The following is a 144179-nucleotide window of genomic DNA, read 5'->3' on the forward strand; positions in this document are numbered from 1 at the left end:
AAAAAACATTTCTTTAAAGAAGGTAACTAAAGTCTTTTTAAAACATATTTTATTTGTTTTTCTTTTGTAGTCGATTTTATGTTTTTGTCTTCTTCTTATATTAAAAATATTTCTTTAAAGAGGGAAACTAGAGTCTTTTCAAAAACATATTATATTTGTTTTCTCCATGTAGCCGATTTTATGTTTTTGTCTTCTTCTTATATTCCTTTTTTCATGTTGTCTTGTATATAGTGTAAGGTACAATTATTACATGACAAAATGTCTTTTTCATAAAAGGTTGTAAGAAGGTACAATTATTATATGACAAAATATCTTTTTCATAAAAGGTTGTAAGAAGGTACACTTATTGGTTTTCAAAAAGAAGCTTTTTGAAACTATCGTATACTTTTATGATATAGTGTTTATGAATGAGTATGTAATATGCAATATGCAAGTTCCTGAAGGTTCTGTTACATATGACTCTAAAGAAAAAAAATCTTCATCTTGAGGTAGCCGATTTCTTCATTTGAACTTTAGGAATGCATGGCTCATCAAGCTTTTTCTTCAAGGAGTATGATTGCACCATAGTTGTACTTGAACAGGAAGTCTCCATCCTTATTGGGTGAGATATCCTTGCATCAAATACTCGTTAGATTTATGGCAAAACATATTCAGTCATAATATAACATTATTTCAAGAGGACATATTATCATATCATATAAAATCAAATGAGACAGTGTATCATATTATGTGACATCAAAACCGAGTTTCTCAACAGATGGATGTTCCACTACCAGATCATGTCCGACAACGACTTCCCACCATGCCATACTGAAAATTGGAAGAAATTGGTGGTTGGTGCTAGTGGTGTATAAGCTGGGAGGGGTTTTAGTTGGGATGTCGGTTGGCGGCTAAGGCAACCGATGGTCTACAGTTTCGATCGAAGGTTTGGGTGAAGGCAGAGACGATGGTGGTCAGTTGGTAGGTGAACAAGAATAGGAGGGAGGTGATGGTGGAGAAGGACAAGGGGATGGTGTGGTGGGTGTTGGGGAGATGAGGAAGGAGATGATAAGCAGAGGGCAATAAAATCGGCAACCAGGTGTGTATGTAGCTTTTAGAGGCAGACCACGTAAGGCAGGGTGGTCATGGAACCCCACCTAGGGTTTTCCATGCTTCGCAACATGAAGCCATTATTGCCAATTGTATCGTTCTTTTACGCTTTCAAAAGTTGAGAAAAAGTTGGCTTCATAAATCAAACGCCTATTTTTTGGGGTTATGAAAATTTCACTTTCTTAATATTAAAAATGCACCTTATTGTTAAAAAAATATATTTTCTCAAAAAATGTTTGTCGATATTTTGAATTAAAAGGTTAAACGTCTCCTATAAAAAAAACAGTTTAAAAGATGCATTTAAGTGGAAGCACAAATTTAATTTACTTCAACTTGCTTTTTAAGTGCTTTAATTGTTACTTCTTACTTAGTCGTGTATTTCATAAGCACGGGCTTCATGATTCATGCTACATGCATCCACTTTTGTGCTCGTGTTAGATGCTGAAAACCCAATAAAATGTTTTTTTAATACAAAAAATATTTTTGTATATTCGTCATGTCTTTTTGTTTGTAAGTATTAATATATCTTAGCAATAAGATGACTAATATGATATAGAACATCACGAGAGTCCACAGGATAACTAGATGTTTGATTTCACCCCAGCCCTTGGATTTAGGTACATGTTTTAGAATGTTATTCATATTTTATGATAGGAATCTAAATGTTAGAAATTACATTGTATTGTCTATATAAATTAATGTGCATTGCAGGTGCGTAGCAGAGTAAAATGTGTGATGCTTAATGTTAAGCATCGCATGCGGCTTAAAACGGCATGCGAAAAGAAACAAGAAAAATGCAAATGCAAAAGCATGCAAATCAAGTAAATACTCGTAGTGAGTAAGTGATGCAAGTGTATCACATGTTATTTATTTTCTTGGATACAACACTTTTCTGCTCACACACTCACTTAGTTATGGATATCTAGGACTATGTTGTTGGAGTTTGGAGATCATGCTGAGCATGATTTAAATATATGGGAATAGAAGTACTATTATTTTTGTAGTTCGGATTCCATCCTAGTTATGGTAGTAGTTAGCAGGATATTGGAGTGTGTTTGCTGCAGGTATCTATTTGGCATTGTTGTGATATGAATGATTGAATGTATTGCAATGTTTGTCATGACTATCCATGCTTGCATGAAGTTATTTTTTATTTGATTATGCATTTTATGTAAAATTGTATCATGAAAACTTGCTTAAGTTGAATGTATCGTGTTTGTGAATGTGATTACATCTTTCTAAATATCCTTGTGATGTGTATAAATATGATGTGATGGTGTTACACATGAAAATATTGAATTATCAATTCATGCATAATAGTTCATGGAATTGCATTTTATGTTAAACATGTTTATGGTAAAGAGGGAAAGAAAATTTATGTATTAACTAAAACAAAAAAATTACTCACCATCTATTTTAACATTATATCTTGCATATCATGTTACATTTCATGCAAACTTAGCATGTACATACACAGTTTATGCATAGTTATAAAACTAATTTATGTAGAACCTTTAAATCTTTATATTTCATGCATATGTCATGTCCATGCTAATAACATTTTTATTTGTTAGAATATGGTTCGTGGAGGTCACAATGGTCGAGCACCCAGTGGTCGAGGACCAAGTGAAGGTCGTGGGACAGCATTATGTAGATGTCTTTGTGTTATATTTAAATATAGGCATTCATTATATTTTTGTTTATATGTTGATATAAAAATTGTTACTTGTTAATTGTCTTTATAGGATCCTAGCTCAATGATAGTCAGTCTCAATCTTCGTCTTCACGTAATACTTCGATAGGTATATCATTTAAATAATTATATACTTGATTAGTTTAAATGTGCATTGTGTAAATTTCTAACTCATTGTTCTGTAGATGATGTTCCGTCTGCATATGACCTACCTACACCAGCTACTCATACACATCACGAGACAATGTCGGATGCTGGGTCTTCCCAATCTGATACATGACTCATTGAAATAGTGTATATCGATAGTCAATTGTAAGTATTTCATTATCGCTTATCCAATAGTTATCTTAAAAATAGTATATATCGATAGTCGATTGTTAATGTGTATCAATTCATATGCAGCACGAGGTTCAAACCACAAGAAGTAATTCGAGAAATTAAAAAGTCACTAGTTCGACATCTTTCAGGATCGGTCGCTCAATGGAAAGAGTACCTAACGGAGGTGTTGGACAGATTATGGTCATCATTCATGGTATATAATCGTTTATCATATCTAATATATTTCATATTTAATTTTTTGTTATAGTCATGTGTACTAACTTTCTGAAATTATTTATAGGCTTTGAATCATTTCGTGACTATGAAGGAGGAGCAGGACGCGAGGCTAGTACGTTAAAAGGTGATTGTCAGTCGATTTGTCGACATGCTTCACAATATGAAGACTGCAACAATAAAAGCAGTTGGTGGGATAGATGATCCACTACAGTGGAAGGGCCATGGCCCTTCTACTATCAAATCAGATTATTAGGATGCAATGTGTGACAAGTAGGCGAGCCATGAATTTTGAAACCGCTCAGCAAAGGCTACATAAAACCGAGCGAAGATGCCAGATGCCCATCTACACACAGGTGGTTCTAGGACTTTTGAGAGCCACCAGAAAAAAATGGTAACTCGTCAATATATATATATATATATATATATATATATATATATATATTATTAAATTTATAAGTATTTATGTATACTTTCTAATTGATTTTTTTATCATTTAACCTTGCAGGAGGCCAAAAAAGGAGGCATTATGCCTTACAAGGATGTGTTTGTTGAAATGCATAAATGTAAGAGCATGAAAGAGTTCGTATCAGAGAAGGTGAGAGCGACAACAGTATATATTCATTGTATTAATAAATATTGTAATATACAAGTTATCATAAATTATATTATCATAAACATTGTAATTATTAATTATTAATTCATATTGTAATCATTACTTTGTAAGAGTCATATGAGCAGCAGATGGTAGAGCAATATGACGATTACTTCACTCAGCATCCACCTTTTGATCCTGCAGCATAGGTGACTGCAACCGGTGAATCCAAAAAAGGTCGTGTGTTCAAGTTTGGGAGTAATATGAACACCACACGAGTAGTTGCCTCATGCAGCTAGGGCTCTCAGAGTTCTCCTGCCAGCATCAACCCCCACCATCCGATTGACCCTGCTATTTGTTGGGATGGTGCCCGCCAGCTTCTTCAGGACACAATGCATGACTTTTTACATGAAGTCATTCTCAACCATGTCTATAATGAGTTGTGCAACTTTTTGGGGGATAGAAAAACTTTGTCTGCATTCAACATAAGCTTCGGTGCCCATCAGGTATAAAGTTTCATGTCATTTGTTTCATGTCATTAGATTTCAAGCTAGTATATGCATGATTGAATACATATATGCATGATTGAATCACTATAAAATTTTATTGATAGCATTAGAACACATGTATGCATGACTGAATCAATATAAAAAAAAAATTTACTGTCTTAGAACACATATATGCATGATTGAATCACTATGAATGTTTTTGATAGCCTTAGAACACATATATAAATGATTAAATCAGTATGAAATTTTTTTGACAACCTTAGAACACATATATGCATGATTGAATTACTATTAAATTTTTTTACTGCCTTATAACACATATATGCATGATTGAATCACTATGAAAGTTTTTTGACAACCTAAGAACACATATAAGCATAATTTCATCACTATAAAAAATTTTTGACAACCTTAGAACGCATATATGCATGATTGAATCACTATAATTTTTTTTTACAAAATTTGAACAAATATGTGCATGATTGAATCACTATAAACTTTTTTTGATAACTTTAGATCACACATATGCATGATTGAATCACCATAAATTTTTTTTGACAACCTTAAACCATATATATATATATATATATATAATTGAATCACTATAAATCTTTTTATGACACCCTTAGAACACATATATGCATGATTGAATCACTATGATTTTTTTTTTACAACCTTAGAAGACATATATGCATGATTGAATCACTATGACATTTTTTTGACAACCTTAGAACACATATCTGCATGATTATAAATGATTGAATCAGTATGAAAAAATTTTGACAGCCTTAGAACTCATATATGCACGATTAAATCACTATAATTTTTTTTGACAAACTTAGAACACATATATGCATGATTAAATCACTACAAAAAAATTTTGACTGCCTTATAACACATATATGCATGATTAAATCACTATGAAAGTTTTTTGACAACCTTAGAATATTTATAAGCATGATTTCATTATTATGAAATTTTTTTTACAATCGTTGAATTTTGTTAATCACTACAAGAAAATAGGGGATTAGCGACGGATATTAGCGACAGAATTTTTCCGTCTCTAATTATCGACAGATTAACGGGAGAAAGAAACCCATCGCTAAGAATCGTAATATTTATGAAAATATTGACGGAATAGCTTCCGTTGCACAATCCGTCGCAAATTAGCGACGGCTTAGCGACAGAATGTTTGGTCGTAATAACCACGTATTTTAGCGACGGATTTGGCGAGGGAAAGTGTGTTGTCGCTATCTCGTGACAGATTTAACGACGGAATAGTTTCGTCACTACGTAGTTATATTAATTTACAACAACTTTGCGACGGATTTAGGCCGTCGCGAAATCTGTCACTAAATATCGCGTAAATCCCTAATCAGAGCCCTCTTTCTCTTTTTTGTTCCGTTGTTCCCGTCGACCGTCCTCTTCCTCCTGCCGCCCCATATCTCGCCCATCGGTGTCTCCTTGGGCCCCCGGGCCCCACCGCCCGTCTCTCTCCGACCTGTTGGTTTGCCGCCCTGCCCGTTGCCCCCGGTCTGCCACCCCCCAACCGGCGTCTCCCATGTTTTTTCGATAAAAGACACATTTTTTTCTGATAAAAGGGGCGGATGCCCCTTTTAGTTTTTTCGGCAGGGGGTCGCCCCCTGCCTCGTTCGTATTTTACGGCATGGGGTCCAACCCCCTGCCGCGTGTTGTGTTTTTCAGCAGGTGGGCCGACCCCCTGCCGCGTGTTGTGTTTTCCGGTAGGGGGCGACCCCCCTGCTGCATTTTTTGTTTTTCGGTAGGGGGTCGGCCCTCGTGCCTTGTTAGTATTTTTTGGCAGGGGGGTCAACCCCCTGTCGCGTGTTGTGTTTTCCGGCAGAGGGAACAACCCCCTCCCGCGTGTTGTGTTTTTCGGCAGGGGGGCGACCCCCCTGTCTCGTTTTTTGTTTTTCGGTAGGAGGGCACCCCCCTTTCGCATTTTTTGTTTTTCGGCAGGGGGGCGCCCCCTGCCGAAAAAAATAACCAAGGCAGAAGGGCGACCTCCTGCCGCATTTTTTGTTTTCTAGCAGGGGGCGACCTCCTTGCCTCATTGTTTTATTCTGGCAGGGGGTCGCCCCCCTGCCCCTTTTTTCGTTTTTTTTTTTTTTTCAGCAGAGGGTCGCCCCCTAACCCTTTTTTCCAGCATGTGGGGCGACCCCCTGCATGTTTTTTTTTCGGCAAGGTTACTGCCCCCTGCCTCTTTTTTTTGGCTGAGGGGCGACCCTCTTCCTCATTTTTTTATTCGGGCAAGGGATCGCCCCCGTGCCTCTTTTTTTTTGCAGTGGGGCGACCCCTGCCTTGTTTGTTTTCTCCTCCAGGAGGTTGCCCTCTGCCTCATTTTTTTATTCGGGCAGGGGGTCGCCCCCGTGATCCTCTGGTAGAGGGGAGGGGGCGACCCTGCCTCTTTTTTTTTTTGCAATAGGTGGTCGCCCCTCCGGCCTCTATTTTTTTTTTGGCAGGGGGCGACGGGTCGTGGTTCAGAAACTTGACGCTCGTTGGGTTCCTAAACCACATCATCACCCTGTGCATGCCGCTTCGGGAGACGATCACTGCCTCTAGAGTGTCTTCATTTTAACACAGTGCGGTTTCATTTTAACACAGTATCTCTTACAGATTTCTCAACGTATTCCGCTTGTGCTCCGCCACCCGTGGTAAGTAATTGACAAAAACAATGCAAATCAGGTAAATACCCATGGTGAGTAAGTGATACAAGCGCTTCACATGTTATTTAATTTATTGGATGCAACACTTTACTGTTCACACACTCACTTAGTTGTTGATATCTAGGACTGCTTTGTTGGAGTTTGGATATCATGTTGAGCATGATTTTAGTGTACGAAAATAGAAGTGTTCTTATTTTTGAAGTACAGATTTCATGCTAGGCATGGTAGTAGTTAGCGAGATATTGAAGTGTGTTTGCTACATGTACATGTTTGACATTTTTTTGATATAAATTATTTTCATGTATTGCAATATTTGATGTGATTATATCCATACTTGCATGTAGTTAATTTCAATTTAATTATGACTTTCATGTGAAATTGTATAATGATACTTGATGTGAATAATTTGAATGATTTGAATGTATTGCAATACTTGATTTGAATTATTTGAATGTATTGAAATACTTGATGTGATTTATTTGAAACAATTTGAATGTATATTTTAACATTTTTTATTTGTTAGAATATGGTTCATGGAGGTTACAGTGGTCGATCACTTAGTGGTAGCCAGTCTCAGCCTTCATCTTTGCGGGCTCCTTTGATAGGTATATCATTTAACTAATTGGATACTTGATTAGTTGAAATGTGCATTCTGAGAATTTCTAACATATTTTTTTACAGATGATGTTGCGCTTGTACATGATCCACCTATATCAGTTGATCATACAAGTCAGGAGCTAACACAGGATGCAGGGTCTTCTCAGTATGGCACAAGAAGACTTATTCGAATAGTGTATATCGATAATCGACCGTAAGTATTTCGTTTTTACTTATTGCATATCTTATAAATATTGTATATTTATATTTACTGTGTATCAATTCATGTGCAGCATGAGGTTTGAGCCACAAGATGTAGTACGTGATATTAGGAATTCACTACTTCAACATCTACCAAGACCGGTCGCTCAATGGAAAGAGTATTCAAAAGGGGTGATAGACAGATTGTGGTACTCATTCACGATATATAGTTGTTTGTCATAGTTAATGTGTTTCATATTTAGTTTTTTGTTATAGTCATGTCTACTAACTTTCTGAAAATATATATAGGTTTCGAATCGCTTCGCGACTACGGTGGAGGAGCATGATGCAAGGAAGGTGTGGTAGAAGGTAGCTTTCAATCGATTTGCAGACATGCTGCACAATATGAAGACTGCAGCCAAAAAAGCATCTGGAGGAATAGATGATCCATTACACTGGAAGGGTCATGGCCCTATTACTATCAGGAGAGATTATTGGGAGGGAATGTGCGACAAGTGGGCAGGGGACGCATTTCGAAACTGCTCAGCGAAGGCTGCACAAAATCGAGTGAAAATGACTGAAGCCCATCTACACAGGTGGATCTAGGACTTTTGGGAGCCACCAGAAGAAAATGGTAACTCATCAATATATATATTGTCAGTTTTATAAGTATTGTTGCAAACCTGTTAACTAAATCTTTTATCATTTCACTTTGCAGGAAGCAGAAAAGGGAGGCATTGTGCTATACAAGGATGTGTTTGTTGAAACACATAAATGTAAGACCACGTGAGAGTTCGTATCAGAGAAAGCGAGAGCGACAATGGTATGTATTTATTTTATTAATAAATATTATAATAGACAAATTACTATGAATTACGTTATCACAAATATTGTAATTCTTAATTATTAATTCATATTCTAATCATTACATTGTAGGAGTCATAGGAGTAGCAAATGATACAGCGATATGGCGATAACTCCACTCAACATCCGCCTTTTGATCCTGCAGCATGGGTGACTGTAACCGGTGAACCCAAAAAGGGTCTTGTGTTCGGGTTTGGGAGTCACATGAACACCACACCAGTCGTTGCCTCCTGCAGCTCGGGCCCACAGAGTTCTCCTGCCAGCATCAACTCTCAACGTCCAAATGACCCTATTATGTCTTGGGATGGTGTCTGTCAGCGTCTTGAGGTCAAAATGCAGTACTTTTTAGATGAAGTCATTCCCAACATTGTCTGTAATGAGTTGTGCAACTTTTTTCAGGACAGAGGAACTTTGTCTGCATTCAACATGCGCTCCAATGCCTGACAGGTATACAGTTTTTTTACTGCCTTAGAACGCATATGAGCATGATAGAATCACATATGAAGTTTTTTTACTACTTTATAACACATATGAGCATGATAGAATCATAAATAAAATTATTTTACTGCATTAGAACACATATTAGCATAATAGAATCACATATACAATTTTTTTACTGCTTTAGAGCACATATGAGCATGATAGAATCACATATAAAGTTTTTTTACTACCTTAGAGCACATATAAGCATGATAGAATCACATATATAATTTTTTTACTGCTTTAGAGCACATATGAGCATGATAGAATCACATATAAAGTTTTGTTACTACTTTATAACACATATGAGCATGATAGAATCATGTATAAAGTTATTTTACTGCCTTAGAACACATATTAGCATGATAGAATCACATATACAGTTTTTTTACTGCCTTAGAGCACATATGAGCATGATAGAATCACATATAAAGTTTTTTTACTACCTTATAACACATATAAGCATGATAGAATCACATATACAGTTTTTTTACTATCTTAGAGCACATATGAGTATAGTAGAATCACATATACAGTTTTTTGCCTGCCTTAGAACACATATGAGCATGGTAGAATCACATATAAAGTTTTTTTACTGCCTTAGAGCACATATGAGCATAGTAGAATCACATATACAGTTTTTTTACTGCCTTAGAGCACATATGAGCATGATAGAATCACATATAAAGTTTTTTTACTACTTTATAACGCATATGAGCATGATAGAATCATGTATAAAGTTATTTTACTGCCTTAGAGCATATATGGGCATGATAGAATCACATATAAAGTTTTTTTACTACTTTATAACGCATATGAGCATGATAGAATCATGTATAAAGTTATTTTACTGCCTTAGAGAACATATTAGCATGATAGAATCACATATACAGTTTTTTTACTGCCTTAGAGCACATATGAGGATGATAGAATCACATATAAAGTTTTTTTACTACCTTATAACACATATAAGCATGATAGAATCACATATATAGTTTTTTTACTGCCTCAGAGCACATATGAGCATAGTAGAATCACATATACAGTTTTTTTACTGCCTTAGAGTACATATAAGCATGATAAAATCACATATACAGTTTTTTGCCTACCTTAGAACACATATGAGCATGGTAGAATCACATATACTGTTTTTTTACTGCCTTAGAGCACATATGAGCATAGTAAAATCACATATACAGTTTTTTTACTACCTTAGAGTACATATATATGAGCATGATAAAATCACATATAAAGTTTTTTGCCTGCCTTAGAACACATATGAGCATGGTAGAATCACATATACAGCTTTTTGACTGCCTTAGAGCACATATGAGCATGGTAGAACCACATATACAGTTTTTTTACTGTCTTAGAACACATATGAGCATCATAGAATCACATATGGAGTTTTTTTACTGCTTTATAACACATATGAGCATGATAGAATCATGTATAAAGTTTTTTTACTGCCTTAGAACACATATGCGCATGATAGAATCACATATAGAGTAGGTTATATTTCAATATATTTTGTTTATCAATACTGACATTTCTTTTCTCGTGTAGGTTGCTGGCGATAATCAACGTAGTGGAGTTGAAGGGACAGATCGAGACACTGAATAAGAGGATGCACAAAATCTTGGCGATGATTAGATTTATGTGTTGAAGTTGTTCTACCTTCTTTTTGTTTCAAAAATGTAAATATGAAATTGTAAATAATTAGAACTTGTGAATTCTATGGTGGATCGATTAATTGTTTCATTTCCTTTTATATGTATTTTGATGTGTACTTTGTTTTTTATTCACAGAAAATATAAATTGTACAGGAAATATAAATTGTATCATGAGGAATTTTTCTCGATATTTAATTTTCAAATATTTTTTAAAATTTTTTCCTTTTTTGCGATGGATATGTCCGTTGCTATTTAATATTACCGTTGTATGTAGCGATGGATTAGCGGCGTCTATAAATCTATCGCCAAACTGAAGTCGTTGTTTAGTGACGACGGCCTTGCGATGGATTTTTTCATTCGTTATTTCATCGCAATTTAGCGACGAAACTGGCGACAGATACAGTCTGTCGCTACTTAGCGACGGAATGGGCGACAGATATATGCCATCGCATATTAGCGTCAAAAAAATCACGATGGAAGCTATCCGTCACTAAGATGTTTAGCGACGAATTAGCGATGGATTTAGGTCGTCGCTAATCTGTTGGTTTGTTGTAGTGAATGTCCTTCACTTTATTGCTAGTCTATGTGTCATTCAACCATGTTACTTTGATTGCCTTAGACTAGGTTCATTGTATATAATTTATTTCATTATATTTTGTTTATCAATACTAACATTTTGGTTCTCTTGTAGGATGCTGGAGATGATCAGCGTAGAGGAGATGATGGAGGCATGGATGAAGGGGCAGATCGAGACAATGAAGAGGATGATGCTCCGAATCTTGGCAAGGATTAGCTTCATGTGTTGAATTTGTTTCACGTGTTTGTTGTTTCAAACGAAACTCTTTGTATATGTTCACCTACTTGTTGTTAAATTTGTTTCACTTATAACTTATGTTAAATTTATTTCACCTACTTTGTATATGTATTTTTTATGTGTACTTTGTCTTTTATACACAGGTTATATAAATTATAAATTATACTTGTTATAGACAGGTTATATAAATTTTTATATGTAAATTGCATGTGTTCAAGCTGACTTAATTAATGAACACTCCAAATCCGCATGATGTACAGACAGAGCCCCTGCTTCTTTAGTGGCTTTGTCTCTGCTTAGGAAAGGTGTGGGAGGATTTTCCTGAAGCATAAATGATTGGTTCGCAACTAGGTGCACATTCAACGTTTGAGCATCTTTTGTCAGAGCCTCAGCCTGAGGTCTATTCTTCTCTTGGCCTTTAATTGGATACATGTTCACATCATTTATTCCAAGCTTCCAGGAAAAGCCATATAGTGATTATAGTTCATCTTTTACAGGTCAGTGCATCAACTGTTTTTGGACTGGGTACATTGCTGGATGTTGGATCCAATTCATTGAGGGATGGTCTAAGATGTGATGATGATGAAAAAAGCAAGGTTGAGTTGAATATAGTTCAAAGCCTTTTTTATGAGGTCATTGATGGAAGCCCTCTGATTAGGGCTGAGGTTGTTGTAGGTATGTGCATTCAACCTAAAACTTTTAAATACATTGTTGATTCTCCCAAGGCTTGAAGTAAAAGGTGCAGTTACCCATGCAAACATGTGTAAACACCAATTATGAACATTTTTTCATGCATGTGCATGAAAACATGCTTGATGCATGTTATTTACTTGGACAATCAGATTCACAGAGCCAACTGAAATTTTACCAGTGTACCTCATGCCTCATTATTGACTGATTATGCCTCGTATATGGAGTATCCAAACCTGATGAAATTTCATTAATTTTCTTATTTGATTGGGTATTCCAGTTGGTTCATATTTATTAAGTAGTTCTGTGTGTGTGTGTGATCGTATTATGCTTGTCTGTTTGTTTGCATGTGGTGTGGTAGTGGGTGGGCTGTTGTATGGGTGCACATATGAGTGGAAAATCCTTTTATCATGAATATATTATACATGTGTGTGTGGGTGCATGCATGCATGCGTGTGTATGTGTAGTGTGTAGGTACACACGTGGGGAAAAGTTTTTCTATCAAGAAATTTGAAGGGTCCAAAGTTCTCTTATTATGCTATTCTTTTGTAGCTCTGGGAAGATTTGCATTTGGGCACAATAAGCATCTGAAGTCTAGTGTGATTGCATACTGGAAAACACAATCTAACTCTCTGTTAAGTGCTTTGCCATCATTGACAAATATATGTAGTCCACCTAGTGGCTACGCAGGTTCCTCACAGTTTTTGCATACTGCAAGTGTTGTCTCTTCCTAGATTGGTCCTATTTTGAGGGTTGGAAGTGGCAACACTGCCCTCGTTCATGATGGAAGGACTTCAACTAGTATCCCACTTGCTTCTGGAATAATGCATGGTTCTCTATTGTCAGATAATTTGTCTGAGCATTTTGATTCTGCTATTCTATTAAATGATGCTACCAACAATGGGATCATTAACTTTTCAAAGCCAAAGGCAATGGACAATGTTGTGTATTCCCAATGTGTAATGGTTGTATACGCCCTAGCTAAAGACCCATCTTCTCGTGTTGTTGGTATTGGTCGACATATACTTTCTATGATTGGTATTGAGCAAGTGCCAACAAATTCTTTGTGGACAAGTGTTGGAAATATTCATCATGGTGATACTGCACCTCTAACAACTCCCCTTGTTGGATTGGCTCGGTCATCTTCTTGGTTTGACATGAAGGCTAGTAAAATCTTGTCAAATGTCTCTTTAAGTTATTAATACAGCCCTTTTGAGCTTCTAGGTCTGTCATTTGATTTGAAAGCTTGTTAGGGTGTGGACTAGTACAGACACCTCTAGAATATTCAGACATTGTAGATACAAGTTCAAGCTTGTTTATTTTTTATCAGGTTGTTTGCCAATGATGTTCAGGACTCCTCCTGTTAGCCCTCCCCTGCAAAACTACCTGACTGGAATGTGAAAAGTGTGTTCTTTAGAGTTCAGGCCAAACCAACTAAATTCTTCAGACTCTGGATTAGCCGATTCACTTTTAGGGTCTGCTGGGACTTCTGGAGTTTTAAAATGTTGCTTGCTTCCACAATCAGCTATTTATAATTGGAGTCCTGGTCACTTCTCAACGCCTCTGTTGACCTCAGCGGATGAGAATGAAGAAGCATTTGTGAAAAGAGAAGAGAGGGAGAGAATTGCATTGGATTGTATAGCAAAATGCCAACATTCTCGTGAGCCTTTCGATTTATTCTGTTGTTTCATGTTTCAGAGATTGTGTTTACATTGGCACCGTTCATCCTTGGCTCACTTATTAAAATTTCCTTTGGAATCTTATTTTGTGTGCTTGTTGACTTGCAGCTGTTAGCAAGCTTTGCAATCAAATAGCCAGCTTGGTTAAATTTGTTTTGCCTGTTTTGTATACATTTTTTTATGTGTTCTTTGTCTATACACAACTTATATAATTTGTACAACAAGAACATTTTTTCTCGATATTTATATTTCAAACAAATTTTTTTAAAATTTTGTGACGGATTAGCGACGGATATGTATCTGTAGCTAAAATTCAGCAAACACAAAATCAGTCGTTATTTAGCGACGAAATGTGGCATTCGCTAACCCCTCTCATAATTTAGCGACGGAAGTAGCGACAGATCTTTTCTGTCACTAATTAGCGACCAGAAAATTGCGACGGACACTATCCATTGTTAATCCATCGTCAATTCGTCGCTAACAATTTTAGCGGCAGATTAACGATGGATAACATCTGTCACTGATCCACGAAATTCTTGTAGTGAAAAAGCAATAAGAAGTATTTGCAAAAAAATGAATTAAAGTGCTGATTACTAAAAGGTAATGCACCTTAATTATAAGTTTGCCAATATCTTTAAAATTTAATTGATTATTACATAATATTTACCAATTACTTTAGTCATTTCCTTGCACTCCCCTTTATCCTCTTCTTCCGCTTCTTTCATTATTCAAATTTCTAATAGTGGGTTTCAATGGGTTCGATTCAGGTTTATTCACATATAAAACAGGTTTTGGTACTAATCAGTTCGGGTTCATGGTTGGTTTGGGTATGAAGCAGGTTCATGTTCCGGTCGGTTCAAGAATAAAATGGGGTTCGGGTACATAATTGGGTCGGGTTTGAGTCAGTTCAGTTTTATAATATAGAGAACCATTTGGGTCGGGTCTAAACAGGTTGGGGTCTTCATTTACAAGACCCAACCCATTTTCATTACTGGTCTATATTTTTCACCTGACCCAAATCCATGAGTCCACTAAAATCGGGGTCGGGTCGGGTATAATCGGGTCAGGTCGGTTATACCCCACCCAGTTGCACCGCTAGAACCCAAACAGTCTAGAGCCCTCCTAATCCTGTATATGCTCAAGACTTGACCTGATAACGTATTAGAAATTTTCACTTTCTTTCATCTTATTATTTGAGAATTTCTCAGCTTTAGTCTTATTTGGCAATTACAGTTCTGGTGCCAGGAAACCCTTGAGGTCTGTCAAGTAGCATCTAGAGAACTCGGCCACAAGCAAAGTCCTGATTTGAAGCTGTAAATAAAGCATTCTTAGGGACGTGCTTCTAGGTGCTGTATTCCAAACAAGTCCTGATTTAGACCACTGTAACCCTAAGCGCTTTTTAATTTTTTTGTTACGTATTTTATTTGTATGTAATAAGCAACAAGCTTTCATTCTATTGACTTTCAATCTCAAATTCTTTAAATGCAGCTTATTTGTTGTTGTTTTTTTATTTATAACTCAAAAAAACTGCACCGGACACAAAGACCAGGCAGCATTGGCTCAGCCTGCGATACCTATGGTTTTTTGGTGGCGTAAAACTCCGAAGCTAGGACCCTTATGAAAAAGTTGTGGAAATCATTTTTTTTTTTTGATAGGCAAGCTAGGGTTAGGCAGACCGCACTATTGAGTTTTGAACTTGCAACGTCCCAAGTCCCAACACAAGGTGACGTGCACTAACAGTTCCTACCAAACAACCGGCGCTGGTAAAAAAAAAATAAGTTGTGAAAATCATGAAATAAAAAACCTCACAAGAAATTATGACCCACAAATACCACTATGCCTTGCGTACTTTATGGTCCTCATCTTTACTATTTTCAGGCAAATAGTTAGAAAACACACAAACACACAACCCTACCTATGTCATAAGGACACTCCAATTTTAACACTTGTTCCGTGTCTACTTGTTTATTATCTTAGTGTGAAATTTCCCAAGAATGACATGTCCTGTGTCTTTTGGACGTGTCCTTGTAACATTAGCAACTCAAACAATCTACTATCAATGCCTATCTTTCATAAAATCAAACAGTTTTTTGCTACTTATCCGTCATAACATATTTGACCAATCTCAGAAACTCATTTCAAGGGCAGACAAGTGAGATGATCTGCTTGTAGTGTTCCGATAGTAAAGAGCTCATTTGAACTTGTAAAATAGGCTCAACAAGCTACACACAAACAATAAATGTCAAGCTCGGCTCGGCTCGGCTCGTATAGGCTTGTTGACTAGTAATAAATATATTTTACGTGCATATATTTTATATCATAAAGTGTAGATATGACTCAGTTTTGTACAAACATGTTCATCTCGAGTAGGTGCAGGGCCATTACCTAGCATTCACTGTTTCTCCAAAGACAAAGACGAAACCTAGGCCGATTAATTAAGGATAACACAATCATTTCTACAGAATTTCTGGTAAATCGATCAAACATAACTAAGTTCCTACAAGTTACTTACTATAGTATATATATATATATATATATATATATATATATATATATATATATATATATATATATATATATATATATATATATATATATATATATATATAATCATTAGAATATGAGAACTGAAAATATGATAACTAATGTGTCAACCACTATTTTCATGGATTTTTTCTTGAATCTAACCGTACATATGTGATCTACATGCTTGGATTGATAAGAACTAGCTCTTGAGTCATTAGATTTTGATGTATAAACATCATTTTTTTAAGATTTCAAAATCAATAGTTCATAATCTTAATAAATATTCAAACATTCAAAAATCACATTTTTCATCAAAAATACATGATCCAATGGTTGATTCCTAGCAAATTCACCATGCCAAGCATATCCACATGGTTGGATTTGAAAAAAAAAAGGGCTGGAAATGCTCGTATTTCTAGCTCTCATATTCTAGTTACTCTATATATTTAGTTATTTCTTTATTTATTTATGATGAGGAACCCTCGCCGAAGCAAAGGAAAACCCAGGATCGGCCCCACCACCAACCTGCCCTAAGTGGCCCACCTTTGAAAGCTATTATAGTATTTTTAACCAATCATTTTTTTTATAGGAATGCATGGGTTAGGTGGACCCGTACCAGAACAAGACAGAAAAGTCATGGGGTTCAACCTCAGGGAACCAACCTGGAAGTTTGTTCTTCCAAATTCTCTCACTTTCTAGGATTGCCATCAGCATTAGCTTACGCACAGTGTAGTTTTTCTGTTTATCAGTGTCACCCATTGCAACTTGACCATGATCAACAAGCTCTGGCCTTGTTCTTCCTTCTAGCTGATCATGACCCCAACCAATCATTCTTAAGAAGTAATTAGCATGCAATTATCAAACCCAAATTCTTAAGTGTGTTTCTTTTTTTATGACAAAGAACCCTGGCCAAGAACTGGGTCACTTAATGGGTCTACTTCCCTACACGCAAACCTAGGGTAGAGTCATTGATACCCAAGCCCTTATAGAGCCCATCACAGAGAGTTGAAACTGGGACAAAGGGGTCAGCACCTTCTCCCCAGACCCACTGCCACTCTGTCATGATAACAAGCCTGCTAGTGAATTCAAAACCCACATTGACTGGGACCTACTTGGACCATAAAACCCAGAGATTGACTATAAAACCCAGAGATTGCTCCATCGTATGCAAGGAAGTTTCTTAAGACCTTAATAGGGAACTAGGTACTTGACCATTGTCCACGCAATCTCTCTCTAGACAAATCCTAGACAAACCAATCAAGAATGACTTTTTTTTTAAAGGAATCAAGAATGACTCTTACCATTGAAATATTACATGTTCCCCTTCAACTCGGTTTTTTTTATTAGCTTCGCTTCTAATTCATATTCTTGACAAAAAAAAGCGGGACAATTGATCGCAAATTAGGTTCTTAACAAAAAAATTTTTAAAGGCAAGCTGGGGTTAGTCAGACCCTCACCAGTTATTATTCAATCGTACCACTGGAGTTTTGAACTTGCAATGTCCCACCACAAGGAGACGGACAGCTCCTACCAACCACGCCGAGACCCCATTGGTTAGGTTCTTAACAATTGCCCTAACTTTCTCTCTCTCTAGATATGGTACACAGTCAAATCCTACCCAAACCAATAAAAAACGAATCCAGCCATCCAAAACGGTTTCTCTCTATAAACATAATAAGGGTTAAATCCGAAAATCCTAAGCAAACCAATCAAGAATGGTTCTAACTATTTTTTTTGGAAAGGCAAGTTGGGTTAGACCCCTACCAGTTATACAACCATACCATTGGGATTTGAACTTGCTGCTCCTACCAGTGGAGCCCCCTTTGGTAGAATGGTTTCAACTATTGAAACATTCTTATTCCTTATATATATATAGAGAGAGAGAGAGTAATGTGTCTGTGCCCAATGAAACATGCTAAATTATTTTTTATGCTCTTTTGATGTTTTTTCGCAGTTTCGACCCCATAAATGGTATTGGGCATGATCGATTTACGAGGAATCCAGACCTGAATCATGTCTTTTCGATGACAAATATGATATTTGGAGTCTCAAAGATTTTGGACCATTGATTTTTGAACCTTATAAAAACTCACCCATCTGTCGAAATCAAACACTTCAAGAACTAATCCCTATAAAATCAAGTACATAGATCACATCTATATAGTTAGAATTAAAAAAAAAAAACTGAAAAACTGATTTAGCACGTTTCATTTAGCATATATATATATATATACAACTAAAGGAAGGTCCAAAACCTACAACCAACTATAATAGGACTGCACCCTTTCTCTAATGCTTAAGCATCACATCAATCGAACCTCGTATATTTGTTATTTATAATTTTTAGTAAGAAATATGCTTTACACAAAGACTTTATGATATAGGCAAGTTTTTCCACAATGCATTTAAAACTTTACAATAGAAAGTATTGTGGGTAGTTGATTTTTAGTGCTTTAAAAAAACACATCTAAACATAAAAAATTTACATGTTGATCACTAAATGAATGATAAAAATCTAATATGTAAAGCTCGATCGATAAAAAAACTTGATCATTAGAGAAGGAACTCCGTCGATTATCAACGGTTGTAGATTTTAGATCTAATTTTGGTTGGACGGTCCCTCTCTTCTCTCTCTCTCTATATATATATACTTATATAAACCTACAAAATGACACGGTGCTAAGCTAAACTTGATATTGGATTTTTGTTGCTTTGTCAAAATTTTGACCCCATAGATTTGTTCAACATGTTTGATTTACTTGACATTTGGATCATGCATTTGGAATAAAAAAAATGATATTTAGAGCCTTGAAAATTTATGAAAATTGCAAGCCATTGTTTCTAAAACCTTATAAAAACCTATTCATGAATCATAATCAAATGTAAGGATGGCAGTGGACCGGGGGAAAGCGGGGGCCCACCCCACCTCACCCCGTTTGGACCGGGGATGAAGGGTATGAAACAAGGATGGAGGCGGGGACGAAGGTTAAAATCCATCCCCGTTCGGGGATGGAGGCGGGGATGGACTTACACTTTTCCCCGCCCCATCCCCAATCCTTCTAAAGGATGGCAATAGACTACAGGGAAACGGAGCCCCACCCCGCCTCATCCTTGTTTGAACCGGGGATGGAGGACATGAAACGGGGATCGAAGGCGGGGGTGGAGGTTAAAATCCATCCCCGTTCGGGGATGGAGGTTCGAATCTTGAGACGGGGTGGGGGTCGAGACCCTGTCCCCCGCCCCGGTCCATTGCCATCCCTAATCAAATGTTTCAAAAAGTGAAAAACAAGCATGTAGTCAATTTTTTTTAAAAAATACTGAAAATCCAACAATATGTTTCATTTAGCAATGTGCCTGTTTTGTAAGTTTTTATTTTTCTTTATATATATATATATATGTGTGTGTGTGTGTGTGTGTGTGCGCGCGCGCGCTTAATCTAACATTAAACTAGTTGTATTTAGCCTGATGGATTCAACGTTATAAAAATAACTAAAACACCCTTAAAATAATAAAATATTTTTTAAGATGCAAGGTTACTTTTTAGGGTCAAAGAGATAACTTTGATAGGTGTAACTTTTCAATTCCTTTTTGGTTCAAAAGACCTGTAGTGCCTAAAAAAGTAATCATGTATTTTAGAAAATATCATTCTTTTATAAATATTTTAGTTATTTTAATAATATTAAATCCATCTAATGTTAAAAACAACTATTTAATGTTAGATTATCAATTTTCTTTAAGTTCAAAAGACCTATAATACTTAAAAAGTAACTATCCTTTTTAAAAATTATCATTCGCTTAAGAATATTTTAATCATTTTAATAAGGTTAAATATATTTAACATTAAACACAATTAGTTTAATGTTAGCAAACGAACCATGTTGAACACATCTATATGGCCAGATCGAGTCAAAGCTTGAATCTATGATTTCCAACTCAATAGTTTCATGCCATAGTGACAAATCTCATGAGATTTATGAAAATCTCTTGAGAAATCACTCGAAAGTTAAAATCGATAAATTTTCATGATATTTTCAAATTTTCATAAGTTTTTTGTCAAAAACTAAAACATAAATGTCACATTTTATTTATGTTTTTAGCAGCTATTCATCATAAAAAATCATGCATTTTTACTTTTCAATGTTTTTTATTTATATTTTAATTTAAAATTTATTTTAATGTCAAAATTTTGCCAAAAAAATGCAAGATTTAAAAAAAAAATCAAATTCTTGTGAAATTTTGGCTTACGGATATTTTGCCTTTTTAACTTTTGTCACTATGTTATGTGCCTTCAACATCTCCAAATATTTTATATATTAAAAATTTTCATATTGCCCTCGCAAATAATATTTTGACAAAAAAGAGTATATATTTGTAATTTTGCAAAATTTGCAAAATCTTTTTGTCCCTAAACAATAAAAATAGTTATTTTTTAATCAAATAAAAATTTGTCACAATATAATAAGGCGAATAGAGGGAACTCCGCAATTTTTTTTATGACAACCCTCGAAGCGAGGAAAAACCCCTAGTGAGTCCCCACGACCACCTTGCCTTACGTGGCCATCTGAAAGCCAGGGACACACCCATGTGCCAACCGGGTTTGATCCGGGGTCTTAGACTCACCTCCACAACCACCCCGCTAATCACCATATGAAGGGGTATATGACTTTGGACTTATTCTAAAAGCGTGAGCGATGAGAATGATCATGCCCTTCTTAAGCCCCCCAGAATTTCTGCTCGCATAAAGGAGACGCCTCAACCCATCCCAAACTTCATTCCATTTTGCTCCTGTACAAATTTCTGCGACGTGGGTAGCTCTCCTTTCTCTTTATTTCAACCTTCATGCGCTTCAATTCAAGGTACGTGTCATCGATACCCGCTATTTGATGCAAATTAATCGATTCTTTGATTTTCCTCATGTGGGTGGTGCATATTTTTGCGGTTTTGATCTCTAATTTTGATCGTCTCAGCCTCACTCATGGAGAGGAACACTTTTAGTCGCCACCATCGTTGTGATTTGGTTGATTGGTCCAGAATTTGTTCTTGTTTGTGAATGAACAGTTGGGCTTTGGGTCATGTTGTTGGCAATTTATTGTTTTTGTTGATGTTTCTCAAAAACATGAAAGATGGGTTCTTTTTGTTTTGGTGTCAGTGTTTAGTTCTTAACCAGTGGTTTCTATGTTGCGTTAATTTTGTGTCTTATTCTACCATTCGTGAACTTTTCACAATAATGCTACCGCTTAATGGCTTCAAGATGGCCGCTATTTGATGCCTTTCGTCAGTGCCTTGGAATGGAGTGAGATAAAGGTCCCTAATACTCAGTCTTCAAACTGGCAAATATTTATACTCCTGCTAAGTTTTCATCATATTCTGGCGTTCATCTTCTTACTCCATGGAATTTCACCACCCTATTCACTGAATTGCACATAACAAAAGAAACCATTGTAGAAACTGCTGACGTCTATTTCTCTTAATGATGTGGCTGCCTGCAATTCAGAAAGTGGTGCCCTTTCTTTTCTATAGAGTAGAATTGTACAAACTTATTCTCTGTGACAAGTTAAAAGTAAATGGTAGAAGATTACAAGCTTAGTCTCCAAAACTAATAAACTGTAGATTGTTTAAGTTAAACTATTGGCCTGTTGTCTAGAGTCTGGACACCATTCTGATGTGGTGGATTTGTCATTGGGAGTCTGGGACTTTAAGACAGAAATCTCCAAGTAAGTGGCAAAGTTTACATGTAGACTGGTTGTTGGTTACAGAAAGAGAGAAGGTGTGAATGACTAAGCTTTAGTTTGGGATGTAACATATGAACATTTGCAGAATGATGCTTCGATGACATGTGAGACCAGGTATTGTCTAAAAAAGATGAAATATCATTGAGAAACAAAAGATTCACAACCAGTGTAATGGATTAAAAGCCTCATGGTTAGGAACTTGAACTGTCAATGTGTAACGGATAAAGATGAACAGAAACTTGTTCCCATTATAAATGGGTTAAAACCTGTGAAAATTTGAGAACCCAATGTCTTAGCAGCAATTGGAGTAAGAATCAATACAGTGGTGTTAACTTAACTCTGGTTTCTATTTCCTTTTTGTGCTTTTCTTATAAAACAGATTAATTTTGCATCAGATTACGCCTGCATCAACATTAGCAGTGTGTGTGTGTGTGTGTGTGTGTGTGTGTTGGATGAGAGGCACAAAGAAGGTTTTCACTTGACTATGGTGTCTGTAGGTTTTCCATTCCATTATGAAAGATGTCACACTCATATCATTCTTGAACCCCATTCTGGTGCTAATGGGTCTGGAGATTGATATGGTGGCGTGACTCTTAAAGTCCTATGTATCACCACTACCATAAATTAATGGCCTTGCAATGCCAAGTACCCTCAAAATAGGAGCAAGACCGCAAGAGGATTGGTTTGAAGAAGATTTTTAAGGTGTAAAGTATAAAATGTTAAAAAATATTTAAATACTGAAAATTATTTCGTTACCTATAAAATGTAAATACATAATGATGGCAATAGCTGCACAAACAACACTAAACTCCTGTTCTTTAATGTTTTGGAAACTTAAAATAATAGTACAAAGTCCAATTGCTTTCATTTATCATATCATTACAACGATTAGAAACTAGTGTATGTTATTATTCAATTTAAATAAGGAACTCATTTTTGAAAGGCTTAACCCTCTTAATTAATGGGAGTAGGCCTCTTTACCTACCAGAGAGGCTTAAGCCTTTGAAGCAGGTAGATCCATGAGTGGCTAAAGGCATAAAGCCTCTAAAGCCTCAAGTATAGTCTTTCAAAGCATGAGTTTGAATTTCACATCAACTAGATCTTTTGACACTATTTTAGTGCTATGAGTTTGAAATTATGCTGGAAAATGATGAGGGCAATTGTTTATTCCTTTTGAGTTTTTTTTCCCGTTTGAGGAGTGAGGATGACTGTTTTTTTATTTGAGTATATGCCTGGAAAGTATTGGCTCCTGTTAAAATGTAAAATATATATATAATAATAATATTCATATTATTATTATTATATATATTTATGTAATTTTATTTTTATTTTTATTTTTATTTTTCTGTATTTTTTGCTATTTTCTTTTTAACTTTTTGAGAGTCTAGTTCTAATAGAACTAGACTTACATTATTAGTTAAGTTCCACTTGGAACTTAACTAATAATGTAACCGTTGGACTAGTCCAACGGTTACATTTATAACCGTTGGACTAGTCCAACAGTTACATTTATAATCGTTGGACTTGTCCAATAGCTACAAGGAGAGCTCCTTAAGAGCTCTCCTCTCCCACTTGTATATAAAGGGGTGCATCCCCTCTTGTATTTTATTCAAATGCTTCTCAAGCATTTGGTGTTTCATATCAATAAAGAATATTTTTTTTTATTTCTTCTTTTGTTTTCCATTATACCCTTTTTAAGGGTTATGCTTTAGTGTCTTTTTAGACACCTTCTCGTGCGGATCTAAGTTCGTGTTTTGAAGATCCTCATTTCATTTCATGGTATCAGAGCGAGGTTCATTCTACATCGTTAAGTTTTCTTGCCTCGTTTTTTGTGCCAAGCTTGCAAAGGTGTTTCATCACCTTGGTTGGGATTTTTAAAGCCTCTTTTGAAGGAAGGAGAGAAAAGAAAGGCTCGTTGCATCAAAATATCGTGTTTTCTCTCTCTTACTATCTCTTTCTCTTTCTTTATTTCTTTTTCTCCTTGTTTTATAACCTTTGTAAAAGATGGATGATCAAGATAAAATCACCATCATACCAATGAAGCTAAACGACATAAATTATGTAATGTGGACTTCAATAATGAAGCACCACATATGGGGAAAAGGGTTGTGGGGCATATTAGACTATTCCGATTCGGAATCTAAACTTGTTCTCACCAAAATAGAATGTGATAAAGAAGTTCCCATGACCGAAGGGGAAAAAGCAAAGCCTTAGCCAGCTATAAAAAGAGTTGGAAAGAATGGAGAATAGGGTATGCTAAAATTATGTCATGGCTAATCAATAGCGTTGACAGAAAGAAATGTTCTAGTCTTGCCAAGTTTGAGCATGCCGATAAGGCATGTAAATATCTCAAAAATATGTACTCCCTAAAAGATATTGCACATATGTGCAATCTTCAAGAAAGGGTTAGATCTATGACCCAAGGTGACAAAACTATACGAGAATACTATAATAAATTATCCGAACTTTGGGGTGAATTGGCTATTCTAGAGCCAAAATGGCATTGTCCAGAAGATATTGAGCTCCGACAAAAACAACTTGATATGGAGCATTTTTATCAATTTGTAAATGGTCTAAGACCGGAATTTGAGTCAACGAAATCGGCTCTTCTTCATCGAGTAAAAGTTTTCTCTATTGTCGATACTATAGAGGAATTAACTATGGAAGAAAACAGAATCAAGAAATATACTTCAAAGGCTGAAGATGATTCTGTTCTTGCTGTATCCAGACCAGAGAATCATGTACAATCATATAGACCACCCCATTTTAACCGTCAAGGTGATGATTATGACAAGAAAAAGGTTATCTGCCATCATTGTCGTGAACCGGGATACTACAGGCCTCAATGTTCTAAGCTTAAGGAGCTCAAAGAAAAGAGAGCTGCGATTGCTGGATCGGAGCCCAAGGATCAAGATGCACCAGTCTCTATGGCCCAACTAATGAAGATTCTCCAACCTCTCATCAAATGAGCTTCCTCCTCGTCAGAAGCTTCGACTGGGGCAGTTGCTTCATCTTTTTCCGATCCAGGTAACTTCCCTTGGCTTCTTGACTCTGGTGCTTCATTTCATATGACCCCAAATGATAAAAGTTTATCCAAATGTGTTAAAAATAAAACAAGCATATCAAAAGTTTTTACAGCTGATGGAACTTCTCTTGAAATAGAAGGAATAGAAAATTTTGAAAAAATCCATAAAACTAAGAAATTTTTTGTTCTGGAAGTAAGATTTATTCCCAAACTAAATTTAAATTTATTATCCATTTCTCAAATATTTGACCATGGTTGTAATATTTTCTTCTCTTCTCATGGTTGTTGGGTACAAGATCGCCAGTCAGGAAAGCTGATTGGGGAAGGCAATAGAGGAGGACTCTATTACATAGATTTTTTTGAAATGCCAAAGAAAGCTTTTGTTATAACATTCAGAAAAATGAGTTGGACTTGTGGCACAAAAGACTCGGTCATCTTCATATAGCCAAAATCCAACATTTTCCAAATCTAGAATTTTTTTGTAATTCTGAAACGTTTACTTGTAAAGATTGTATTCTTGGCAAAATGAAAACATTACCATTTTACAATAGAACTTTTGTCTCTTCAAGACCACTTGAATTAGTTCACTTGGATGTTTGGGGTCCTGCACCAATAATTTCTAAAGGAGGATTTGCTTATTATGTTATTTTTGTGGATGATTATTCCAGACATACATGGATTTACTTTCTAAAACATAAGTCTGAAGTATTTTCATACTTTAAAACATTTCATAATATGGTTAAAAACAAGTTTCAAAATAAAATTTTCATCTTTCGCACAGATTTAGGGGGAGAATTTTTGTCCACAGATTTTAAAAATTACCTTAACTTGCATGGCATCACACATCAAGGGTCTTGTCCGTATACACCCCAACAAAATGGGTTGGTAGAACCAAAACATCGTCATATTATGGAAACCACTAGGACTCTATTAATAGCAAATCAAGTTCCAAAAGATTTCTGGGCAGAAGCTGCCTTGACTGCCACCTATCTGATTAATCAAATGCCTTCTTCTTCTTTGCAAAATATAACACCAATCGAAAAACTTTTAAACCTTTCTCCATATTACTCTAGACTGAGAGTATTTGGATGCAAATGTTTCATATTTACGGACAAAAATGATAAACTTTCTTCCCGTGCGATTCCTTGTGCCTTTTTAGGATATGCTGAAAATAAAAAAAATATAGGTGTTTTGACTTCAAAAATAATAAGTTATATGTATCAAGAAATGTTTCTTTTTTAGAAAAAGAGAGCTTCTTTGATTTTGAAAAACCAAAGGAAGTCACAGAGTACTCATTTTTGTTAGATCTAACATCAAAATCTGATGAATATGATCATGACTATAACTTTGATGATGATCAAGGTATTATTGACCTTGATTACAATGTTGACAATGAAGAAATTCATAAAGATACTAGTATACAATATTCAAGACGACGAGAGCCTAATCTTCCATGTGCACTTGAAAGATATTCTGAAATTCCAACTAGAAGGTTATCCCGAGTCTCAAGGCCTCCAGGAAAATTTGTGTCATACGAATCTTTCTCTCCCACATATAGGGCAGTTATTGCATTAATTCACTCATATGAAGAACCATCTTCATACTATCAAGCAAGGAATGATGTCAAATGGGTAGAAGCCATGAAAACTGAGTTAGATGCACTTGAAAAGATTTCTACATGGTCTATTCAAGACCTTCCACTTAGGAAGAAACCTATAGGATGTCGATGGGTTTACAAGGTTAAAACTAGGAGTGATGGTACTCTTGAAAGATATAAAGCCCGTCTTGTGGCCAAAGGTTATGCCCAAGAATATAGCATTGACTACGAAGAAACCTTTGCCCTTGTTGCTCGTATGACAACAATCAGAACCTTAATTGCCTTAGCTTCCATCAAGAAATGGTCCATATTTCAGATGAACGTCAAAAATGCATTTCTAAATGGAAACCTAGTTGAAGAAGTGTACATGGAAGCCCCTCTCGGTCTCAATATTCCTAAGGGTAAAGTCCTTCGCCTAGCAAAAGCTCTTTATGGCCTTAAGCAAGCACCCAAAGCATGGTATGATAGGTTTAGTCATGTTATGATTGATATTGGTTTTCACTTCTGCTTGACTGACACTACTTTGTTTATTAAGAGTTCTGATGCAGAAATAATTGTGCTTCTTTTATACGTTGATGATATGATCATCACTGAAAGCGATAAACAGAGAGTTGAAAACATCAAAAACCTTCTTAAATCTCATTTTGAAATTACTGATTTAGGTAGTGTTGTGAAAAGCGTTGAGGCGTAGCGAGGCGCTCCACCAAAATTTGAGGCGAGGCGTAAGCCTTTAGGCGTAAAGCGTAAGCCTGAAAGTTTTTTTTTAAAAACTTAAAAAAACTATAAAAAATTTCTAAAATTATAAATAAATAAAAAATTCTTTATTGACGAAGCAACAACCAACAAGAAATAAAAAATCTCAAATAAATACTGAAAAATATGAGATTAACATGTAAAAATAACATTAATGCAACAACTTGATCTATGTAAGTATCTAAGAAATAAAACATGAGCATTCATTAAATAAAAAATTAACAACGAAATGCATATTAGCATTAACAATATCATGTCATAATTAGAAAATGCATTTTAGCATTAACAACCAAATGTTAATATATATATATATATATATATATATATATATATATATATATATATATATATATATATATAGGGTTGTGATTGTATGTAATTGCATGACTTGATTTTACCACTAAAAGGGTTTAACGTCACATTCTAGAAGAGATTATTGCTCCTACGAAATTGAATACATTGAACAAGTTGACACGGTGATATTAATTTTCTGTGAAACGAAGCAACTAATCTCAATGACTTCATTAACGTGGTTGCTTTGAGTGTCTATTAGACTGCAAATTAGTGAACCTGCTACTAAGGGTGTCAATGGATTGGGTATGACCCGATCCTGACCCATATTGGATCTTATAGGGCCAGGGTTTGGTTGCAAAGAAGGGATTTTGATTAATTATTCAGGTTGGACCCATGAGGTCCGATTATTATATGGGTTGGGTATGGTTTATAAAAATTTATACCAAACCAGGTCTGACCAGAGTTTCGGTTAAGATTCTCAAATTTTCAATGTACAACAACAACAACAACAACAACTACGCCTTCATCCCAAAACAATTGGGGTCAGCGATATGAACCAAAAAAGAAATTCATTTTGGGTCTTCCACCTGAATCCTTTTCCTCCAATCATTTCTATCCAACGCCATGTCCTCGGTGAGGTTCAAAGCATTCATATCCTTTCCTATCATCTCCATCCAAGTCTTCCTAGGCCTACCCCGACCTCTTTTAACTAATATATTTTCCCATTTCTCCAACCTTCTAACTGGAGCATCATTAGGCCTTCGCCGAATATGTCCAAACCACCGTAAACGATTCTCTCGCATCTTATTTTCAATGGGTGCAACACCTACCTTCTTACGTATCTCTTCGTTCCGAATCCCAAGCCCGGATAAAGGAGGAGGGTTGCGGTAGGCCTGTGACAGCCAGCATAAAAACTTTGTCATATCCTATGAAAATGAACCAATATGAGAAATTTTCAATGTAAAATAATTAAAAATATTATTTTGCCAGGTATGGACTGGGTCTAGTTTATATAATTTTTATCGGATCTGGGTATAGTTTTTCTTATAAAAATCCGGTTAAACCTGAATCTTGATCTGATACCTACATTACTTAGTCAGATTCAAGTTTGGACACACTCATTTTAACATAGGTCCAACTCATTGACACCCCTACCTGGCACCGCCTGCGCATTTATCATGCCTTTTTTTTATATTTACACATAGAAACCACCCCTAGGATCAAAGTGATGAGTTGTGGAGTCTGATTCAGAGTTTTTGCCCTTTCTAAAAGGGGGGAGGGGCTTCCCCCCAGCGCGGGTCACACTGCGCGTTCAACGGGCGAGGGTTCAGAGGGGGCCGCCCCTGGCGGGGTCTTAGGGGGGGCAACGCCCCCCCAAAAGAATTTTTTTCTTGGGCTTATGTTTGAGACCTGGTTTCTTATGGATCAGACCCGACTTGTTTAGGTTTAGGGCTGTCGCCTTTGCCTTATATAAATTCTTTCTTTTCTTTCTCTCTTGTAACAGTCGAAAAAGAAAAATAAAGTTTTTTCCTCTCAGCGGCCGTGTTTTTTTTTACTCCCTCTCGGATTTGAGGAGAGGTTTTTCCACGTAAATCTGTGTCCTTGCTGTGTTTGGTTTGATCGTCCTTGTTTATTGTTTCCTTCGGTTTGTTTTGCTCGCGGTTTTCGTAACATAGAGACCTAGCCGTGTTGGCTTTGCCGGACATACTTACGGTCAGCAGGCTTGAACAAGGTAGTAAATGCCCTTTTTACTAGCAGCTTAGTTAAAATTGCGTAAAAAAACCCTAATTTCATCCATAGGATTGACATAATCAGGTTGCTGACCTCTCTTTTGATTCCATTCCCCAATCTTCAGATAAGATGACCTATAGCAAGCAAACAACGATCTTAGAGATAATGACGAAGACACTCCACAATGGCTCAAAAACAAGATTGGAAAATCTCAGAACGGTAACATTTTCAATGATGTTTCTTCCCAGTAGATGGTCGATTCCAAAATAAGTTGGGAAAGGCATGAAAACATACTACATATATTTTAGCTTTTGTTGAATAAGGCTCCAGTTAATTCAAGCAATAATATACTAGAGAGAAGATGAATAGGCACACTTGAAATAATAACAAGCCAACATGATATAGATCTGTGTACCTGCTTCTCTTCAAAATTTGAAAGAAGGGACTGTGTCAACACAAAGGAAGACTGCAAATCAAAGCCAAAAAGCTTCTCAATAGGGACCGTGTCAACACAAAGGAAGACTGCAAATCAAAGCCAAAAAGCTTCTCAATTATTACTTTGTTCCAACCTCTTCTAGTTTGAGCATTCTCAGCCAATGATGACACAACATCTAGAAGTGCCTCTTGTGGAACAAATAGGTAAAATATTCGATTGACTTCAGAGTGACCCTAGAAAGCAAATAATAAACAAAATTCCAAAATTCGAGGCGTGTACGCCTCACCTCGAGGTGTGCGCCTCAAGGTGTATGAGGCGCACGCCTCGGGGGTTTTGCGCTTTGTATATGCGCCCCAAGGCATAAAGCCCCTTGCCTTGAGGTGAGGCGCGCTTTTTGCGCCTTGAAGCGCGTTTTTAATAACACTAGATTTAGGTTTATTAAGATATTTCTTAGGTATTGAAGTTGCTTACTCTCCTAGGGGTTATCTACTATCTCAAACTAAATTTGCTTCTGATATTGTTTTCAGGTCTGACATTACCGATGATAAGAAAATAGATACTCCATAAGTTGTCAATGTAAAAATGAAGATTAATGATGGAGAACTTCTTGAAGACCCTACTCCTTACAGACAGTTAGTTGAAGCTCTTTCCTATCTATCCATTACCAGACCAAACATAGCACATATTGTGCACACAGCAAGCCAGTTTCAACATGCTCCCACGTCTGTTCATATGGGAGCAGTTTTGCGTATCATCAGATACCTCAAGACCTCTCTTTCGAGATGACTCTTTTTGTCTTCTACTTCCTCACTTGATTTAATTGCATACACTGATGTTGATTAGGGAGGTGATCCCAACAATCGACACTCAACCACTGGTTTTTGTGTCTTTTTAGGTGAATCTTTGATATCATGGAGATGCAAAAAGTAGCAGAAGGTCTCTTTCTCGTCCACAGAAGTCGAATATCGTGCCATGGCAACCACGACCATGGAAGTAGTTTGGCTCAGAAGTCTGCTTGCTGATATGGGAGCAGAAGCAACACAAACTACACGTATGTGCTGCGACAACAAAAGTGCGATCTACATTGCAAGCAACAGAACATTTCATGAACGCACCAAACACATTGAAATGGATTGTCACTACGTCAGAGATGAATATCTACATGGGACAATTGATCTGTCATATGTTACCTCAGAATATCAGTTAGCAGACTTCTTTACAAAGCCGCCTCTCGATGCTCCCAGATTTCACTTCCTTTTAGACAAACTTTTGCTCATTGTACCGTAAGTTTGAGGGGAGTGTTTAAATGTAAAATATATATAATAATAATATTCATATTATTATTTTATATATATATTTATGTAATTTTATTTTTATTTTTCTGTATTTTTTGCTATTTTCTTTTTAACTTTTTGAGAGTCTAGTTCTAATAGAACTAGACTTACATTATTAGTTAAGTTCCACCTGGAACTTAACTAATAATGTAACCGTTGGACTAGTCCAACGGTTACATTTATAACCGTTGGACTAGTCCAACGGCTACAAGGAGAGCTCTCCTCTCCCACTTGTATATAAAGGGGTGCATCCCCTCTTGTATTTTATTCAAATGCTTCTCAAGCATTTGGTGTTTCATATCAATAAAGAATATTTTTTTTATTTCTTCTTTTGTTTCCCATTATACCCTTTTTAAGGGTTATGCTTTAGTGTCTTTTTAGACACCTTCTCGTGCGGATCTAAGTTCGTGTTTTGAAGATCCTCATTTCATTTCAGCTCCCTCCTAGGAGTATCATGTTATTGGTCCATCTCACCCTTTGACACAGTTCCGACACCAAATAGGCAGAAAGCAGCTTCATGGCTACAAAAAATAGAGGTGGCATCATGCATCTAAACGCCCACTCTGCCCCCATTATTGTAGGGCATTTGGAGTTAGGGATTTAGTTTGGCATGACTCCAACTCTGCATGGACAGAAATTAGTATGCCTAGTAGTTAATGCCATTGATCTCTCTTGTCAGTCTCAATCATTGCTGGAAATGTGCCAAAAAGGGAGAGAAGGATCATAAATTTGCTCTCTGTGTGTGTGCTTTCATCTGAGTTTAGGTTGTTTGATTTTAGATGTCTTGTACACATGCTCAGCTCATATAGTTTGCTATAGAGACATGATTTGGATGCTAGGTGGCTCACATTAGAGAGACAAAACCAGGTTCTTTTTATCAGATTTTATATCTGGTACAACATCTACAGGAAACAGGGCGAGGGCGAGAGAGAGAGAGAGAGAGAGAGAGAGAGAGAGAGAGAGAGAGAGAGAGAGAGAGAGAGAGAGAGAGAGAGAGAACAATGGCTGGGGCGGCTTACGATGGCTCGACCTCCAAGCCCTAATCATTTTATATATGAAGCAGCTATACAACTATCCTTGTAATATCAGAGATATTACAAGGATGCCATTAATGAGAGAAATACAACATGTGTTTCATTAACATACCATGCGTATGGATCTGGATCCAGATCCATACGCAAGCTATATTTTAACACCCTCCCTCAAGTTGTACGTGATTTTGGATCATGTACAACTTGCTCTTCAATAGCCAAAATTGACGTCCTGTTAACCCCTTGGTAAACATGTCTGCCACTTGATCTTCTGTTCGAACATGACGTAGTTCTATCTCCTTTATCTCGACTTTCTGCCGTATGAAATGTTGATCAATCTCAATGTGCTTCGTTCTGCTATGCTGGATAGGATTACATGCAATGTTTATTGTGCTTTGATTGTCACATAAAAGAAAAGATCGAATAATTGCCTCCCCAAGATCACTCAATAAGTGTCTAATCTATGTGGCTCTACCGTGCCTGCAGCCATCAATCTGTATTCAACCTCTGTACTCGATCGTGCCACTGCCTTTTGTTTTCTGCTGCTCCAGGACACTAAATTGTGTCCAATATATGCACAATATTCAGAGACAGATCGTCTCTCATCTGGATCCCCTGCCCAATCTGCGTCTGTATAAGTGATGAGTTCATGTCATCTATGCAAATTATCGTTCTTGCGATAGACAAGTCCGTTTCCTATAGTTCCTTTTAAATAGCGTAGAATGCGCTTCACAGCTTCCATATGACCCTCCGTTGGAGCATGCATAAACTGGGATACCTGATTGACAACATAAACTATATCAGGTCTGGTAAAGGTCAAGTATTGTAACATTCCCACGAGACTTCTATACATTGTAGGGTTGACACAAAGATGGCCATCTTCAGAGCTCAACCTTTGATGTAATACACTAGGAGTACTGACTGGTTTGCAATTCGTCATCCCGGCTCTTTCCAGAAGGTCAAGAGTGTATTTTTGTTGCATGAGTGTCAATGTGTCTTGTTGTCTGTCAACTTCCACACCAAGAAAGTACCTCAACTCCCCTAAATCTTTCATTTTGAAAGTTTTCATTAAAAACTGCTTCACGTCTTGCACATGGCAGTGATCACAATGTCATCAACATATATAAGAAGAAGTATAACAATGTCTGCCTTTTGAAAAATAAAGAGTGAGTGATCCAGAGAGCATCTTCTAAAACCATAACTTCGAATTTGCATAGAGAAACTTTCAAACTAGGAACGAGACGCCTGTTTCAACCCATACAGAGATTTCCTTAGTTTGCACACCCAGGCAGTAGGATCCTTCTCGGCATAACCAGGAGGTTGCTCCATATACACTTCTTCCTTTAAAGTTCTATGCAAAAATGCTTTTTTAACATCCATCTGGCTAAGGCTCCAACCTCGATCGACTGCTAGGGATATGATGACACGAATATTACCTTTTTTGACTACTGGACTAAAAGTTTCATCGTAGTCTTCACCATATTGTTGTGTGAATCCTCGAGCAACAAGTCGTGCCTTATATCTGTCAATGCTTCCTTCAGGCTTATACTTTGTTTTATAAACCCATTTTGAGCCAACTACATTCTTTCCTTCTGTCCGAGGGACTATTTCCCAAGTCTGGCATTCATGAAGATCTTCGATTTCTTCATTCATAGCTTCAGTCCAATGACGGGATTGAATAGCTTGATTAAAACAAGTGGGTTCAACCTGTTTTGTGAGCTGAGACATAAACAACTGGAAATCAAGGGAGAAGGTCTCATAACTCACCCATCGTTGAATAGGATGCTTAATGCGTGACGGCCTTTGAGCCGGATCATTGGCGATGCTTTCCACATTTCTCGGCTCTGTATTTTTGTCCCGTCTAGTGTATATCTGCCCAGAGAAGCGTTCTACTGGGGGTGGCTCAACTGGAGATGATTCAACATGTATTTGTGAGTCATTCAACTCCCTACTCAAGCCGAAGGAAGGACAATTTGTCTGACAAGTTTCTCCTATATTAGCAAAAAGATTTGCGCTCATCCATGGATCATATATTTCTAATTCTCGAGATGACAACGCTGCAGAGTCATTGACCTGAAAATTTTGTTCGTCAAAAACATTTCTGGAGGTCCTAATACGTTTTGTAGTAGGATCATAGCATCGATAACCTTTGTATTCATCTGCATATCCAACAAATCTGCACTTGACAGCCTTGTCCTGAAACTTATTTCGCAGAGATGAATCAACATGTACATAACATACACAACAAAAAACACGCAGCTCATTGTAAGAGGGATGATGCCCGAATAAAGTATAATAGGGAGATTTCCGATCCAAAAGTGTCATAGGAAGACGATTTATGATATGAACAGATGTGTGAAAAACTTCGGTCCAGAGACTAACGGGCACATTGCTATCATGTAACATGCTCATCGCGCTCTCAACAATATGCCTGTGTTTCCTCTCTGCAACCCCATTTTGTTGAGGAGTATGAGGGCAAGAAACCTGTCGACTTATTCCTTTATCTCGAAGAAAGGCAATAAACTCGTTCGATGAATACTCTCCTCCACCATCACATTGTAAATGCACAATATCACAAGCAAACTTTGTTTTGACCATCGAATGGAATTCCCGAAATATTTGAAAAACTTCATGCTTGTGTTTTAAGAAATATATCCAAGTATAACGGGAATAAGAATCAATAAGGATAACATAGTAACGACTGCCAGAAAGAGAAAGAATAGGTGCGGGTCCCCAAACATCAGAACAAATAATTTCAAATGGCTTTGAAGCTCTTTTATTTATAATATGAAAAGGAAGAACATGACTTTTGCAGAGTTCGCATGAAAAACATTTATTATTATTATCAGAAAATGAACATAAACTAAACTCTGGAAGGAGACCATCAAATACAAGATTTTCAACGAAACCTCGACTACAATGTCCCAAACGACTATGCCAAATATCTGGCTTATTACAATGAGATGAATTAAAAACTTCCAATGAAGGAAAAAACAAAGACTCTGAAGGCGAAGACACTGAAGAATGCGTGGACGACTTCAACTGGAGGACTGAGACTGAAGACGAAGACACTGAAGGAATCTCCTTGAAGACGTACATGTTTCCTTGTCGCTTCCCCTTAGCGAACGTCTCCTTCGTTCGTAGATCCTTAACATAAACAGAAGAGAGAGTAAATTCGCCGGAAGAATTCATATCGTCAACAAGTTTAGCTACAGAAACAATGTTCTTTTTAATATTAGGAGCAAGAAGGACATTGGACAAGTGAAGTGAGGACTTTGACATAGGGATATGTGCATTGCCAGTATGACTAATGGAGTGATAAGTTCCATCTCCCGTAACTATACTACTTTTTTCAAAGTAAGGCAATAAGTGAGATAACTTACCCGCATTACCCGTAACATGTGTGGCTGCAACTGAATCAACATACCATTCGCCTTGTTTATTTTGCTTGATCGTCATCTGTGACAATGCTGATAACAAAAGTTGTTGCACATCTGTGGATGGCCTTTTTGTGTCCACAACAGTAGCGGATTTATTTTCAATTTTGTTTATTTTTCCTCTATTCTGTAGATTGAACCAACAATCAGCTTTCACATGTCCTCTTTTGTTGCATAAGAAACAAGTGGACACTCTCCTTTGATTCCCTGTATTAAAACCCCCTGAAATATTAGGTGTAGGCAAGATACCACGTCCTCCCTGCCCAAAACGTCCGCGGCCTCTGCCTCCTTGATGCCCTCCATTCCATCGTCCAAAACCTACAGAAGTGCCCATGGCCAAAATTGAATGAGGACGAGCTGATTCATTTCCTTCTGCCCTTTGCTTCATAATCATCTCATGCTGGAGAAGTTTCGCTTGGAGGTCGTCAAAAGTGGGCAAGTGAGGAAGGCATGATAAAGCTGTGGTAAACATGTCAAAGTCAGGACCCAATCCATTGAGAAGTTGTTGAACTTTATCTTTATCTGCAATAGCACTTCCAACAACAGCCAATTGATCAGTAATACTTTTCAAGCGGCCTATGTATTCCATGACTGTCATGGAGCCTTTCTTCAAACTTTGAAATTCATTTTTCAAGAACATAACTCGGGATTCTGATATCTGAGAGTAAGTCTGTGATAGCTTACTCCACAGATCCGCCGCAGTGCAATCATCTGAAAGAGTAACCAACACTTCTTGAGAGAGTGTTGACGTAATATAAGCAACCAAAGACTGATCCCGCTTCCTCCAAACTGTATACTCTGGATTCTTAATGGAAATGGTAATTGTGTCACCTTTCTCATCCTTGGTTTCCTGCAAAATAAGTCGTGGTGGTATAGGAACTAAACCATCCAAATGTTCATCGAGATCCTGACTCTGTATAAAAGGAAGGATTTGCCTTTTCCAGGTCAAAAAATTAGAATGAGTAAGTTTTTCTGTAACAAGCTGACTCAAGAAATTGGCAGAGGGACCGGATGGTGAAGACGAAGAGTAATCCATACCAGTGGAATAATGAATAAGCAAACAAGATAAATGAAAAGAAATAAACAGATTTGAGATCACTTAATCAATCAGTAAAACTGTAATAAGGCATATACATGTACGACCAAAAGTGTTGCACAAAGAACACTAAAACAGCAATGAAGGAAAGGAAAGGAAACTTGTGGAATCAAAACTGGTTTGAAATAAAAAGGGAAACAACAGTCGGTGATGTTTTAAAAAAATTTGGAACCAACACAGACGACAGAGTAACAGAAAAGAGAGAACTTGGCATGAACACAGTCGATGAGCTGCTGTTCACGATCTGCGTGAAAAAGGTGCAGGATCCGACCCGATCCATGTCACTGTCCATGTATGTAAAGATCATGTATTTAGTTATCGGGTCTGGATATACCAGACCCGACCCATAGTGTAATGTAAACTTAAATACATGTTTAGGTCACGATTTCTTTTACTGAAATCGTGACAGCCGCAGTCGATCTCTCCCTTTCTCTCCCTCTCTCTTTCTCTTCTCTTTCTCAATACAGGAACAAGAAGGAAAATTTACATGGTATCAGAGCAAAGATCCAGCTAAGGGTTGAAGTGGATTCTGAAGGTGCGGCAAATCAAGGTTTGAGGTTTCGCCTATTCTTTCCTTCATTTCCTTCAGATTTTTTTTTCTCTACCACGATTTTAATCTTCACCTCTCGTTTTCCCTTTCTGTTTTCCCACCTTTTTCATTTCTTCCTTTAGTGGATTCACATCTCACGTGAATCCCTAATCTGTTCACGCAGGATTCACGTGAATCTTGATTCACGTGAACGCTGTACATCAAAAGGTCGTGAATTTCACGTGAATCTACTTCACGTGAATATTCTTTCTTTATTCAAATCTCTTTTCTTGCGTATCCCTTCTTTATTTTGGGCAGACTTGCAGACTTGCAACATAAAATCTGGGACACATGAATCTCCTTTTTTCAATTTTTTTTTTAATCTCCTGTTTTTGTTTCTGTTTCACGTGAATCTTTTCACGTGAATCTTCTCTCTTTATTCAAATCTCTTTTCCTGCATACCCCCAATTGACATATAATCTGGGATTCTAAAATCTAATTTTTTTTTTTGCTGTCCAGCCTGCTGTGCGACAGAAAATCTGTTCATTTCTTTGCTCTCATTTACCTTTTCTCGTATCATTTTTGTTCTGACTGTTACGAGTGGGATTCACATTGAAAACTCAGTCTTTCTTCTGACAGCTTCTGGTCGTCTATCTTTGAGTTACTTAGTGCAAAAAGCTATCGCTAGATCAAGCACTGAGGCTGAATATAGATCCATGGCTGCTGCCACTGCCGAAGTCACATGGATCAGGCATCTTCTAACTGAAGTAGGAGAAAAGATCTCCCACACTACCTTGCTCTGTGACAATCAAAGTGCTATCAATATGTCATTCAATCCAGTACATCACAGTCGTGCCAAGCACATTGAGATCGACCAACACTTTGTGAGGCAGAAGGTTGAAGAAAAAGAGATTGAACCTGAGTTTGTCAGTACTGAAAGACAGGTTGCAAACATATTTACCAAAGGGTTAACCAATGATCGCTTTTGGATGCTTAAAAGCAAGTTGTTCATGGTCCAAAACCATGATCAACTTGAGGGGGGGTGAAAAAGGTGCAGGATCCGACCCGATCCATGTCACCGTCCATGTATGTAAAGATCATGTATTTAGTTATCGGGTCTGGATATACCAGACCCGACCCATAGTGTAATGTAAACTTAAATACATGTTTAGGTCACGATTTCTTTTACCGAAATCGTGACAACCGCAGTCGATCTCTCCCTTTCTCTCCCTCTCTTTCTCTTTTCTTTCTTAATACAGGAACAAGAAGGAAAATTTACACTACGTTCTCGATGAACACAGTCGATGAGCACGCTGTTCACGCTGAAAGGAAAAGAAAAGTACCAACTTTCAGAAGGGGAGATTTCAGAGGATGAGATTTTAAAGGCTGCTGTTCTCGATTTACTGTTTCAGAATTTCTTCACACACAGGATGTTCACGCAGTGCTGCTGTTCATGATCTGCTGCTCATGCTGTTCTCGATGAACACGCTGTCCCCATCTCGATGAACACGCTGAAAGGAGGAACACGCTGAAAGAAAGAACACACAGTTCACGATCTGCGAAAGGAGGAACACGTTGTTCGCGCAGTTCACGATCTGTTGTTCTAGAGCTTCTTCACGCACAGGATGGCCTGTGCTCTGATACCATATCAGATTTTATATCTGGTACAACATCTACAGGAAACAGGGCGCGCGCGCGCGCGAGAGAGAGAGAGAGAGAGAGAGAACAATGGTTGGGGCGGCTTACGATGGCTCGACCTCCAAGCCCTAACCATTTTATATATGAAGCAGCTATACAACTATCCTTGTAATATCAGAGATATTACAAGGATGCCATTAATGAGAGAAATACAGCATGTGTTTCATGCGTATGGATCTGGATCCAGATCCATACATAAGCTATATTTTAACACTTTTGTGTGTATATGTAGTGTAATTTGTAGGCATATTTGTCTTTCATTCTTTACTTTATGATACTTAGTTTGAAGGTGAGAATGAGACATTGATGAAACAGAGTGAGAGGATATCGGACAGCTGGAATCACCAGGGCATCAGGGCGAGAAGACAAGCTTTCCTAGAACTGCCATAGAAACTGATTTTACAGTCATTTTACCATATCCTTGTATTGTGCTTGGATTTGTTGGCATTTTAGGCCTTACATATTTGTTCTTCAGCTGTTAAAATCACCACCAACGAAAATACTTTATGGCTATATAGTATACAGAAATGAAAGACATCAAAAGAGGGATGTGGTGACTATGACGGAAGAAGAACGGGGGGTAGAAAATCTAAGAACTTGTTATCAATGATGAATTTGGTCTAGCCTAGCTGCTGCATAAATGTTGTTATGTTCTTGAAGACCAATGATTGATAGAAAATTTTCAAGATGCTTAACTCAGTCATATGTGGCTTATTCTCTCTTCTGTGATAGAAAATCTGCAATTGTTGGCTACTCTTACTTGGAGGAATATTATTCAGTTGCCTTAATCCCCCTTTTACGTCCGCATGTCTTTCTGGCTAAGGAATGGGACAATCTTTCTCCTGCATTTTTTGGATGAATTGGCACTATTGAAACTGAAACTTTTTCAGAAGTGCAAATTTTACGTAGTTTTGACCAAGTGAAGAGACAACAAGTGTTTCAGTTGCTCATGGATTGGATGCAGGAGGTTGGGCATGTTAAAGCTGTCATGTCAACTGATGTACTTGGAAAATCACTAAATGAGGTTATGGTTCAGCTTATTCTTGAGGCTTGAGGTAACCCATGTCAGGTCTTTTTTTTGTGCAGTCGTATATGGGCTGGATATTCTCTCTTAGTGTTTGTTGGCTAGGTGGTACTATAAGATTGCTACTAAATCTTTGGTTTTATATGCTGTTTTTTCTTGTACTTATTAAATCATTATTTTCGCTGCTTCATGAAAGATGGACATATGGATACTGTTGCATTGCATGTGTAGGTGCTGCTTCGTGTTCTATCAGTTCATATGATGATGTTGTTGGTTGTCCTCTATTAGTATTGTGTATAACTGCACCTTTGGGTGTCGCAGAGATACCTATTACTTTAAGACTTCTGTTAGAAAGTGACTTTGAATACTTTAGGTTCGATAATGAACCCATACACATGCACATTAAGTGCGAATATACCCACTCAAGGGAACAACACAAGCACATCATGTGCTAATACATAAACCCATAAAAGGGGTAAATATGACATAAAGTCATAAGTTGAATATTATTGAAGAAAGAGGGTAAAAACCCTATAGAATGGAGCATAAGCTCCTCCAAGGAGTAAAGAAATACAAGGGGGAGACCCCTATTTATAACACAAGAGAGGAGCCACAAAGGGGGCTCCCAAAGGAGTCGTTGGGAGCCCCCAACGGTCACATTTGTGACCGTTGGGGGCTCCCCAACGACTCTTTGGGGAGCCTCCCTAGGTGGCGCAAACCCAAAAAAAGGAGAAAAATAACAAAAGAAAAAATAAAATAAAATTACAAAAATATTCTGAATGGAATATGCGTAAAACTGTGAAATGTCTAAACTACCCCTATGCCTATAAATAGAGAAATATATTATATATATATATATATAATTAGGATAATACATATGCATATATACCATATATGAATATGTATTATCCTTTATATATATAAAATATATATAATATTACAAATGTTGAATGATACATTTTAACACCCCCCTCAAGCTTTGCGTGGGGGAACGAAAAGATTGAAGAAAGCAAGAGGAAGAATCTCAAGGCTTCAAGAGCCATCAGTACGAATGCCATTGCAAATGTCTTCCTCCAACGTCTTTAACGATGAACATCTTCCATGATTTATCCAAGGTACTTCTTTTCCTCTTATCTTCAAGATCCTGAGGAACAACAACAAAGAACAAGTAAAAAATATCTTTACACTTTACTCAAAACGAAACATTCCTAATAAGGTGCAAAATTTATGCATAATAGGATAATTACTTTAGCATGAAAAGAAAATTTAGAAGACCAAAGTTTCAAAAATCAAATATCATGTTAAAGAGTGAGCGGAAACAAATTATGCGGAAATGAATTACAAGAATGCATAATGCATTCATAAGGTCCATCATTGGACAAACATAACCCCATAATGGGGAAAAACACAATGGTCCCCTAAGGGACACCACAGTAAGCCTACGAAGAGGCATAAGTTACATATGCTTTATGGAACGAGATCCTAAAAGGCCTTAAAGAGCATATGCATATATTATCATGAAATGAATTAATACTTAAAGGAATCATTAATGAATCATGCTTCAAACATGTAATGAAGTGCCAAACAAGAGAAACGAAGTCTCCAAGCATACTTTAGACAAAATAAACACAAGAGTTCACAAGGTTTTAAATCCATTTACGAGGCAAAACGAAGAGTGTTATTTGAATAGAGAATCTTACCCATTTAGGAAAATCTCATTCAATTGACAAAAAACACATTTTGCATACAAAAGTAGCCAAAGAACCATAAGCACTTAATATATAGATTAAATGCCAAAAAAATCAACTTGATTTTAAAATATGCATATCAAAAATATGATTCACTTGAATATCTTAAAACACAAGTCATAAATGAAATTTTGCAAATTTCAACAATAGTTCATCCATTACAAACCACTACCTCATTAGTCCTCCAAAACTCATAAATCAAGTGTATAAGCTACTAGATCAAGAATATAAATATAATGTCATTAAAGGCCAAAGACACACACAAAGGTGTGCAAAAGAACCTCTTGTCTACATATAATAATACTTGAAATGAGTGCATCTACGACAAGAACAAGAGAATACACGCCAACATGGACCAAAAGCATCTCTTGTCTACGTAAAAATACACTCAAAACCAAGTATGTTCAGCTACTAGAACAAGAGTAACAAGCCAACCATGAGCTAAAACACAATACATCTCTTGTCTACATAAGATGACACTTGAAATGAGTGAAATAAGCCAACCATGGGCATACATCTCAGCGACTAGAACAAGGACACAAACGCCAATATGGACTAAAATCACACACCATGATGTGAATCAACGTGCCTTGTCTACATAAAATAACATTCAAGACAAGTGTGTTCAACTACTAGATCAAGAGAGCAAAAGCCAACAAAGGGCTACCAACACACGAAGGTGTAATAAAATTCTTGTCTACATATGATGATACTTAGATAAGGGGCATAAAAGGAGAAGACTTTTGAGGCAATAAAACTTGTAATGACAAACATATAAATAAAACCTTGAAACAATATTCTTCAAAAAAGAATACCCATAACAATATCATTTTGAAATAAAATGTGTGAATATACACACACCAAGAACACTTGTGCACAAAAGCACAAAACATAAATGTGCAAATGCACTCATATGATTCATAAACAATAAAAGGTTGGGCAATAACCCCAAAACCTTGATCTCAATATACCTTAAAACATTTAAGGTTTTAAACATCATATATCCATCACATTTATATATAAATAAGAGCATCCATAAGATCAATGACCAACATTAAACAAGTGACACACTCATATACCAAATCATTCTAGAGTCCCAAGGTGCCCATAACTCACCTCAACCACCATCTATAATATGGTAAGTGGACAAACTAAAATGACATAACAATGAGTGACACACTCATAATTAGAGATCATATACCAAATCATTCTAGAGTCCTAAGGTGCCCATAACTCACCTCAATCACCATCTATAATATGGCAAGTGGACAATCAAGAATGATATAACACGAGGTGCCCATAACTCACCTCAACAAACATCTCTAATAAAACAATAATAAGGCCAAATAAATGATGCATTAAATAACATGTGATGGGCAAATATAAATGCCACAAAAAAGCAATAAACACTTTAGGAATCATTTTTCAAAGAAAAGAGAACCGATTAAAAATTGAATCAAAGGTCCAATATAATCAATCACAATAATATGCTTTATAACAACAATTTTGCATAAATCTGAATTATGCTTAATCTTCAAAAGAAGTCATTTATACAAAAAGACTTATTATGCAACTAACACAATTTATGAAATATTAAGCAACATCATGATCATTATCAAAAGACTCAATAAACACAACATGAAATACTTAAGCTATGTCATGTGTGAGAAAGGAATTGGAATCATCCAAGAAACAAATCAAGCCTTTATAATTTGCAATTATATGTATACCAAGATGTAAAATGGCAATAATCTTAAATGTGTAAATTTAGGACAACATGTACCAAGATATTGCGGAAGCATTCATAATGATAAAAGAAACAATCTTACAAGTTCATAAAAAATAAACACAAGCCCTAAAGGAGGTAATAAAAACATCTCTTTATTGAAAATAGAGTATCATGTGAAAATGTCTACGAAGAGACAATACACATACAAGCATAAATACTTTATAGAAGAAGTGCACGAAAGCACTCACACAACACTTGAACAAAATACAAAAAAGCGTATAAATAATAAACATGCGATAATGCATGTATTTCATAAAATGGAAGCAAATGCTTGAGTCTCTCAAGCTTTAATTATGTAATTATATGCTTGATAAATGCAATTTAAGACAAATAAGACCATATTATGGCCAATGTAGGCATCCTTAGATATACAATCAAGAGGTTTTGAAACTTTATATGAAAAATACAAACAAACATGTTTATAAAGTTGTATCATTAGACGAAAACTCAAAAATTAATGAAGTCTTTTATACCAAAGGATGCAATAGATACACTATGCATTCTATATAGTATGAGAAGATTTTAAAAGATCTTTCCTAATGAACACAATGGTTCATACAACATATTTATCACAAATAATTTTTCAAAATCCTTTAACTAAACCAAAACCATTGAAACATCATTGACAAAAACTACTTAGGATTCATAACAAAGATTTAGATGTGAGAGATTCTTATACAAGAATTATATCAAGATTTTTCAAAAAAATGCACTAAAATTCATAAACAAGAGAAGAACTCAAAACCAATTAAACTTTATATGAGAGAAAAGATTTTTTAAACAAAGATCATTAATCAAGAGATCATATATAATCTTTAAAAGTTAATTTATGAAATACTTATGTAATCATCATAAATCCCACATAATTGAAGACAATTTTAAGAAAGAACATAAATTACTATTTATATGTGATGAGTAATCGATAAACATATAAACAAGAATTTATATATTTGAATAGCAAAACAAGTTTACTAAATTTAAAAGGAGATATTTTTAAAAAATTTTGAACATGCGAAATATGAAAAGAGGTGATTCAACTATTATAAACACTTCATATGCAAAAAAAAAAAATTTCATAATGCATAATATGTTAAGAAAAGAGATACATACCGAAAACTTAAGAAAAAAGAGAAGGACAATGAATACTTCACCATTTCTTGATCAACACGCTTTCCGTTGCATCAAAGGACAACCCAATCGTGACCACGCTCTGATACCATGTTAGAAAGTGACTTTGAATACTTTAGGTTCGATAATGAACCCATACACATGCACATTAAGTGCGAATATACCCACTCAAGGGAACAACACAAGCACATCATGTGCTAATACATAAACCCATAAAAGGGGTAAATATGACATAAAGTCATAAGTTGAATATTATTGAAGAAAGAGGGTAAAAACCCTATAGAATGGAGCATAAGCTCCTCCAAGGAGTAAAGAAATACAAGGGGAAGACCCCTATTTATAACACAAGAGAGGAGCCACAAAGGGGGCTCCCAAAGGAGTCGTTGGGAGCCCCCAACGACTCTTTGGGGAGCCTCCCTAGGTGGCGCAAACCCAAAAAAAGGAGAAAAATAACAAAAGAAAAAATAAAATAAAATTACAAAAATATTCTGAATGGAATATGCGTAAAACTGTGAAATGTCTAAACTACCCCTATGCCTATAAATAGAGAAATATATTATATATATATATATAATTAGGATAATACATATGCATATATACCATATATGAATATGTATTATCCTTTATATATATAAAATATATATAATATTACAAATGTTGAATGATACATTTTAACAACTTCTTCATTAGGTTAGTAAGCACTTCCGTGTTCCTAATACTTTGGATATGTCTGGTACCTTCTCTTATCTCCTGGATTTATGATCCGCGCCTTCTGGAATTTAGGTGCTTTGTTGTACTTGAAAAACGATCCATGGATTGTGTACAGCCATGTAACATATCCATACTTATGTATTGTAACACACTTAGACTGTCAGGTCTGGATACACCAAACCTGGATCCATATCTCTGTGTTGTAACATTATAAAAGCACTGTTTAGGTCACGATTCAAGGATGGAAAAAATAAAAATCGTAACAGCCAAAGCCTTGGGTTCCTTCTTCGTCTCTCTCTCTCTCTCTCTCTTCCTCTCTCTCTTTTCTCTATACAGGTGAAAAACTTTCATGGTATCAGAGTGTAGATCCGTCTAAGGCTGAAAAGGATTCTGGCAAGAGCGACGTTTAGAAAATCGAGGTCTCTCGTTCCTCTCTCAAGTTCGGAAAATCAAGGTTTTTTTGTTCCCCTCTCCCTTTTCTTTTGTTCCTCTTCATTTCCTCCCCTCTTTGCTCATTCGTCTCCTCTTTCTGAAATCTTCTGTGCTCCCACACCTCACGTGGGTTTCTTTTCTTTGTGAAACCGTGATCCACGTTAACCCTATTCACGTGGGTTTCATATTTGGTGAATTTGCGATTCACGTGCACCCTATTTACGTGAACACAGACTGTGGGTGACTGTTGATTCACGTGAAACACCGATTCTTTCCTTATTTTTTTGATCTTCCTTTACCTAATCTCCTCTAAGTCTGTCTTTGCATATTCGAATATTTTTTTTTATTCTTTACTGCTATGCTGTGAAACTTATTTCTTGATTATCTATTTCTATTCTTGTCAAAAAAAAAGTTTTTTTAACGTGAAGGTATTCTTCATCACGTCAATTTCAGTTTCTGGACTGTATAGAAAAGGTTCAGAAACTGAGTTCCCTGAATCCAACAACCTGCGATTCTGTATCTTTAAAAAAAGAAAAAGAGGAAAGCGGGCTTAACTTTTTGTGAACACCCTGGTTGACATTCTCGTTGATTTTCATTCTCAAATGGACCCTTATCTCTCTCAATCAAATCTTTCTTCAAGCTTTCTCAACCAACTCGTTTCTGAAAAGTTGAATACCTCAAATTTCTTGATTTGGAAGAGACAAATTATTCTTTTTATAAGGAGTTAAGGTCTCTTAGGTCACCTGGATGGAACCACTCTCGTTCCACCAGAATTTGTCCCGAGAGAAAAGAAAGATGATCAAGGGGCGAGTTCGATCGTGTATGTCAAAAATGTAGAATTTCTCAATTGGGAAATGAAAGATCAATCAGTTGTTGCATACATCACCTCAACCCTGTCTCAAGAAGTTCTAGTTGCCATTCCCGACAATTGTACAACGCTACAACTCTAGGAGCGACTGGTTCAGACGTATTCGCAGGTTTCTCAAGCAAGGATGGTTTTCCTAAAAAGGGAATTTCAGTTGTTAAGAAAAGAATCCATGACCATCATGGAATATTTGAACAAGATAAAGACCATCACAGATCAACTTGCAGTTATAGGCTGTGCCGTAAGCGACAATGACATGGTGCAACAAACTCTGAGTGGATTGGGATCTGACTACAATATGATAGTCATTTCACTATTGTGCCTTCCTGCTCTTCCTTCCTTCGATGCGTTACGAGCGAAATTGATTCAGTATGAAATGACTCTGAAAGGATTTTCTGAAGAAACTCACATTCACACAAATTCTCAAGAAGTTTTTGCCACAGGAGTGACTTATGGTAGAGGACGAGGACGAGGAGGAGGAGGACAAGGGCGAAGTGGATACGGAGGGCGTGGTCTGCTCCCCACTCCAAATATGTCCGCTCATGCGCAGGGATCAAGATCCATCCCCACTTGCTTCTTTTGTAACAAAAAGGGGCATATCAAGGCGAATTGTTGGCACAATCCAGAGAATAAAGGAAAGGGTCCACAGACAGAAACGAAAAGAAAGTTCATAAATACCAGAGATAGTGGAGAGATCAAAGATCTACTAATATCTGCCTTGTCAGAGTTGAAATTGAAGCAAAGTGAAGAAGGCACTTGGTTTGTTGACTCAGGAGCAGCGACTCATGTGACAGGTGATGCAGGTAAGATTTCTAATCATATTCCTTATTTTGGAAAAAGTAAGATTGTTACTGGAGATGGATCCCACCATCCTTTTTCTCATGTTGGAAAAACTGTCATTCCCATGTCACATTCCACTCTTACTCTTTCTGACATTTTTCATGCTCCTGACATTAAGAAAAACATTGTCTCTGTCTCCGAGCTTATTGATGATAATAATGCTTCAGTTGAATTTACTCCCTTCTTTGTGCAGGTCAAGGACCTACGCACGAGGGAAACATTCGCTAAAGAAAAAAGACGATGCAATATGTATGTCTTTGAAGAAGCTCCATGTCATGTTGTTCGCCCTGTTCATCTGAATTCGAAGCCTTCGTTAGAGTCGTGTTCATCTTCTTCTGCCAGTGTTTTTAGTATCTCTGAATGTAATAAGCCATTCTTATGGCATAGTCGGTTAGGACATTGTGGGAGTCATTTTATTGAGAAACTTGTCTCTAATAATCTCATTCCAAAAGAATAGGAATAAGAGCAGTCATAAGTGTTCCAGTTGTCTTTCATGTAAGAGTCATGTATTGCCTTTCTATTCCATTAATAAGAGAGCTTCAAAACCTTTTGAGATTATTTGTTCTGATGTATGGGGACCCGCCCCAATTGTCTCTGGATCTGGGAGCAGATACTATCTAATCTTTGTTGATAGTTATTCTCGATACACTTGGATATATTTCATAAAGAATAAGTCGGAAGTCTTATCTTTGTTTCAAAGTTTTCTTTCCTTGGTTAAAAATCATTTTTCTGAGTCCATTCAATTTTTTCAATGTGATGGAGGTGGGGAATTCTCATCCCGTGATTTTGTTTCTTTTCTTCGAAATAATGGAATAGGAAGAAGGGTGTTCTGCCCCCACACTCCTCAACAAAATGAGATTGTTGAACGAAAACATAGACATATTGTTGAAAGTGCCATGAGTATGCTTCATGACAGTAATCTTCCTATCAACCTATAGACATAAGCCTTTCATTCTGCCGTGCATGTGATAAATAGACTGCCCATGGTTGTTCTGGAAAATAAGTCTCCTTATCACTGTCTTTTTGGAGCTCATCCTAGTTATCATGATTTACGTGTCTTTGGTTGTGTTTGCTATGTGCATATTGATCAGTCTCTGAGAAACAAGTTTCAGGACAAAGCCCAGAAATGTAGGTTTGTGGGATATGCAGATGACTACAAAGGATATAGGTGTTATGATCCCACCAACAAACGTATCAGAATCTCAAGAAATGTTGTCTTTGATGAACAAAATTTTGATGACAGAGTTGATGCAACGAATATGCCAACTAAAGTTTACTATCCTTGGTTGAGTTCAGAACTTTTTGTTGACTCCAATAAAGCATGCTCCTCAGATTGCGTGCAGCAAGAAGAAGAGAGTTTTGAAGACACTGGGACGTCGGGATCACAGAATACAGAAGAAGTACCAGGCAAATACAAAGGCATTGTCTACTCTAGACAGAGACCGACAGCATCAAGCCATTCAGATCATGTCTCAGACGGCAATCTGACTCCTCATACTCTTGAGGTCAGAAAATCAAACCGCATACGACATCCCATTGACAAGTGGGTTAGCTATAACAACTTCTCATTGGATCTTCAACTCTTCTTAACTTCTCTCAATAAGGAAGATGAGCCCATCATGTACTACCAGGCTGCCACTTCTACCAAGTGGGTAGAAGCCATGAATGATGAAATGCAAGCCTTGCATGAATGTGGAACCTGAGAAGTTGTTCCCAGACCAACTGACAAAAATGTTGTCGGATGTAAATGGGTCTACAAAATAAAGTACAAGCCAGATGGAACCATTGAACGATACAAGGCAAGGCTTGTGGCAAAAGGATTCACTCAAGAAGCAGGGCAAGAGTATGATGAGACCTTCAGTCCGGTTGTAAGAATGGGAACAATCCAAATTATTATTTTTCTGACTGTTGAACATGGATGGAAGTTGAGTCAGCTTGATGTGAAAAATGCATTCTTGCATGGGGACTTAAAGGAGGAAGTATACATGGATCTCCCCCTGGGTATCAAGAACAAAATTGTAAAACTCATGTGTGCAGGTTAAAAAGAGTTATCTATGGTCTGAAGCAAGCATCTCGCTCATGGTTTGATAGCTTCTCGCTAGAGATTCAGAAACATGGATTTTCACGTTCCATGCTGGACCACTCATTATTTATTTTTAGAAGTCAGACTGTGAGCACTCTGTTATTAATTTATGTTGATGATATTGTCATCACAGGAAACTCTACGACCCACATCCAAGAAGTAAAAGACTTACTAGGTCAGAGGTTCAAAATGAAAGATCTTGGAGTTCTACGTTATTTCCTTGGTGTAGAAGTTGATAACCAGGCTCATGGCTTGACGCTCACTCAACACAAGTACACCGTAGACGTTCTCAGCAAGGCAGGCATGCAAGACTGCAAACCTCTGGGAACTCCGAGTGTGCTTCATCAAAAACTTAGCGCTCAGGATGGAGATCTGTGTGATGACCCCACCAGGTATCGAAGCATAATAGGAATGTTACAATACTTCACATTTACCAGACCTGATATTGTTTATTCAGTCAATCAAGTGTCTCAATTTATGCATGCGCCACATACTGGACATATGGAAGCGGTCAAGAGGATCCTTAGATATCTGAAAGGGACTATTGGGGATGGATTGATATATTCACCACAGTCATATGGCAAAGATGAGCACGGACTCACTGTATATTGTGATGCAGACTGGGCAGGAGATCCTGATGAACGAAGATCTACATCAGGATATTGCGTCTTCATTGGAAAAAAACTTAGTCTCTTGGAACAGTAGAAAACAAAAGGCCATCGCTAGATCAAGCATTGAGGCTAAGTATAGATCTATGGCTGCTGCTACTGCCGAAGCCACATGGATCAGGCATCTACTAACTAAAGTAGGAGAAAAGATTTCCCACACTACTTTGCTATGTGACAACCAAAGTGCTATCAACATGTCATTCAATCCAGTACATCACAGTCGTGCCAAGCACATTGAGATCGACCAACACTTTGTGAGACAGAAGGTTGAAGAAAAAGAGATTGAGCCTGAGTTCGTCAATACTGAAAGACAAGTTGCAGATCTATTTACCAAAGGGTTAACAAAGGATCGTTTTTGGATGCTTAAAGGCAAGTTGTTCATGGTCCAAAACCATGATCAACTTGAGGGGGGGTGAAAAACAATCCATGGATTGTGTACAGCCATGTAACATATCCATACTTATGTATTGTAACACACTTAGACTGTCGGGTCTGGATACACCAAACCCGGATCCATATCTTTGTGTTGTAACATTATAAAAGCACTGTTTAGGTCACGATTCAAGGATGGAAAAAATAAAAATCGTAACAGCCAAAGCCTTGGGTTCCTTTTTCGTCTCTCTCTCTCTCTTCCTCTCTCTCTTTTCTCTATACAGGTGAAAAACTTTCAGTACTCACCCATGTTGGCTATCATTTACACTATTGTGTTTATATTTCTCAATCTTGTCCTGCTTGCTGTCTAAAAGTGCTAGAATAAGATAGTGAGATCTGCGATGTACCTTTATAAAATAGCTTCTACTGTTAAATGTTTACATTTGAATAGATCATATAATAGTTTCCTCTATGAAAACATAGAAGAAAGGTGTCTGAGAAAAAGAAAATGATATTACAGGTAATACAAATAAATGATCAAAAGGGTGGCATGTGCCACAGAGTTAGGAGTTCCTATCCTAAATCAAACAACTTTGTCTTCTCACTGTTATCATCATTGATTGTAAATAAAATGTTCAGTCAGAGCAGTTCATTACAAACAAAAAAGAATCAAGCACATTGCATGGATACTTATTATAGATTCTGGGACAGATGGGAATGCCTTCTTTATATGACCCAAATGACCATATAAAATGCTCCCAGTTCGACTAAGAGTACGCTTTGCTAACGTGCATTGTGAGTGAGCTGAATTTACTTATTTTTCCGCTAGGTCTTCAAGTTGAAAAACAACATTGCTGAAGTTATACAGGTGCATGGCCATTCTTGAGGAAAATGTGGCACGAATAATTGAACTTTTTTCTCACAACTCTTCTTTGTATGATTTGGTTCAACTTTTGTTTGATTGAATTTGTTTATGTGGATTTGATTGTGATGTGCCCCATTAAACTCATTATTGAACATGCGTGTTGTTTCATCTGGTTCCTTAATACTGCTTATCCTAGTGAGTTCTCTTTGAAACAAGGGACAATCCAGCTCTGTTGGTGCTATTCATATTCATTTGGTGCCTGATGTGCAAAGATTCCACCAATTAATATGATTCAAATTTCTGCATGCAGCCTAAAAACACCTGGATAAAGTAATTATATCTGCCTGTTGTTCTAATCATGATGTGTCATTTAATAAAAAAACATTAAGATGTCATTTAGCAATTTTGGATTGCACACTATTTTATTCTTTCAATTTCAGCTAGGAGATGCTGAAAAGCATGGTACTGCTAATATACCACGTGGAAATACTCTTAGGATGTGGTCGTTTGGGTCTTTTTGCTGGTCTCTTTGAAGTTAAATGTTCAGTTACTCTTGACTGTGAGGCCAATTCATGGTTTCCTTTATGTGTTGTTTAAATGACAAGAGAGAAGTTTCTGTTACTTTCTTGAGCATAGCAGCTAGTCATGTTCACGTAGAGCTATTGATTTGGTATAATGATCCGTTTCTTGGCCTCACTGGTTTTCAGGATTTATGCCAGTTTGTCATGGCCCTCATATCTGAGATGCACTCTTTCTGTGCAAATTTATTGGTAACATGCATGTACGGCATGCTTGAGGAAATCAGATAACCATATAACTAATAATTTGCAGAACATCTAGCTTTCAAGATGGCCAGAAAGGGAAGCATGCTGAGGACTGGCATATACCAAAATGGAACCATTCATAACTATCCAGTCTCAAAGACTACACTGCCGTCAGAAAATAAAGAAATGGTGCATGAAGCTACGGTCCTCGACCCTGAGGTGCTTCCAGGTGGTAACTGTCAATGCAGGTCAAGTAGTCCATCCATCGACCAAGTAGAGAAAACTGTAACATCTGGAGCTCGTAAAAGAAACCAGACAAAACCTAACAAAAGAGATCACAAGGAAAAGCCTAAGGCTGATACAACTTCAGATTCTGCACCATCTCCTTCTATTCTGAAGGATCCCAGTGAAAATATTGCACATACAGCTGAATTTAGTGAAACTAAGGATGTGAATGGTGTTGAAACAGGTGGCATTGCGAAATCTGAAGGATGTTCTAGATTCACCGGCCATGGTAGTACTGTTTTAAATTTGATGGGCAAATTAGGCCTTTCTGATATGATGGATGGTAGGAGTTTGACAGATTCAGCTGTTATTGTTTTGGATAAAGCAAGAAGGTGGCTTCAAAGGCAGAAGTTTTGGGTCTCAACATTAACAACCTACTTCTTGAAGGCCCATAATTATGTAACTCAAAAGACCAGATATGCATATCCAATTCTCTTGAGATGGCTCCAACATGTTGGGAAGTTGATTCTACTTGTATCTTTGGTTTGGTTGGACTGCATTCTTCGTGGCATTGATTCTATTTTTCGATTGGGAACATCTTCATTTTTCACGATTCTCTGGTGCAGTATACTTGCTTTTTCTTCGATGATAGGAATCACAAATTTGCTTATGATCTTGGTAGGTTTTGCATCTTTGTTCTCTAATTTCCCCTTTTCTCTTTTTAAGCTTCTTTCATTTGGTTGCTTGTTAACTCTATGTGACATCTTAGATTTGCCAATGGAACCAAAAACATTCTGAGACCGTTGCATATTCAGACTCTCTTCGTAGAGTTAAACAAAATAATGGTTGTTCATGATTTTGAAATAGAATATATGCAATAAGCTGATTTTATGCTTTTATAAGAATCATTCTTTAAACAAGATTCATATGCTTGAAGACTTGCACCTTTTATTGTTATATATTTCTGAAGCTTGCTTCAAATTCCTAAAGGGTCTCTTGCTTCTGCTTCCAGCAGACATTTTTTACACGTTGGAACATGGTATTCATATTTGAATTAATTAACTTATGCTCATTTTTCATTTTTCTTTAGAGGCAAGCTTATGTAAACAAGTCTTGTCTAAATCTGCAACGAACAATTTGAAAACATAAGGAGTCCCCATGTAGAAAACTTCAAAAAGGTAAAAAATGCCTTCTGCAGATTTCATTTAGACATTGTAAACTCTCAGCAATCCGACCACAAGAAAGTGCATTCTGGCCAAGTGTTTCAGATTATTAATGGAAGTCAGATCCAAACTAGATCACTAGGAAAAGTGTTATTTTATCTCTAGTTCTGTAGTCTCCTCAAAGTCATCAGCAGCCCGTCTCCAACATATACTTGTGAAGTCTTCTTCAATAGTCAGTGATGTCTGGGTAGGGGAGCATGTACCATTGACTTCACTCTTTATATCTTGAAAGTTTGGCCATGATATGCATATGTCATAAATATGCATTACTTGGCCAATGCAAAGGGCTCCTATAGACTGCTTCTTATCTAATCATGACTGGATGCAGCATTCTGAAGTGACACACACACCACACACACACACACACACACATGCAAGCACGCACACACATATGGCCTAAAGTGGAAGAATGAATAATAATTGGTTTTAGTTATAAGCACAAAGTGTTGCATATGCTTCATTCTAATTAAAGGAAGATGGATATTGTCACGTGTTGCTGTTGATGAAATAAGCCCTGGAAGACCACACACTCAAAGAATTGGAAATTTCAGAAGCTTTTAGCACACTTAGCAGAAGAGATGAGTTCTGTGTTTCTATCCATCTATATGCAAAATCAAAATACAATCGGTTGAGTTCGTCAAAATGACTCTTCATATGATGGACTTTTTTTCAGGAGAAAAAAGAAAAAGATCCAAGAGAAACTGACCTGGTTGTTAATTTTGATTTTTTTTTTCTGAGTCTGGCTAGGCAGCCAGCCACAGGAATATCGAGAACTAGATCATGTATCTTCATTGGGGAAAATTTTTGTTTAATGGCAGATCCCAAAAAAAAGTGCAGTATTGCAATTTGAAGATGGTATAAAGGACTGGCTGCCATGAATACTGAATTGAGATGGATTGAAAAGATAGGCAGTTTTTTAGATGAACAATATCCATATTTTGATCATGGCAACCTAGATGTTTTTCTTAACTCAATGAAGGTTATATGAAATGAAATGAGGAAGTTTACACAGTATAACAGCTTAAATATGGTTCTTATCTCAATGTGTTAAATGAAATCATGGTTTTTAAGTGTGTGCGCCCCATGGTTTAGGCCTCTTTAAGGGGAATGAGGCTTAAGCCTCTTTCCTAGAGAGGCCTAAGCCTTTCAATGAGCCCACGCCTCTCTCATAAAGTGAACAAAGTGACTGCTATAGGTAAGTTACCAAAACTAGCCATAAAGCGCACCTATTTGCCAAGTGTTATCTTTTTATATCAATTTGCTATTAAAGCATCTAAAAATCCAAAATATTATTTTACTCATTTATAGTGCTGAAAAGAGTACAACAACAACAACAACAACAACAACTACGCCTTCATCCCAAAACAATTGGGGTCAGCGATATGAACCAAAAAAGAAATTCATTTTGGGTCTTCCACATGAATCATTTTCCTCCAATCATTTCTATCCAACGCCATGTCCTCGGTGAGGTTCAAAGCATTCATATCCTTTCCTATCATCTCCATCCAAGTCTTCCTAGGCCTACCCCGACCTCTTTTAACTAATATATTTTCCCATTTCTCCAACCTTCTAACTGGAGCATCATTAGGCCTTCGCCGAATATGTCCAAACCACCGTAAACGATTCTCTCGCATCTTATTTTCAATGGGTGCAACACCTACCTTCTTACGTATCTCTTCGTACCGAATCTTATCTTTTATTGTATTTCCACACATCCATCTAAGCATCCGCATCTCAGCTACACTCATTTTTTGAATATGATGTCTCTTGGCAGCCCAACATTCCGTACCATATAGTAAAGCGGGTCTAATAGTCGTCCTATAAAACTTTCCCTTCAACCGCAATGGCATTCTACGATCGCACAGCACTCCAGTAGCACTTTTCCATTTCATCCACCCAACCTTTATCCTATGATTTACATCTCCATCAATTTCTCCATACTTTTGAATGATGGATCCCAATTTCTCCATAGTGCTGAAAAGAGTAAATTAAAAAAAAAACATGTTGAACTTTTTTCATTATTTGTGCACTGAAGGTTGCCTTAAAATTTTAAGGAAACTGAAAAAGATTTCTCATTGCCACAAAAGAAAACAAAAAAAAAATGGGATGCTTTTCATCAGAAATTATTTGAAGGCAATAATTTTTTTTATTTTTTCATTGTTTATTTTAATATGATATCTTCAATATAAGCTTCTTTAGTTTGTGGGATAGAAATATTGTTTGTAGATATAAAATTAATATTTGTTTTTTTTAATCTTAATAGGATGCCATGCCTAAAAATAGAAAATGAAACCAAAAAGAGATTTAGTCATAACTTGTAATATGGATTTTTTTGTAATGTTTTGCAATAATTATTATTTATTTATGTTCTATAGTTAATGAAGTACTTTATTTTAGTAATTGTAGATTTTTTATATGTTTTTAATTTTATGCCTTGAAAAATATTGAGGTTTACGCCTTTCAACACCTCAAGGCTTACGAGTCATTCATATTTTTGAAAAACGCCTCATTATGCCTCACACCTTTAAAAACCATGGATGAAATCAAATGAGGAAGTTTATGTGGATTTAACCTCATGCTGTTTTGGAAAATAGAGGAGATTGAAGGTAGGGATATCAACAGGGAGTAACCAGTGACAGATTTCTAAAAGACTTGGGCATATAGTACTTTCAGCCTAAAAACAAGTTCTGTGTGGTGCATTGCTCTACTTTTGCTCATGTAAGACATCTTACATAGTGAAGGAAATACCATGGCAATAGCCATATCTCCTATTCTGAAGTGATATTCATGTAACATGCTGAGCCCCTTGCCAACTTGATGGGGCTTGTAAAGCGGATAAGGTGTGCTGTTGATTAAGTTGTGGTTGTTCCTTTATATGCATCCTTTTCCTTTTATACTTTGCTTGAGAGTAAAATGGGTTCACTTAACCTAAATCTCGTGATGTTACATGAATATGTATTTTAGTAAAAGAAAATGTGATCACATTCCCTTCTCTGTTTTATGGTTTTATCCATGATCAGCATGACCATCTTTTCTTCTCCTTTTCTTTTCCTTTTTTAGAACATACTATTCTATAAGAGTTAATTCCTTTTCATTACAATCTTGAGGACAGGTAAATGTCCCATTTATCTCTGTTTCTCTTTGCCAAAATCTGGTCATTGCAGATGTGCACCCTGCCTGATGTATTTCTTTTTCTTTTACTTATTCTCAAGTCAGTGATCTGATGTGTCTATTCTTAGAATCTCTTTTTAGTTAGTAGATTTGTTTTAAGTTATTCCATAGATGAACAGGATATGAGGTTATGTACAAGTCAGACTCTAAATTTTATGTCAAGCTAGGGTTAGCCCTTGTAGAGAATTCAAACTTGAGATCCCTTTGTTAAGACAGTTGCGTGTTACATATCTAGCTATCCCGTATGATCATCTTATGTTACTATTTGTTAATTATCATCTAACTGTAATGATTCTTCAAGAATTCAAAATAAGTGCCTACTAGGGCAAGAGCACACTCACAACCCACAAAGGGACACTCAAAAAGGTAATAAGATCACACACTCAAAATGTTAAATGAATATTTTATTAATCACTTGAAATGCACAAAACATGCATTGTGTCACGAATAGGCCAAATGGCCCATATATATAGAACATAAAGGACACTAGCCGGTAGGGATAGCTAAAGGCTAGTTTGACTCAACTAGCTGTCAGCTATTCTTAACAGCTAGTTCACTCGGGCTGGTACACCTTGAAGTGTAAGCATCTTATGACATTAGAAGCTATACTGCACTACAAAGTGTACACAGCCATGTCATACAAGGACATAAGCTATGTACCAAATTGTGCATAGCTTATGACCAAAAGAAATAGGAAAAATAAAAGAAAAAATATATACAAGAGATGCCTAGCATACAACCTAAGGTGAAAAAGAAAAAGAAATACAAAAATATACATATTTTAAGACTCAAACTTACGGTGAGATCACTAGAAGTTTGTAAAGGAGAAAATGAAATGGAGGAGAAGGGAGCCCTTTGGTGAAGAAGTTTGCACATTCATACTCTGAAGTCGCGTATGGTGAAAATAGTTTTTTTTCAAATATTCCTCTCGAACATAATGACAATCCATCTCAATATGTTTGGTTCTTTCGTGAGACGTGTGATTGCCAGCTATGTAGATGGCGCTTTTGTTATCATAACACAACTTTGAAGGTGACATTAAATGTACTCTCATGTCTTCAAGTAAGGGTCTCAGCCATGCAATCTCTTATGTGATGGTGGTTATCGCTTGGTATTCAACTTCTGTTGAAGAAAGGGACACTTTTTACTGCTTTTTGTACTTCCATGACACAAGCGAGTCACCTAAGAAAATACAAAAAACAACGGTTGAACAACGATCATTAGAGTCTCCTCCCCAGTCAGAATCAGAGTAAGTAATTAATTCTAGGGAAGAAGAAGATGACAGTAAAAGCCATTTTTATGCAGTTTTCTGAATATATTTAATTATCTTCATGACAATATTCATATGCACTATGGTAGGCGAATGTTGAAATTGACTCATTGTATGAATTACATGAGATATCAGGTCAGGTGATAGATAAATATGTGAGCGGTCCAATCATTTGGCGATACAGTGTAGGGTCATCAAGAGGCATTCCATCATCAATCTTCATTTTTGCATTAATCACTTCTAGAGTGTCGACTCTCTTCTTATAAGTAATTTCAGACCTAACATTAATCTCAATTGCAATTTTAGTTTGGGTCAACAAAGACCCATGAAGATAAATGCAATTTTAATTCCAAGAAAGTATGAAAGAAACCCAAGATCAGTCATTTCAAAACTATTTTTTAGAACATTTTTAATATAACTAACTCGTAGTTTGTCTCCACAAGTTATTATCATGTCATTTACATATAGAAGTAGAATGACAATACATGCATCATATGACTTAACAAATAAAGTTGTGTCGGTATAGCATGATCTATATCCAAGTTTCAACATAACATTACTAAATTTGTTGTATCAAGCTTTAGGAGCCTGCTTTAAGCCATACAAAGCTTTCTTTAGATGAAGAATGTAGCCGGGTAGAACCTCAAGACCTAGAGGTGGGTTCATATAAGCTTCTTCTTTAAATTCTCCATTTAAAAAGGCATTTTTCATCCATTGGATATATAGGCCAACCTCTAACAGAGGCTATTGCTAAGAGAGTCCCAACAGTAGTCATCCTAGCTAATGGGGTAAAGGTCTCCTCATAGTCTATGCCATATTTTTTAGCAATAAGTTTTGTTAACTAATCTAGCTTTATGTCTTTCTAATATGCCATCACTTTTGGTTTTAACCTTGTATACTCACCTATATCCTATTGGCTTTTTCTCATTAAGTAGTTTCACAATTTCTCAAGTTTTAGAATTTTCTAAAGCTTCTAATTCTAAATTCATGACTTCTACCCACTTCAGCTAATCCTTGGTAGTCACCTACATCGTTCAAGTTAATTTCTCTGCGAGGGTTTTTCTAGGAGAGATTTTCAAAAGTTTGTATTTCTTGAGAAAATCTTGGAAGATTAAAAACTGGAAAAATACAAATAATAACAAAAAAGATAATAAAATAATAATTTTTGCATTGTTTTCTTCCAAAAATTTAAAGAAACAAGTTTTAAAAATATAAAAGAAACAAAAAATCGAAATGCAAACTTAAAATATTAATTTTTTTTTTCAAAAATATCATGATATTATCTCAATTACTTCATGATATTTTGACTTCTCGTGATATTTTAAAAATATCGCAGGATATTCCCTTTAATATCGCTACCTTGAAATGGCCAATATTAAAGCGATATTTTTAAAATATGGCTGATATAGGTGACAATAGTTCAAAGTAAGAATATATATTGGCCAAACAAGCTCTATGTTGTATAGAAAAAGATTCATAAGACACAAACTTATCAAGAGGTCTTGAAACTCTAGTACATTGCCTAAGGTTTGTAGGTTAATCTTGTTTTATTTGGGGGAATCTTTCTAAAACACTAGGTTAATTTTCATTATTCTTCTAGAATACGTAAGGATAGGAGGTTCAACTTCTATAGTATCATTTTCATTATTTTCTTGGTTATCAACTGGAGATTCCAAATTGACAACATTTTCATCACTACTAAGCATATCAATTTGAACATCATCAACATTTTCATCACTACTAAGCATATCAATTTGAACATCATCAACATTTTCTTTAGCCAATAAATCCAAAAGAAATGAATACTCTGTATCTTTATTAGGCATACTAGAATCAAAGTAGCCTTTCTTTTCAAAAAAATAAACATTTCTTAAAACATATAATTTATTATTTTTAACATCATAACACCTAATTCTTTTTTTATTTTCAGCATAGCTAATAAAAGCATGAGAAATGGATTTAGGTGAGAGTTTGCCCATCTTCAGTCAAAACAAAGCATTTGCAACAACAAATCCTCAACCCATTGTAATCTGGTTGGATACCAAGAGGTTTTTTAGTAAGGGTAATATTTTTCAAGGATGAAGATGGTGTTCTGTTTATAAGATAAACAGCTGTAAGGGAAAACTCAACCCATAAATCTTTTTGGTACATTGTTTGAAATAAAAAAATGTTCTAGCAGTTTCTATATTATGTTTATGTTATGCTAAACCATTTTGCTAAGTGATGGGACAAGACCTTTGATGAAAAATACCATTTAAATCAAGGTAGTTTTTGAAATCATTTTAAAGATACTCTCCTCAATCAATACGTAAAATAGATATGTTGGAATTAGATTGATTTTTAACTCTAGCATAAATTTTTTTGAAATGATGGAAAACTTCTAATTTATGCATAAGAAAATATATCCAAGTAAATCTAGAAAAATCATCCACAAAAATAACATAATATGAGAATCCTTCTTTAGAGGTTATGGGAGCGAGACCCCAAACACCCGAATGCACCAATTCAAAGATTTCATTTTTTTAAAAATGCAATCAAAACAATTAAGATTTTCATTATTACAAAAATTTTCCGGACATGGAAAATGAGGTAATTTAGATACACTAGGTGTTAAATTATATAATCATATCTTGTAATCCAATATATATTTTTTATATATAAGGTAATACATATACATATATATACTATATGTATATGCATCTACCTATTATATATAAAAAATATATTTATTTCATTTCATCCATAAGGGTATTTTCGTCTTTTTATACATTTTTTTTGAGAATATGTATGTAATTTTTGCTTTTTCTTTTCTTTTCTTTTCTTTTTGTTTTTTTCTTATTTTTTTGGTTTTAGCACTTGGGCCCTGTAATACCCGAAAAATTCGAGTGATTTTATACATATCGGGCCCGAGATCCGTTACCCGGATCCAAAAATAAATATATAAATGGGTATTAAAAATATATACGTAATAATATTGGGTAATTGGGGTTGGATCCAAATGGATCCAATATGTGGATCCACCATTCCTTTACGACCCGGATCCATGTGGATCCCTCATTCTTGGCCAACCCGGATCCACGTTAGAGTGGATCCGGCATCGCGGGTCGCGGGGCTCGGACCCGACCCTCTATTAATAAAGCACCGATTACAAGAATCGTGCCTATTGCATGATTCTTGCTAAAAAATCAAGAATGGGGGGGGGGGGGAGGTTATGAATCGTAACCGACTCTCATCCATCTCTTTCGGAGAGGAGGAGAGATCACAACGTTAAAAAGGGGGTGAAAGGGGGGGGGGGGAAGAGCTTATTCTGTCTCGCTCTCTCACCTCTCATCTCTCTTTTCCCTCTCTGGCGTTCTTGCGCACGCCGGCAGAACTGTTGTTGTTGCCGCCATCACCGACGACCTCCTTCTCACAGCAAGCAAGGAACTGACACCCTCTCGCTTCAGCCATCTCCTCCTTCAATCGCCGGGACAAGTAGGGTTTTGTAGATTCTTTGTGGGGGTATTGATTGTGCCGGGTGTGTGTGTGCGGGAAACCAAGAAGGAAATCCCAAAAGGGGGGGGGGAGAAATTTCTGTTAACCCCAAGATGTGCGATTTGGGGGTTTCTTGTTTTTATGCAAGAAGAGGAACCGAAGGCCATCGGGAACCCCAAATTGCTATAGTTTGGGGGGGGGGGGGTCAGGTGTCGGAAATCCCAAATTTCCGATTTGGGAATATCAGACTTCCGACAGTGGGGTATGATGCATGTTAATCTCTGTTTGGGGATCTCGTTTGGGGTAAAATCCCAAACCCAAAATCACAGTAAGATATTACTGCAAGTTTGTCACTGTGCTACTCTGCTCCTAAAATTGATTATTTACTAAGTATGTTAAGTCGGGTGCAAATATCGACTGTTAGTTCATTCTTGATTTTATGTTTTCCCTTAAAATAGATGCATATATATATATATATATATATATATATATATATCGATCGACATGATGATGGTCTCTTGTTGGGTTATCATGTAAAATCGGTTTTAGTTTTTAGAAAATTAAAAATAAGGAATCTGTACAAGTGTAGCTTCTTGTAATGCCTGAGTATTATGAGTTCTGCTTATCTCTTCTGATCTTCATCGGAGCAACAAATGTCTAGAGACTTCCCTATCAGGCATATATCTTAAACCTGCTCGTGTTTTCTTGTTTCTTAAGTTCTGTTTATTCCTATCGGTAATCATCTGAATAACAAATGTCTGATTGTGCTTAAGTTTGTTTTCTTTTCCCTTGATGTTAATCTGAATATGCATCTATATAGTTTAGCCCAATAGCATGGATTAAACTAGAATGGGCATTGTAAAGTTTGAAAAGTTATGACTGCTGCGAAAGAATATATAGTCACATATATAGGGGTTTGGGTTGAGTAGTTTGTTGGGTTTCACATGCTGTTGATGTTGGGTTTTGATTGGTTGAAATTCTCATTCCATTGGATTTCTTTTGTTGTGGTACGGCTGGGGGGATATATATTGTTGAGGAGCGGTTGCAATAGATCAATTGTTATTTCCACGAATTTGGATTTGGGTTCTAAGATTTTTCTGGTGGGTTTATGAATGTGGAATTAGGCCCTAACTTCTTTGGTGTAGAATATTATGATTAATGTGTAAAGGGAGGAGAAGATTCTTTTATGTTCAAAATCTATTGTTTCGTTTGTGGTTGACCACTTCTGGTCTTCCTGGTTTGGTTGATTCCCTGTTAATGTTAACCGCATGCCTTATTATTTGCAGATTAGTTAGAGATAATTCACTACCTTGTTTGGCTGAACAGTTAGTGTTAAGTGATTCCCTGTTAATGTTAATAGTATGCCTTATTAATTTTAGATCAGTTAGAGTTAATTTACTACCATTATTTGGCTGGAACGTCTTACTGACAAAAATTATTTGGGGTTAATTTTAAAGACCGTGCGGTTGCTTGTTTATGTTCAATGGTAGTTTTCAATCCCTATGTTAAATCCTTGACCTCTTTGTGTAAAAGAGGTGAGACATATCAAAGAGATGTCATGGTATTGAAATTGTTTGTTGCATGTAATCAGATTTTGTGAATTGCTTTTCCTTGGTTCCCCCTTAATTAAAATGGAATAATATGGTAGGGTTATTCTGAATATAGGCTTAATATAACACTTGGACCTATGTACTTCACGTCTATGAAATGATTCAACTGCTTATAAACATTTTAATACAAGGAATGATTATACCTTACCTATATAGGGATAGGTTCAAGATTGAGTAATCATAGAATTATGCTTGATGAAATGAATACCGGTAGGAAGCTTTACACCTACTTTTATGTGATTCACTTGGAAGTATAATATACCCACAAAAAAAAAAGAGGGTTCATAACCGAGCATGCGGTTCGGATTAAGGCTAACACATGGGTTGCAAAGCCACGATATTGGGGGTTGCGTTTTGGCTCTCGAATTTATAAAGTGAATACACAATGAAATTGAAATGTAATAATTTTTGCCTGACTGGTTTAAAGGTACCGGGGCATCCGTGCTAGACAGTTTAAAGGTACCAGAGCACTCTGAGTGGTTGTTTGGGAAATCTTGCCTAATGGGCAATATTGATTGAATGCCCGATGCGGGTACTTGGGTTGTTAACTTGGGTGTAAGGGAAATAAAGTTGTTGAGAAACTTTGGGTTTTTGGCATAGGTCAGTGTCTAAGCATATACAGGACATACATAAGTTAATTCAATGTTAACAAATTTATGTTGATAACTCTATCTGTTATTATATACATAAAGTTGAGTTTTTGAATATTTACTGGCACATGTTAGCATGCTTTATAGTTTGTAACATGTGAGATATTTGATGCCTGTTAATATGTTATTACAGAGTTTGTTTTGGTACAGGTGCATACATGATATGAATGTGTGCAATCCTGAAATTCAATTCCTTGGTCCGGGTTATGTTCATGTGTGTGGATGTTAATATATGTTATGAATGAAAAGTTTCATGTGCCTACATTTATGGGACATGTTTGATTATCGTGCATTTATGAATTGGTTTCAAATACATGTGAAATCGATGTGTGTTTGGCATGTACAATCATGTATAAATGTTCTCATGTACTTATGAATTACTAATGAATGCATGTGTGTTAAGTGATTACATGACAACACTTGCACACGGATGGTGAACACATGCATATGACTGTGGTAACTCATGCACATTGTTAAATTGGTTTGAATGGATGTGTATTTGGAGGCATGTTGACCTCATTGCATACATTGCAAGTTATGATTTTTGCATACGATGCATCGATGCTCTAAATAAATCATCACAGGCATGGAGAGCCTTGAGCTTTGGTTTGCTTTTTCTTTAATTGTTTAAATGCATCGCAATAATCACATTTATACTATGGTTTTAATTGCGCTGTTTTATTGTTGCCACGGGTGGTAGACCGTGAAGAGCTGTGCATCTGATTTGCGAGCTTATGGTTGCATGTTGATTTGCAAGCCTATGTTATTAACTTTGCATGTTGATTTGCAAATAAAATTTCATTGCACTATATTGCATTGTTCGCTGTGTTTCCACGGGCTGGAGTTTCGTGATGGTTCTCGCAGGGGTAGATGCGAGTTTTTGCCTTGTTTTTGCATGTTGAATTGCAAAACTCAATAATTGGCTTTTAATAAAAAGATAATAATTAAAACAGTGTAATATATGTTCTGGGATCTCTCATCTGTAAAATGGGGATCTTAGAGATCCGGTCTTGGGGAGACAGTGAGGATACAAAAACTCTATGTGCTTTATTTTGTCTCCTGAACTCGATATTGAGGTTCCTTCTCCTGGCCACGGTTTTAGGGAGAGTCCGTTACTTTACCTGGGGGTGGTGTGTTTTGACACAACTATTGTTTTTGGTACCAAGAAAGTGCCCCATGTGGGCGTGGGGTGTCCCTTGTGTCCCCGACATTAGATGTGGAGGTCTAATGTTCCGAAGGTGATTCGGTCGAGGCCTAACTTCGGAACCCAGTAATAAATTACAAATTATGTGCTAAGCTACCCTGAGAACCTAACTTGACCTCGGGGATTGTACCCGTTTGGTGTATCCGCGGGCAACGATAATTAAAAAGAGGAAACTTAAAGTTGTATGCATTTAATAGGGCATGCATATGGAAAAGGAAAACCTTAAGGAAAGATAATAAAGTGTTCATGCATTGCACATAAATCATGCATATTCCTGCTATGCATTAGAACATGCATATGATATCTGTTCCCATAATTGTTACATGTTGATGGATGCATAATGTTTAATTTATAAGCATGATAAAAGTTCTGTTTACTAAAATTATGCATTATGGTATTGATTAATGTTATTTTATGCTTAATAGATGCACCATGTTGCATGAATGCTTACCTGAATTATATAATTGTCATAATTGCATTCCTCTGAATTATTGCATGAACTCGTATCTGTGGTTATGAGATATTTAAATGTTGCTATTGATGTTACCTGTCAGTTAGCTTCTGATACATTATTGACTATCGTAGTGTGGACCTTTACTTATTCTTGTATATGCTGAAAATCACCTTCGGCCTGTAAGAAGAATTACAGTAATTCCTACTTAGACAGTTGTAGTCCAATTCCTATAAATTTATCATTTTTCAGGTGAAGAGTAGAGTTTATGAGTGACTGCGGGATGATGCATCGGATCGAGATTTTGGATTTACTGTTATAGGGATAGTTTGAGAAACTCTGATGTTGTTATTCATTGATAATGAAATGCAATTAACGTTTTGGCTTGCTCCCCTTGTAATGTTCCGGAATGCTTAACCTTATAGTATGACTTGTTTCCGCTGTTATAAAAAAAAATCCTCAAAATTTTCGGTTAAGATTTCGGGGCGTTACAGACCCACTCAATGTGATCGTTGGGCCCTCCAACGGTTATAATTATAACCGTTGGAGGGGTCCCAACGATCATATTGGGATCCCCTCCAAGGTCTCTCATTATGTATAAATAGGGGAGTTCCCCTTTGTGTTTTTGTATGGCTTTGGGTCAAAGCCCAAGTATTCAATAAAGCTATTATTCATTTTTAGTGCATTTGTGAGATTGATTGATTTGTGCTTTTATGCACAAGTGTTCTTTGTGTTCTTATTGTGCATGTGTGCACTTGTCTTTTGATCAAGAACATTAGGTCTTGATTATAGTATCTTGTTGAAGATACTTTTACACTAGGATGGCCTAATCTTTTATGCCAAATTTTCAAATCACTATGTCTGGTAATATTACAAAAGTTCTTGGATAACTCAACAAAGTCTATGTATTATAGGCTTCCTTTTCTATGCCTTGCCTAATCAACTTCTTTGACCGACGATCTTGCACCCAACAACCTTTTGATGAGAAGGAAACGCCACACCCATGGTCTGAAAATTGAGAAACAGAAATAGGCTTTAGATTTAATTTTGGTATATGCCTAACATTTGAAACAAAGTTTTTTTTTTGAGTTTTCAAGAGTTTTGTTAATATTTCCTATGCCTTTTATATGTAAAGGGGTTCCATTAGCTGTAGAAACAAACAAATCATATGAATTGATGCGATAATCAGAAAGAATATCATTTGGAGTCATATAAAAAGAAGCTCTCGAACCCAAAAACCAATAATTCATATCGGGAGGGGAAGAAGTGAAGACTTAGGTATCAGTAGTGGTGGATAAAGCTTTGAGAAGCGGTTGAAGTGCCTCCACCAATTGTAATAAGGAGAAGGATCCAACGCTTTTGGAGTCATCATTGAGCCCATTCTTTTGTTCTTCTTGGGAAGGAACCAAAGCCGTTATATTTTCGTCCACTTCTTTAATTTGGGGCAATAGGGTTTGATGTGCCTTGGCTTTCTACAAAAGTGACAACTGATCTTTTTCTTCCCATCACCATGTTGTTGATACTTGCCAAAGTGGAGGTTTATAAGTTTTGACATTGGAACCTGGCCTAGATACGACCAACACAGTTTCCTTAGGTTTTTTTAACTCCATAGAAGATTTGAGGCTTGTTTCCTCAATACCCACTTCTACCAAGACCTCATGAAGAGAAAGAGTCTCACGACGATGTATGATGGCTAGGGGTGGCAAAATCTGACACGACCTGCCGACCCGCTTCTTAGCCGGGTTCGGGTTTGGCTTAAACGGTTCGTGTCGTAAACGGGTCGACCCGCCTAACCCGTTTATTAAACGGGTCGGGTTTGTGTTAGGGGTATGCCTGTTAAATTGTAATTTATAAGACAATGTATTTTCTATATATATTTTATATATATAAAAGAAGATACATATACATATATATATTTAATATATGTATATGTATTCATCTACTTGTATATATAAAATATATATTTCTTTATTGTATTGGTTGTAGGGGTATTTTAGTCATTTCTACATTTTACGCATATTCATGTTTTTGAATATGATTTTAATTCCTCCTTTTTATTTTTTTATTTTTGTAATTTTTTTCATTTCTTATTTTTGTTTTTTTTATATAATGTTTTTGTACACAGTCAGTGGCTGACTGTGTACACACAGTGTACAACAGTCAGCCATTGACTGTGTACACAGTTTTAAAAATATAGACGTTGGGCTGATTCCCAACGTCTCTAATAAGAGCTGTTGGGAATAGCCAACGTCTCTTAAGTTTGCTTATGTGAGCCCATTGTATGCAAGTATTAGAGTAAGGAGTTGTCTCCTTAAGCTTATAAACACTGTGTTATTGCACTTTCTTTGGTGTAAAGCTTATAAACACTGTGCATTTATTGCATTTCTTTTGTAGTGTAAATTTTATAAACACTCTGCATTTATTTTGTATATTGAGTATTTGAAGTATCAAGTTATTTGAAAACTTGATTGTTTGCAAGGATTCTTCACATGGTATCAGAGCAAGGTTGGAGAAAAAAAAGGATCGTGTGGATTCTCACTTTTTTGGGTGCTTCGAAAAGCGTGCTCTCGATTTTTTTGGTGATTGAAGTGGATTCACTTGTTCATCCAATATTTTAGAAGACTCTTCTATCAAGAAAGGTCTAAAAATCCTTTGTGGTACGTATTTTTTTTTCATCATCTCTCCTCTCTAATGGGTGAAAAAGACTCTCATTTTTCTCTCGGCTTCAAACTCAATGGGTCCAACTATCACGTCTGGACTGGAAACATGGAGGGTCATATGAAAGGAAAAGGGCTTTGGGGTTATATTCAAGGCTCGATTCCCGAACCGGAGGCAAAGATAACCTTGATGGAGAAAGGAGAAATAAAAATCCTTGAAGGCGAAGAAAGAGCCAAGGCTCTTGAAGACTACACCAAAAAGCATGAAAAATGGGAGATGAGGAATTTTAAAATCCTCTCATGGATTTTCTCATCCGTAGAAACAAGAATTAACGCCAATATTATCAAGTTTAAGAAGGCTTCTCAAGCGTGGGAGTACCTTGAGATGATGTACACCTCTAGGGACCTGTCTCATAAATATTACCTCCAAAAGAGAGCTGTAACTCTTCGTCAAGGAGTGATGACTATAAGGGAGTATTTTGCCGAACTCTCTTCTATTTGGGATGAGCTTGCTATGCTCGAACCCAAGTGGAGTGGAGAAGCCATAGAGCTTCGTTATAAACAATTGGAAGAAGATAGATTTTTTAATTTTTTGAATGGGCTTAGGCCTGATTTCGAACAAATCCGATCTTCTCTTTTATCCGCCTTCACTTCCCCCCTCTCTTGAAGATGTAATTACTAAACTAAGTGGGGAAGAGACTCGTATGGGTATAAGCAAGAACAACCCAAGTGTTCTAGCTACACCTTCCTATATGAAGAAAATGAAGGAGTTAATGCCGTCTCAAGACCGGGGAGCAACTTAAGGACCTACAAGTCTTCTCACTTCAAAAATCAAAACTCAAGTGGTCAAGAAGGGAAGAAGGATTATAGCAAGCTTTTATGTCATTTTTGTAAGGAACCGGGGCATATCAAGCCTATTTGCCCAAAGTGAAAAAAATTACTTGCCATGGCTACTACATCCCAACCTCAAAAGGAAAAGTGCTCATCATCTTTAAATGGAGCTCTTTCATTGTAACAAATCGTGGATGCACTTCAACCTCTTTTAAAAGGGGCTATTTCCGAAGCCGCCATGTCAACCTCTTCTCCTTCCGGTAAGACCTCTTGGCTTTTAGATTCGGGTGCTTCTTTTCACATGACCCCAAGTTTTAGTTCTTTTTCCAAATACTCAAAAAATCCCTCTCCATCTTTTGTTTCAACTGCGGATGAAACATCTCTTGAAGTAAAAGGAATAGGAAATTTTGAAAAACAAGGGTTCTTTATTCCAAAAATTAGATTTATACCCAAATTAAACTTGAATTTGCTTTCTGTTTCTCAACTCTCGGATCATGGGTGTGATATAAAGTTCTCATCTAACAAATGTTGGATACAGGATCGTCGGTCCGGGAGATTGATTGGGGAAGGCTCTAGGAAGGGCGATCTATACTATGTCGATTTCCTTCAAATTTCAAAGAACCCGTTTTGTAATGTTGTCCAACAAAAGGATATTAATGTCTGGCACAAGAGACTTGGACAACCAAATATTGCAAAAATTTCTCATTTACCTTTTGTTAAAAGTCTATGTAAAAGTGATTTAACTTGTAATGACTGTATTCTTGGGAAAATGAAAAAATTGCCTTTTTGTGAAAGATCTATGTTTACAATAAGACCTTTTGAAATTATCCATTCGGATGTATGGGGACCGACACCCGTCTTATCAAAAGGAGGCTTTGCATATTATGTCATTTTTGTTGACGACTACACGAGATATTGTTGGATTTATTTTCTTAAACACAAATATGAAGTTTTCTCAATTTTCAAAACCTATCATATGATGATTAAAAATCAATTTAATGAGAATCTAAAAATTTTTAGAACTGACTCTGGTGGAGAATACCTTTCAAGTGAATTCAAAAATTATCTTGAAAGTAATGGTATTCTTCACCAAAGATCTTGTCTCAAAACCCCTCAACAAAATGGATTAGCCGAAAGGAAGCATAGACATATAATAGAGACAACTCGAACATTACTTGTTTCTCAAAACATCCCAAAAGGTTTTTGGGCTGAAGCGGCTTTAGCATCTGTCTATCTAATAAATCGACTACCTTCTAAAAACTTGAACAATATCTCGCCTTTTGAAAAATTGTATACCAAAGAACCCGACTATAGTCGGTTGAGAATTTTTTGTTGCAAATGTTTCGTTCTTACTGACAAGAATGACAAGCTTTCGCCAAAAGCCATTGCCTGTGCTTTTCTTGGATATTCTGAAACCCAAAAAGGGTTTCGTTGTTATGATATTGAGAATGACAAACTATATGTTTCCAGAAATGTGAGTTTTCTGAAAAATGTTAATGGTTTTGAAAGGAGTGAACCCTTTGAAGAAAACATGGATTACTCCTTTTTATTTGAAATGTTAGCACATGATGATGATAGTGATGACGATTTCATTCAACGTCAATGATAAAGAAGATGGCTCTTCCCATCCACCTATCTCCCAACATAGAAGTGAAGGAGCATTGAGAGATCCTATAACATATACCCATAGAGATAAAAACAGTTTTAGGAGTGCAATTGAAAAATTTAGTGAACCTAGTGGGTCCAATTCAACAAATTGAGAGAAGTAGAAAGATGCCTTCTAGGTTTATTTCATATGATTCGTTTACTCCTAAACATAGAGTCTGCCTTAGCGTCATTCATTCCTATCAAAAACTTCGAAGAAGCCAAAAAGAATGATGAATGGCTGAAAGCAATGAAATATGAGCTTTCAGCTCTCAAAAGGGCAAAGACTTGGGAGTTCCAAGATCTTCCTAAGGGTAAGAAAACAATAGGGTGTAGATGGGTATTTAAGGTAAAAACTAAGAGCGATGGATCTCTTGAGAGATATAAAGCTCAATTAGTTGCAAAGGGATATAGTCAAGAATACGGGATTGACTATGAAGAAACTTTTGCCCCTGTGGCCCGCATGGTCATTGTCCGATGTCTCATTACCGTTGCCTCAATCAACAAATGGAATATCTATCAAATGGATGTTAAAAACGCCTTCTTAAATGGTGATCTGAATGAAGAGGTATATATGGATGCTCCACCAGGAATGGAGACTCCAAAAGAGAAAGTGCTTCGTTTTCGAAAAACACTTTATGGTTTAAAACAAACCCCTAAGGCTTGGTATGATAGATTTAACTCCGTAATGTTAGAAAATGGTTTTTCTTCCTGTTTCACTGACACTGCCTTATTTGTTAGAAAAATCAATGCAGGGATTGTCATTCTGCTCTTATATGTGGATGATATGCTTATAACCGGAAGTGATTCTAAAGGGGTTAAAAGCATAAAATCAATTTTGAAGGATAGGTTTGAAATGTCTGATTTGGGATTTCTAACTTATTTTTTGGGTATTGAAGTAGTTTACTCTCATAGAGGGTATTTTTTATCTCAAACTAAGCTTACCTCTGAGATTATTGATCGGTCAGGTATTACAGATGATAAGGTTTGTGAAACTCCTGCGATAGTAGGAGCCAAAATGAAGATTGATGATGGTATTCCTCTCTCTGATCCCACCTTCTACAGACAGCTTGTGGGATCTTTGATGTATCTGAGTATTACTAGACCAGATATCTCTTATGCAGTTCATATTGCAAGTCAGTTCCAACATGCACCAACATCAGTTCACATGAGTGCCATCTTGCGGATTGTGAGATACATAAAAGGCACACTAAACAAGGAAGTATTCTTATCCTCTTCTTCGGAATTAAAATTAATTGCTTATACTGACTCTGACTGGGGAGGTGACCCAAATAACCGTCACTCCACCACTGGTTTTTGTGTGTTTTTAGGAGACTCGCTGATTTCATGAAGATGTAAGAAGCAGCAAAAAGTGTCTCTATCCTCAACAGAAGCTGAATATCGTGCCGTGACGACTACTACCATGAAAATTGTATGGATTCATCAGCTATTAGAAGACATGGGGATCTCAATAGAAGGGCCACCAAACTATGCTGTGATAACAAAAGTGCAATATACATTGCCAAAAATCATACTTTTCATGAGCGGACTAAACACATTGAGATGGACTGTCACTATGTTCGGGAAGCGTATTTGAAAGGAGTTATAGATCTTCCATATGTAACTTCAGAATATCAGTTGGCAGATTTCTTCACCAAAGCTTTGTGTGCTCCGCGGTTCAATTTCCTCCTTGGCAAACTTTCGGTCATCTTGCCCTAAGTTTGAGGGGGGGTGTTAAATTGTAATTTATAAGACAATGTATTTTCTATATATATTTTATATATATAAAAGAAGATACATATACATATATATATTTAATATATGTATATGTATTCATCTACTTGTATATATAAAATATATATTTCTTTATTGTATTGGCTGTAGGGGTATTTTAGTCATTTCTACATTTTACGCATATTCATGTTTTTTAATATGATTGTAATTCCTCCTTTTTATTTTTGTAATTTTTTTCATTTCTTATTTTTGTTTTTTTATATAATGTTTTTGTACACAGTCAGTGGCTGACTGCCATTGACTGTGTACACAGTTTTAAAAATATAGACGTTGGGCTGATTCCCAACGTCTCTAATAAGAGCTCTTGGGAATAACCTGTCTCTTAAGTTTGCTTATAAATAAGGGCTATGTGAGCCCATTGTATGCAAGTATTAGAGTAAGGAGTTGTCTCCTTAAGCTTATAAACACTGTGCATTTATTGCACTTTCTTTGGTGTAAAGCTTATAAACACTGTGCATTTATTGCACTTTTGTGGTGTAAAGCTTATAAACATTGTGCATTTATTTTGTGTATTGAGTATTTGAAGTATCAAATTATTTGAAAACTTGATTGTTTGCAAGGATTCTTCACAATGCCAACCCGCCTGACTAGTTTAATAAACGGGTTAGGCGGGCGGGTCAACCCGTTTACTCGAACCCGACCCCGACCCGCCCGCCAACCCGTTTACTCGAACCCGACCCATTTATTAAATGGGTTAACCGTGTCGTGTCGGGTTACCCGTTTAATAAATGGGTCGGGTTCTTGTTTGCCACAGCCGACCCGTTTAATAAACGGGTCAGGTTCTTGTTGAGGTATGCTGACCCGCCGACCCGATCCGCCAACCCGACCGATTGCCACCCCTAATGATGGCAATACAAACTTGCTCATATTCGGGTTTCAATTCTTTCATGAATTGAAAGAATTGTTCTTAAATATACTTTTTCCATTGCTATGTCGCATAGGTATGGGTGCGGATACGGCACTTTAAAAAAACTTGGGTGCGAGGAGGGTATATATATAATTTTTTAACAGTTTTAAGTTAACACCAATGAAATAAGAACTATCATATTATCAATTCATTATGCATAAATTCATGCAATAAATCAAATTAACATTCTACGATTGTTATTTATCATCAATAAAAAATAGCGCCATAATTAAATCAACTTAAATATATTATAGCTACGCTAAGTGAATTAAGAAAACATGAAGCAATCAAACACGTCAAGTAGAAAAGAAGTAAATTATACTAATAAAAGAAGCAAACAATGCATAATTACAATATCAAAAGTATATCATACACAATGAATATGACGATGAGGTAATGGTCCTTTTGAATGGACTCAATATGCTCAAAGCGCAAGGGGCAAACCACAACAAACCCTATCAAAACACATCGAAAAAAAATCCCCCACACCCTAAATCGTTATCCATCAAAATCAAAATAACAATAATATATGTCAAATAATAAATCTAATTAATCAACAAAAGATAAGATTCGGAACGAGGAGATACGTAAGAAGGTAGGTGTTGCACCCATTGAAAATAAGATGCAAGAGAATCGTTTACGGTGGTTTGGACATATTCGGCGAAGGCCTAATGATGCTCCAGTTCGAAGGTTGGAGAAATGGAAAAATATATTAGTTAAAAGAGGTCGGGGTAGGCCTAGGAAGACTTGGATGGAGATGATAGGAAATGATATGAATGCTTTGAACCTCACCGAGGACATGGCATTGGATAGAAATGATTGGAGGAAAAGGATTCATGTGGAAGACCCAAAATGATTTTTTTTTTTGTTCATATCGCTGACCCCAATTGTTTTGGGATGAAGGCGTAGTTGTTGTTGTTGTTGTTGTAATCAACAAACAATCCCTAAACCTCAAACCATCATCAAAATAACTTTGATATAGAACATAACCACGAAATCACAAACCTTCAAAGCCCAAACCAAACAAGTGAATTAATCAATCCTTAAACCCTAAACCAACCAATTCTGAAACCTCAAACCATCATCCAACAAATTCTTATATAGAAACTGACCATGAAAGGCTGAAACTGAAACCCTAAACCAAACAATCTTTAATTCTAAACCCCTAAATCATGATATCAATGGATCTATCAGAAGAAGACACATAAAACACACAGTATATATGTCAAAGCTTAAAAAGAAACCACCAAATAGGCAAACACAATCTTTAATAAGCAGAAAAGGAAAAATCAAACAACGAAAGAGGGCAAAAAGTGAAGGATCGTACCTGAGCAAAAAGTGAAGAAGAAGAAAGAGAGGAGGAGGAGGAGGAGACAGAGAAGGAAGAAGATGAAAGATAGAAGGAGGAGGAGAAGAGAGGAAGAGGAGGCAGAGGAGGAAGAAGAGGAACAGAGAGAGAGAGAGAGACGTACCATCGCTGCTCCTGGAAGAGGAGTCGGGCCATTGCCGCTATCGGAAGAGGAGAGGAGTTGGGTCGTCGCCACCATCGGAAGAGGAGAAGAGTCGTCAGGGTCGGGAAGGGGGGGGGGGGGGGGAGGAAGAGGTGGAGTCATGCCTTAACCCCCCCTCCCAATTTTCTTAAAAAAAAGACCAAAATGGACTCGGTCAAAGTTAACCGAGTTCATTTTGGACAAAAATAACCCTAGGTATGGGTTGACTGCACCCGGTGCGGCAAAACATGAATTTTGCCGCATTGGGTGCAGCACCCGCACCTGCGTCGCGTCGACGCAGGTGTGACGACCTCTTTGGCGAGTTTGTGTGACATAGTTCCATTGTTTAGAGTAGGATATGCCTTGTCATCTCGTCCCATAATTTTTTTAGTTTTCCACAATACTCTCTAACGGTTTGATCACCTTGCTTTCATGAGTGTATCTTCTCTCTAAGCTCCCACAAATAAACAACATTCTTTTGGGTGTACATTCCTTTTAGAAAAGTCCATGCTTCATTAGCTCTCTTAAAGCTCAAGTTATTATCCCATGGATTATCCATGCTATTCATAAACCAAGAAAGAACTTTAGCATGGCCTACTTCCCATTCCCTAAAGGCTTTTTGATAATCGGACATAGTCTTCTCCTTTTCACCATCCTTAAGAGCTTTTTCAACTCCATTCACAACTTTAGTAAGAGTAAGTTGAGGTTCTAGAGTGGAACCATCAACTAAATGCCACAATTTTTTTTCCACAAGAAATTGCTTAATAGCCGTGACCAACATGGAGTAATTGTTCCCATCGAATTTGATAGGAATAATGGTGATAACCTCCTTTTCGGCCATGGAGAAAGAGAGAGAGAAGGATGCACAAGTCACCACGAGCATGAAATGAAACAACAACAAATACAAGAGAATGCCACTAAGGGCTACAAGAGAGCACAAATACAAAATGACCACTAATGAGTCAATCACAATCTCACAATGGAGATAATCACAAAACACAAAATCACAATATAAAAATATAATTTATATTAAGCCACAAGAATGCTTAGGAAAGAAAAGCACACATACACAATAGGGAAGGTTTCTATTTGTAAGGGCAAAGGGGGGCGGTCCAACTGGTTGTTAGACTAGCCCGGGAGCAGCCCAACGAGTTGGGCTGTCCCAACAGTCACATGAAATGAAATGAATAAATAACAAAAAGATAAAAACAGAATTACAAAACCTCTACTAGGCTGACCCTATTACAAAAGATAAAATGCCCAAAATACCCTTGATATATATATATATACAAAACAACCATATTTTAACACTCCCTCTCAAACTTGTGGTGAGATCACCGAAAGTTTGTTAAGAAAAAGGGATCGTTGTAAAGGAAGTGCTTTAGTAAAGAAATTTGCTATATGATACTCAAATGGTATATATGGTAGATCAATAGTCCCCTTCAAGTGCTCTTTCCAAACGTAATGACAATCCATCTCAATATGCTTCGTTCGTTCGTGAAAAGTATGACTGCTAGCAATATATATGACACTTTTGTTATCACAACATTGTTTTAAAGGTTTTGAGACATCAACTCCCATATCTTTAAGCAAAGACTTCAACCACATGACCTCAGTTGTTGATATAGTCATCGCTCTGTATTCAACTTCTGTGAAGGACAACGATACCTTCTGTTACTTTTTACATCCCCAAGATATAAGGTAATCACCTAAAAACACACAAAAACCCGTAGTTGAGTGTCGGTTATTGAGATCTCCTCCCCAATCAGAGTCAATATATGAATTAAGATTTAACGATGATAAAGAGGATGAGAAAAACCCTTTGGATATAGTATTTTTAACATATCAGACTATTCACAACACCGCACTCATGTGGACTGAAGTTGTCTCATGTTGAAATTAACTTGTGGTATGAACGTCATCGCTATCCGGTCTAGTAATAGACAACTAAGTTAGTGATCCAATAAGTTGTTTGTAGGGTGTTGGATCATTTAGCAAGACTCCATCTTCAACTTTCATTTTGGCATTAATCACTTCTGGAGTGTTAGCATGCTTATCATCTGTGATTCTTGAACGTGCAATTATATCATATGCAAACTTTATCTAGGACAAGATGTATTCTCTTAGCGAATAAGCTACTTCATTACCTAAGAAATATCTCAAGAAACCAAGGCCAGTCATATCAAAAGTTTCTTTAAGCATAAATTTGATTTCTTCAACTTCTTTCTTATCACTCCCAGCGATGATCATATCATCAACATAAAAGAGTAGAATAACAAGCATGGAACCTATAGATCTTATAAAAAGAGCAGTGTCAGTATAACATGATTTAAAACCATGATCTAGCATAGTTCTACTAAATCGATTATACCATGCTTTGGGGGCTTGTTTAAGCCCATATAAAGCTTTACGAAGGCGAAAAACCATGTCTTTCTCAATATTTAGACCAAGGAGAGAATTCATGTATATTTCTTCATTCGAACTACCATTTAAAAAGGCATTCTTAACATCTAGCTAGTATATAGTCCAGTTCCTAATAGATGTTATTGCAACTAAAGTCCTAACAGTGGTCATACGAGATATTGGGGCAAATGTCTCATCATAATCTATACCATATTTCTGAGAGTACCCTTTCACAACTAACCTAGCTTTGTATTTTTCTAGCGATCCATAACTCTTTGTTTTAATTTTAAAAACCCATTTACATCCTATAGTTTTCTTTTCCTCTAGAAGTGGTTGAATTTTTCAAGTATTAGCTTTATGTATTACTTCTAGTTATAAGTTATGGCATCGACCCATTCTTTTGTGTCTTTGTTTTCCCTATAGCTTGAAGGCTCATGATATGAATATTGTTAAATTATCTACCTTATCACCTAATGTAATATATATATATATATATATATATTTTATATATATAAGGTAATACATATACATATATTAATATATATGTATATGTATCTACTTTTTATATATATAAAATATATATATTTCTTATTATTTAGTCATAGGGGTAGTTTCGTCTTTTCTTCCTTTTTACGCACATTCACCTTTTGAATGTGTTTGTAATTTCTTTTTAGTTTTTCTTTTTCTTTATTTTTATTTATTTAATTTTTGTACTTAAAGGAACCTTGGGGGGCCCACTCAAATAGACGTTGGGCCCCTCCAACGGTCACATTTGTGACCGTTGGAGGGGCTCCAACGTCTATGAGTGGAGCCCCTCCAAGGCTCCCTTTTGGGTTGTTATAAATAGAGGCTCTCCCCTTGTATTCTCTTATGGCTTTGAGTCAAAGCCCAAGTTCTCAATAAATTGATTCCATTGTTTTTATGCCTTTGTGAGTTATTTGTGGGTTGTGCTTTTTGTGCACAAGTGTTCTAAAGTGTTCTTATTGTGCTTTCGTGGTGGGTTCAATATCAAGAATATTAAGGTCTTGATATTAGTATCTTGTTGAAGATACTTTTACATGGTATCAGAGCCTCGTTGGAAGAAAGAAGATCGTGTTTCTCGCCTCTTGTGAAGCACCTCGAAAATCGTGCCCTCAAGCTAGTGAAGTTTTTGAGTAAAGCATTTGCTCCGGGCAATTTTTTAGAAGCAACTTTCGTCAAGAAAAGGTTGAAAATCCGTTAAGGTACGCTTTATTTTCCATCTTCTCCTCTCCATAATGGGTGAAAAAGACTCCCACTTCTCCCTTGGTTTTAAACTTAGTGGTTCGAACTACCATGTTTGGGCCGGCAACATGGAAGCCCATATCAAAGGGAAAGGTCTTTGGGGTTATGTTCAAGGTTCCATATCGGAACCCGAACCCAAGCTTTCTATTATAGAGAAAGGGGAAATCAAGATTCTTGAAGGAGAAGATAGACAAAAGGCCTTAGAAGAATATTCCAAAAGGCATGATGAGTGGGAAATGAAGAACTTCAAGATATTGTCTTGGATTTTTTCGTCCGTAGAAACCAAGATCAATGCCAACATCATCAAATTTAAAAGGGCCTCCGAAGCTTGGTTATACCTTGAAAAAATGTATACGTCAAGGGACTTGTCTCACAAATACTACCTCCAAAAGAAAGCCTTGACTCTTCAACAAAATGATTTATCTATTCGGGAATATTTTGCCGAATTATCATCTATTTGGGACGAGCTTGCCATGCTCGAACCAAAATGGAGCGGAGAAGCTATTGAGTTAAGGCACAAACAACTAGAGGAAGATAGTTTCTTCAACTTCTTAAATGGTCTTAGACCCGAATTTGAGCAAATTTGGTCCTCCCTTCTATCGGCTTTTACCTCCCCATCTATTGAAGATGTCATCACCAAGCTAAGTGGTGAGGAAACACGTATTGGGATTAGTAAAAATAATCCAAGTATTCTTGCTACACCTTCTCAAAATGACTATGAAGTGGTCAATGCCGTGTCAAGACCCGGTAATAATTTGAAGACCTACAAACCGCCCCATTTCAAAAATCAAGGGCAAAATGATCGATATGGCAAGAGAGATTATAGCAAATTAACTTGCCATTTTTGTAAAGAACCGGGACATATCAAACCCAATTGTCCCAAATGGAAGAAGTTCCTCGCCGCGGCTTTAGCATCCCAATCGGAGGAACGGCCTTCAACATCAAATGAACCTCTTTCGCTTCATCAAATTATGGATGCTCTTCAACCTCTTCTCAAAGGAGGCACTTCTGGAGCCGCCATGTCATCTTCTTCCTCTCTTGGTAAGACATCTTGGCTACTTGATTCTGGTGCTTCGTTTCATATGACTCCAAGTCATTGTTTTCTTTCTAATTATTCTGAAAATCGCCTTCCATCTTTTGTCTCAACCGCGGATGGAACCCCTCTTGAAATTAAATGAATGGGCAATTTTGAAAAACAAGATTTTTTTATCCCAAAAATTCGTCTTATTCCAAAGCTAAACTTAAATTTACTTTCCGTTTCTCAACTCTCGGACTATGGTTGCGATATAAAGTTCTCTTCTAATAAATGTTGGATACAGGATCGCCAGTCCGGGAAATTGATTGGGGAAGGCTCTAGGAGAGGAGACCTCTACTATGTTGATTTTCTTAAAATTCCCAAGAATCAATTTTGTAATGTTGCTCAAAACAAAGATATTCATGTATGGCATAAGAGATTGGGTCATCCCAACATTGTTAAAATCTCTTATTTGCCTTTTATTAAGCATCTTTGTAATGAAAATTTTGTTTGTAATGAATGTATTCTTGGAAAAATGAGAAGTCTTCCTTTTTCTCAAAGATCAATGTTTACAACAAAACCTTTTGAAATCGTTCACTCCGATGTATGGGGTCCAGCTCCGGTGATATCCAAGGGAGGCTTTTCTTACTATGTTATCTTTGTGGATGATTTCACTAGGTTTAGTTGAATATATTTTCTTAAACATAAATATGAAGTTTTTTCAACCTTTAAAACATTTCATATGATGGTTTTAAATCAATTCAATGGAAATTTTAAAATTTTTAGAACCGATTCGGGTGGCGAATACCTTTCCAATGAATTTAAAAGCTATCTTAAAAACTATGGAATTCTTCATCAAAAGTCTTGTCCCAAACCCCCCCAACAAAATGGGTTGGCTGAACGGAAACATAGGCATATTATTGAAACCACACGAACTTTGCTCATTTCTCAAAATATACTGAAAAAACTTTGGGCGGAGGCCGCTCTTACTTCTGTCTATCTCATAAATAGACTTCCATCTAAAAACTTAAACATGATTTCCCCGTTTGAAAAATTATACGAAAAAGAACCTGATTATAGCATGTTAAGGGTTTTTGGATGTAAATGTTTTGTCCTTACTGATAAAAATGACAAACTCTCCCCTAAGGCCATTCCTTGTGCCTTTCTTGGTTACTCTGAAACTCATAAAGGTTTTCGCTGTTATGATGTTAAGAGTGAAACTTTATGTTTCCAGAAATGTAAGCTTCTTGGAAAATGTTAGTGGTTTCGAAAAACTTGAAACTAATGACGAGAATATAGATTATTCTTTTCTGTTTGATTTATTAACTGAAGATGATGATACTAGCGATGATGAAACAAATCAAAATGATGAAACTCATATTGATCAACCCAGTAATGAAGAACCACATAGAGATCCTATAACCTACTCTCATAGAGATAGGAGTACTTTTAGAAGTGCCCTCGAAAGATATGATAGTGAGTCTACCCCTTCAAGTGAAGGAAATCTTCGTAGGACCGAAAGATCAAGAAAACCCCCTTCTAGGTTCATCTCATATGAGTCTTTTTCACCAAAATATAGAGCCTATCTAAGCGCCATTCACTCGTACATAGAACCTAGGGATTTTGAGGAAGCACGAAAATACCCAGAATGGATAGTTGCTATAAATAATGAACTTGAAGCCCTAAAGAAAGCAAAAACCTGGGAGTTTCAAGACCTTCCTAAAGATAAGAAAGCAATAGGGTGTAGATGGGTATTTAAGTCAAAACTAAGTGTGATGGGTCTCTTGAGAGATATAAGGCCCGCTTAGTTGCAAAAGGATATGGTCAAAAATATGGGATTGATTATGAGGAGACTTTTGCCCCTGTTGCTCGGATGGTCACCGTCCGATGTCTTATAACCGTTGCTTCAATAAATAAATGGAACATCTATCAGATGGATGTTAAGAATGCGTTTTTAAACGGAGATCTAAACGAAGAAGTATATATGGATGCCCCTCCTGGATTAGAGTATCCTAAAGGGAAAGTGCTTCGTCTTCGGAAAGCATTGTATGGTTTAAAACAAGCTCCCAAAGCTTGGTATGATAGGTTTAACTCCGTGATGTTAGATAATGGTTTTTCATCATGCTTTACTGATACTGCTTTGTTTGTTAGAAAGTCTAATGCAGGGATTGTTATTCTGTTACTATATGTGGATGACATGCTTATTACTGGGAGTGATTCTAAAGGAATTAAAAGCATAAAGTCCATTTTAAAGGATAAGTTTGAAATGTCTGACTTGGGTTTCTTAACTTATTTTTTGGGTATTGAGGTTGCATACTCTCATAGAGGGTATTTTTTGTCTCAAACTAAGCTTGCATCTGAGATTATTGACAGGTCAGGTATTACAGATGATAAAGTTTGTGAAACTCCTGCTATAGTAGGAGCTAAAATGAAGATTGATGATGGTGTTCCCCTCTCCGATCCCACTCCCTACAGGCAACTAGTAGGATCGTTGATGTACCTAAGCATCACCAGACCAGATATCTCACATGCGGTGCATACGGCAAGTCAATTTCAGCATGCACCAACTTCTGTTCACATGGGTGCTGTCTTACGTGTCGTAAGATATCTAAAGCACACTATTAATAACGGAGTTTTTCTGCTTTCTTCTTCTGAGTTAAGATTAATTGCTTATACTGACTCTGATTGGGGAGGTGACCCAAATAACCGTCACTCCACCACTGGTTTTTGTGTATTCTTAGGAGACTCATTAATCTCATGGAGATGCAAGAAGCAACAAAAGGTGTCTCTATCATCAACTGAAGCCGAATATCGTGCCATGGCAACTACTACCATGGAAATTGTTTGGATTCACCAATTGCTGGAAGACATGGGAATCACTATTGAAGGACCTACCAAGCTTTGCTGTGACAACAAAAGTGCGATTTATATCGCCAAAAATCACACCTTTCATGAGCGGACCAAACACATAGAGATGGATTGTCATTATGTTCGAGAGGCGTACCTCAAGGGAATCATTGACCTTCCATATGTCACGTCCGAGTATCAATTGACGGATTTCTTCACCAAAGCCTTGTGTGCTCCGCGTTTCAACTTTCTTCTTAGCAAACTCTCGGTCATCCTGCCCTAAGTTTGAGGGGGGGTGTTAAATTATCTACCTTATCACCTAATGTAATATATATATTTTATATATATAAGGTAATACATATACATATATTAATATATATGTATATGTATCTACTTTTTATATATATAAAATATATATATTTCTTATTATTTAGTCATAGGGGTAGTTTCGTCTTTTCTTCCTTTTTACGCACATTCACCTTTTGAATGTGTTTGTAATTTCTTTTTAGTTTTTCTTTTTCTTTATTTTTATTTATTTAATTTTTGTACTTAAAGGAACCTTGGGGGGCCCACTCAAATAGACATTGGGCCCCTCCAACGGTCACATTTGTGACCGTTGGAGGGGCTCCAACGTCTATGAGTGGAGCCCCTCCAAGGCTCCCTTTTGGGTTGTTATAAATAGAGGCTCTCCCCTTGTATTCTCTTATGGCTTTGAGTCAAAGCCCAAGTTCTCAATAAATTGATTCCATTGTTTTTATGCCTTTGTGCATTTGTGAGTTATTTGTGGGTTGTGCTTTTTGTGCACAAGTGTTCTAAAGTGTTCTTATTGTGCTTTCGTGGTGGGTTCAATATCAAGAATATTAAGGTCTTGATATTAGTATCTTGTTGAAGATACTTTTACAAATATATCGCTAGAAGACACATCCTATAGTTGGGAGAAAATGATTCATATGAAACAAACCTATTTGGTAGTCTAGATATGCATTCAGATCTCCTAAGACTAGGTTCCTCTATTTCAAGTGATTGACTATATTTATCGAGTGCACATGGATACTGTAACACCCCAATTTTTATAACCCGAAATTGGTGGAATTTTTTTTTTTTTGAAATACATTTAAATCTTTTAGCAGTTAACAGCGGAAAAACACATTGGGCATAAAACTTGGCGTGCTACTTCAGATGAATGCTTGCAAACATATACTTATGGAATTTAAACTTTAACAACTAATTAACCATGCATGAAATAAAATCAAGTTCCATAATATCCAAAATTTATCACATTTGTCATTGAATTGAATTAAAGTAAAATCAGATTTCAGAATTCATGAAGCAGAGGAAAGGTAGACTCAATCCCCGTCGCAACCTTCCGCCTTCGCACTTAAGTACCTACTCATTACCTAAATTTTTTTAAACCATATAGGGTTAGACAACATGTCTAAGTAGAGTAATTATGCTAAACTTGTAAGACAGAATAACAAGACAAGGATTTCAATAGAAATTTCATGGTTTAACATTTAATTTAACTTAAACAATCATACAACAAATCATGCATGTTTAGAATTTTCATATTTAACAGAAAAACATAAATTCATACATTCAAGATATAAAATGCATGAACCATTAAAATGCATGACTTACCATATGCAGAAGCTCTTTCAATGCATGCATATTTTCTTATCTTTAGTTATATTTTCTTAATTAGATGATGCATGTGATGCCAAATTAATGCACACACCATTTAAGTTATCACTTCTTAGCCCTGCTGATACGACACAGGCAGACATTTTCAGATCAAGACCATGACACAGGACGTGTTTTACATACATGGGTGGCTTTAGCATGGCCAGGTCCATTCACTAAGACGGGGTGAGAGACGTTAATACGAGAGAGATTCCCAACACCTTTCAACCCGATGCATCAGTTTTTCCTCATGAGTACAATAACCTCTACGCTGCAGTCTAATGCAGAGGTTTTCCCCCTAAAATCGTGGGAGGGGAGGAGCAACCTTCCGTGCCCGTAACAGAACTTGTCCCACGAAGTTTTGTATCACCTGCTACTCTCCAAGCAAGTATCTTGAGTTTAATGTCACATGATTACTTGATTTCAGTCATACTTTTGATGCAACATCAAGCTTAAACCACTTTATGGTCATGAATGCATTCTTATAAAGCATTGGACAAGGACATATAATTAAACTTGTAACAGACATTTGAGCACATGCGTAGCATAAACATCTTATTCATTTTCACACATCATAATGCATATGCATGTACATGGCCAATGCAACAAGGAGAATATATATGAACATTCATATCAATGAAACAATCATATCATCACGATATCATGGACATACATGTAGTCAACACATTTTTAGAATTTAAAACATAAACTTGTATTCATTGGACCTTTTGATCCTAAATCTTTCATGTGTAACCTTCCATTTATAATTCATGCCATAATCATATAAGATTGCATAAAATCAGACTTGCATAATCATTCACATAATGCATACTAATTCTATAAAGAAATTAAATAAAAACATATATACTATGCACCCTTTGAGCCTTGATTTATGAATTTGCCCTAATTTTTCCAATTTCATAACTCTGTCCGACTGGTACAGAGCTCACAAAAAATTTTTTGCTCCATGAACAGAGCTGAAATTTTTACAGTATATAGGAATTGTTGTCAGCTATCCGTAGCCGCAAACCGTTTGTAAAAACTCTTTCGTATGAGGGAGTTATGCATGTTTTACTACAGACCTATCAGTTTTTGTTTCGACTGTCACAGAGACGTGCTCGGTCCATGAACAGAGCCCAAATTTCTACAGTAGATGCACAATGGAGTTAACTTTCCAACGCAACAATTCGTTCATCAAAACTCCTCCGGACGAGGGAGAAACGACCATTTTACTGAACGGAGGTCAAGTGGAAAACCTGGAATTCCGAGATTTGCATTTGGGTGAATCAAACCGAGTCACCCGAATCCCAAGAAAAATTAAAAGAAATAGGGAATACGCATGAAATAAAATTTCAAAAATTCTAAAATATTCACAGTAGATGAAACACTTCATAATCTATCAATCCAAACTAATATTTGCATAAAAATCATGGAATAAATCAAATACAAATATATTTTACGAATCTATTTCTAAGAAACCGATTTTTATAATAAACCCGATTTCAAAAATGGTTTTCTTTAGGGGAAAATGTGTTTTTGCCATGGATCATTAGATCTGAGTCAAACCCACGGTTAGGAGGGTTTGATTATGATCTAAACTCATGAAAAAGCATCAAAATCCATGTCAAGAACTCCGTTCTTGCAAGAAAAGCATAGAAACCCTACCTTTTGTTGAAAAAAATGTATTTCTTGATGGATGAACAACCCTTTTTGATCGATCCACCAATCAGCCCTTTCTTCCAGCAAGATGAGGACCTTAGATCTCCTCACCACACCCCTTGAGGTCTGGATCTTGCACTCAAGAACCAAAAGAAACCCTAAAAGAAGAGAATATGGAAGGGAAAGAGAGGAGAGAGAGAAGAGGGTTTTTGGGGGAGAGAGAAGCTCTCCTTTTTTTTTCCAGCACAAATGAGGAGGGCAAGGGCTATGGGAGAGTTTTATAACCCTTCTTAAATTAGGTTATGTGCTGGAATTAATTTCAGCCCTTGATCTCATTAATGAAATTCATTTGGAGCCCTTGATCTCCACTTTGACTTTTCAAACTTTAAATAACCTTGAAAATCACTATACCTTTATTTTCAATTTGAATTTGAAGTAAGATGCCACATAGGATGGGATGACCCACCTATGGGCTCCTACTAAACTAATAAAAAATGGATTTTAATGTATACAAAAGAAAACTATTATATTAAACTATTATTGATAAATCATAAAATTCCAATTAAAAACCGTTTTTGTTTTATATAACCACAACTCATGTGAAAATGTAAAGGAATTGAATATAAGTTAATTCCATCTTATTAAGCATATTAATATGTATATTTTTAAAATCTACTTTTGTTAATTTACTTTATTTAAATAATTTTACTTAAAAGAAAAATCAACATTTTCTTTTTAAGTAAGACGTTTTCAATTAGACATCACTTAGAATTTTCTCAGATATCCAAACCATGTAGGGTTTATATTTACTACAATTCAATATAATTAAACCCCTTAATCCTTACGAATATACTCAAACATTAATTTTTTTAAAGAAATTAGGGTTTTATATTGGCACGAAATTCAAGACATTTCACAATGCTATAGAAAAGAACTTAGAAATTTTCGGATATTACAGATACTCCCATCACCACGTCTAGAATAATGAACAAGTTCATGAGTAGGTTCACTACCAACACATGGTTCATTACTCATTTCCACATTATCGCTAACATCATCATTAACATTCACACTAGAATCATTAATGTCAATATTTTGTTTAAGCAATAAATCATACAATAAAGCATACTCAGATTCCCCATTAGATTTTTGAAGATCAAATCCTCTTGCTTTTTCAAGGAAAGCAACATTCCTAGAAATATAAAATTTATCATTTTTCAAGTCATAACATTGATAGCCTTTTTTACTATCTACATATCCAAAAAACACACATTCAATAGCTTTGGGGGATAGTTTATCATATTTTTTCAAGAAGAACAAATCCCTTGCATTCAAAAACCCTTAATCTTTTCAAATCTGGGCTAATTTTAATAAGATTTTCAATTGAAAATTAATTTTTTAATTTATGAGGAGGCATTCTATTTATCAAATATACCGCGGTGAGAATGGCTTCGGCCCAAAACCTATTTGGAAATCCTTTAGAAATAACTAAGGTTCCAGTTGTCTCAACAATATGGCGATGCTTTCTTTCGGCCATGGTTTTAAAACCCGTGACTCGGAACTCAACTCGTTCTTTATTGACTCGTGACTCGGCGGGTCAACTCGGTGACTCGGACCGGGTTTTGTTAACTTTTGATTTTAAAAGAAAAACAATATATAAATTATCATTTAAACATATAAAAGTTTGTAGAATGACTTAATTACTAGTGTAATTGATTAATAAGTAAAACAACATCAAGTAAAACTATATCTAACTTATAATTACTCATCTAATAGCAAAAAATTGAACAACCAAGCAAAACAATAATTCAATATTTCAATAAAAATAAGCCCTAAAGTAAAGTTAAGTTACAAAGTTCATAAATATAAAGTTAATGATCATAACACAATGACAAAATCAAATTTCAAACATCCAAAATTCATCCACTTTTACAAAATATGATATCTCAATTCTCAAGTCAAGAGTCAATGACTCAAATCTCAAATAGAGGCGAAGTGCTATTATTTGGAACTTCATTTGAATCAATTCTTGAGTTGGAAGTAGAAATTAATGGCTGAATTGGAGTACTAGTGGTTGCATTTTCCCTTGCATCTTCATCTTCAACTCCATCACCACCTTCGTCATCAATAAAATTAGCTTCTTCAATGTTTTCAACTTTCATCTCCAAGTCTCTTAAGAAATCTTTCATTCAATAAAATATGACACATTTGAGTTAACATGCAATAGAAAAAGACAAAAAACTAAATTAAAACAATTTTAATCAAGTTAAAATATCAAACAAACTTTTACGGTTTTACCTCATCTCCATCTAAAACTCCTTCTTGCATGACCCATTCATCCATTGGTGTTTGCAAATATATATTATCCAAAGAAATTGGGTCAAGACGTGTTCTCTTTAATTGTTTTTCTCTCAGACGTAAATTATAATGGACAAACACTAAGTCATTAAGTTTCTTTTGAGCTAATCTATTTCTTCTCTTAGTGTGAATTTGATCAAAGGTACTCCAATTTCGTTCACATCCAGATGAAGAACATGTTTGACTAAGTATACGAATAGCAATTTTTTGAAGATCGGGGGCACATATTCCTTGCATTTTCCACCACATTGCTGCATAAAGCCAAAACACACAAAAATGAAAAGTTGATTAAAGAAATATTCTTTTGCACAACACAACAATAATGTTAAAGATAAATCACCTGGCTTATGCTCATCTCTAGTCATAACAGCTATAGAAGTACCAAAATCTGCACTTGCGTCTTCAAATAACTAAAGTTGCTTGCATGCTCTTACTCTAGCTGAAATATTTGGCTCCAACTTCTCAATACATTGAATTAAACCACGCCTTACTTCAGGATGCTTTGTGAATTACATGAAATAGTGCAAATAGTCAAATACATTAAATTGGTAATTGATAAAAGAAAGTTCATATTCAAAATTTAAAACAATTAATAAAAAGATATAAACAAATACATACCTTAGAAAATTGTGGACTATAGTGGTATTTGGGATTGAGATAGTATGCTGCTGCATGAAGAGGGTGATGAAGTTGATTTTCCCAACGATTGTCAATTATTTTCCAATAAGGTTTATACTTTTTCTCGTCATTGTCATGAATTTCTTTTATAGCCTCTTTGGCTCTATCCATAGCTTCATAAAGATAACCCATTGTAGGATTTTCTTCTCCATCGACCATTCTCAAAACTTTGACCAGAGGTTCTATAGTTTTAACAGTTGATTCTACGACTCTCCAAAAATTACTATTCAATATAATATCCTCCATCTCTTTTCCCTCAGCAAATGATGAATATTTTGAATTGTTCCATTCATCTGATGCCATCATTTTTCTAAGACCACTTCGATGTTCTAGCAAAGATTGAAGCATGATAAAATTAGTGGCAAATCTTGTAGTAACCGGTCTTAGAATTTCTTTCTTATTAGAAAATTGAGTCCTCATTAGGTTCAAAACAAAAGTATGATTGTAGATGAACTTCGTGATCCTTTTTCCTTTTTCCACACATCCCGCTATGCTTTTTATCTTAGAAAAATCTTCAAGCATGAGATCTATGCAATGAGCTGCACAAGGAGTCCAAAATATGGTTTTCCTCCTATCCTCCAACATCTTTCCAGCTGCTTGATAGTTGGCTGCATTATCTGTGATTATCTGTCATTTTTTAATTTCAAAACATTATTAACATACTAGACAAATTATAAATATCAATGTTTAATAGAAAATTACAAAAGAACAGCATAATATACCTGAACAACATTCTCTGCACCTATTGTTTCCACCACTTCATCAAATAATTTTAATAAATTTTCTCGATTCTTCACGATACTTGTTGCATCAACTGATTTCAAGAAGTAAATGCCCCTTGGACAATGAACCAAAAAATTTATCAATGTCCTTTGTGTTGCATCTTTCCAACCATCAGCCATAATAGAGCAACCCATTTCAGCCCAAGACTCCTTGTATTCTTTGAAATAATCATCAATTTTTTTAATTTCTTCTTGTAACAATTTTCCAGAAATTTCAGATGAAGAAGGCGGCTTCAATCCCATTTCTACTGAGGAACAAACTTCAATCATCTTCGTAAAGTAAGGAGAATTGGCTGCGTTGAAAGGAATGGCTGAATGATAAAAAAATCTCGCAATAGTTGAACATAACCTATCTCTAGCTTTTTTATCCAAAGCTGCTTTTATTTCAAGTTGTTTCATTGATGGAGACTCTGCCTTCACTTGAACAAAAGCATCAAGATTATGCTTTGGGGCATCATTCATCAATTTTTTTCCCTTTATATATCTTTTCTCAGAAGACTCATCACTTTCATCTGACAAGTCCATATCATTATCATTTACTTCAACAAAGGAACCGATCTCATTTACAATATTTCTCTTATATAATTTGTGTTCCTTAAATGACTCCAAATTCTTACGAATTTTTTTTCTTACAGATTCTTCGACTTTTTCACATGGTTCCACCTCTCCTTTAATACCAGCAAGATGATACTTAAGTCTATTAATGCCACCACTCATTTGTTTTGTACACCAAGTACAAGTACATTGTACCCTCTTCTTTTTCTTATCAAGTGGTAAACCAAAATCCCACACAGGGTCCTTTCCTTTAGTGAATGCTATTGGAGTCCTTGAAGATCCTTCTTCTGACATTTCTTTGATGATTTGATAAATCTAAAACTTTTAAATTTGAAAAGTTAAAAACATACGTACGGTTAGTAGATTATGCACAAACCCACCAAGGAAAGTTAAAAACATAGTGTCATATAAGTATAAAACTAAAACTATACATGGTACACTACATAATGCACACAAACTGAACACTGTACATGCTCATCAGCATAAGCAAGTTATCATTTTTTTTTTACTATTAACACTAGCACGACCAAGTTATCAACAACAAAAAAAACCATTAGTGCATGCTTCGTTGCCAAAATAAATAAATAATGGATCCATGCTAATTTTTTTTGTCAAATTTGTTTGGTTAAAATAGCGAAAGAAATGATGGCATATTATTTCACAACTTCAGCAGCCTACATCTTCAACAGTGAGAATAAAGCAAACCCAATCTTGGCTGCATCTATCAAGGATAAGAACAAGAAATATGCAATGCTATTGATTTATTTACAAACTACCAAATAGCCACATTGAATTTCTCCAGAATATGATGGTGAAAAAAATAAACAAAAGCCTTCAAAGAAAAGTGTCCACAGAAAAAGAAGAGGTCTACAACATTGACATACACACAAGCAGAAAAAATAGAATTGCGTCTCTTATACAAACATAGATAATAGAAATGTTCACAACGATATTTATATATTTGACAGGCTGCTATTCAAAATGGAAAAAAGTACCCCTGGTGATGTACAATTTATGTAACTATGTGGAAGTTCTCAATGCAAAAATCCAGTGAACTTGTCATATATTTATTAAAGGCTGAGGAATTTGACTTGCAGTATTTGTGTGTCTGTGCCTAGTTTTCAATGTGTATTTCAGTGTGCAAGGATAACAATTCAGCTCCTGAAGTCATCAGAATTTGGTGTGGAGAAAGCAAGAACGTGCTGTAAAAATGAGCACCATTAGGTCCAGTGTCAAAATTTAACAGTTTGATTGGATGGAAACTTGGTGCTGCAGCAACATGGTTGCACTGTCACTCCTCAAACATCTAACTTTGATTTAGATGGGTGATGCTCTTTAATTATTAGGCACGCTTGATCAAGGCACCACACCATTAGTTCGTGAGTCAAATTTTAACTGTTTAGTTGCATCAAAATACGCATGTTCCTGAGTTTATCTTTTTTCTTTGCCTTCAGAACTTCATTTGTTCAATCTTTAAGGACCACCAAGTAACTTGGTACGCCTATTTACTCAGCCATGAGTTTAACAGGATGGCCTTGAAATGCGTCCAAAATTATTTACTCTTTGTTGACACCTCAAGTTTTTCTCGGGTTATCAACCAACTGTCGTTACCCTGTGAGGCGTACTTGTGAGGCGTACGCTTCAAGTACTGGGGCGTACGCTTCAAGTACTGAGGCGTACGCCTTGCCTGTGAGGCGTACACTTCAAATACTGAGGCGTACGCCTCGCCTGTGAGGCGTACGCCTCACAGGCGATGTCGCAACAGTCGAAGGACCACCTTGAATCCTTTACAAAACTCGCCGGAAAATCTTGCCAGAAATTATCGCAGCGGCAAAAAGAAACACAAAAGGGGAAAATTTGAAAAACATACCTGGTGGCGTCGAAAAATGTCGCCGATGGACTATTTTTGCTGGAGAAGACACGTCAGAGCTGCGACGATGCCTTATATTCACCGTCGATGTGCCTTCGTCGGCGACTTGGCGTCACTGTTCACGCCGGAGTTAATGTTCGCGATGCAAATACAAAACGAAGAAAAATCCCATACTGTTCACGTCGGCGTCACTGTTCACGTCGGCGTCACTGCTCACGCCGGAAACTCCTTTCCGGTGTCGCTTTTTTCGCCGGATGGTTGGAACTGCAGCCGCACCTTCTCGGCTTTTCCCCTCTTCAGTCGAGGGTTAAACACAATGAACAGTGAAAACCTAAAGGGTTTTCACATTTCGTTAACAATTTAAAGGGTAAAATAATTAATATTGCGAAAATGCCATTAAAACAAACCGTTCGAGTTGTCCGATTATTTTTTACCCATGACTCGTCCCGAGTCGCGCGAGTCCTCCAGCGAGTTTTGTAAATCCGAAAACGACAGACCTCGCCCGAGTTCTACGTGACTCGTGACTCGGCCGAGTCATGCTCGAGTCTTGGCCACCCGAGTATGCCTTACCGGGTTGACCCGCTGGAGGGCCGAGCCGAGCCGAGCCGAGTCAACGAGTTGACTCGGCGAGTTTTTAAACGTTGCTTTCGGCAACTTCATTTTGTTGAGAAGTCATAGGGCAAGATTTTTGGTGAACAGTACCATGTGTTAAAGAAATTCTCCCCCTAAATTGGAACGGAAGATCCTAATGTTAGTCTTAAATTGGTTTATGAAAATCTCTAAAACATGTAAAAACATCGGATTTGAATTTAAGTAGATCTAAGTATGTCTACTAAAATCATCTATAAATCTAACATAATAAGAGAATCCACCTTTAGATATAATGGGAGTCGGACCCCGTACATCCAAATGCATCAATTCAAAAGGTTCATTAGACAAGGAAGTTCTAGATCCAAAAGGAAGCATTTTCATTTTTCCAAGTATACAATCATTACAAACAAAATCTTTTTCCTTACAATACTTTCCCCAAAATGGAAAAAGATATAATTTTGATATACTTGGATGTCCTAATCTTCTATGCCAAAGATCTAAGTCAATCTCTTGGGGATAGTTACAAAATGATTCTTAGGAAGACATAAAAAATCTATGTAATAGAGGTCTTCTCTTCTGTGCCCTTGCCCAATTAGCTTCCCCGACTGGAGATCCTGCACCCAACAAGCTTAGATGAGAAGAATACCTCATCCATAATCGAAAATTTGAGAAACAAAAAAAGATTTAAGTTAAGTTTTGGAATAACTAACATTTGGAACAAATTTTTTTTAAGTCTTTTTAAAAGGTTTTCAAATTTCGTATGCTTTTAACATTTAGAGTAGTTCCATTAGCGGTGGAAACATATGAAAAATATTAATTGGTGCAATCAGAAAGTAAGGATTCATTAGGTGTCATATGAAATGAGCCCCCCGAATTTAAGATCAAAGAGGACTTACCTGGAGGGAAAGAGGATGACACGACGGCACCGGATGTAGATGGGGTAGTCTTTAAATATTGTAAAATAACCTTCGTTAGTTGAGCAATAAGACAAGCCTTTGAGGTCACCTTTTTTGCTTGCCTCTTCTCGTTTGGGAGCCTCTTCACTCACCAAAGTCACATTTCTTTTGAGTTTTGGGCATTCCGGTTTTATGTGCTCTGATTCATTACAATAATGACAAATGATTTTTTTTCCTCCATTGTACTTTCTCTCAAAATCTCTTCCATTGATTTTTTTTTCAAAGTGAGGAGACTTATATGTCTTCACATGGTTCACAGGCCTTTATTTGACAAGAACCTCATCATTTGTGTTATGCATTCCAAGCCTTATTTCTGCCTGACACACTTGGACAAGAGCTTCACTTATAGATGGTAGGGTAGTTATATGAAGAAGGGATGACCTTACTTGCTCGAATTCAGATTTAAGCCCATACAAGAAAGCTAATTTTTTTTTCTTTCAACTTGTTTTTGTCTCATTTCTATTACCAGGCCTTCCCACTTAGGTTCAATCATAGCTAATTCATCCCATATTGGAGATAAGCGACTAAAATAATCTTTAACACTATTATCTCCTTGTTTGGTAGTACGTACCTTTTCTTGAAGAAAGTATAAGTGAGCCGTGTCTTTTTGAATAAATGTGTTCTTTAGGAATATCCAAGCTTCACAGCCTTTTTGAATTTAATGATGTTGGTAGCAATCTTGAATTTCATAGTATTCATGGACCATGAGAGTATTTGGGCATTGTTCACCTCACAATCCTCCAACTTGTCTTGATATTCTTTGAGCTTGTTCTTTTTCTTCATCGGAGAGAGCTTTAACTTGATCTCCTTCTTTCCTTGTTAGCTTCAATTGTGGTTCGGTAGTGGTTCCACTAACTAAACCCCATAGCTTCTTCCCTTTGATATGGTTCTCCATGGCGGTGGACCACATCAAATAGTTCTCATTGAGCTTGAAGGAGATGACATAAGATGATTCCCTCTCGGACATGATCACAATTAAAGTGGAGAAGACGACTTCAAGATGACAACCACCAAGAAGAGAGCCCGTGGCTATGATACCATAAAATGAAACAACAACAAATACAAGACAATGCCACTAAGGGCTACAAGAGAGCACAAATACAAAATGACCACTAATGGGTCAATCACAATCTCACAATGGAGATAATCACAAAACACAAAATCACAATGTAATCACAATATAAAAATATAATTTGTATTGAGCTACAATAATGCTTAGAAAAAGCACGCATTCACAATAGGAAGGTCCCTATTTATAAGCACTAGAGAGAGGAAAGGGGAGGGTGGGAGAGAGAGGATGTAGAGTCAAGGGAGAAAGTCCTGGCTAGAGAAAATAAGTTTGGTCAAACCTACTCAAGGAGACATGAAGATGTAATTGAAATTTCATTTTTAGATCAAGTGGAAGAATAGGGAAGTGAAGAGGCCAATCTTGATATCATTTCTGTGATAGCTGATGTAGGACAAAAAAAAACTTATTGTTACCATCTTCTTCTTTTGCATCTTCTCAGGTACGTAAAAGTTCTAGACCCTTTGTACTTCCGTCTCGTTTTGTGTCCTATGAGTCTTTTGCACCTCATCATCATGCTTTCTTAGCCTTAATCCATTCCTATGTTGAGCCTGAGTCCTATGCAAAGGCAGTAGGAAAGGAAGAGTGGCAAAGAACCATGATTGATGAAATGAATGCACTAGAAAGAATGTAGGCATGAAAACTAGTAAAATCTCCTCCAAAGAAAAATATTATTGGCAGCAAATGGTTATACAAGGTAAAAACAAAGGTAGATGGGTCAGTGGAGAGGTATAAAGCCAGATTGGTAGTTAAGGGATATAGTCAGCGTTTTGAAATTGATTTTGGGGAAACTTTTGCTCATATGGCTCATATGACCACAATTTGTACGCTGCCATACAATAGTGGGATCTTTTGGCAGTTAAATATCAAGAATGCATTCATGAATAGGGATTTACAAGAGGAAGTGTATATAGAACTACCACAAGGATACTCAGATCCAAAAGGCAGAGTGTACAACCTTCGCAGAGATCTATATGGACTCAAACAAGCACCTTGAGCTTGGTTTGAGAAGTTCAATTCATCAGTGAGATCACTTAGTTTTGAGTAGAATCATATCCTGCTTTGCGTCTTCCTCTACTCTTGAAAAATGTATATTGTTTTTTTATGTAGATGATATGATTCTCACTGGAGATGACATGAAGACTAAAGAGGCAAAAAAGAAACTGACCAATATGTTCGAGATGAAAGATTTGGGACGTTTGAAGAATTTTCTTGGGCTTGAGATTGTTAAATTATGTAATCAAACTTGTAATTTCGCATATATATTTTATATATATAAGGTAATACATATACATATATATAATATATGTATATGTATTTACCAATTATATATATAAAATATATATATTCCTAGTAAGGGTAGTTTAGGAATTTTACACATATTCTTTTTCAAGAATATGTTTTTGTAATTATTTTCTTTTTTCTTTTTCTTTATTCTTTTTTTATTTTTCGCATTTAATGCTTGTACTAGCATTGGGAGGGGCCCAACCCACTAGTCGTTGGACCCCTCCAACAGTCACATTTGTGACCGTTGGAGGAGCTCCAACGACTATGTGGAGCCCCTCCCAAGGCCTCCTCCAAGCCCTATATATATGGGCAGCTCCTCTTGTATTTTCTCAAGGGATTTGGGATTATAGCCCAACCTCTTTAGTGTTTATGAAACTTATGGGTGCAAGTGCACATTTGTGATTCGGTGTGTTGTGCTTGTTGTGCACAAGTGTTCTTGGGTGTGTATGTTCATACATTTATTCTTAAGGTTGTTGCGTTATCGACTAAAGTATCTTGTTGAAGATACTTTCACATGGTATCAGAGCCTCGTTGAAGAAGAAGAATTACGATTCGCCTCCTCTTGCATTCCTCGAAAAGCGTGCCTTCAAGTTTTTTGAAATCAAAGGGGATCATCTTCTTCGAGCAATATTTTAGGCTCCTCTCTTGTCAAGAAAGACGCGAAAAGTAATTAAGGTACGTACTATCCCTTGCATTCTTTCCTCTCTAATGGGCGAAAAAGACTCCCATTTCTCCCTTGGGTTTAAGCTTAATGGCTCAAACTATCATGTTTGGGCCGGTAATATGGAAGCTCATATTAAAGGAAAGGGGCTTTGGGGTTACGTTCATGGATCCATACCGGAACCGGAACCCAAAATTACCATTATTGAAGGAGCGGATATTAAGATCCTTGAAGGGGATGAAAGACAAAAGGCTCTTGAAGAGTATTCTAAGAAACATGATGATTGGGAAATGAAGAACTTCAAGATCTTATCTTGGATATTTTCATCCGTTGAGACCAAGATAAACGCCAATATCATCAAATTTAAAAGGGCCTCCGAAGCTTGGGTATATCTTGAGAAAATGTACACCTCAAGAGATCTATCCCACAAGTACTTTCTCCAAAAGAGGGCTTTGACTCTCCAACAAAATGACATGACCATTCAGGAGTACTTTGCCGAATTATCTTCCATTTGGGACGAGCTTGCCATCCTTGAACCTAAATGGAGTGGTGAGGCAATCGAATTAAGGCACAAACAACTTGAAGAAGATCGGTTCTTTAATTTTTTGAATGGCCTTAGACCCGAATTTGAACAAGTTCGGTCCTCTCTTCTCTCCGCCTTCACATCCCCCTCTCTTGAAGATGTTATCACCAAGCTAAGTGGTGAAGAAACCCGTATGGGGATTGGCAAAAATAATCCTAGCATTCTTGTTACTTCCTCTACTCAAGAAGATGGTGAAATGGCTAATGCCGTGTCAAGACCGGGAAATAACATGAGGACCTATAGACCTCCTCATTTCAAGAATCAAGGTCAAGGTCAAGGAGGAAATGATCGGTATGGTAAAAGAGACTATAGTAAAGTGACTTGCTATCATTGTAAAGAACCCGGACATATCAAACCTTTGTGTCCTAAATGGAAGAAATTGATTGCAACGGCTATGGCATCTCAAATTGAAGAACGCCCTTCCTCATCAAGTGAGTCTTTTTCTCTTCAACAAATCGTAGAAGCTCTACAACCTCTTCTCAAGGGAGGCACTTCCGGAGCCGCTATGTCATCTCCTTCCCCTGGTAAGACATCTTGGCTTTTAGATTCCGGGGCATCCTTTCACATGACCCCTAGCTATTGCTCTTTCAAATTTTTCTAAAAACTCTTTTCCATCCTTTGTATCAACCGCGGACGGAACATCTCTTGAGATTAAAGGAATAGGGAATTTTGAAAAACAAGACTTCTTTGTTCCAAAAATTCGTTTTATTCCAAACCTTAACCTAAATCTTCTTTCCGTTTCCCAACTCTCGGACCATGGTTGCGATATAAAATTTTCTTCTAATAAGTGTTGGATACAGGATCGCCAGTCCGAGAGATTGATTGGGGAAGGCTCTAGAAGAGGAGACCTCTACTACGTTGATTTTCTTCAAGTTCCCAAGAGTCAATTTTGCAACGTCGTTCAAAACAAAGATATTCATGTATGGCATAAGAGATTGGGTCATCCCAATATAGTTAAAATCTCCTATTTGCCTTTTGTTAAACATCTTTGTAAAAGTGATTTTTTGTGTAATGAATGCATTCTTGGGAAAATGAAATGTTTGCCTTTTCCTCAAAGATCCATGTTTACGACAAAACCATTTGAAATTGTCCATTCCGATGTATGGGGACCGGCTCCGGTAATGTCAAAAGGAGGATTTTCATATTATGTGATCTTTGTGGATGACTATACTAGGTTTTGTTGGATCTATTTCCTTAAACATAAACATGAAGTTTTTTCAACCTTTAAAAATTTTCACATGATGATTTCAAATCAATTCAATGGATGTTTGAAAATCTTTAGGTCTGACTCTGGAGGAGAATACTTCTCAAATGAATTTAAAAGTTATCTTGAAAATTTTGGTATTCTTCACCAAAAATCTTGTCCGAAAACCCCTCAACAAAATGGGTTAGCCGAACGAAAGCACAGGCACATCATTGAAACAACTAGGACTTTGCTCATTTCTTAAAACATTCCAAAAAATCTTTGGGCTGAGGCAGCCCTTACTTCTGTCTATCTCATAAACCGACTCCCATCGAAAAATTTAAACAAAATTTCCCCTTTTGAAAAACTATATGATAAGGAACCTGATTATAGCAGGTTAAGGGTCTTTGGGTGTAAATGTTTTGTTCTCACTGATAAGAATGACAAACTTTCTCCTAAAGCCATTCCTTGTGCCTTTCTTGGCTATTCTGAAACCCAAAAAGGGTTTCGTTGTTATGATATCAAAAGTGATAAATTGTATGTTTCCAGAAACGTAAGTTTCTTGGAAAATATTAGTGGATTTGAACGTTGTGACCCCCATAATGAAAATATGGATTATTCTTTTTTATTTGATTTACTAAACAAGGACGATGACACTAGTGATAATGAGTCAGATCAAAGTAACACAAATGAATTTGAAACCGAGGAAAACATCTCCTTACCACCTTCGTCACATCAACCTATTGAATTACCTAGAGACCCTATCACCTACTCTCATAGAGATCAAAACAACTTTAGGAGTGCTCTTGACAGATATAATGATGCCAGTTCCAGTACCTCTCAGAATGAAGTGATCCCTCGTAGAACTGAGAGAAGTAGAAGGCCTCCTTCTAGGTTCATTTCCTATGACTCTTTTTCACCAAGATATAGAGTCTGCCTTAGTGCCATCCACTCTTATACCGAACCGAGAAATTTTGAAGAAGCACGAAAGTCCCATGAATGGATTAATGCCATGGACAATGAACTCGAGGCCCTAAGAAGAGCCAAAACCTGGGAATTTCAAAATCTTCCTGAAGGCAAGAAAACAATAGGGTGCCGATGGGTTTTTAAAGTAAAAACTAAAAGTGATGGATCCCTTGAAAGATACAAAGCTCGCTTGGTTGCAAAAGGATATAGTCAAGAATATGGTATTGACTATGAAGAAACTTTTGCTCTTGTAGCTCGTATGGTCACTGTTCGATGTCTTATAACCGTTGCCTCTATCAACAAATGTAACATCTATCAAATGGATGTGAAAAATGCCTTTTTAAATGGCGACTTAAGCGAAGAAGTTTACATGGATGCTCCTCCTGGAATGGAGACTCCTAAGGGAAAGGTGCTTCGTCTTCAGAAAGCACTCTATGGTCTAAAGCAAGCCCCCAAGGCTTGGTATGATAGATTTAACTCTGTTATGATTGAAAATGGTTTTTCCTCTTGCTTTACTGACACTGCTCTATTTGTTAGAAAATCCAATGCAGGATTGTAATTTTACTTCTGTATGTTGATGACATGCTCATCACTGGGAGTGATTCTAACGGGGTTAAGAGTATAAAATCTATCTTAAAAGCTAAATTTGAAATGTCTGACTTGGGTTTTCTGACTTATTTTTTGGGAATTGAAGTAGCATACTCTCTTAGAGGATATTTCTTATCTCAAACTAAGTTTGCTTCTGAGATCATTGACAGGTCAGGTATTACAGATGAAAAGCTTTGTGAAACTCCTGCGGTTGTAGGAGCAAAGATGAAAATTGATGATGGGGTTTCCCTTTTGGATCCGACACCCTACAGACAGCTTGTAGGATCTTTGATGTATCTGAGTATTACCAGACCAGATATATCCCATGCAGTCCATACTGCAAGTCAGTTCCAGCATGCGCCTACATCCGTTCACATGAGTGCCATCTTACGGGTCGTAAGATACATAAAGGGTACTCTAAATAAGGGAGTTTTTATGTCCTCTTCTTCTGACTTAAAATTGATTGCTTATACTGACTCAGATTGGGGAGGTGACCCAAATAACCGTCACTCCACCACTGGTTTTTGTGTGTTCTTAGGAGACTCACTAATCTCGTGGAGATGCAAGAAACAACAAAAGGTGTCGCTCTCCTCAACTGAAGCTGAATACCGGGCCATGTCAACTACTACCATGGAGATTGTTTGGATTCACCAACTGCTAGAAGACATGGGGATCAAAATTGAAGGACCCACCAAGCTATGCTGCGACAACAAGAGTGCAATCTACATTGCAAAGAATCACACCTTTCATGAGCGGACTAAACACATCGAAATGGACTGTCACTATGTTCGTGAAGCATATCTCCGAGGAGTTACTGATCTTCCCTATGTCACGTCCGAATATCAGTTGGCAGACTTATTTACTAAAGCCCTGTGCGCCCTACGGTTCAACTTTCTTCTTGGCAAACTTTCGGTCATCTTGCCCTAAGTTTGAGGGGGGGTGTTAAATTATGTAATCAAACTTGTAATTTCGCATATATATTTTATATATATAAGGTAATACATATACATATATATAATATATGTATATGTATTTACCAATTATATATATAAAATATATATATTCCTAGTAAGGGTAGTTTAGGAATTTTACACATATTCTTTTTCAAGAATATGTTTTTGTAATTATTTCCTTTTTTCTTTTTCTTTATTCTTTTTTTATTTTTCGCATTTAATGCTTGTACTAGCATTGGGAGGGGCCCAACCCACTAGTCGTTGGACCCCTCCAACGATCACATTTGTGACCGTTGGAGGGGCTCCAACGACTATGTGGAGCCCCTCCCAAGGCCTCCTCCAAGCCCTATATATATGGGCAGCTCCTCTTGTATTTTCTCAAGGGATTTGGGATTATAGCCCAACCTCTTTAGTGTTTATGAAACTTATGGGTGCAAGTGCACATTTGTGATTCGGTGTGTTGTGCTTGTTGTGCACAAGTGTTCTTGGGTGTGTATGTTCACACATTTATTCTTAAGGTTGTTGCGTTATCGACTAAAGTATCTTGTTGAAGATACTTTCACAGAGATAACCTATGCTATAGATTTGGTTGTGAAAGCAAGATTAGCAGATGACTCAAAACAAGTAAATTCTCCCATGGAGGCAAACTTGAAGATGAGGGCAACTGATAATGTTGAGCTAGAGGATCCTATAGTTAGTTGGGAACCTTATATATTTGACTATATCCAGACCATATATAACTCATGCAGTTCATATTGTCAGTCAATTTATGAGTGCTCCCAGATCAGTTCACTTGGCAGCCATACTTAGGATCATCAGGTATATAAGAGATTTTATGCACTATGGCATGTTTTTCTCGTCTTTGTCTGACAAAGAATTGAGGGCTTTCTGTGATGTTGATTTTCGAGGCTCCACTAGAGATCGACTTTCCACTACAGGGTTTTATGTTTTTCTTGGAAGCTCCTTAATCTTGTGGAAGAGCAAGAAGCATCGAAGGGTTGCTTTGTCCACTGCAGAAGCTGAATACAGAGCAATGACTCAAGTTGTGGTTGGGATTATTTGGATATGATGGCTATTAAATGAATTAGGAATTTCATGTGAAAAGAAAACTCAACTATATTGTGACAATATGAGTGCTATTCATATTGCCAAGAATCCAGAGTTTCATGAGCGCATCAAGCACATTGAAATAGACTGCCATTATACAAGAAGGGCTTACAAAGATCAGATTATAGCTTTGGAGCATGTCAGCTCAAAGAATCAGAAACAGATGTGTTTACAAAAAGTCTTTCTCTCTTTTGCATTTCAGTTATTTCCTTTTCAAACTTTGAATGATTCCCTTACGTCCTTCCAAGTTTCAAAGGAAGTATTGAAAGTCTATGTAATATAGTGTAGTATAGATATGTGTAAAGTAACTTTATTAGACCTTATGTACATACCTTATTAAGAAGGGGGTATATTAGACTTTTTGCTCTTTTCTTTTTGATGTACTCTAAGGGCGGTCGACCCTTTATGTTAGAGAGGTCTCCTCTCACACGACTTTGTCTTGGAATGAACATTTGTTTCTCTCTTCTTTTGAACCTCTTCTAACCCTAGCTCCTCTCCCTCTTCTTTCTTATTGTTTCTAACACTATTCAATGCTGTGTATCTCTTTATGATGTATATCAGATGGCTTTACTCATCTGGGAGTTATGTTTCTGAAGTTGTTCGATTTGTCAACGACTTTAACACTTCAAGTATTAACTATAAATTCTTTAACAAGTTGGAATGTAGGGTCTAATCCCACAGTTCATTGCATTATGATATCTTCTATGTGTAAGCCCTCAGTATATATTAATTTTATCGCTTCTATTTCTACCATCTTGGTCTTATTTGATGGCTTATGTTATTTTTGGCTTACTTTTTATTTATTTGTTTTTCGATGATACAGGTAATAGCCGGTTTAACTGCTTATTTCTTGGGCTTGACTCTTGCGATTGTGGCTATTGCTATCTCTGCTTCTGGCTTTCTATGGTTTTACGGGAGCTTTTGGATAACAGGGCTCTTCATATTCTTCGGAGGTTTGTAAATTTTCATTTGAGGTTTTAAGCATGAGCTTTTACAAGGTCATTTTTCAGTTGCTTATATTTTATTCTATTCAATATTGCAGGAGTCATATTTTTGTTGAAGTTTGAACGCCTTGCACTTCTGGTTACAATGATATATGCCGTTTATTGTGCAAAGCTTTATGTAGGATGGTTTGGATTGGTCTTGGGAATAAATTTGGCTTTCATATCAAGTGATATTCTGATATATCTTATCAAGAAAAATGTAAAAGAGAATAAGGAAAACAGTGAACCTGACGAAAGAACTCGGGGAGATGCTGGTTGCTTCTCAGGACAGCCTACTCATGCTGCCTTTTCAGATGAGAGTCTTCGAACTGCTTTCGGGGTGTCGCTCGACAGAAGCCAAGAAGTGGCTTCAACAAGTGGTGGGACAGAAGTTGAGTTAACTTCTGAAGCAGAAGTTGAGAGGTTATTGAATTGTGTGGATCATTATTCAGTATTGGGCCTAACCCGTTATCAGAGCATAGACATTTCCTCCCTGAAACGTGAATACAAGAAAAAGGTATATATGCTTAAACATGTACCATGAACAAGATGTTTAACTTGGTTTTTTGTAAACAGGATCTCTTTGTAGTGTATTTGCAACTTGTACTAGATTGCCTTCAATGTCCAAGCAAGTCATGCATAAATTGGTTGCTCAACTGACATAAGTTTGCCGTTAGTCACTTAGATTAGGAAATAGTTCAAATCTCCCTGTCCAGGTGATGTATTTGTATGCCCGCCCATCTCCACTCCCCCGTCTCCCTAACCAAAAGAAAAAGGAGAAAAAGGAAAATAAGGAAACACCAGAACTAAAGATTTTCTTTTTCTTTATTTTCTCAGGAAAGGGTGACTATGTGAAAGGTTGGTAGTTTGCAGTTTCTCCTTTAAAAACTCTTAGGTTTTGTTTCTTCCCTTGTTTTATTATTTATCACAAAAAATCTTTTCTTCTCGAGAATTTGATGGTTTAAATTTTTTCTGTAGCAGAAAAGCTGAGATTTTCTTGTCCTTTGGCTTTAGTTAAATACTGCCTGAGGATAGGTTTTGCAGATATGCTTTTAGTTTTAATATCTTATGCTTTAGAGTGAGATGCCCAATGTTACAATGCTATTCAGACATTGTGGCAAAGTTTCCACATAAAATGGTTTTTGGTTTTCTTTGGTGGTTTGTTTCCTAGAACTTGACTTTTAATTTTTTTATAGAACTCTAGCATATCTTCTGATAATTGTTTAGAGAGAGAGAGAGAGAGACTATATACTTTTTGAAATTATAACTGTGGTAGTTGTCAGAAACAGCCTCCCGTCTACCCTTTTCAATACCATTTTTTACTAGTTTCTATCATCTTCATCATTGTCATTTTCTTTCCTGGAACCAACAATGTAATATGTAGAAGCTACAACACTAGCACAATATCATCTTCATTCTCCATTCTCAACACCATGACAGTTTTCACCATTAACGCTGCTGCCATGTCCTCAACTGTAATATATCCTCACTTGAATATCAAGTTTCATCGTTATACTATCATGATACTCTTATCTTTCACCGACGGTACCCACCACCATGACCACTGCCAGTGCATTGTCATGCCCTTCTATCATCATCTGAACCATTGCTATATTTCATTTGCTATCTTCCCTTGGCTTATCATCATCATTACCATAATGTATGGCAATCAATATTTTTGCCACTCTCATCAATGATTATGTTCTATCATTGTCAACTTTCTTTCTGAAAATAAAATTTATTATTAATTGAGAGAAAGTGCAATAAGATGTCACCAATACAAAATATAACCAAGTACAAATTAATGACCAATTCTAGGGTGATCAATCCACTATATATTCATGTTGGGCCATGTAGCGCGCACATAAGAAATTAAGTCTGTTTGCACCTGCAAGTGGATGAGTCTGTATGAGCAGGAAGAGTCTTTAAATGTGTGTGGCTGTTATTCTCTTTCCATATTATCCATCATACCGACAAATCCACCAGCTTCAAACAATTCTCCCTTTTTTTTGTGCCAAAAATTGAGAGGACATAAGGTCCTGAATGTTGAGGGATGGCCTAAGGTGGAGAACTATATCTAGCGAAGCAAATAAGAAGTGTTTTTGAAAATAGGATCACAGGGGATGTATAGTCTTCTTCCTCGTGTTCACACATAATGCATTTGCTGGCCACATGAATGTCTCTCTTTTTAAGGTTAAACTGGGTTGTCAAGAGAGACCGACCATGAAAACGTGCAAGCTCTAGGGGAAGTCTCAGCACTTAATAAGGCATGTTTGGAAACCACTCCATGCCTGGCTTTAGAAGCACATGATATAGGGAGAAAACTGAAAAACCGACATCATGGCTAGAACTCTAGATAATTTGGTCTCATCCTGTTTTGGCTTGATATGTTCCAGCTTCTTTACCAAGTTCATCAAATCATTGAACTCTTGCTCCTTGAGGTTCCTGCAGAAGCTCCAAGACCACCCACTGTTAGGATCCCAGTAATCCTTAACAATTCAATCTGGTTCTTTAATAAAATTGTAAAGGCTAGGAAAAATTGATACTAAAGTGATCTGGTCACACAAATAATCTGTCCAGAACTTTAGAGACTGACCGCCATGTAGCTTAGCTGCCACCAATGTTTTATAGTCATGTAAGGTAGGCAACTACCCGTCCAAACACCTGGATCTCTCTTCCACGTAGATATTACAATCTAGTTCCAAGGCGAGTCATCTAGAACGTATTTGGCTTTTATGAGATCCACCCAGATCTTGTCTTCAGTGCATCACACCCACCCCCAGTTTGCCAGCAGGGCTCTGTTCAAGACATCTAACCTGGTGATGCCTAGTCCACCTCTGTCTATTGGGGAGGTGACCAGTGCTCATTCAACTATCTGCCTTTCCTGGCTTCAGTAACACCATACCAAATGAAGGCCTGCATCATCGTTTTTATCATCTTGGACATTTTCTTGGGGATTCTAAATGTAGCCATTAAGAAAAAAAGGTATACTTTAATCACAAGTTTGACCAAAGTAATTCTCCCAGCCATAGAAAGATATTTAACCTGCCTGCCTTGTATACTGATTTTCAATATTTGTACGAGTTTTTCCCCCTCAAAAGGCCCCAATATTTTTTACTGATTAAGTGTCCCAGAGAAAAACCATCTGTTTTTTCTTTCTTTGAATCCTTGTTGGTTTCAATCAGAAGCCCAAGTAGAAGACTCTAGAGAGTTTTACAAGGACAACTGTCTTGGAAAGTTGGAGCTTGTAAGTGATTCTTGATGGGGATGTATTGTGAAAGTTGAATTTTGATTGATTTCCAGTGTCATTGTCAACTTTGTAGATATAGTAATTGATATCTCCTACTTCTGTGCACTGTTTCACTCTCTATGCATTAGTCACTCCCTTGTGCAAAATTGACAACCTAGACACTCTAGTTGTTGTTGCTGCTGCTTTAGTCTTTGTACTGACTGTAGTCGTGCATCATCAATTTATTGCCAAACATCCTTTAGCGCCATGTTTGATTGATCAACCATGGCTGCAACCATCAACATATTATGATCATAATCTCATCATATTCCATCATCATCATTGCCATCATATGATGACCTCACAATCAATGTTGACATCTTCTACCATATCTGCATCATTGTCATTACCGAGGGCAAATGTGACTGTCACCACCGCTGCTGTAATCATCAACAACATCATTATTCATTTCTGTTGTTTTGATGATTATGTGGTTTGTTACGATCTGACAATATTGGGATAATATTGTAGTGAGAAGCGGGACTGTCCAGTGATCCAGAAACATAACATTATGCTATAACAATGACTTTTTTTTTGTAATTACAAAAGCAATGATACAATATCTTGATAGTACTGAAGAATTACCTTAATAGGGCTATCAACGGGTCAGGTATCTAACCCATCAGGGTATACCTGAACCTGCCCAAATAAAAAATTGTTGGGTTCGGGTTTTTCCAGCTCACGAAAATGAAATCCCAAACTCGGATCAGGTTGACCCGAATATTATTTGGGTCAGCACTTTTTATGCCTAGACTCGGGAATTCGAGTTTGGATTGGGTCGGGTACCTGGTACAAACCAGGGTTACCGGAAGCGCCTAGCTAAAAGGGGAAGCGCGCTTCGGAAGCGCGGAACGTCGCGCTTCCGAAGCGTGGGGGGAAGCGTCCCCCTTTTTTGGGAAGCGCGTCCCCCTTTTTTGGGAAGCGCGCTTCCCTTTAATGGGGGACGCGCTTCCCTTTAATGGGAAGCGCGCTTCCCCCTCGCTTCCCCCTCGCTTCCCCCACGCTTCCCCCTCGCTTCCCCTGTTTTTTTCAATTTTTTTGTATTTTTTATTTTTTATTTTTTTCGCTTCCCCCTCGCTTCCGAGACGCTTCCTATGTCGCTTCCGAGACGCTTCCTATGTCGCTTCCGAGACGCTTCCTAGGTCGCTTCCGAGACACTTCCCGAATCGCTCCTAAGTGGTCCCACGCTTCCCCGCTTCCTAAAATTTTGAAAGTGCCTCGCTTCCCGCTCCCCGTATCGCTTCCCGCTCCCGCTTCCTCAACTGGCAACCATGGTACAAACCCAACTCATTGACAGCCCTTATATCTTAACTGCTACAATGATGTTAACAATGGCAAATAAACAAAATTTGAAGAATAAGAAGAACAAGAAGATGATGATGAAAAACAGCAGAAACAATGCATAAACAACTGGAATTTTCTGTTTATATTTGTTCAATTTGTTATTTCTTCATAATATTTTTCAACGCTATATTTCCATAGTGTTTCTTATTTTTAGTTTACCTGATAATTTCGTGGAAATTCCTTTATCAACTGAGATGATTTTTTTTTCTAGGAAAGCAAGAAACTTGTTTGGATTTTGCTTTTGGCCTGTAGCCAGAAAAATCAAGTTTTTATAGCTTCACAGAATAGGGCTGAGACACAAGGCCACCATGGGACTCATAACCCATCATTTAGCTGAGTTATTTTCATGCCATCTTGAGATGCTGCAGTTTTCACATTCTTTCCTTTTTCTGTTTTAAATTGTCCTTGTGTACTTTATCCAGTGACTTATTCTAACATGAATATCAGGCCATGCTAGTACATCCGGATAAAAATATGGGTGATGCTAAGGCTGTCGAGGCCTTTAAGAAACTTCAAAATGCATATGAGGTACAACTTGATATTTTCTCCTATTTTTAATGTCAGTCTGCAGTTTTCTTTTGTTCAATGTTGAATGTTGTACTTTTGTAAGATGTTCAACTTAAATTTTTAGGTATTGCTAGACAGCATAAAAAGGAAAGCATATGATGATGAGTTGAGAAGAGAGGAGCTATTCAACTGCTTTCGTAGGTTTCAAAGTGTTTATCAGAAGGTATTTCTCTCTTCAACTTCTTTTGCCATTATTATTCTTATTATGTGCTTTGTAAGTAAAAATTAACAACTAAAGGACTTATATAGAAGACCTTTTTTTTTCTCTTTTTTCCAACATGGATGCCTTTGATGAATGTTGCTTTGGAAGATTGGATATATGCCTTCTGCCAATTTCCTTTTCCCCCCTTCTTTTTAAATGGTAGACCAAATACATCTTAGCTAAAGGAAACAAAAGTATGTGACATGAAGCTATCTTGCAGAAAACAGGCTTTGGTAGGATGATCTAATAATTTCTGTATTTTTTCATGTTTCCTTTATCTATACTCTTTTAAATGGTATTTTGGCTGTTTGGTCATTTACTGATTTACATAGGTTTAAACTTTATTTATGGTCAAACAACTGGAGTTAGATGATATAGTTTAGGTTCACTTTATTTGCATAGGTTTAAACTTTTATTGCTTTTTCTTTGGGACTGATCCCATTTATGGAAAAGAAACAAATATCTTTATGATGATTAAAAGGGTTTAAGGTACCATAGACAATGAATTTGGTGAATGAGGCAGTTTTTGATACTGAAAAATGACTTCTACTTGACAAAGCCCATGACTTGGTGTAAATAATAGGGATATAATGACCAGTCCTTGCAGTGAATGAACTGGAAAATGTATGCAGAGTCTTGAATCAACACCAACCAACAGTATCACTTATTGTCTGCCTCATCTGTTGAAGAGAAAATCACCATAATAATTTATATGGAAAATTGCTAGTGTTTTCCCAAGGGGGCATTTGTTTCACCCATTTGGTGAGAAAGTGGACCATTTTTTGTATGAAAATGTCCCCTTTCTCACGGTGAAACAAACTTTATAATTTGGTGAGAAATTGGTCAAAGAGAAACAACTTTGATGAAAAATGATCTGTTTTCTCATGGTGAAACAAACATGATGATTTGGTGAGAACCCTGTCAAAGAGAAATAAGTTTCTCTTTGACTGCTTGTTTCATATGAAAATGGGATCACCTTCCCCCTGGGGGAAGGGTTTTCTCACCAGCTTTTCTCATGATGGCTTCTTCTAATAATGCAAAAATGGTTGCTTTTTCATGTGGGGCCTACCAACATTTTGACTTTCCAACACAACATAAAATAACTGTTTTTCATTAATAAATGCAAAAGTGCCTTTTCATGTGGGGCCCACTCGCATTTTGACTTTCTCCCCCAACATGAAACAAACACAGTGATATTGTTTCTTATGCTATCTATTTCACTAGCATGAAGCAAGTGAGATTTGTCTCTCTCTTTCTCACATCTGAAGCAAATGCCCCCCTAAGAAAAAGTAGAACTTAAAGGAAAGTAGAGAAGGCAAGATGCATTTGAAATCTCTCAAAACTTTGGATTAGCAGGACCTAGATGGCAGAGATTAAGAAATATATTAAATAAAGTTGCACACCAGCCATGATCTGTGCAAGGTATTACTACAATGCTTCTATTTGCACCTGTGTTCCATTTTTTTTTTTTTGAGGAAATAAAATTACCGGTCACTTTTAAGCTCCTAGAGCTAAAGGCAGTTAAAACTAGTCATTACATAAAATAGTTCTAATTAGAACAGTAATTGTATTACAAACATAACGAAAAGCTGGCCAAATTATGTTGAACCTAATGTTCTTTGAGTCAGCCCAGGTCTTACTAATTTGGTTACAAAGGTCATGGCCTCATGGTTTTTTTTTTTGGAAAGTCCCTGGACATCAGAGGTCCATTATGTCATGTTACTCGCAAAGGCCATGGAAACCTTAGTGGTTGGCCTTGGCCAACAAGACATGGTTTAGCCAGGATCATGTCCTCGGTGTTAGGAAGCGTAATAGTGATATCCTACCTGCAGAAAAGTGTAACTGATCACCCAATTTGCACCGTTCTAGATCAAGGCATCTTCATGGTCACCACGAAACAGAGAGTTGAGATTGGCTATTGAACCACCTAGACCTTGGCATGGTTAAAAACAATTGAAATCAATAGCATCTCTGAAGCATGGCACTAAAGGCCACATGACATGTTAGCGTAAAAACATTAGGGTTGACAATAGGATGACAAAAGTTTTAACTTTTAATATGTATTTGAGAGCATGGTAGGACTGATTGCTCTAGGTAATTGATCGACCAGCATTTCTTTTGAAGGACTATATCTGAATTAGATTCATATGCTCAGATCTGGTATCAAATTATGTTCTTGCTGGTTGATCGTCACAAAAAACTTTACCAGTTCACCAGTAGGATAATAAGCACCATAGCAATGCGAAAGTTCTTCCAAAAGCAGTTTTCCACTGAGCAATCACATGACATACAGCTTTTATATAATATAGAATAATCCTAGTTTGCTTTTTCAGAACACCATACAACTGTTGCCACAAAGAATTTAACCAGAAGTTGAATATCATCAGTCCTAAATCACCTTGCCAACAACGTCAGTGTAGACTTGGACAAAACATGTCACTAGTACCACAAAGTTGGCAGTACTTTTAACCTCATGCTATGGGGTGAATCTAAATTAATACTGATATCAACTAGCTAATTCTATGGTGAAAACATATTAGACAGGGCTTCGAAACGAACTAGCCAGCACAAAAATAACCTAGGTGGGGTTTGTAATCAAGCTTATTCAAGCTTAACAAGTTGAATTGTATGCTCAAGCGGGCCAAGTTTCTGCTTGCAAAGTGGCTTACTTTAGTATAAATATGTGAAATTTATGTATTCATACGCTTTTGCATAGGATCCTACAAGGATTTTCGTGGGCAATGCCTACCTCCTGCATTAGTAATTTAGTAGTCATAGGTTCAAGCTTCTCGCCACCTGTTCAAGCTTGGGTTTGGTTTCCCCTTTGTCAAATCATATGATATTTTGCACTTACAGGTATACATTAGTGATTCAATGGCAACAGTATCATCAGATAATTTAGTCTCCTTTTATGAGTCTGGGCTTTTGCTTACAATCACACATGGCAAAATGATGAGTCTTCTGCAGTCAGAATCTTAAGTCCCATGAAGTATTCTTCATGAACATTAGATGTAGGGACTTGTGGAAAAATGAACATGCCCACAGTGAGACATGCTATAAGCTATGTCACATAAGTGCAGGTGCGGTTGTGGGTGCGAAGGGTGTGACACGGTAGTTTCCAAAAACTTGGGTACGGAGGTGAGGATATATATATATATATATATATATGTGTGTGTGTGTGTGTGTGTGTGTGTGTGTGTGTGTGTACTATAGATAAAGCTGGACTTGATTAGGGTTAACTGAGTCCAGTTTTGGACAGAAATGGACCCCGGTGCGGTTAACTGCACCTGAAAATGTGGAAGCCGTGAACACGGGTGTGTTGGCCTTTTAAAAGAGTTCGTGTTACATAGGCTATAAGCCTTACCAACACAATCAGAGTTTTGATTCTCAGGACACAATGTTCTTCACAAGCATTAAATGTAGGAATTCATGGAAAAATGAATTATTAAAGTACGTTTCACCTATGATGCCAATATGAAGTACTGCAGAACAGAAAATGACCAACCTTTAACTATTAATGCTGTATAAAATGTAGCTTCTAAAATAGAGGAGGATGGTTGGAGCCAGTTTCTAATAAATAAATATGATATGCACATACAGAAGTTCAACAACCACTTATTTCTCAAGGTGTATGTTTCTATATCTTCATATAATGTTAAGTCTTGCAGGGAATCTCTTAGATTGAGTGTAATCATATATGACACAAACTTTAGAAATATTATTGTGTCATTTGATAAAGCAATTTCAGAAACTTATGTGTGATGGCATTGGCTGCTAATGTCAGCAGATATATAGTGTTACCAAAGATGCGTGTTTGTTATTTGAATCCACAATTCTTCATTTAATAGAACAAATTGGTGAAATACTGCTCAATATTCCAATTATTTACAAAAATTCTTCTATGTCATGATAATTTTGGATTTTGCAAGTTCACAAATAAAATTTTATTACCTTCAATTCTCGCCTTTTATTCTTTACGTATAGAAGTGTTACATTGGCAAACTGCTTTGTAAAAGCTGGCAGTAGGAAAAGGAGAGAATGCTAATCAGCTCTGCACCAACAACAGTACACTACTCTAGCAAGGCTTGTGCATCAGAAGTAACCAGCCTTGTAATGGCTACTTTTGGTTTTCTATTTTGGAGACCGTTATCTTATATGTGAATTACCCTGATGGGTGACATTCTGTTTCCTTCCGACTTATGTTGGTGTTACTGACATAGGAAGGAGCGTATGGTTCAGTGCATACTTTGAAACATGCAGTGAGGAATCTCCTTGATGCAAATTTTGTAGTTCAATATAGCATACTTCGTAAGCATGATACAATAGTCGAGGACCATAAGTTAAACATGGAGTGGGGAATCTCCTTGATGCAAATTTTGTAGTTCAATATGGCATACTACTTATTTCTTAAGCTTGCTATAATAACCAAGGACCGGAAGTTAGAGTAGCCCTGGATTTTTGTTTACAATTCTATCAGCATTTAAGATGTTCAGATTACTTATATGAACTTCCTGTGCAAATCCATGCTTCATCATGGAAGTTTGTAATGAATCTCTGGAAACAACGTCAGCTTTCCTTTTTTTTTCTTTTGTGCTGGTTATGTGCTGTTGGGTTGATTGGTTATTTAATTGAGTAACTGTCATTATGGTCCTTTCTTCTCCATCAGAAGGGTAGACAAGGTTTCTTTCCATCTGGATTTTCTCAGTCTGAAGCTAAGGAGGATGACTCTCAAGGGGAAGTAAGAAGGATAGAGTGCAAAAAGTGCAACAAATTTCACATTTGGGCTCACATGAGTAGATCTAAAGCCCAAGCAAGATGGTGCCAGGTTTCACTTTTCTACTCTTCTAAATTTGCAGATGTGCAAGATTTGGTTGTAATCACTGATGGCCTGTAGTCATATTGTTACTGGTGCTGAGATTTCCAAAGTGATTTCAATCTTGTAGGATTGTAAGGAATTTCATAGTGCAAAAGATGGAGATGGATGGGTTGAGCAATGTGTCCATCCATTTTTATTTGGAATGTTGCAGAAGGTATTGTTTGTATGCAGTTACTCTCCCAACTAGGTGTGGTCAAGCTTGAAGTTATTTTTAGAAATCATCTGCCTTTAGCTTCGGTGTAGCTTCTGCACATTACTCATGAGGCTATCAATAAATATTGAGTTTTTGATAGATGCTTGGTTTTGCAGGTCGATCCACCCCGTGCATATGTTTGTGCAGAGAGCAAGATATATGATGCAACTGACTGGTTTCTGTGTCAGGTATTTACTTATATATTAGAATCCAGTCAAGGTACCATGATGTCTGTTTATTATGTGTAGCCATAATGGCAAATTATCATGTGTTTGGTTTTTTTCATTTCTTGAGGCGACTAACTGATAAAACCAATTGTGTTCTGGAACCCACATTCAATTATTTTCACGTGAAAACTATAATATTTCATGAAACATGGGCTATAAGTGAGATCTCATATTGCTACCATTTGCAGTGGATCTTCCTGCTATCCATTGCTGTGGTTGTGAGTGAAATATGCTATGTCACACGGACTCGGCTAGGGAGGTGCCGCACCGAGTCGACACGCCCCGACACGGGTGCGGACACGGGTGCGGCCTCGGACACGGCCTGGACTCGGTCAACGCCGAGTCGGACTCGGTCAACGAGTCCAGGCCGAGTCCGTCTTAATTTTGGACTTGGTCAACGTTGACCGAGTCCAAAAATGTCCATTTTTAGTACAAAAAATAAAAAAAAAAGATCTTTTTATATATTTTTAAAAAATATATATATAGCATGAGTCTTAAACATTAGGCCCAGAAAAAAAAATTATTCTTAAATATTATCATTTAATTCTCTCTCTCAATCTTAAAAGCTAATAAATTCTCATCCACGAGTACCAACACTTTTCATCCACCAAGTTCTCTCTCTTATAAAAGCTAATAAATTCTCATCCACGAGTAGCAACACTTTCTCATCCACCGAGATCTCTCTCTCTCTCTCTCTTTTTCAAATCTAGCTTTGAAAAATTAAAAGCTTTTAATGCTTTTAATTAATGTTATGAATTTTAGCAAAAGATATTTAATGCATTTACCAGAACATGCTTTTAGTTAATGCTTTTAATTAATACCTTGATGATGTTTTATTCCCATGGTAGCTAAGACTCGGCTGAGTCAATGATAAACTCAGCCTAGTTTGGTTCTAACCCAGTTATACTACTATTTTAACTCAGTTAGTTCAGGATCTGAGACAACTTGGAAGAGTCACGAGCCGAGTCCAAAATTTATATAGACATATGCACACACTGGATATATATATATATATATATATATATATATATATATATTTTTTTTTTTTTAAATATATATATATATATATAGCCGAGTCCCCGTGTCCAAAATTTTTAAAATTGCGCCGCACCCGTGTCGCACCCGCACCCATGTGACATAGGAAATATGCCTGATTAAATACATTTTTGGATAGCTTCCAAGTGCCCATGTGTCATCCCAGTTGACCTAAACATGTTGAGTGCAATTCAAATAAAAAATTGTTACTGGACAATTTTCCAGCTGTTAAACCACTCAGATTGAGTTAATGGAGGCATCTTACACATTTTTACCATCACCCGATAACTGGATGTATGAGAGATTGATGATGACTTTGGTCAATATGGTAAGCAACATATTGGTATATAAAGTTTTGAGTATATATCAGATGTCACCATTGAGTGGTTCAAGTCTTTTCTGTAGCCAAAGTTTTCACAGAGCATCTATTCGACTCTCAAAAAATTTCTTTGTGGAGTGGACAGCGTGGTACGTGCAGTGCCATTACTTGCCATGTCACGTGGATGACTTATTAAACATATTAACATGTGTCATGTCCATCAAAATCATGAGTGGCATATGCAGATGATGCCAAATGGAAAGATATTATCCTTGAATGGTGATATATGGGGTCAAATAGTTGTTGAGCCTGCATGAAATTTCTCCTAGTTCTGCTTGCTTGTCAAAAGCTCTCAATTCGATGGTCAGGTAGCTTTCTTCAGGAAAAAAAAACCCCTGTTTCTGTTCCATCAGTGAGATGTTGGCAGCAAGCAGCTAATTTAGGCAAATCTGATTGAAATCCTTATCATGCTCTTTTCAGCTTTATTTAGTTGTACCAAAGATAGTTCAAGCTTGTGTTATTTGATCGGGCATCATCTACATCAACGTAATTGAGGATTCAAGTGTGAAAAGAAATAGTACCAATTCAAGATGCTGTTTGATTTCTGTTGTGCTTAATCTTTCTAATCAATTAAACAGGGAGAGGTGTACAATTTATCCATTTAAATGTTCTTCACTTTAGTTTGTTTTTCGCATCATAATAAAATATCCTATTTGACATGATATGTCCATTGAATTGCTTCATGCACATAAGTGATAACCTAAGGCTGTGCTTGTTTTATATATTGATTTGGCATGCTATATTGGACATTATTAGACAGCATAATGCATCTTTAGATACTATTGGATTAGGTGTCAATTGCCCTCATTCTAATACTTCTCAGATATGTTTGGTATTTGCTGATTTATCTTTATTTTAAGTTAGTTTTGTAGGGATATTCTTGTGCCTATTAGTCTTGCACTATCGTCCAGCATATATATCTAAATGTGCATGTGTGTGTGTGGGGGTGGGTGGGTGGGTGCATATGCATGTGCGTATTGGCAGCATGGTGATCGATCAAATGAATTGTGTTGCTCACAGTAACATTATGACAATGACTAAGAATGATGATAATATGAAGAAAATAATGATTGAATCTTATCAAGTTGGTATTGTATGATAAATTATGGCATAGTAATTGATAGGCACTTATAATATGACTTTATTTCACATATCAACGCACTGCAAGAACTAAAGCCTTAAAAATAATCAGTTCCAAGTTCCATAAGGAGACCAAACATTCAGATATAGTGATGACGATCTTTTTCCAAACTTGTGTTTTAAGCTAAGGTTTTCTTAGCTCGTCTGGTTATTGGACTTGCATTCTCAAGCTTGCAGCCCTGCATCCATGAGTCATTTATGGTGGAAGCAGTTATTATCATATATTGCTATTTACGTGCTTCATCTCTGAAATATTTAGTTATCGTTGTACAGGGAATGAGATGTCCTGCCAACACCCACAAGCCCAGTTTTCATGTTAACACAAGTGTTACCACAAAGCATAACATGAGAGGAGGGAGTTCAGCTCACAGAACAGGAACAGTGCCACCTGACATGGATGAGGCCATGACAGAGGAAGCTTTCTTTGAATGGTTACAGAATGCAATGCAATCAGGAGTTTTTGAGAGCAATGCCACCTCAGAAGGTTCTGCATCTAAGAGCAGCAATGGCCCTAAGGGCAGTGGCAGTAAGAAAAAGAAGCGTGGGAAGAAGCAGTGGTGAACTTAAATGTCTTCTCGCTTGATGTCTTTCCAATTACCATATGTAACTAAATATGAGTCTTGGCAGTAATCTTGATACAAGGATTTGCCATAGAGGGTCATTTTCCTGAGTTTGACGTGCGATGGGGTTTCTTTACATAGAATTTGTTCATGTCATTTCCCAAGCTTGTAAGCTGTTGCTTAAGAGGCAGATCTCTATATCAAGTTTTCAAGTTTAAACCAGCTTCTGTTTCTTGGCACTTGTTTGTGTGTGACTTTGGTAAATGTAAAGCCTGAGGGACAAGGCGAATCAGAAGAAAAAAGACCACAGAAATGCTAATGCCTGATGCCACATCTGTAGCAATTTCTGTCCCCTACAAGCAAGGGAGGAATTTGAGCTTTTCTTTGTCATAGTCTTGATGTTTATGAAAAGCCATGCCGTATTTCAGATTTGGTTAGCTTCTTCTTACTCGAGTGTTGCTAGGTGCGCACTTGTAAGACACTGAATTAACTAGACTGTTTTGTGCATAAACTAAGATTTAGAATAGATCAAATGCTTTTATGGAGAAATTTGGCTTGCCAAAAGAGATGCTACCACGGAGGGCCCAGCATGACAATGTTGTTCTAGCTTCAAGGTGTGTAACGTTCAGTATTAAGCAACATCGATCTCTCAGATGGCCCGAACCAAAGAAAAGTGCTACTTTTGCAGGTGCTTAAAATGTCTCAACATCTGAGATGTGACAGGGGCATGCCATTTTAATATTTTTAATAATCAATAAATATATTTTTGCATATTAAAACATCAAAAATACAGTTTTTTCAATTAATAAAGTTCCTCGTGTCTTGGATTTCAAAAAATATGCACATTTTGTCTTGTATCCGTATAGAGTCTGAGTCCATGTGACAGTGACAGAGCTGAGATGGGCGAAGTTGGGGCATGGGTTCGTGCTCACCAAGCTTACAAAATAATCAATAAGCGCATTGCGCTCTTAACACTTGGCAGTGCCTTCCTCTTCTATTCTAGAGAGGGAGAACAAGAAACAAAAAATAATAATAATAACAATAATCTAAAAAAAATCACCTACAAATTTCTTTAGAATCTCAAGATTTTATTGTTGGTAACAAAGTTGCTGCTAACCAACTGGGGGCTCCGCTTGTCTGTTAGGAGCAGCTACTGCACGTCACCTTGTGTTGTGACGTTGCAAGTTCAAATCCCAATGCCTAACCCCAGCTTGCCTTTCAAAAAAAAAAAGTTGCTGCTAAATCCAAAACTAGTAATACAAAACAATCATACACTTCGAAGCAAACATTCAAAAAATGCCAGGAGTATGGCTTCCAATATGGGGAATAAATTACACCTTTGACTCTTTAAGGGCTTCCATATCTACGCTGCTCGCTGTAATTCAAGAGATTTTATTTGTTGCATTTCTTTTGGCAGAGAACCAGTTAGGACCTGTGGCAACCAACAGAAAGGGACGACAAATACTTAGAGCAATTGCCTTTGCAGTTTCCAATGATCCAGTTAACGAAACCAATCAGAAGTTTATTTAACATATTTGTGCTACATGTAGACTACACTAGAACTACCTCATGGCCAGTCTCTGTAATAAGTATTTCATCTTCGATGCGGATTCCAATCCCTTGATACCTGACATTGCCAATATAATTAATGTAAAAGATAAGATCAAGTGAAAAAATGATGCTCTATTGAAAATAAATAGTTCAATGAATACCTTTCTGGAACATTCGATGTGAATGGGATATAAATTCCTGGTTCAATTGTGATGACCTGCAGATACAAAGGTATTCTTCTAAGCAGGAAAAGACGTGAAAGTCATCGAACATGTCCTGCAGTAATATTAAATGTTTCCAAAATGCAACCGCTGAACAGCTCTTATAATGAGAAAAGAAGGGTCGTTCTCTTCACAACGTGTAATTTTGAAAGCCATTATTTGAATAAACAACCCTACACAGTTTAAGACAACAAGAACTAGACCTACTTCAAATAACTTTTCAAGTCACCAAAAAAAAAAAGAACAGAAAACTTGTCAAAAAAACGAAGGAATAGAATAGAAGCGTTTCCTCTAGAGAGGTAGGTCAATATTTTACTTACAACTCCTGGCTGCAACGGCCGACTATTGCTAATTGTTGAACAGTCATGAATATCCATCCCCACATAATGACCAAGATCATTCAAAAGCTATGCTAGTCAGGATCATATATATGAATTTTTCTTAATTTATGTTCTCAAGAGCCTAGGATCATGTAAAATCCACCTCACATCATGATTTCCAAGCTTTACAAGTTCCCATGCAGCATATTACAGGTTGAGTCTATGTCCTTCATAAGATGGAAAAATACCTATATTGCTGTTGGATTCAGCTGGTGGTAAGAATTTGAGAGGCTCAGACGGTCTTTTAAAATGCCAAGCCTTTTAAGACCTTTCTGAAGCATTTGAACCTGTGATTATAGTACAAACACGAATCATATGAAATCTTGTTCAGCTTATAAGACATTAGCGTATTAAATAGAGCATGATAGCACATATAACCACCGCACACTGATCTCATAATAGCACATCGTTCTTTGAAATGAATTGTAAATTGCGGGAGACAACTTATTTAGTATAAATCTTATGTGTCCCGCATCAGGTTTTCTTAGTACTAGTTCTCAAGAGTTCTTTACATAAGGTGTGAAAGGATTTCTATTTTACCTCTAAAGTTGCAAAATCAAGATGAGATCCATGTGAAAAATGTGACTACAATTAATTTTCTGCAGTTAAGTGAAAAGCAAGATGTAAACCTAGCAAAGAAGAGGAATAAGAAATACAGAAGAGCACTCTCCAAATGTAAATGTTGGGAACATTGTGACCCTGAAATCCCTTTATTATGTTTAGGAAACTCCAACCTTGAAGACTAAGAGGCTAAGCCATAATGGAAAAAACAGAGTGTGCAATTGCCACTGAAAGTGAACCCCAATGGCTTTCATCCAAAAGCAACCTAGATCACAGAGCCAACCAGCTTTATTAGATTGGTCAAGGTAGCATGCCCTACATGCGAGCCAAGTATGAGTGGTTCACTATTGGTTGTCCAATGAGGGTTGCAATCAAGTTAAAGAGTTTTTTTGCATAGTTGTAAACACAGTGAATTGCGACTCCACTCATTCAAGTCTCAACTTGGGGTTTGACTGGGCCAACTGTCACTTGGCTGACTTCTATTAATTTGTATTTTATGTATAAAAATAGTAGAAAATTTGTGTACAATAGCATAATCAAAACAATTAACATCTAACAATTGAATACTAGTGATGCAACGAGTACGCAAGATTCATCATATCAACTACCAATGAAAACTAAGTTATGAACTTGTGAAAACTGCTAAACTGTCTCGAGGTTCATTCCCTGGAAGACCAAGAGAAGAACCAAAGAAGATAACTAAGAAAAGAGAATGAGAATGCAAAGGAGATTGTCCCATATACATTAGGACATGATTGAGACATCCCATGTAACGCCCCCAAAATCCCGAACTTGTAACTTTTTATAAAAAGTTTGAAAGCTTTGTAATCGATCATTTTTTAGAGTTTAAAATAGCAGTTCAGCGAAAAATGGTGTTTGAAATAGCAAGTCAACGGACCTTGAGCGCATTACATCGCAAACTTTCCTTTACACAATGGATTTATAACTCCGCACATTCGTTGAAACCAAATAGATTAAAAAAAATGCAGTTCTAATAATTTAGAATTTATACAAAAGAGGAATTTTCAAAGAAACCCTTATGTAAAATTACAAGAATGTCCTCAAGAGTAAAACGTCAAAAAAAGAGTCTCATATTGATCTCATCACGTCATTATGTCATCGTTTGTCGTACTGACCTAATCATCACATGTACTCATAAGATGAGTCAGTTTCATGAAAAACTGGCAGGTGCATAAGAATAATAATTTAGAACAAAACTAACACGTGCTTTATTTCATACATGATATGCAGTTTAGAATAAGCAGGAATGAACATGCTAATCTTGTTTCTGTATCATTCCTATATTATCAAATGTTTCCGAAGAGTGAGCAAAATCAGCGTAATCAATAAGCTAATAAAATTTAGAACCAAACTAATATATATGTTGTTTCTTTCACGGTGTGCTAGTTAAAATAAGTAAAATAAACATGATAGCTTTGTTTCGATATTAAACTGTCCTAAGGGTACGCACAGGAGAAACGTAGAAACAACTGAGACTGCTCGGGGGTTTGTTATTCTATGTATTTTGATACTCCGGACAACTAGTTGAGTCTGCTTCTAAGGAGATGACCAATGACCGAGAAAGAATTCCCCAGCAGCCACTCGTTCAAGGGATACATCAAACTTCTGCAGAAGTCCATGAGGTCTATTACCTAGGATAAATTTTGGTAGCCCCCTAACTCCGATGACTGGGGACACCGAGTTATTTGCTCGAGAGGTGGTTTTTAACAACTTGTCTATCAAAGTTTTTATATCATCTCATCTTCTCCCTTGACGAAAACAAAGAAACGAATGGGTACGTCAGGGTTTATTTAACTGAGGACCCATTCTACATGCTCTGGTCTTTCAAACCAGCTCGAGCAACTTGCCTATGAAGGCGATCATCACCATTTATGTGATTTTCATTTCATCATTGTGTCTTTGCATGTTACGAGGTTACCATAAACCTCTCATCAAATCATCGTAGTACTAACATGACGTGTATGTCTGAAAGTACCGCTATGATAAGAGAGGTATAGGTTTCTCAGAAAGAAACCCCAGCTTTAATGTGTTGTGAAAGAAACGATGTAATCATTTTAGTTTAAATTTGACATGCTCTGATCTTTCAACCAACTTGAGCATCCTGCCTGTGAAGGCGATCATCACCATTTATGTAATTTCAACAATGTGCATTTTGCATGCTTCGAGGTTACCATAAACCTCTCATCCAACAATCGTAGTACCAACATGTCGTGTATGTCTGATAGTACCACTATGATGAGAAGGATATCGGTTTCTCAGAAAGAAACCCCAACTTAATTGTGTAGTGAAAGAAATGATATAACCATTTTAGTTTAGTTTGACATACTCTAGTCTTTCAAACCAACTCGAACATCTTGCCAGTGAAGGCGAAATCATCACTATGTAAGTGATCTATAACACTATGCATTTGCACGCTACGAGGTTACCATAAACCTCTCATCTAATCATCGTAGTACTAACATACCACGCACGTTTGATAGTACCGTTACGATGAAAGGGGTATTGGTTTCTCAGAAAGAAACCCCAACTCTATTTAGAAAATCTCAATGTCCCATACTCTTGGCTGGGGATATCTGAGTCATTTTCAGATATCAAAACAAACGACCGTACGTAACTCTTAGGGTTACGCGGGGTTGAGAGAAAGACTTGGTTGCGAATGTGCAACTGCCAAAAGTTCATTTCTGCTTTCCGAAAAATGAATATTTCAAATATTTAAATCTTGCATGAAATCCCTTTTTAAAAATGAATATTTAAAAGACTAGGCGAGCATGCGCAAATCTGCATCTTTAAGAGTAAGCATAAGCATGTGCACGTTTTAGCGCGGCGACAAAGTAATTGACATAAAGCAAAACTCGATGTGCAAAACTACGCATCGAGCTAAATAAACTGTGTAAGCAATGCACGATGTACAAAACCATACATTGGCTAAATAAATTGCATAAGCAATGCACGATGTACAAAACCGTATATCGGCCAAATAAACTACTCACCATAACTTTGTCACCCAATATCGGAATTGGACTATTCTGGGGCTGTTGGAAAGTTTATTTCGAGGGTTGCAACTAGAAAACTATCGGAGATCGTTTGCCATTGTTTCAAGGCCCATTCGAGCTGTTTTGGTGGGTCAAACGGGCAAGTAAAAGTTTTACATACTATATATAGTAAAGTTTGACCGGGACTTAATTCCTTATCCGAGAAGAGTTCGAGGGTGATTTAAAAAGCAAAGTGGATGTAGTCAACAAGCTTTACCTAATTGAGTAAGAATTCTCCTTTGTAATTAGTAGCAGGATCTCACCCTAATTAGGAAAGAGAAGTATAACCTAATTAGGAGGCGGGGTATCCACTAGTATAAATAGGGATTCTATGTATCAAAGTGAACATAGTGAGCATTTTGGAGAATTAATGAAAGCAAAGAGACTCTCAATGCCTACTTTCAATTTTGCCAATTTTCTTGTGAATCCTCTTTTGATTTTTCTAACTTTCGTGATCTGGTTTGAGAGGAATGGAGGAAGAGATTTCTCCTCTCCTAGTTACAGATCAAGTTGGCATCAGAGCTCCAAGTTACCCCTAACTGTGGAGTTCTCGGTTTATGGTTGCCACTGGTAGCCAACATAAAAAATCCAGGGAACAACTTTTGATCTTGCAATTGCATAGGAGGAATATGAAAAGGACGATAGCGAGTGAAGGACCAAATCTGAAAGGACGTCTCACTCAACTTGAGGAGAAAATTGCTCAACTCACCCAACTGGTATCTCAATTGATGCCTTTGAGAACTGAAACTACAGATTCAAGCCCTAAGATACCTCATACAATGGCCATTGCATTATCTAGTGAAGATGAACATGATCTGGAAGAGGAAGATGAGGACGAAGAAGAGGACGTCAAACGGCTAGGTAATTAACAACCTCCTAAGCAGCCATTTAAGTTTGAAGCTAGTATTGATATACTTGTTTATGATAGAGTAGTAGATGCTAATAAGCTAGATAGTTGGCTAGATAAGCTAGAGACATATTTCACTTTATATGGATACACTACTTCTCAAAAGGTCTCTTTTTCTTGTTTAAAGATCTCTAAACATGCTTTAACATGGCGGAATCTATGTCACACGGACTCGGCTAGGGAGGTGCCGCACCCGAGTCGACACGCCCCGACACGGGTGCGGACACGGGTGCGGCCTCGGACACGGCCTGGACTCGGTCAACGCCGAGTCGGACTCGGTCAACGAGTCCAGGCCGAGTCCGTCTTAATTTTGGACTCGGTCAACGTTGACCGAGTCCAAAAATGTCCATTTTTAGTACAAAAAAAAAAGATCTTTTTATATATTTTTAAAATATATATATATAGCATGAGTCTTAAACATTAGGCCCAGAAAAAAAATTTATTCTTAAATATTATCATTTAATTCTCTCTCTCAATCTTAAAAGCTAATAAATTCTCATCCACGAGTACCAACACTTTTCATCCACCAAGTTCTCTCTCTTATAAAAGCTAATAAATTCTCATCCACTAGTAGCAACACTTTCTCATCCACCGAGATCTCTCTCTCTCTCTCTCTTTTTCAAATCTAGCTTTGAAAAATTAAAAGCTTTTAATGCTTTTAATTAATGTTATGAATTTTAGCAAAAGATATTTAATGCATTTACCAGAACATGCTTTTAGTTAATGCTTTTAATTAATACCTTGATGATGTTTTATTCCCATGGTAGCTAAGACTCGGCTGAGTCAATGATAAACTCAGCCTAGTTTGGTTCTAACCCAGTTATACTACTATTTTAACTCAGTTAGTTCAGGAGCTGAGACAACTTGGAAGAGTCACGAGCCGAGTCCAAAATTTATATAGACATATGCACACACTGGATATATATATATATAACACTGGATATATATATATATATATATATATATATATATATTTTTAAATATATATATATATATAGCCGAGTCCCCGTGTCCAAAATTTTTAAAATTGCGCCGCACCCGTGTCGCACCCGCACCCGCACCCATGTGACATAGGGCGGAATTCATATATGGTAATCATAATGTTTCCGATGTTACTTGGAAAAAGTTTAAGAAATTGATTAAGAAGTAGTTCTATCATATTGGCTACAAATAAGATCATTGGATGTAAAACCCGAGATTTCTTATTTGAAAATATTTCAAATTTTTCAATTTGGGCCTAGATCCACATTATGGATCCAGGACCCATAAAGGGGGGGTAATTAGGATTGATTTATTTGAAATCTTGATTTAAAGGGTAATAATAGATAAATGAAAATTTTTCTAATTTAAAATTTTAATTTAATTCGAGGATCCATTTGGATCCACTTGTGGACCCATTTTGTTTTGGGGCCGGGTTGCGGGTCCCGGGTTCAGACCCGAGCCCCACCCCAACTAACAACCCTTTTTAAAACAGAAAGGGCAACCCGATAAGGGTTGCCCGATAAACCCTAACAGGAAAGGAAAGGGGGGAAGGGGGCGTTACGCAGGGCGTAACCGACCTCCCCCTCCCATCTCGGCGAGGAAGGAGGGGGCCTGGGGTCGATAAAAGGGGAGTGAAGAGAGGGTTATGCCCTCTTCACTCGGGCTCTCTCTTCCCCATCTTTCCCCATCTCTCTCGCTTGCTCGGTGCGCACACGCCGGAGGAAAGGAGGTCGCTGGAAAGCTGCGACAGCCATCAAAAGCCCTCCAGCGAGCCCCCTGTCACGGCAACAGCAAGGGGCAACCCCAGCCGACCGTGTTTTCGCGTCCCCAGCATCCGATAGCCGAAATACCCTTCAAAAAGGTACGGGTACCTCTTTTTGATTCAAATGGGGCATCGGTGGAGGTTTGATTTCCATGCAGTAGTCGATGGAAATCTCATGGAGAACAGTTTCCACTGTTACTCCCTTGCACCTTCTGTGCTCTTGTTGTATTGAAGAGAAGAAAAAAAAAACAGATTTAAAAGCTTTTCCTGCATGGTTTGGGGCCCAGGTATGCAGTCGGCTGGGCTGTGAACTAGACCCAGCCAACTGGGTCAGCTGGGTGGGTCTGGCTGGGTGCTAGACCCAGTTTTAGCTGAGTCTTTTATTCCAAATTTCTTATTTTAATTTGAATGGTTAGAATAAATTGATATTGTTTAAATGGAATTGGCATCAGATTTATCAAGCTGATAGGCATTCTTATTTTAATTTGAATGGTCAGAATAATGTTGATATTGTTTAATAAAGTGGTGCATCAGATTTATCAAGCTGATACGCATTCTTATTTTAATTTGAATGGTCAGAATAATGTTGATATTGTTTAATAAAGTGGTGCACCAGATTTATCAAGCTGATAGGCATTCTTATTTTAATTTGAATGGTTAGAATAAATTGATATTGTTTAATGAAATTGGCACCAGATTTATCAAGTTGATAGGCATTCTTATTTTAATTTGAATGGTTAGAATAAGTTGATATTGTTTAATGAAATTGGCACCAGATTTATCAAGCTGATAGGCATTCTTATTTTAATCTGAATGGTTAGAATAAGTTAATATTGTTTAATGAAATTGACATCAAATTTATCAAGCTGATAGGCATTCTTATTTTAATTTGAATGGATAGAATAAGTTGGTATTGATTAATGAAGTTTTGCATCAGCATTATCATGTTGACAGATATCTTTTATTTGAACTTGAATGGTTAGAATGAGATGATAATTCATCCATAGTTTAATTCTGATACGTCTTAGAAATTAAATATGGTATTGGATTTGTGATCATTGCTTAGCAACTGTTGAAGCTTAACCAGCTGGGCATTTAGGAAAACCTGAGACAAAAGGGATTGTACCTAGTGATTTCAAAAAGAGATATACATATAAAGTAATTCAATGGTGGTTTTTGAAATAGGATAGGCTGTCGTTTTGAAAGCATACACAGGTCCATACTGGACCTGTGAATATGCTGCCAGACCCAGCCAGTGGGATCGGCTGGGCTGAGTCCAATCTTTTTACATACTTATAGATATAGGTTTGTCTGTATACATATCTACATATATATATATATGTATATATATATATGTAATCAGGGATATTAGCATATGGCATCCCCTTTTTTTTTTTTGGTACGCAAACGGACAGCATACACAGCCCCTGTTTGGGACTGTGTCTATGCTGCCACACCCAGCCGATAGGGTCGGCTGGGCTGAGTTGCTAATTTCAGAACTTCTCTTATGATGGGAACCATGCCATGTTAGTAACATAGGTTGTTAGCATATGAAAACAGGGCCTGGTTACGTGATTGATAAAGTTAAGAATTCAAATCTTTTGATGCATGATAAATCTTGAGCATGAATTATGTACCTACAGTCTCATTTCTCTTTATGTTAGGAGTTGAGGTGGTGTACATGACTGTTGGAACATGTTTACTCATTAATGTACTTGATGTGTGTTGTTACATTACATATAATTGTGATTCCTACATTAGTGTTCCGGTGATCAAAATGAATCATCGAGGGTTTGGTAAACCCGAGCTGTGGGAATATTTTCCCTTACTCATTTCAATGCATTTCAAAGATCATGCTTCATAAATATTTCCGCTTTATTGCATTGTTCTATATGTTTCCACAGGCCGGAGTCCTGTGATGGCTCTCGCGAGGTAGATGCGAGCTTTTGTCTTTCTTTTTGCATATGATGTTGCAAAACTTAAGAAAATAAATCTTAATAAAAAAAGTAATAATAAAGCACAATGTAATAAACCTTCTGGGATCACTCATCTGGAGAATGGGGATCTTAGAAATCCGGTCTTGGGGAGACTGTGAGGATACAAAACTCCGTGTGCTAATTTTGGTCCCCTGAACCCGATATTGAGGTTCCTTCTCCTGGCCACGGTTTTAGGGAGAGTCCGCCACTTTACCCGGGAGTGGTGTGTTTGACACAGCTGTTGTTTTTGGTACCAAGGAAGTGGCACTTGTGGGCGTGGGGTGTCCCTTGTGTCCCCGACATTAGATGTTGAGGTCTAATGTTCCGAAGGTGATTCGGTCGAGGGCTAAGTTGGAACCCAGTAATAAAATATAAATTGTGTGCTAAGCTACCCTGGGAACCTAACTTAACATCGGGGTTTGTACCCGTTTGGTGTATTTGCGGGCAACGGTAATTAAAAAAGAGAAACTTAAAGTTGTATGCATTTAATAGGGCATGCATAAGGAAACAAAGGACTTAATGGAAGATAATAAAATGATTCATGCATTGCACAAAAGACATGCATGTTTCCTGTTTTGCATTAGATCATGCATACTTTAATGGTTTCCTTACTCAATACATGAGGGTAGGTGTTGAATGTTTAATTCTTGTTGCATGCTGAAATTTTAGTAGATGCTACTGCTTTACTGTCCTTGCATGCTTAGCATTTATGATTTTTACATAAATAAATTCTCAATAGCTATAAACTGTCTTGTATGTGTTTCCATTAATTGTTGCATGATATCTCATCTTGACTCTTATCTCACTTGTTTCATTAAGAAGTAGTTGTGCTCAGGATTTCGATTCTGACACCCTACTTCATTGGTTTTTCGCAGGAACAGGTGATCCGTGAAGTCGACAGCTACTGCGAGGGCGCGAGAGTCACAACGAGTTTTGACAGTCTTCTTTGTGGACAGAGTGGCTCCTTATTTTGGTTTTTCAGTCTAGTGTTCTTGTTATTTGCTTATTGTCATCAGTGGTTACTTGAGTCAGACACCTTATTTTTGAGATTAATTTTGAATTCATGAATAAAGGTAATGGTTAGTTATGGATGTTAATTGCAAGTTCTTTTGTGGTTTATGGCTATCCAGTTGGAATTGGAACTGTGAGGACCCCGGGTCTCTGAGAAGTTTTCCGCACTGTTTTAGAAAAAAAAAATAGCAAATTTCAAAGGGGATGAGTTGGGGTCGTTACAGGTTTGGTATCAAAGCCACCACAATTACTTGCAATTTATTGTCTTTTAGTGTTTAATTTTCATAATTGGTATGAGAGCCCTGTCCTGAAGCGTCAACAAGTTGTGACTCGTCCTCCAGAGCAGTCTTCTTCACTGGTATGGTTGCTTAATACTTTTACATAATTTATATAAGTCCTGTGTGATTATGTTACTTAAAATTTAATGTTCTTTGGTGTGAATTAAAAGGCTAGTGTGATTACGGGGACGATCATCGTTCGCGATCAACCCTGATGCGGTAGTATCAATAATAGTCTAATTTGTTAAAGGATGTGCATTGTAGATGTCGCACCATACCCGTAGAGGCACTTCGTCTTCTACTGCTGCTCCCACGAACTGGCAGGAGCAAAGAGATTTCATGATGGAGGCCATCCATACCCTGACAGAGACTATGACGGCTCAAGCGAGACAGACAGCGCAGGCGCTACAAGCGACTCAGAATCTTCAGGCGGCACAAGCTGCACAAACGGCCCAAGCGGCACAGGCTGCACAGGCAGCCGTGCAGGCAGCGACTCGTGACCCTCCGGTCAATATTGTTCCCAACGCAGGTGGCGTTTCGTTTGAGAGGTTTCTGAAGTTGGACCCGCCTTCCTTTTCAGGAAAGGCAAACCCAGAGGCTGCCGAGAGATGGGTCGAGGAGATTGAGCGGGTGTTTGACGTCTTACTTGTCCCTGAGGAGAGAAAGACACCCTTTGGCACGTACCGCCTGAACGGCGATGCCAAGAACTGGTGGGACACCCTGCGAAGGGTGAAATTTGCTGATTGGGATGAGATTCCTTGGGAGACGTTCAGGGAAGAGTTTCTGGACGCCTACTTTCCCCCTTACGCCGAGGAGCAGATGCAACAAAAATTCATCGATCTGACTCACGGGACCATGAGTCTCGTGGAATACACTACCAGGTTCCGGAGTCTTGAGAAGTATAGCCCAAACCTCTTCAAGAATGAGAAGGCAAGGGCGGCTAGATTCGTGTGTGGACTGAAGGACGGGTTACGGACTCGTGTGCTCGGGGGTCGTCCTTCTACCCTGGCCGAGGCGATCGAGTCGGCCACCGTACTGACCGAGGACTGGGAACGATCCAAAGGTGGTTTTCAGAAGAAGGGTGGCAGCGGAGGAGGTTCTTCAGGCGGGACCAGAAAGAATCCTCCAACAGGAGGGGGAGTGCAGAATGGGAAGAAGCAGCGTACCTGTGACGGGCGACAGCAGGGCGTGCAACAGGGCCGACCTCAGTCGCGGAGACAACAGGGGAAGGCTCAGCCGGCATGTCGCAGGTGCGGCAAGAACCATCCACTAGGTTTTTGCCCATCGTTCAAGGGGGTCTGCTACCAGTGCCAGCAGCCAGGGCACATTGCCCCCTTCTGTCCGAACAAGCCTGCGGTTCCGGGTGGACAGCAGCAGCAACCACAGCAGCAGAGGCCTCAACAGCAGCAGGGTCAGCGCAAGACTAATGGACGGGTCTACGCAGCGACAGCAACCTCCCAGGATGATCGGGCTGATCTGATCGAAGGTATATTTTTAGTTGTCGAACACTTTGCACGTGTTATGTTTGATTCGGGTGCAACACACAGCTTTATTTCTTCCTCGTTTGCAAAGTTGCTCGATTTAGTTCCATCTAGCCTCGAAAGGGCTCTCGATGTGATGTCACCTATGGGTGCATCCTCTTCCTGCGGGAAGTATTTTCCATCCGTATGCGTGGTGATAGAAGGCCATGAGTTGTCAGCCGATTTGGTCATTTTGGATATGACATTCTATGATGTCATCTTGGGCATGGACTGGTTGTCCAAGCATAATGCGACCCTCCAGTGTCGGGGCAAGAAGGTAATCTTGGAGCACCCCAATTTGTCTGCATTGTTGTGCCATTCGACGAGACCAACCGATGGGGTGAAGATCGTGTCAGCTTTGAAGGTCTCCAAGTACCACAAGAAGGGTTGCATGGTACTCTTGGCCAGTGTTTCTGCTCACGATAGTCAGGCATCGTCCTTGGAGCAGTTAGACGTTGTCCGCGAATTCTCGGATGTTTTTCCCGAGGATTTGCCGGGTTTGCCTCCGCATCGAGAAATTGAGTTCTCGATCGAGCTAGTGCCTTGTACAGCACTAGTTTCTCGCGCTCCGTATCGCATGGCACCTGCCGAGTTAGGGGAACTGAAAAAGCAGTTGCAGGAGCTTCTTGACAAAGGATTTATTAGACCGAGTGTATCCCCTTGGGGTGCCCCGGTCCTCTTTGTTAAGAAGAAGGATGGTTCAATGCGACTTTGTATTGACTACCGCATGTTGAATCAAGTAACGGTGAAGAACAAATACCCTTTGCCTAGGATCGATGATTTGTTTGATCAGTTGAGAAGGGCCAAGGTGTTCTCGAAAATTGATCTTCGTTCGGGTTATCATCAGCTGAGGATTAAAACCGAAGATATTCCTAAGACAGCGTTCAGGTCCAGATATGGGCATTATGAATTTCTAGTGATGTCATTTGGACTTACAAATGCCCCTGCGGCATTTATGGATCTGATGAACCGGGTTTTCAGGTTGTGGCTGGATTCTTTTGTCATCGTGTTTATAGATGACATTCTGATATATTCGGAGAGTGTGGAAGATCACCGAGAGCATTTGCGACTCGTGCTGCAAACACTGAGAGAACATCAGCTTTACGCTAAATTCTCAAAGTGTGAGTTTTGGATCGATAAGGTAATGTTTCTTGGTCACGTGATATCCGAGAGAGGTGTAGAGGTTGATCCAACCAAGGTGGAAGCCGTTTTGTCATGGGAACAACCGAAGACGGTGACAAACATTAGGAGTTTCTTGGGATTGGCGGGTTATTATCGTCGATTCATTCAAGATTTCTCGCGTATAGCGGCTCCGATGACTCGGTTGTTGCAGAAAGGAGTGAAGTTAGAGTGGTCCTCTCGCTGCGAAGACAGTTTCCAAGAGTTAAAGAAGAGGTTAACCACAGCGCCGGTTTTGGCATTGCCTTCCGGTACGGGTAGTTTTGTGGTATTTAGTGATGCGTCAGGGACTGGACTGGGTTGTGTTCTTATGCAACATGGAAATGTCATAGCATACGCTTCCCGACAGCTAAAGGTGCATGAGAAGAATTATCCCACGCATGACTTGGAGTTAGCGGCAGTAGTTTATGCGTTGAAGATTTGGCGCCACTACCTTTATGGGGAAACGTTTGAGGTCATGTCTGACCACAAGAGCCTCAAATATATCTTCACCCAGAGGGACTTGAATTTGAGGCAACGTAGGTGGTTGGAATTCCTAAAGGATTACGACTTCTCCATCGCTTACCATCCGGGTAAGGCGAATGTGGTGGCTGATGCGCTTAGTAGAAAGGCGTCAATCACAACAGCTAGCTTAATTGGACGCAGTTGGAATCTGGTCGAGGAGTTCGTACGATGGCAACTTTTTTCTGATGACTCCGAGCGCATCCTTTGTGCCGGGATGCAGGCCCGACCAGAGATCATAGATCGAATTGAGGAACTCCAATCAGAAGATTCGGACTTTGGAAAGTTGTGCGAAAGTGCTCAGAAGCCAGAAGCGCAGTTTCGCCGGGAGGAGAGCGGAACCATTATGTTCGGGGACCGATGGTGGGTTCCAAAAGCGTTACGGGAAGAGTTGATGAGTGAAGCTCACAGGTCGAAGTATTTCGTTCACCCTGGTTCCACCAAGATGTTCAAAGATCTTCAGAGGACGTACTGGTGGAATGGGATGAAACAGGACATCGCGGAGTTCATATCTCGGTGTCTTACTTGCCAGCAAGTGAAGATTGAACACCAGAGACCAGGTGGACTTTTGCAGCCTCTTGAGATTCCAAAATGGAAGTGGATGATATCTCAATGGACTTCATCGTAGGGCTACCTAAGACCCGACGACAACGAGATGCCATATGGGTGATTGTGGATCGGTTGACAAAGAGTGCTCATTTTCTTCCGATCAGGATTAGTCAAAGCTTGGAAAGCTTGGCCGATCTCTACGTAGAGGAGATTGTTAGGCTTCACGGAGTGCCTCGTTCGATAGTGTCAGATCGGGATCCGAGGTTCACATCTCGATTTTGGCGCCAGCTTCAGAAAGCCCTTGGCACTACCTTGAAGTTTAGTACTGCTTTCCATCCACAGACAGACGAGCAGTCGGAACGAACGATTCAAACGCTCGAGGATATGTTGAGAGCGTGCGCTTTGGATTGGGTAGGAGATTGGGACAAACATGTGAAGCTTGCAGAGTTTTCTTATAACAATAGCTTTCATGCTAGTATTGGTATGGCCCCGTATGAGGCACTGTATGGCCGACCGTGTAGATCTCCGGTTTGTTGGCATGAGGTTGGAGTAAGAGCAGTAGAGTCTCCAGAAATCGTCCAGCACTATGCGGATCAGGTGCGTTTAATTCGGCAAAGGTTGATTGCAGCTCAGAGTAGGCAAAAGAATTATGTCGATCAGCGGCGTAGAGAGCTCAGTTTTGAGGTAGGCGATCACGTGTTCGTTCGAATCTCGCCTACGAAAAGTGTCTTCCGATTTGGAAAGAAAGGAAAGTTGAGTCCTAGGTACATCGGACCTTTCGAAGTCCTTGGACGTGTCGGAGAGACGGCATATCGGGTAGCACTTCCTCCTCAGTTCTCGCAGATTCACGATGTTTTTCATGTCTCGATGTTGAGAAAGTACGTGCCTGACCCTTCACACGTAATTCATCATGAGGCGATCGAGGTACAACCTGACTTAACTACGGACGAGAAGCCGATAGAGATAGTAGAACGCCAGGAAAGGGTACTACGCAGTAGGACGATTCCGTTCATAAATGTGCGATGGCAGCATCATGGGCTAGATGAATGCACTTGGGAGCCTGAGGCAGACATGCGTCATCATTACCCTCTTTTATTTGGTACGTGCTAATTTCGCGGACGAAATTCTTTTAAGGGGGTAGGGATGTAAAACCCGAGATTTCTTATTTGAAAATATTTCAAATTTTTCAATTTGGGCCTAGATCCACATTACGGATCCAAGACCCATAAAGGGGGGGTAATTAGGATTGATTTATTTGAAATCTTGATTTAAAGGGTAATAATAGATAAATGAAAATTTTTCTAATTTAAAATTTTAATTTAATTCGAGGATCCACAGTGGATCCATTTGGATCCACTTGTGGACCCATTTTGTTTTGGGGCCGGGTTGCGGGTCTCGGGTTCGGACCCGAGCCCCACCCCAACTAACAACCCTTTTTAAAACAGAAAGGGCAATCCGATAAGGGTTGCCCGATAAACCCTAACAGGAAAGGAAAGGGGGGAAGGGGGCGTTACGCAGGTCGTAACCGACCTCCCCCTCCCATCTCGGCGAGGAAGGAGGGGGCCTGGGGTCAATAAAAGGGGAGTGAAGAGAGGGTTATGCCCTCTTCACTCGGGCTCTCTCTTCCCCATCTTTCCCCATCTCTCTCGCTTGCTCGGTGCGCACACGCTGGAGGAAAGGAGGTCGCTGGAAAGCTGCGACAGCCATCAAAAGCCCTCCAGCGAGCCCCCTGTCACGGCAACAGCAAGGGGCAACCCCAGCCGACCGTGTTTTCGCGTCCCCAGCATCCGATAGCCGGAATACCCTTCAAAAAGGTACGGGTACCTCTTTTTGATTCAAATGGGGCATCGGTGGAGGTTTGATTTCCATGCAGCAGTCGATGGAAATCTCATGGAGAACAGTTTCCACTGTTACTCCCTTGCACCTTCTGTGCTCTTGTTGTATTGAAGAGAAGAAAAAAAAAACAGATTTAAAAGCTTTTCCTGCATGGTTTGGGGCCCAGGTATGCAGTCGGCTGGGCTGTGAACTAGACCCAGCCAACTGGGTCGGCTGGGTGGGTCTGGCTGGGTGCTAGACCCAGTTTTAGCTGAGTCTTTTATTCCAAATTTCTTATTTTAATTTGAATGGTTAGAATAAATTGATATTGTTTAAATGGAATTGGCATCAGATTTATCAAGCTGATAGGCATTCTTATTTTAATTTGAATGGTCAGAATAATGTTGATATTGTTTAATAAAGTGGTGCATCAGATTTATCAAGCTGATACGCATTCTTATTTTAATTTGAATGGTCAGAATAATGTTGATATTGTTTAATAAAGTGGTGCACCAGATTTATCAAGCTGATAGGCATTCTTATTTTAATTTGAATGGTTAGAATAAATTGATATTGTTTAATGAAATTGGCACCAGATTTATCAAGTTGATAGGCATTCTTATTTTAATTTGAATGGTTAGAATAAGTTGATATTGTTTAATGAAATTGGCACCAGATTTATCAAGCTGATAGGCATTCTTATTTTAATCTGAATGGTTAGAATAAGTTGATATTGTTTAATGAAATTGACATCAAATTTATCAAGCTGATAGGCATTCTTATTTTAATTTGAATGGATAGAATAAGTTGGTATTGATTAATGAAGTTTTGCATCAGCATTATCATGTTGACAGATATCTTTTATTTGAACTTGAATGGTTAGAATGAGATGATAATTCATCCATAGTTTAATTCTGATACGTCTTAGAAATTAAATATGGTATTGGATTTGTGATCATTGCTTAGCAACTGTTGAAGCTTAACCAGCTGGGCATTTAGGAAAACCTGAGACAAAAGGGATTGTACCTAGTGATTTCAAAAAGAGATATACATATAAAGTAATTCAATGGTGGTTTTTGAAATAGGATAGGCTGTCGTTTTGAAAGCATACACAGGTCCATACTGGACCTGTGAATATGCTGCCAGACCCAGCCAGTGGGATCGGCTGGGCTGAGTCCAATCTTTTTACATACTTATAGATATAGGTTTGTCTGTATACATATCTACATATATATATATATATGTATATATATATATGTAATCAGGGATATTAGCATATGGCATCCCCTTTTTTTTTTTTGGTACGCAAACGGACAGCATACACAGCCCCTGTTTGGGACTGTGTCTATGCTGCCACACCCAGCCGATAGGGTCGGCTGGGCTGAGTTGCTAATTTCAGAACTTCTCTTATGATGGGAACCATGCCATGTTAGTAACATAGGTTGTTAGCATATGAAAACAGGGCCTGGTTACGTGATTGATAAAGTTAAGAATTCAAATCTTTTGATGCATGATAAATCTTGAGCATGAATTATGTACCTACAGTCTCATTTCTCTTTATGTTAGGAGTTGAGGTGGTGTACATGACTGTTGGAACATGTTTACTCATTAATGTACTTGATGTGTGTTGTTACATTACATATAATTGTGATTCCTACATTAGTGTTCCGGTGATCAAAATGAATCATCGAGGGTTTGGTAAACCCGAGCTGTGGGAATATTTTCCCTTACTCATTTCAATGCATTTCAAAGATCATGCTTCATAAATATTTCCGCTTTATTGCATTGTTCTATATGTTTCCACAGGCCGGAGTCCTGTGATGGCTCTCGCGAGGTAGATGCGAGCTTTTGTCTTTCTTTTTGCATATGATGTTGCAAAACTTAAGAAAATAAATCTTAATAAAAAAAGTAATAATAAAGCACAATGTAATAAACCTTCTGGGATCACTCATCTGGAGAATGGGGATCTTAGAAATCCGGTCTTGGGGAGACTGTGAGGATACAAAACTCCGTGTGCTAATTTTGGTCCCCTGAACCCGATATTGAGGTTCCTTCTCCTGGCCACGGTTTTAGGGAGAGTCCGCCACTTTACCCGGGAGTGGTGTGTTTGACACAGCTGTTGTTTTTGGTACCAAGGAAGTGGCACTTGTGGGCGTGGGGTGTCCCTTGTGTCCCCGACATTAGATGTTGAGGTCTAATGTTCCGAAGGTGATTCGGTCGAGGGCTAAGTTGGAACCCAGTAATAAAATATAAATTGTGTGCTAAGCTACCCTGGGAACCTAACTTAACATCGGGGTTTGTACCCGTTTGGTGTATTTGCGGGCAACGGTAATTAAAAAAGAGAAACTTAAAGTTGTATGCATTTAATAGGGCATGCATAAGGAAACAAAGGACTTAATGGAAGATAATAAAATGATTCATGCATTGCACAAAAGACATGCATGTTTCCTGTTTTGCATTAGATCATGCATACTTTAATGGTTTCCTTACTCAATACATGAGGGTAGGTGTTGAATGTTTAATTCTTGTTGCATGCTGAAATTTTAGTAGATGCTACTGCTTTACTGTCCTTGCATGCTTAGCATTTATGATTTTTACATAAATAAATTCTCAATAGCTATAAACTGTCTTGTATGTGTTTCCATTAATTGTTGCATGATATCTCATCTTGACTCTTATCTCACTTGTTTCATTAAGAAGTAGTTGTGCTCAGGATTTCGATTCTGACACCCTACTTCATTGGTTTTTCGCAGGAACAGGTGATCCGTGAAGTCGACAGCTACTGCGAGGGCGCGAGAGTCACAACGAGTTTTGACAGTCTTCTTTGTGGACAGAGTGGCTCCTTATTTTGGTTTTTCAGTCTAGTGTTCTTGTTATTTGCTTATTGTCATCAGTGGTTACTTGAGTCAGACACCTTATTTTTGAGATTAATTTTGAATTCATGAATAAAGGTAATGGTTAGTTATGGATGTTAATTGCAAGTTCTTTTGTGGTTTATGGCTATCCAGTTGGAATTGGAACTGTGAGGACCCCGGGTCTCTGAGAAGTTTTCCGCACTGTTTTAGAAAAAAAAAATAGCAAATTTCAAAGGGGATGAGTTGGGGTCGTTACAGGTTTGGTATCAAAGCCACCACAATTACTTGCAATTTATTGTCTTTTAGTGTTTAATTTTCATAATTGGTATGAGAGCCCTGTCCTGAAGCGTCAACAAGTTGTGACTCGTCCTCCAGAGCAGTCTTCTTCACTGGTATGGTTGCTTAATACTTTTACATAATTTATATAAGTCCTGTGTGATTATGTTACTTAAAATTTAATGTTCTTTGGTGTGAATTAAAAGGCTAGTGTGATTACGGGGACGATCATCGTTCGCGATCAACCCTGATGCGGTAGTATCAATAATAGTCTAATTTGTTAAAGGATGTGCATTGTAGATGTCGCACCATACCCGTAGAGGCACTTCGTCTTCTACTGCTGCTCCCACGAACTGGCAGGAGCAAAGAGATTTCATGATGGAGGCCATCCATACCCTGACAGAGACTATGACGGCTCAAGCGAGACAGACAGCGCAGGCGCTACAAGCGACTCAGAATCTTCAGGCGGCACAAGCTGCACAAACGGCCCAAGCGGCACAGGCTGCACAGGCAGCCGTGCAGGCAGCGACTCGTGACCCTCCGGTCAATATTGTTCCCAACGCAGGTGGCGTTTCGTTTGAGAGGTTTCTGAAGTTGGACCCGCCTTCCTTTTCAGGAAAGGCAAACCCAGAGGCTGCCGAGAGATGGGTCGAGGAGATTGAGCGGGTGTTTGACGTCTTACTTGTCCCTGAGGAGAGAAAGACACCCTTTGGCACGTACCGCCTGAACGGCGATGCCAAGAACTGGTGGGACACCCTGCGAAGGGTGAAATTTGCTGATTGGGATGAGATTCCTTGGGAGACGTTCAGGGAAGAGTTTCTGGACGCCTACTTTCCCCCTTACGCCGAGGAGCAGATGCAACAAAAATTCATCGATCTGACTCACGGGACCATGAGTCTCGTGGAATACACTACCAGGTTCCGGAGTCTTGAGAAGTATAGCCCAAACCTCTTCAAGAATGAGAAGGCAAGGGCGGCTAGATTCGTGTGTGGACTGAAGGACGGGTTACGGACTCGTGTGCTCGGGGGTCGTCCTTCTACCCTGGCCGAGGCGATCGAGTCGGCCACCGTACTGACCGAGGACTGGGAACGATCCAAAGGTGGTTTTCAGAAGAAGGGTGGCAGCGGAGGAGGTTCTTCAGGCGGGACCAGAAAGAATCCTCCAACAGGAGGGGGAGTGCAGAATGGGAAGAAGCAGCGTACCTGTGACGGGCGACAGCAGGGCGCGCAACAGGGCCGACCTCAGTCGCGGAGACAACAGGGGAAGGCTCAGCCGGCATGTCGCAGGTGCGGCAAGAACCATCCACTAGGTTTTTGCCCATCGTTCAAGGGGGTCTGCTACCAGTGCCAGCAGCCAGGGCACATTGCCCCCTTCTGTCCGAACAAGCCTGCGGTTCCGGGTGGACAGCAGCAGCAACCACAGCAGCAGAGGCCTCAACAGCAGCAGGGTCAGCGCAAGACTAATGGACGGGTCTACGCAGCGACAGCAACCTCCCAGGATGATCGGGCTGATCTGATCGAAGGTATATTTTTAGTTGTCGAACACTTTGCACGTGTTATGTTTGATTCGGGTGCAACACACAGCTTTATTTCTTCCTCGTTTGCAAAGTTGCTCGATTTAGTTCCATCTAGCCTCGAAAGGGCTCTCGATGTGATGTCACCTATGGGTGCATCCTCTTCCTGCGGGAAGTATTTTCCATCCGTATGCGTGGTGATAGAAGGCCATGAGTTGTCAGCCGATTTGGTCATTTTGGATATGACATTCTATGATGTCATCTTGGGCATGGACTGGTTGTCCAAGCATAATGCGACCCTCCAGTGTCGGGGCAAGAAGGTAATCTTGGAGCACCCCAATTTGTCTGCATTGTTGTGCCATTCGACGAGACCAACCGATGGGGTGAAGATCGTGTCAGCTTTGAAGGTCTCCAAGTACCACAAGAAGGGTTGCATGGTACTCTTGGCCAGTGTTTCTGCTCACGATAGTCAGGCATCGTCCTTGGAGCAGTTAGACGTTGTCCGCGAATTCTCGGATGTTTTTCCCGAGGATTTGCCGGGTTTGCCTCCGCATCGAGAAATTGAGTTCTCGATCGAGCTAGTGCCTTGTACAGCACTAGTTTCTCGCGCTCCGTATCGCATGGCACCTGCCGAGTTAGGGGAACTGAAAAAGCAGTTGCAGGAGCTTCTTGACAAAGGATTTATTAGACCGAGTGTATCCCCTTGGGGTGCCCCGGTCCTCTTTGTTAAGAAGAAGGATGGTTCAATGCGACTTTGTATTGACTACCGCATGTTGAATCAAGTAACGGTGAAGAACAAATACCCTTTGCCTAGGATCGATGATTTGTTTGATCAGTTGAGAAGGGCCAAGGTGTTCTCGAAAATTGATCTTCGTTCGGGTTATCATCAGCTGAGGATTAAAACCGAAGATATTCCTAAGACAGCGTTCAGGTCCAGATATGGGCATTATGAATTTCTAGTGATGTCATTTGGACTTACAAATGCCCCTGCGGCATTTATGGATCTGATGAACCGGGTTTTCAGGTTGTGGCTGGATTCTTTTGTCATCGTGTTTATAGATGACATTCTGATATATTCGGAGAGTGTGGAAGATCACCGAGAGCATTTGCGACTCGTGCTGCAAACACTGAGAGAACATCAGCTTTACGCTAAATTCTCAAAGTGTGAGTTTTGGATCGATAAGGTAATGTTTCTTGGTCACGTGATATCCGAGAGAGGTGTAGAGGTTGATCCAACCAAGGTGGAAGCCGTTTTGTCATGGGAACAACCGAAGACGGTGACAAACATTAGGAGTTTCTTGGGATTGGCGGGTTATTATCGTCGATTCATTCAAGATTTCTCGCGTATAGCGGCTCCGATGACTCGGTTGTTGCAGAAAGGAGTGAAGTTAGAGTGGTCCTCTCGCTGCGAAGACAGTTTCCAAGAGTTAAAGAAGAGGTTAACCACAGCGCCGGTTTTGGCATTGCCTTCCGGTACGGGTAGTTTTGTGGTATTTAGTGATGCGTCAGGGACTGGACTGGGTTGTGTTCTTATGCAACATGGAAATGTCATAGCATACGCTTCCCGACAGCTAAAGGTGCATGAGAAGAATTATCCCACGCATGACTTGGAGTTAGCGGCAGTAGTTTATGCGTTGAAGATTTGGCGCCACTACCTTTATGGGGAAACGTTTGAGGTCATGTCTGACCACAAGAGCCTCAAATATATCTTCACCCAGAGGGACTTGAATTTGAGGCAACGTAGGTGGTTGGAATTCCTAAAGGATTACGACTTCTCCATCGCTTACCATCCGGGTAAGGCGAATGTGGTGGCTGATGCGCTTAGTAGAAAGGCGTCAATCACAACAGCTAGCTTAATTGGACGCAGTTGGAATCTGGTCGAGGAGTTCGTACGATGGCAACTTTTTTCTGATGACTCCGAGCGCATCCTTTGTGCCGGGATGCAGGCCCGACCAGAGATCATAGATCGAATTGAGGAACTCCAATCAGAAGATTCGGACTTTGGAAAGTTGTGCGAAAGTGCTCAGAAGCCAGAAGCGCAGTTTCGCCGGGAGGAGAGCGGAACCATTATGTTCGGGGACCGATGGTGGGTTCCAAAAGCGTTACGGGAAGAGTTGATGAGTGAAGCTCACAGGTCGAAGTATTTCGTTCACCCTGGTTCCACCAAGATGTTCAAAGATCTTCAGAGGACGTACTGGTGGAATGGGATGAAACAGGACATCGCGGAGTTCATATCTCGGTGTCTTACTTGCCAGCAAGTGAAGATTGAACACCAGAGACCAGGTGGACTTTTGCAGCCTCTTGAGATTCCAAAATGGAAGTGGATGATATCTCAATGGACTTCATCGTAGGGCTACCTAAGACCCGACGACAACGAGATGCCATATGGGTGATTGTGGATCGGTTGACAAAGAGTGCTCATTTTCTTCCGATCAGGATTAGTCAAAGCTTGGAAAGCTTGGCCGATCTCTACGTAGAGGAGATTGTTAGGCTTCACGGAGTGCCTCGTTCGATAGTGTCAGATCGGGATCCGAGGTTCACATCTCGATTTTGGCGCCAGCTTCAGAAAGCCCTTGGCACTACCTTGAAGTTTAGTACTGCTTTCCATCCACAGACAGACGAGCAGTCGGAACGAACGATTCAAACGCTCGAGGATATGTTGAGAGCGTGCGCTTTGGATTGGGTAGGAGATTGGGACAAACATGTGAAGCTTGCAGAGTTTTCTTATAACAATAGCTTTCATGCTAGTATTGGTATGGCCCCGTATGAGGCACTGTATGGCCGACCGTGTAGATCTCCGGTTTGTTGGCATGAGGTTGGAGTAAGAGCAGTAGAGTCTCCAGAAATCGTCCAGCACTATGCGGATCAGGTGCGTTTAATTCGGCAAAGGTTGATTGCAGCTCAGAGTAGGCAAAAGAATTATGTCGATCAGCGGCGTAGAGAGCTCAGTTTTGAGGTAGGCGATCACGTGTTCGTTCGAATCTCGCCTACGAAAAGTGTCTTCCGATTTGGAAAGAAAGGAAAGTTGAGTCCTAGGTACATCGGACCTTTCGAAGTCCTTGGACGTGTCGGAGAGACGGCATATCGGGTAGCACTTCCTCCTCAGTTCTCGCAGATTCACGATGTTTTTCATGTCTCGATGTTGAGAAAGTACGTGCCTGACCCTTCACACGTAATTCATCATGAGGCGATCGAGGTACAACCTGACTTAACTACGGACGAGAAGCCGATAGAGATAGTAGAACGCCAGGAAAGGGTACTACGCAGTAGGACGATTCCGTTCGTAAATGTGCGATGGCAGCATCATGGGCTAGATGAATGCACTTGGGAGCCTGAGGCAGACATGCGTCATCATTACCCTCTTTTATTTGGTACGTGCTAATTTCGCGGACGAAATTCTTTTAAGGGGGTAGGGATGTAAAACCCGAGATTTCTTATTTGAAAATATTTCAAATTTTTCAATTTGGGCCTAGATCCACATTACGGATCCAAGACCCATAAAGGGGGGGTAATTAGGATTGATTTATTTGAAATCTTGATTTAAAGGGTAATAATAGATAAATGAAAATTTTTCTAATTTAAAATTTTAATTTAATTCGAGGATCCACAGTGGATCCATTTGGATCCACTTGTGGACCCATTTTGTTTTGGGGCCGGGTTGCGGGTCTCGGGTTCGGACCCGAGCCCCACCCCAACTAACAACCCTTTTTAAAACAGAAAGGGCAATCCGATAAGGGTTGCCCGATAAACCCTAACAGGAAAGGAAAGGGGGGAAGGGGGCGTTACGCAGGTCGTAACCGACCTCCCCCTCCCATCTCGGCGAGGAAGGAGGGGGCCTGGGGTCAATAAAAGGGGAGTGAAGAGAGGGTTATGCCCTCTTCACTCGGGCTCTCTCTTCCCCATCTTTCCCCATCTCTCTCGCTTGCTCGGTGCGCACACGCTGGAGGAAAGGAGGTCGCTGGAAAGCTGCGACAGCCATCAAAAGCCCTCCAGCGAGCCCCCTGTCACGGCAACAGCAAGGGGCAACCCCAGCCGACCGTGTTTTCGCGTCCCCAGCATCCGATAGCCGGAATACCCTTCAAAAAGGTACGGGTACCTCTTTTTGATTCAAATGGGGCATCGGTGGAGGTTTGATTTCCATGCAGCAGTCGATGGAAATCTCATGGAGAACAGTTTCCACTGTTACTCCCTTGCACCTTCTGTGCTCTTGTTGTATTGAAGAGAAGAAAAAAAAAACAGATTTAAAAGCTTTTCCTGCATGGTTTGGGGCCCAGGTATGCAGTCGGCTGGGCTGTGAACTAGACCCAGCCAACTGGGTCGGCTGGGTGGGTCTGGCTGGGTGCTAGACCCAGTTTTAGCTGAGTCTTTTATTCCAAATTTCTTATTTTAATTTGAATGGTTAGAATAAATTGATATTGTTTAAATGGAATTGGCATCAGATTTATCAAGCTGATAGGCATTCTTATTTTAATTTGAATGGTCAGAATAATGTTGATATTGTTTAATAAAGTGGTGCATCAGATTTATCAAGCTGATACGCATTCTTATTTTAATTTGAATGGTCAGAATAATGTTGATATTGTTTAATAAAGTGGTGCACCAGATTTATCAAGCTGATAGGCATTCTTATTTTAATTTGAATGGTTAGAATAAATTGATATTGTTTAATGAAATTGGCACCAGATTTATCAAGTTGATAGGCATTCTTATTTTAATTTGAATGGTTAGAATAAGTTGATATTGTTTAATGAAATTGGCACCAGATTTATCAAGCTGATAGGCATTCTTATTTTAATCTGAATGGTTAGAATAAGTTGATATTGTTTAATGAAATTGACATCAAATTTATCAAGCTGATAGGCATTCTTATTTTAATTTGAATGGATAGAATAAGTTGGTATTGATTAATGAAGTTTTGCATCAGCATTATCATGTTGACAGATATCTTTTATTTGAACTTGAATGGTTAGAATGAGATGATAATTCATCCATAGTTTAATTCTGATACGTCTTAGAAATTAAATATGGTATTGGATTTGTGATCATTGCTTAGCAACTGTTGAAGCTTAACCAGCTGGGCATTTAGGAAAACCTGAGACAAAAGGGATTGTACCTAGTGATTTCAAAAAGAGATATACATATAAAGTAATTCAATGGTGGTTTTTGAAATAGGATAGGCTGTCGTTTTGAAAGCATACACAGGTCCATACTGGA

At 37.7% G+C, this 144179-nt stretch overlaps 2 protein-coding genes across 2 annotated transcripts; one reads left to right on the top strand and one right to left on the bottom strand.

The window, feature by feature from the left end:
- Positions 1-21334: 21334 nt before the first annotated feature.
- On the top strand, positions 21335-117418 carry LOC149826791 (uncharacterized). Its single transcript, XM_090018984.1, has 10 exons — positions 21335-21502; positions 52696-53531; positions 103104-103233; positions 103323-103780; positions 108344-108424; positions 108528-108626; positions 113332-113490; positions 113609-113695; positions 113851-113922; positions 116789-117418. Exons 2-10 carry the CDS (start codon positions 52713-52715, stop codon positions 117074-117076), a joined length of 2193 nt encoding a protein of 730 aa, XP_089875110.1. The 5' UTR covers positions 21335-21502; positions 52696-52712; the 3' UTR covers positions 117077-117418.
- On the bottom strand, positions 88785-90049 carry LOC149826792 (uncharacterized). The gene is made up of 2 exons (XM_090019889.1): positions 89855-90049; positions 88785-89759 (listed from the first exon to the last, which is right to left on the bottom strand). The coding sequence occupies exons 1-2, from the start codon at positions 90047-90049 to the stop codon at positions 89028-89030; spliced, it is 927 nt and encodes a 308-aa protein (XP_089876015.1). The 3' UTR covers positions 88785-89027.
- Positions 117419-144179: the final 26761 nt, after the last annotated feature.

Source organism: Nuphar pumila, chromosome 10, assembly GCF_984573655.1.
Source record: "Nuphar pumila chromosome 10, dmNupPumi1.hap1.1, whole genome shotgun sequence".
In the NCBI taxonomy this organism is placed as follows: domain Eukaryota; kingdom Viridiplantae; phylum Streptophyta; class Magnoliopsida; order Nymphaeales; family Nymphaeaceae; genus Nuphar; species Nuphar pumila.

Bases quoted from the DNA above. Each gene is read 5' to 3' on its own strand.
- LOC149826791 (XM_090018984.1), top strand. From the start codon at position 52,713: ATGGCCAGAAAGGGAAGCATGCTGAGGACTGGCATATACCAAAATGGA. The intron at 53,532-103,103 runs GTAGGTTTTGCA...TCGATGATACAG, and splicing joins CAAATTTGCTTATGATCTTG to GTAATAGCCGGTTTAACTGC. The intron at 113,923-116,788 runs GTATTTACTTAT...ATCGTTGTACAG, and splicing joins CTGACTGGTTTCTGTGTCAG to GGAATGAGATGTCCTGCCAA.
- LOC149826792 (XM_090019889.1), bottom strand. From the start codon at position 90,049: ATGGGTTGCTCTATTATGGCTGATGGTTGGAAAGATGCAACACAAAGG. The intron at 89,760-89,854 runs GTATATTATGCT...AAAAAATGACAG, and splicing joins GTGCAGAGAATGTTGTTCAG to ATAATCACAGATAATGCAGC.